Below are 117,590 nucleotides of genomic sequence, written 5' to 3'. Positions count from 1 at the left end.
TCACCATGTATAATATATAAGGGGGGATATGATCTCCATGTATAATACATAAGGGAGGGATATGATATCCATGTATAATACATAAGGGGGATATGATCTCCATGTATAATACATAAGGGAGGATATGATCTCCATGTATAATACATAAGGGGGGATATGATATCCATGTATAATACATAAGGGGGGATATGATCTCCATATATAATCCATAAGGGGGGATATGATCACCATGTACAATATATAAGGGGGATATGATCACCATGTATAATACATAACGGGGGATATGATCACCATGTATAATACATAAGGGGGGATATGATCACCATGTATAATCCATAATGGGGGATATGATCTCCATGTATAATACATAAGGGGGATATGATCTCCATTTATAATACATAAGGGGGGATATGATCTCCATGTATAATACATAAGGGGGATATGATCACCATGTATAATACATAAGGGGGATATGATCTCCATTTATAACACATAAGGGGGGATACAATCTCCATGTATAACACATAAGGGGGGGATATGATCTCCATGTATAATACATAAAGGGGGGATATGATCACCATGTATAATCCATAATGGGGGATATGATCTCCATGTATAAAACATAAGGGGGGATATGATCTCCATGTATAATACATAAGGGGGGATATGATCTCCATGTATAATACATAAGGGGGGATATGATCTCCATGTATTATCCATAATGGGAGATATGATCTCCATGTATAATACATAAGGGGGGATGTGATCTCCATGTATAATACATAAGGGGGGATATGATCTCCATGTATAATACATAAGGGGGATATGATCACCATGTATAATACATAAGGGGGATATGATCTCCATGTATTATCCATAATGGGAGATATGATTTCCCTGTATAATACATAAGGGGGATGTGATCTCCATGTATAATACATAAGGGGGGATATGATCTCCATGTATAATACATAAGGGGGATATGATCTCCATGTATAATACAAAAGGGGGATATGATCTCAACGTATAATATATAAGGGGGGGTATGATCTCCATGTATAATACATAAGGGGGGATATGACCTCCATGTATAATAAATAAGGGGGATATGATCTCCATATATAATACATAAGGGGGGATATGATCTCCATGTATAATACATAAGGGGGGATATGATCTTGGTATGAAAATACATAAGCGGGATATGATCTCCATGTTTAATCCATAAGGGGGATATGATCTCCATGTATAATACTTAAGGGGGGATACTATCTCCATGTATAATACATAAGGGGGGATATGATCTCCATTAATAATGCATAAGGGAGGATATGATATCCATGTATAATACATAAGGGGGGATATGATCTCCATGTCCAAAACTTAAGGGGAGATATGATCTCCATGTATAATACATAAGGGGTGATATGATCTCCATGTATAATACATAAGGGGGGATATCATCTCCATGTATATTACATAAGGGGGGATATCATCTCCATGTTTAATCCATAAGGGATATATGATCTTCATGTATAAAACTTAAGGGGGGATATGATCTCCAAGTATAAATATATAAAAGGGATATGATCTCCATGTAGAATACATAAGGAGGGGGGTGTATTATATACATGTATAATACATAAGGGGGGATATGATCACCATGTATAATACATAAAGGGGGATATTATCTCCATGTATAATACATAAGGGCGAATATGATCTCCATGTATAATACATAAGGGGGAATATGATCTCCATGTATAATACATAAGGGGGTATATGATCTCCATGTATAATACATAAGGGGGGATATGATCTCCATGTATAATACATAAGGGGGTATATGATCTCCATGTATAATACATAAGGGGGATATGATCTCCATGTATAATACATAAGGGGGGATATGATCTCCATGTATAATACATAAGGGGGTTATGATCTCCATGTATAATACATAAGGGGGGATATGGTCTCCATGTATAATACATAAGGGGGGATATGATCACCATGTATAATACATAAGGGGGGATATGATCTCCATGTATAATACACAAAGAGGGATATGATTTCCATGTATAATACACAAAGGGGGATATGATCTCCATGTATAATACATAAGGGGGGATATGATCTCCATGTATAATACATAAGGGGGGGTATGATCTCCATGTATAATACATAAGGGGGGGTATGATCTCCATATATAATACATAAGGGGGGATATGATCTCCATGTGTAATACATAAGGGGGGGATATGATATCCATGTATAATACATAAGGGGGGATATGATCTTCATGTATAATACATAAGGGGGGGTATGATCTCCATGTATAATACATAAGGGGGATATGATCTCCATGTATAATACATAAGGGGGGGATATGATCTCCATGTATAATACATAAGGGGGGGATATGATCTCCATGTATAATAAATAAGGGGGGATATGATCTCCATGTATAATAAATAAGGGGGGATATGATCTCCATGTATAATACATAAGGGGGATATGATCTCCATGTATAATACATAAGGGGGGATATGATCTCCATGTATAATACATAAGGGGGGGATATGATCTCCATGTATAATACATAAGGGGGATATGATCTCCATGTATAATACATAAGGGGGGATATGATCTCCACGTATAATACATAAGGGGGGATATGATCTCCATGTATAATACATAAGGGGGAATATGATCTCCATGTATAATACATAAGGGGGGATATGATCTCCATGTATAATACATAAGGGGGGATATGATCTCCATGTATAATACATAAGGGGGGATATGATCTTCATGTATAATACATAAGGGGGGATATGATCTCCATGTATAATACATAAGGGGAGGGATATGATCTCCATGTATAATACATAAGGGGGGATATGATCTCCATGTTTAATCCATAAGGGGGATATGATCTCCATGTATAATACATAAGGGGGGATATTATCTCCATGTATAATACATAAGGGGGATATGATCTCCATGTATAATACATAAGGGGGGATATGATCTCCATGTATAATACATAAGGGGGGGGGTATGATCTCTATGTATAATACATAAGGGGGGATATGATCTCCATGTATAATACATAAGGGGGGATATGATCTCCATGTATAATACATAAGGGGGGGTATGATCTCCATGTATAATACATAAGGGGGATATGATCTCCATGTATAATACATAAGGGGGGATATGATCTCCATGTATAATACATAAGGGGGGATATGATCTCCATGTATAATACATAAGGGGGGGGGTATGATCTCTATGTATAATACATAAGGGGGGATATGATATCCATGTATAATACATAAGGGGGGGTATGATCTCCATGTATAATACATAAGGGGGGATATGATCTCCATGTATAATACATAAGGGGGGATATGATCTCCATGTATAATACATAAGGGGGGATATGATCTCCATGTATAATACATAAGGGGGGATATGATCTCCATGTATAATACATAAGGGGGGATATGATCTCCATGTATAATACATAAGGGGGGATATGATCTCCATGTATAATACATAAGGGGGGATATGATCTCCATGTATAATACATAAGGGGGGATATGATCTCCATGTATAATACATAAGGGGGGGATATGATCTCCATGTGTAATACATAAGGGGGATATGATCTCCATGTATAATACATAAGAGGGGATATGATCTCCATGTATAATACATAAGGGGGGGATATGATCTCCATGTATAATACATCAGTGGTTCATATAGTGAACTCGGTGTAGTTATTCCCCCTGAGGTCATCACAGAGGACAAGGGGGCGCTCTTTACATCTGGAGGAAAAGAGATTTAATCTCCAAACACAGAAAGGTTTCTTCACAGCAAGAGCTGTGAGAATGTGGAATAGACTCCCTCCAGAGTTGGTTGTGGCCAGCTCAGTGGATTGCTGTAGGAAAGTCCTGGATCCTTTCTTGGATACACAGAATATTACTAGATATAACATTTATAGGGAAAGTTGATCCAGGGAATATCCGATTGCCTCTCGGGGATCAGGAAGGAATGTTTTCCCTGCAGGAGCAAATTGGATCGTGCTTTGCTGGGTTTTTGCCTTCCTCTGGATCAGCTGTGGGTATATGATTATAACTTTTTTTTTTTTGAATAGTTGAGCTGGATGGACTTTTGTCTTTTTTCAGCCAGACTAACTATGTAACTATCATATGAAGTGGTAGTAAACGCGTTAAAAAACAATCAAGTTTCCTGCTGCAAGGTAATATTATAATGTGGTCGGGTGCATTACATACTAGTACATTCTGAAGGACGTAGCATAGAGAGATGCCCTCCAGCGGCACGCCGTCTCCGGTGCAGAAAGGTTCCATTTTCACCCGGATTTCCATCCGTGTTTGCTGATTGCGGCTGCTTGAATGGCTGAGCAGCTGATGACATCACTTCCGTGGGAGTTTCAGCCACGGCACACAGCTTTGGAGGAATGACACGGGTATGCCGTACCTTCAGAGCGCATGCTCCAGGGATGTCACCGGTTTCTGCTCCGCAGAATGTCTCCTATACAGCGAACCTTTAGGAGATATTGGTTTTACCTACATGTGTGAGGATTGTGAATGATCATTGTTCATGAGGGGTCACAGGGGCTCACCAGTCCTGTCCCATAAAGAAAATGGTATTTAGAATGGAGAAAACCTTCCCTGACAGGTTCTTTTACAGCGGACTGACACCATTATATATTTATTTCATGTGATTATATAGCGCTGTCAATTTACGCAGAGCTTTACATATATATTGTACATTCCCATCAGTCCCCGCCCCCGAGGAGCGTACAATCTAAGGTCCCTAACTCACATTCATACATACTAGGGCCAATTTAGACGGGAGCCAATTAACCTCCCAGCATGTCTCTGGGATGTGGGAAGAAACCGGAGTACCCGGAGGAAACTCACGCAGGCACAGGGAGAACATGCATAAACAAATGGTAAAATGTTACAATTAATTTCCATTTCTGAGCTCAGGGCATAACATTACTGCATTGATATATAGCATTCTTACACTGATACATTGTATATTGGGAAGTTACTGGCCAGTGCAGAGTTCCCCTCATCAGTTGTTCGCTCTTTTGTGCAATGTTTAACTCCATCCAGAATTTCGTCATATTTGTTGGGTCGGGTCATTGTGACCTCGCAGTGGATCTGATTAGCAAACCTTTTCATGAGCAATATAAGTGTCAGACTCTCGGAGATTTGTGCCGTTCAGAGGACAGGTGAGCGCACTTATAACGGTAGGTTGTACTTCATTCTACATAGATTAACAGATAGATAGATAGATAGATAATAGATAGATAGATAGATAGATAGATAGATAGATAGATAGATAATAGATAGATAGATAATAGATAGATAGATAGATAGATAATAGATAGATAGATAGATAGATAGATAATAGATAGATAGATAATAGATAGATAGATAGATAGATAGATAGATAGATAGATAGATAGATAGATAGATAATAGATAGGTAGATAATAGATAGATAGATAGATAGATAGATAGATAGATAGATGATAGATAGATAGATAGATAGATAGATAGATAATAGATAGATAGATAGATAGATAGATAGATAATAGATAGATAGATAATAGATAGATAATAGATAGATAGATAGATAATAGATAGATAGATAGATAGATAGATAGATAGATAGATAGATAGATAGATAGATAGATAGATAGATAATAGATAATAGATAGATAGATAGATAGATAGATAGATAGATAGATAATAGATAGATAGATAATAGATAGATAATAGATAGATAGATAGATAGATAGATAGATAGATAATAGATAGATAGATAGATAATAGATAGATAGATAGATAATAGATAGATAATAGATAGATAATAGATATATAGTGTCACCTATCAGTGCCCATCAGTAACACAAATCAGCGCAGCCTTATCAGTGCCTCCTCACTTGTCCCATCAGTGCCTATAAATGGTACCTCAGCTTTGCAGCCTCATCAGTGCCCATCAGTGTCACCTCATCAGTGCCCATCAGTGTCACCTCATCAGTTCCCATCAGTGCCACATATCAGTGCTCATCAGTGCAGCCTCATCAATGAACATCAGTGAAGAAGAAAAATTACTTATTTGCAACATTTTTGCAACAGAAACTAAGAAAAACTTTTTTTTTCTTTTGTTTCTTTTTTTAGCAAAAAAATAAAAAAAAGCCCCGAGGTGATTAAATACCACCAAAAGAAAGCTTTATCCGTCTCAAAAAATGCTAAAAATGTAGTTTGGGTACGTTGTTGCACGACCGTGCAATTGTCATTCAAAGTGCGACAGCTGAAAGCTGAAAATTGGGCTGGAAGTGCCCCCTTGAAGTGGTTAAAGGTTTACTGACCTGTGGACTGATTTATTTGACCAGAAATCTCTGAGGATGGGAAATAGACTTTTCCAAAGCATAGGATAGGAAAGAAAAATGTTTCCGAGGTCCCCGGGAGCCCCTATCAGTCTACATTGCCCAGGCTATCAGCAGCAAGAATGCATCTTTCAGCCTGGGCCTTGCACCCCTTGAGATGGTCGGTGGTGGACCTTTTCATGACAAGAGATATGCAGGATAACTGGCATAAGATCCAAAATGTTCTGGTACTGACTCTAAAAAAACCTTTATTTTTACACAGGTGTGAAAGACGTGAAAGAAAGATGAAGATTCTTCTTCTCCTCCAGTTGTTCGTCTCGTTGGTCCTTGCGAAACCACATGGAGATTACGGCCAAAACTCTAAAGGGGATCATTCAGAGATATCTGAAGCAGAAATTGACTTTGCTTTGAATCTTTATAGAAAGATAGGGCCACTTTCAGAAAGGCCCCCACTAAACATATTCATTTCACCGGTCAGCATCTACACCACCCTCTCCATTCTGGCCCTCGGCGCCCGATCAGAAACTCGCAAGTATATTCTTCAAGGCATGGGCCTGGATGACACCAAGACAGACAAGGAGCTGCATGACAGCTATAGCAAGTTCCTTGAAGCCATAAGCCAGGACAGCAAAGACGTAGAATTCCAGCTTTATAATCAGATCTTCATAGAAGAGTCAGTCCATATGTTACCATCATACACACGTAGTGTGACTAAGTACTACAACGCCTCCATTCACACCTTCAGAAACAATGACCCTCAGAATGCTGAGAAGACAATCAACAGGATTGTGAGCGATAAAACAGACCATAAGATCCAGAACATAACCGTCAACTTGGAAAAGAAACCATCGATGTTTGTCGTAGATTATTCAGTCTTTATAGGTAAGTCCATTTTACTGTTGACTACGGAAAGTAGATTTTGGAACCACAGAGGTTATGAAACTACAGATACAACCCACATGGAAGAAAAATATATTTTATATATATATTTTAACTATATTTAAAAAATATTCTTCCCAAAATTTTGGCCATATTCAATATATTTAAAAATATATTTCAATATATATATATATATATATATATATATATATATATATATTGTAACGGAACCGGACCGACTGCACTAGGGTATTTCCGGTAGACTCCCGCTTCCCTGTCTGAACACCGCCCACTGACACCACCGATGACTATACAGGAAATAGACTGCTTTATTTTAACACAGACACAAGACATATACATTCAAGGGAACAACCCCCCCTCCCTGTATATGGCACAGATCTACGGACACCACCGCTGACTATACAGGAAATAGTATGTGACCACACTTAGTATATTATTCAAACAAATCAAAGTAAAATCTCCATATAAACCGGTAGAATCCATGCAATGTGTAAAAAAAAATGTGCAAACAAATGTGATCTTGTTCCACAACCGTGCCACTCTTCACCTCCTAAGGCTAAATTGCCTCCTCACCTCCTTATACTGACCCCTAAGGGCCACACCGCTTTCAGGATCACTCAGGATCCTTATCCCTGGTATCAGGTACTTCTCCCGACGTTGTAGATCACTTTAGGGTACATCCGTTACCACAGATCAGAAGCCTCTAGGGAATAATTGCTCACCAGCCCAGTGAGCACAAAAGACTCCTCTAAGTGTAGTATTAAAGCCAACAACACTTTAATGGTGTTATTCAAATAAACATAGCCACTCACATATGTCCATCCTCATCCCTGGCCAGTATGCGGGTGTGCTGCATGTAATCCGAAGGACTTCCTGGGTATACCAAGATGGCGGCTGGCACCGGACGTGCGTCACCGCGTACTGGAAGTGTACGTGCTAGTGTGCCTACGCGTTACGTCACTATCACTCGTAACTTCCTCTGGGCATTACCCTAGACATATCGTTCCTCCCTTAAGTAACGGACATCCTCTTGCTGCTAATTCACGGCCCGCCCCCTATTCACTGTCACGGAGCGGCCATTTTCCTGAAGCCCATCTCCATATAGAAAATGAAGACACCTCTTACAATCCAAGGGATAATACAGACGCCCTGCATTCTTTCCATCCCTAACATTAACACCCAGATCTTTTCATTCATAGTTTATTTTATTAAATGAAATTAAAAACATAGATTTTAAGCTCCACGATACATATACCCCAGGAATCTATATTCCAATACCTCCTAATGGACAGACACTTTTTTAATTTTTTAACTATTTTGTTTTACTAGTTTTTTATTAAAGTTTTTTTAGTAAAAATTAATTTTTTATATCAGTATTAGAGATGAGCGAATCGAAGTAGGCGAAGTGGAATTCGAGTCGAATATTGGAAAAATTTTGATTCGCGCCGAATCCGAAAAATAGCCTACTTCGGACGCACAAATCAAAATTTTTCCTAAAATGGCGGCGGACATGTGCGGCGACGGAGCGGGGATGTCTGGGAAGGCGCGCAGACAAGGCGCGCTGACCCATAATGCATTCCTTAATGACATGTGATCGCATCAGCCAATCAGCAGCCAGCCAGCCAGCACTGTGTAATGGTCGAGCTATAAATAGCGGCCATTTTTGAATTCTTCATTTGCCTCCAGTCATTCAAGAGAGGCAGACCGCTCTGTATTAGGGACAGAGTTAGGGCCACAGAAACGTTACTTGGGGACAGAGAAACGTTACTTAGGGACAGAGAAGCATTACTCAGGGACACAGAATTGTTAATGAGGGCCACAGAATCGTTACTTAGGGCCAAAGAAACGCTAGTTAGGGCCACAGAATTGTTACTCAGGGACAGACAGAATTGTTACTGAGTGCCAGAGAATTGTTACTTAGGGCCACAGAAACGTTAGTTAGGGCCACAGAATTGTTACTCAAGGACAGACACAGAATTGTTACTGAGGGCCACAGAACTGTTACTTAGGTCCACAGAAACGTTATTAGGGCCACAGAATTGTTACTCAGGGACAGACAGAATTGTTACTGAGTGCCAGAGAATTGTTACTTAGGGCCACAGAATTGTTACTCAGGGACAGACACAGAATTGTTACTGAGGGCCACAGAACTGTTACTTAGGGCCACAGAAACGTTATTAGGGCCACAGAATTGTTACTCAGGGACAGACAGAATTGTTACTGAGTGCCAGAGAATTGTTACTTAGCGCAACAGAAACGTTAGGGCCACAGAATTGTTACACAGGGACAGACACAGAATTGTTACTGAGGGCCAGAGAATTGTTACTTAGGGCCACAGAAACATTAGGGCCACAGAATTGTTACTCAGGGACAGACACAGAATTGTTACTGAGGGCCACAGAACTGTTACTTAAGACCACAGAAACGTTATTAGGGCCAAGGAATTGTTACTCAGGGACAGACAGAATTGTTACTGAGTGCCAGAGAATTGTTATTTAGGGCCACAGAAACATTATTAGGGCCACAGAATTGTTACTCAGGGACAGACAGAATTGTTACTGAGTGCCAGAGAATTGTTACTTAGGGCCACAGAATTGTTACTCAGGGACAGACACAGAATTGTTACTGAGGGCCACAGAACTGTTACTTAGGGCCACAGAAACGTTATTAGGGCCACAGAATTGTTACTCAGGGACAGACAGAATTGTTACTGAGTGCCAGAGAATTGTTACTTAGGGCCACAGAAACGTTAGGGCCACAGAATTGTTACTCAGGGACAGACACAGAATTGTTACTGAGGGCCACAGAACTGTTACTTAGGGCCACAGAAACGTTATTAGGGCCACAGAATTGTTACTCAGGGACAGACAGAATTGTTACTGAGTGCCAGAGAATTGTTACTTAGGGCCACAGAAACGTTAGGGCCACAGAATTGTTACTCAGGGACAGACACAGAATTGTTACTGAGGGCCAGAGAATTGTTACTTAGGGCCACAGAAACATTAGGGCCACAGAATTATTACTCAGGGACAGACACAGAATTGTTACTGAGGGCCACAGAACTGTTACTTAGGGCCACAGAAACGTTATTAGGGCCACAGAATTGTTACTCAGGGACAGACAGAATTGTTACTGAGTGCCAGAGAATTGTTACTTAGGGCCACAGAATTGTTACTCAGGGACAGACACAGAATTGTTACTGAGGGCCACAGAACTGTTACTTAGGGCCACAGAAACGTTATTAGGGCCACAGAATTGTTACTCAGGGACAGACAGAATTGTTACTGAGTGCCAGAGAATTGTTACTTAGGGCTACAGAAACGTTAGGGCCACAGAATTGTTACTCAGGGACAGACACAGAATTGTTACTGAGGGCCACAGAGCTGTTACTTAGGGCCACAGAAACGTTATTAGGGCCACAGAATTGTTACTCAGGGACAGACAGAATTGTTACTGAGTGCCAGAGAATTGTTACTTAGGGCCACAGAAACGTTAGGGCCACAGAATTGTTACTCAGGGACAGACACAGAATTGTTACTGAGGGCCACAGAACTGTTACTTAGGGCCACAGAAACGTTAGTTAGGGCCACAGAATTGTTACTCAGGGACAGACACAGAATTGTTACTGAGGGCCACAGAACTGTTACTTAGGGCCACAGAAACGTTATTAGGGCCACAGAATTGTTACTCAGGGACAGACAGAATTGTTACTGAGTGCCAGAGAATTGTTACTTAGGGACACAGAAATGTTAGTTAGGGGCACAGAATTGTTACTCAGTGACAGACACAGAATTGTTACTGGGGGCCACAGAACTGTTACTTAGGGCCACAGAAACGTTAGTTAGGGCCACAGAACTGTTACTCAGGGACAGACAGAATTGTTACTGAGTGCCAGAGAATTGTTACTTAGGGCCACAGAATTGTTACTCAGGGACAGACACAGAATTGTTACTGAGGGCCACAGAACTGTTACTTAGGGCCACAGAAACGTTACTCAGGGACACAGAATTGTTACTGAGGGCCACAGAACCGTTACTTAGGGCCACAGAATTGTTACTCAGGGACAGACACATAATTGTTACTCAGGGACACAGAATTGTTACTGAGGGCCACAGAACCGTTACTTAGGGCCACATAAACGTTAATCAGGGACACAGAATTGTTACTGAGGGCCACAGAACCGTTACTTAGGGCCACAGAATTGTTACTCAGGGACAGACACAGAATTGTTACTGAGGGACACAGAATTGTTACTGAGGGCCACAGAACCGTTACTTAGGGCCACATAAACATTAATCAGGGACACAGAATTGTTACTGAGGGCCACAGAACCGTTACTTAGGGCCACATAAACGTTAATCAGGGACACAGAATTGTTACTGAGGGCCACAGAACCGTTACTTAGGGCCACAGAATTGTTACTCAGGGACAGACACAGAATTGTTTCTTGAGGGACACAGAATTGTTACTGAGGGCCACAGAACCGTTACTTAGGGCCACATAATTGTTACTCAGGGACACAGGATTGTTACTGAGGGCCACAGAACAGTTACTTAGGGCCACAGAATTGTTACTCGGACAGACACAGAACCGTTACTCAGGGACACAGAATTGTTACTGAGGGCCACAGAACCGTTACTTAGGGCCACATAAACGTTAATCAGGGACACAGAAATTGTTACTGAGGGCCACAGAACCGTTACTTAGGGCCACAGAATTGTTACTCAGGGACAGACACAGAATTGTTACTGAGGGACACAGAATTGTTACTGAGGGCCACAGAACCGTTACTTAGGGCCACATAAACGTTAATCAGGGACACAGAATTGTTACTGAGGGCCACAGAACCGTTACTTAGGGCCACAGAATTGTTACTCAGGGACACAGAATTGTTACTGAGGGCCACAGAACCGTTACTTAGGGCCACAGAATTGTTACTCAGGGACACAGAATTGTTACTGAGGGCAACAGAACCGTTATTTAGGGCCACATAAACGTTAATCAGGGACACAGAATTGTTACTGAGGGCCACAGAACCATTACTTAGGGCCACAGAATTGTTACTCAGGGACAGACACAGAATTGTTTCTTGAGGGACACAGAATTGTTACTGAGGGCCACAGAACCGTTACTTAGTGCCACAGAAACGTTAATCAGGGACACAGAAATGTTACTGAGGGCCACAGAACCGTTACTTAGGGCCACATAAATGTTAATCAGGGACAGACACAGAATTGTTACTGAGGGACACAGAATTGTTACTGAGGGCCACAGAACCGTTACTTAGGGCCACAAAATTGTTACTCAGGGACAGACACAGAATTGTTACTCAGGGACACAGAATTGTTACTCAGGGACACAGAATCGTTGAATTAAAGAGTATGTCAGACAACATGCAGAGGAGTGGCAGAGGAGGCAATGTTTTAGGAGCGAGCAGACGTGGCAGCAGAGGAAGGGGTCGAGGCAGCACTATTCGCAGCCAGAGGCCAGTGCTCCCGGTGTCATCCAGCGGTCGTGTCTCCACCGACAACCCTGCCGTCATCGATTGGTTGGCTCGGTCGTCTTCCTCTTCCCAGGTCACCTCTGACACCTACAGCCAACGGTCGGTGGGTACGTCAGACACAACCGTTAGTTGGCATGGCCCGTGAGCAAGCCCACTGAAATCACGTGTCCTCTACCTGCCCCTGTCCTTTGCTGTTCCCTCACCAAGCGAAGTATCGCATGCTGTGGGCTCAGCCCCACTCTACAGTGAGGAAGAGCTAACAGAGGGCGGTCAGGAACGGGGGGAGACATCCGCCTTTTCAGCAGCCAGGCGAACAAGTACTGGCGAGGGGAGTGGCTCGGTAGCCGGTCTAGAGACAGGTCTGTCTCCTGACCCAGACGCAGGCGAGGGGGCTAGTAGTGAGGCGGAGACCCTACTTGATGATGAGGAGGTTGATCGCACTTGGCAGCCTCGTCGTCATCAGGTAATTTCTTCCGCATCATCAGGAGAAGAGGGTGCCAGCTTGGCAGCGAGCGAAACAGTCGGTGGGTTGCCCAGGAGGCAGCAGGGTCGCAGCAGTGTCAGTGGAGCCAAACGGCCACGGAGTACAGCAGCAGCTCCACTGCAGCCTACCACCACGGCCAGTAGTGGTGCCGGTGCACACGGAGGAAGTAGCAGTCAGCCAGTGAGGAGTAGCGGGGGCAAAGTTTCCTACTCGGTGGTGTGGCAATTTTTCCTCAAGCCGCCCGAGGAAGTAAACGTAGCCGTATGTCGACTATGTGGCCAGAAATGTAAGCGTGGCCAGGGGGCCCATGTTGGGACTACAGCGTTGCGTCAGCATATGCAGCGTCACCATTCGGTGGCCTGGGAAAACCGTGATAAAGATACGGCGGTTCTGCCTGCCCCAGCCCCCGCTCCATCACCCGCTCCGTTACTTGCTCCGTCACCCGACGTCGTCAATCGCCCTCTATCAGCCAGTCAAGGCTCCAACACCTCTGCTAAGGAGAGTTGTCGCTCGTTGGCATCTTCCGCTCGTTCAGATGCTCCTTCTCCTGCTACTCCTCTTCTCGGATTCCGTCAGCAGTCTTTCTTGGAATCCGTTTCCAAGAGACAACAGTTTGCGAGCACGCACCCGACGGTGCAAAAGCTGAACGTCCTCCTGTCCAAGTTGCTGGTGCTGCAGTCCCTCCCTTTCCAACTGGTGGACTCAGCACCTTTCCGAGAAATGATGGCTTGTGCCGCGCCGCGGTGGAGAGTGCCAAGCCGTCATTTCTTCACCAAAAAGGCAGTGCCAGCCCTGCATTCACATGTAGAAGAGATGGTGGGCCAGTCTTTGAGCATGTCGGTCTCTGGCAAAGTGCACGGCAGCGCCGACGTGTGGAGCTGTAACTACGGTCAGGGACAGTACATGTCATTTACGGCCCACTGGGTGAACGTGGTGCCGGCACAGCCGCACCAGCAACTTGGACAGGTCACGACGCTTTTGCCTCCACGTTTGCACGTCCTTGGTCCAGCAAACATGTCCGCCTCTACCACCTCTTCTTCCGCCGTGTCCTCAGCCGCCACCCCCGTGCCAAGTCCCATTACCCGACCGGCATATCACATGTGCAGGGCGCAACGGTGTCACGCTGTGCTGCACCTGGTATGCCTTGGCGAACGTAGTCACACAGGGGAGGAACTTCTGAGTGTAATGAACAGAGAAATCGACAGATGGCTGTCTCCGCGCAAACTGAAAATCGGAACCATGTTGACCGACAACGGAAAGAACATGGTGTCTGCTCTGCGTCAAGGAAGGTTGTGCCATGCGCCATGCATGGATCACGTGTTCAATCTGGTTGTCAAGCGGTTCCTAAAATCCACCATCCCACTGCAAGACATCCTTAAAATGTCACGTAAACTTTGCATGCATTTCAGCCATTCCTACACCGCAAAGCACACCCTCATTGAGCTGCAGCGGCAGAACGGAATTCCACATCATCGCCTGATCTGCGACGTTGCAACAAGGTGGAATTCAACCCTACACATGTTAGACCGCCTTTACGAGCAGCGAAAGGCCATCACCGATTTCCTGATGTTACAAGCGGATAAAGGTACTCCCCTGTGTAACTTCGATGTCAGCCATTGGCAGCTCATGCGTGACACCTGCCGCTTGCTCAGGCCCTTTGAGGAGGCCACGCTATTCGTGAGTCGGCAGGACTATGGGATGAACGACGTCATTCCTCTGTTGCACGTCCTGGAACAAATGCTGTTAACAATGGCTGGTCAGGGTGCGGTAGACGTGGCGCACAGATCTCAACGCCACATGACCCCTGTGGGGGCAGGACAGGAAGAAGAGGAGGAGGTAGAGGAGGACATTTGTGCTCAGGAATTATTGAGTGAAATGGGTGGTTTTTCCACTCAGCGGACAGGAGTGGAGGAGCAGGAGCATCTGGGAGAGGAGGAGGAGGAGGAGACAGAGGACCCAGACGCACCGTGGCAGTATGCTGTGGAGATGGAGGCAGGGAGTCCCTCGCATTCCTTGGCACAAATGGCCCATAGCATGCTCGGTTGCTTGCGTAGCGACAGCCGAATAATAACCATCAGACAGAGGGATGACTTTTGGCTGTCCACCTTGTTGGACCCTCGCTATCGTTCCAAAATGGTGGCCTTTTTCACACCTGCTGAGAGGGAGGCCAAAATTACGTACTATAAAAACCACCTATGTAGTCAGTTGGTCTCTGCCTTTGTGCGCCAACGTCCATCCTCAGACACTGTGGGCCCTGTGCGCTCGCGTTCCGCTGCCATGGCAGCAGGGGAGGGGTGGGGTGGTAGGAGCAGTGGCAGCTCCACCAGCAGCGGCTGCCTCAGTCTGCAGTCGATGATGAGTAGCTTTCTTCACCAGCGCAGTGAGGAAACTACTAACCAGCCGCAGCAGCAGCAGCAGCATCAGGTGGACCTGGAGCAGGAGCTCAAACAACAGGCTTGGGCCTACTTGGACAGCACCCTGCCAACCGAGGTAGACAATCCCCTTGACTACTGGGCAACGAAACTTGACCTTTGGCCCCAACTAGCTGAATTTGCCCTTGAAAGGCTGTCATGCCCGGCCAGTAGCGTGGCATCGGAGCGCGTGTTTAGTGCGGCAGGAGGTATTGTAACTCCGCGGAGGACACGACTGTCCACCCAAAGTGTGGAGAGACTCACGTTTGTGAAAATGAATCAGGCGTGGATTAGTCTGGATTTCAAACCACCAGTTCCTGATACAACTGACTAAATCCGCCATGAATCATGCCCCAAACATGTGCCACTTTCAGGTCTCCTCACACACTGCTGGTGTGTTCCATTTTTTGTCATAGGGTGCTGGCAGATTACGGGCCTCCCATTGCTGCTGTCTCCATCGCCACACTCTGCCATGTGCCACATTCAGGTCTCTTCACACTGCTGGTGTGTTGAATTTTTTGACATAGGGTGCTGGCAGATTACGGGCCTCCCGTAGCTGCTGCCAGGCCCCTAATCTGCCATGGGCCCCTGTACCGCCTCCTCATGCTGCTGCCAGGTCCACAGTCTCTCATGCCATGTGCCACTTTCAGGTCTCCTCACACTGCTGGTGTGTTGAATTTTTTGACATAGGGTGCTGGCAGATTACGGGCCTCCCATAGCTGCTGCCAGGCCCCTAATCTGCCATGGGCCCCTATACCGCCTCCTCATGCTACTGCCAAGTCCAGAGTCTGTCATGGGTCCCTGTACGGCCTCCCATTGCTGCTGTCTCCATCGCCACACTCTGCCATGTGCCACTTTCAGGTCTCTTCACACTGCTGGTGTGTTGAATTTTTTGACATAGGGTGCTGGCAGATTACGGGCCTCCCATAGCTGCTGCCAGGCCCCTAATCTGCCATGGGCCCCTATATACCGCCTCCTCATGCTGCTGCCAAGTCCAGAGTCTCTCATGGGTCCCTGTACGGCCTCCCATTGCTGCTGTCTCCATCGCCACACTCTGCCATGTGCCACTTTCAGGTCTCTTCACACTGCTGGTGTGTTGAATTTTTTGACATAGGGTGCTGGCAGATTACGGGCCTCACATAGCTGCTGCCAGGCCCCTAATCTGCCATGGGCCCCTATATACCGCCTCCTCATGCTGCTGCCAAGTCCAGAGTCTCTCATGGGTCCCTGTACGGCCTCCCATTGCTGCTGTCTCCATCGCCACACTCTGCCATGTGCCACTTTCAGGTCTCTTCACACTGCTGGTGTGTTGAATTTTTTGACATAGGGTGCTGGCAGATTACGGGCCTCCCATAGCTGCTGCCAGGCCCCTAATCTGCCATGGGCCCCTATATACCGCCTCCTCATGCTGCTGCCAAGTCCAGAGTCTGTCATGGGTCCCTGTACGGCCTCCCATTGCTGCTGTCTCCATCGCCACACTCTGCCATGTGCCACTTTCAGGTCTCTTCACACTGCTGGTGTGTTGAATTTTTTGACATAGGGTGCTGGCAGATTACGGGCCTCCCATAGCTGCTGCCAGGCCCCTAATCTGCCATGGGCCCCTATATACCGCCTCCTCATGCTGCTGCCAAGTCCATTGTCTCTCATGGGTCCCTGTACGGCCTCCCATTGCTGCTGCTAGGAGGCAGCAGGGTCGCAGCAGTGTCAGTGGAGGCAAACGGCCACGGAGTAGAGCAGCAGCTCCACTGCAGCCTACCACCACGGCCAGTAGTGGTGCCGGTGTGCACGGAGGAAGTAGCAGTCAGCCAGTGAGGAGTAGCGGGTGCAAAGTTTCCTACTCGGCGGTGTGGCAAGTTTTCGTCAAGCCGCCCGAGGAAGTAAACGTAGCCGTATGTCGACTATGTGGCCAGAAAGTCAAGCGTGGCCAGGGGGCCCATGTTGGGACTACAGCGTTGCGTCAGCATATGCAGCGTCGCCATTCGGTGGCCTGGGAAAACCGTGATAAAGATGCGGCGGTTCTGCCTGCCCCAGCCCAGGGTTCCATTTTGTCATAGGTTGCTGGCAGATTAAAGGCCTCCCATAGGTGCCGCCAGGCCCCAAATCGGCCATGGGCCCCCGTACCGCCTGGTCACGCTGCTGCTGAGCCCACAGTGTGACCTGGGTCCCTGTACGGCCTCCCATTGCTGCTGCCAGGAGGCAGCAGGGTCGCAGCAGTGTCAGTGGAGGCAAACGGCCAAGGAGTAGAGCAGCAGCTCCACTGCAGCCTACCACCACGGCCAGTAGTGGTGCCGGTGTGCACGGAGGAAGTAGCAGTCAGCCAGTGAGGAGTAGCGGGTGCAAAGTTTCCTACTCGGCGGTGTGGCAAGTTTTTCGTCAAGCCGCCCGAGGAAGTAAACGTAGCCGTATGTCGACTATGTGGCCAGAAAGTCAAGCGTGGCCAGGGGGCCCATGTTGGGACTACAGCGTTGCGTCAGCATATGCAGCGTCGCCATTCGGTGGCCTGGGAAAACCGTGATAAAGATACGGCGGTTCTGCCTGCCCCAGCCCAGGGTTCCATTTTGTCATAGGGTGCTGGCAGATTACGGGCCTCCCATAGGTGCCGCCAGGCCCCAAATTGGCCATGGGCCCCCGTACCGCCTGGTCACGCTGCTGCTGGGCCCACAGTGTGACCTGGGTCCCTGTACGGCCTCCCTTGCTCCCACTCTACCATGTGCCACTTTGAGGTCTCCTCACACTCCTGCGGTTTTCCATTTTGTCATAGGTTGCTGGCAGATTAAAGGCCTCCCATAGGTGCCGCCAGGCCCCAAATCGGCCATGGGCCCCCGTACCGCCTGGTCACGCTGCTGCTGAGCCCATAGTGCGACCTGGGTCCCTGTACGGCCTCCCATTGCTCCCACTCTGCCATGTGCCACTTTGAGGTCTCCTCACACTCCTGCGGTTTTCCATTTTGTCATAGGTTGCTGGCAGATTACAGGCCTTCCATAGGTGCCGCCAGGCCCCAAATCGGCCATGGGCCCCCGTTCCGCCTGGTCACGCTGCTGCTGATCCCACAGTGTGACCTGGGTCCCTGTACGGCCTCCCATTGCTTCCACTCTGCCATGTGCCACTTTGAGGTCTCCTCACACTCCTGCGGTTTTCCATTTTGTCATAGGTTGCTGGCAGATTACAGGCCTTCCATAGGTGCCGCCAGGCCCCAAATCGGCCATGGCCCCCGTACCGCCTGGTCACGCTGCTGCTGGTCCCACAGTGTGACCTGGGTCCCTGTACGGCCTCCCATTGCTTCCACTCTGCCATGTGCCACTTTGAGGTCTCCTCAGACTGCTGGTGTGTTCAATTTTTTGACATAGGGTGCTGGCAGATTACGGGCCTCCCATTGCTGCTGCCAGGCACGTAATCTGCCATGGGCCCCCGTACCGACTCCTCATGCTGTGACGTTGCAACAAGGTGGAATTCAACACTACATATGTTAGACCGCCTTTACGAACAGCGAAAGGCCATCACAGATTTCCTGATGTTAAAAGCGGATAAAGGTACTCCCTGTGTAACTTAGATGTCAGCCATTGTCAGCTCATGCGTGACACCTGCGCTTGCTCAGACCCTTTGAGGAGGCCACGCTATTCGTGAGTCGGCAGGACTATGGGATGAACGAGGTCAAATCTGCCATGGGCCCCCGTACCGCCTGGTCACGCTGATGCTGGTCCCACAGTGTGACCTGGGTCCCTGTACCGCCTCCCATTGCTCCCACTCTGCCATGTGCCACTTTGAGGTCTCCTCACACTCCTGCGGTTTTCCATTTTGTCATAGGTTGCTGGCAGGTTACAGGCCTCCAATAGGTGCTGCCAGGCCCCAAATCTGCCATGGGCCCCCGTACCGCCTGGTCACGCTGCTGCTGGGCCCACAGTGTGACCTGGGTCCCTGTACCGCCTCCCATTGCTCCCACTCTGCCATGTGCCACTTTGAGGTCTCCTCACACTCCTGCGGTTTTCCATTTTGTCATAGGTTGCTGGCAGATTACAGGCCTTCCATAGGTGCCGCCAGGCCCCAAATCGGCCATGGGCCCCCGTACCGCCTGGTCATGCTGCTGCTGGGCCCACAGTGTGTCATGGGTCCCTGTACCGCCTCCCATTGCTCCCACTCTGCCATGTGCCACTTTCAGGTCTCCTCACACTCCTGCTGGTTTCCATTTTGTCATAGGTTGCTGTATGGCCTCCCATTGCTGCTGCCTCCACCGCCACACTGTGGCTCCAAACACTGGTTTTGGCCCCGTGACTGGCCAAATGAGTGAAATGTGCGGTGATTCTAAGATCGACGGCACTCATCTGCATGTCATACTGAGTGACAGTATTATTTCTCTTCCCCAGCAGACTCCAAGGGCATTTAAATTAAAGGTACAGTGTTCTGCACTAATATTAAGTCTCTCTGAAGCCTAGAAACACCCTTTTTTAAGTTAAATTCACAGCGAATATATTCGACTCGAATCGAATATTGTCCACGAATTCGCCGAATCAGTCGAATCAAATTTTTCAATACTTCGCTCATCTCTAATCAGTATGAATAAATAAATATTTTTAATACCTTTTAATGATGTATAAAACTTCTAAATAAATATCTTTAAATTAATATGAGTATCAGTGAGGATTATAATAGTATTTTTGGGGGCTTTAGTGTCTGTCCATTAGGAGGTATTGGAATAAAGATTCCTGGGGTATATGTATCATGGAGCTTAAAATTTATGTTTTTAATTTCATTTAATAAAATAAACTATGAATGAAAAGATCTGGGTGTTAACCTCCCTGGCGGTATGATTATTTCAGATTTTTGGTGCTGAAAGCGGTACCATTTTTTTGCATGGAAATATGTATTTTTTTTATTGTAGGATGTAATTTTTAGGAAAAACTCACTGAAATCTGTCCGAACAAGAGTCTAGTAAACATCCCGGGTATGATAAAATTTGAAATACAAAATCATAAATTATAATTTAATAAATAATCATAAAAATAATATAAAAATAATAAAAAATTTAATTCAATAATATAATCAAACCAAAAACACTGAAATTTGAAATATAGCGCACATTGCTGAGCTAAGTCGCAAAATCGTTTTCAGTGTCTGATGAGGAATTTCCCCCACGAATCATTATCACTCAATTCTGCAAGTGGTTCTGATTTACTATCGCTGTTCTCTAGCCGGTCTAAAACCGCTTTTGACCTAAAGGGACACTTTTTGGATGCCATGGACGTTTCTCAGTTTCCAGGCAGAAAGAACAGACAAAATGCAGGCAGGGCGCAGGACAAAGCACTCGGGGCAAAATGTATGTGAAATTGGTTGAGACAGCAATGTTTTACTATGTAAAATGTAAAAAAACGTACGTCCCGACGTCACAGGGACAGGACACAGAAGCCGGATGCCGGCATCGGCCGGAGGAGATGGCCGGGGACGCTGCAGGGGACACATCGTGGGAGCGCAGGGTAAGGTAAGTGAAGAACTCATGCCGGAGCAGTGCCGCATGGTATTCCCGAGTGTAGCTCGGGGTTACCGCTTTTGGTACTGAAATGTTACCCCGAGCTACACTCGGGAATACCGCCAGGGGGGTTAATGTTAGGGATGGAAAGAATGCAGGGCGTCTGTATTATCCCTTGGATTGTAAGAGGTGTCTTCATTTTCTATATGGAGATGGGCTTCAGGAAAATGGCTGCTCCGTGACAGTGAATAGGGGGCGGGCCGTGAATTAGCAGCAAGAGGAGGTCCGTTACTTAAGGGAGGAACGATGTGTCTAGGGTAATGCCCAGAGGAAGTCACGAGTGATAGTGACGTAACGCGTGGAGCTTAAAATTTATGTTTCTAAGTGTGGTCACATACTATATTTGGAGCACTGTGAAAAGTCTGTTTCATTTATGATAGTTTATTTATATTGTTTCTATCTATAATTATTACAATATGTGGGCACGAAGGAACGAATAACACTGAGTGGCACTTTTGAACGAAGATATCTCACTTAATGATTTATGTTAGACATACTTTGTAACACCAATGCATGTAAGCATTATTACTTGTAGTATTTGTTTTAGGTTTGAGCGCTGCACTACTTATTATTTATTATTACACTGTTTGGGGAGCAGGCTAAGTGCGGGCAGCTTTCAGTAGGGTTTCCTTTCCCTTTTTGCGCAGGAGGATTTCTGTTTGTATACAGGAAATAGACTGCTTTATTTTAACACAGATACAAGATGTATACACAGGGCGGGGCAATACATTTAGTAACAAGAGACACACAGCAGACACCCCCCACCAAGCCAATACACAAACACATACATCCCATAATAGTTTGCTCCCAAGCAAGACACACAATAGAACAATGGGACAACCACATGGCATTAAACAATGAACAACCCCCACACCCCACCTATACATGTCTACTCAATAGCAGAACATTTCACCCTGCACCCCTAACAGGCACAGGGGGACTTACACATTATTATTATTATTATTATACAGTATTTATAAAGCGCCAATAGTTGGCTCAGCGCTGTACATTACAAAGGGGGACAGAACATGTGACAGAACAATAACAATACAATGTGATACATGAGGGGATCAAGGGCCCTGCTCTTTCAAGCTTACAATCTAGGAGGGAGGGGATGGTGGCACAGGAGGAGATAGCTTTGGGGGATGGGGTGGTAGGAAGAGTGGAGGAGGTCGGCAAGTTAGCAGGGGGTGGGGTAGGCTTCCCTGAAGAGATGGGTTTTCAGGGTGCGCCTAAAGGAGAGGAGAGTAGGTGATAATCTGATGGGTTGGGGCAGGGAGTTCCAGAGGATGGGTGACACCCTGGAGAAGTCCTGGAGGCGGGCATGGGAGGAGGAGACCAGGGAACTAGAGAGAAGGAGGTCTTGTGAGGAGCGGAGTGTGCGTGTTGGGTGGTACTTGGATATTAGGTCAGTGATGTAGTTCGGGGCAGTATGGTGGACGGCTTTGTACGTCAGTGTTAGGATTTTGAATTTGATCCGTTGTGCAATCGGAAGCCAGTGGAGGGATTGGCAGAGAGGGGTGGAGGACACTGAATGGAGGCCAGTGGAGGGATTGGCATAGGGGGGTGGAGGACACTGAGTGGAGGCCAGTGGAGGGATTGGCAGAGGGGGGTGGAGGACACTGAGTGGAGGCCAGTGGAGGGATTGGCAGAGGGGGGTGGAGGACACTGAGTGGAGGCCAGTGGAGGGATTGGCAGAGGGGGATGGCGGAAACGGAGCGGTTGGAAAGGTGAATGAGTCTGGCAGCCGTATTCAGGATGGACTGAAGCGGGGATAGCCTGTGGCGAGGCAGGCCAGTGAGGAGGGAGTTGCAGTAGTCGAGTCGTGATATGATGAGGGAGTGGATGAGCTTTTTAGTGGTTTCTGGAGTTAGGAACGTGCGGATTTTGGCGATGTTGCGGAGGTGGAGTCTGCATGTTGCGGAGGTGGAGTCTGCATGTTGCGGAGGTGGAGTCTGCATGTTGCGGAGGTGGAGGCGGCACGAGTTTGTTAAAGAGTGGACTTGGGGCTGGAAGGATAGGTTGGAGTCCAAAATGACACCAAGTACACATAAGAGGGATATGGGGAGCTGAGGCAGGGGGTCTCCCCACCCATCCAAAGTGAGCTGTGTTCCATGGGCGCCCCTCCCAAAGTGACTCCCATCACATATATATATATATATATATACATACATATACACACACAGTTGTGCTCAAAAGTTTACATACCCCGGCAGAAATAGTGAAATTTTGGCATTGATATTGAAAATCTGATGGATCTGCCAATAAATGATCTTTTATTGAAGGATGACGATCATATGAAGCCATTTATTATCAGATGGTTGTTTGGCTCCTTTTTAAATCATATTGATAACAGAAATCACCCAAATGGCCCAAATCAGAAGTCTCCGCCCCCTGGATCAGAAGTCTCTGCCCCCTGGAATGTTTGGCCTTGGTACAGACACACAAGGGGACACAAAGCCAAACATTCCAGGGGGCGGAGACTTCTGATGCAGGGGTGGAGACTTCAGATCCAGGCCATTTGGGTGATTTCTGTTATCATTAGGATTTAACCACTTTCCGTCCGGCCGTTGTATATAAACGGGCGGACGGTGGCAGTGCAGGGTCGGGTGGCCGTCTATAAACGGCCTCCCCGCACCCTGCTTGTGTGCGCTCCCTGGGAGCGCGCAGCACCGCGATCCGGTGCCCGCTGTGTCCTCCGGACACAGTGAAACACCGATCGTCGGACGGGACCTCTGTACGAGGTCCCGATCATGTGATCACTGATTGGCCAATCAGTGATCACATGCAAAGTAGTAAGCAAGATGTCACTTGTGACATCATTGCTTACTACGTGTGAAATCTGTGAATGATCACAGAGGTCACATGGTACAAGGCTATTCACAACAGCCTTGTACCATGTGACAAGCTGTGACCAATCACAGCTCACTATGAGTGCAAGAATGCACACAGAGAGAAAGAGAAATGAATGCTTTTACATCCTATATGGGTGTAAAAGCAATCAGTGTAAAAAAAAAAAAAAAAATCTTCATCACCTCCGACAAGTAGTACAGTGTCACCATGGTGACACTGTACTGCTAGGGTGACAGTATGTAAAAAAAATAAAAATAAATAAAAAATAATATAAAAAAATAAAATAAAAATGTAAAAAAAAATGTTTAAAAATTATAATTTTTGCTTATAAACTAATTTGGATTTTTTTTTTTTTACTAAAAAGATAACGGAATAAATTTTGGCAAAGATTTATGATGAAATATTATTTATTTGCAAAATTTTATAAAAAAACCCACTTTTTTTCAAAATTTTTAGACATTTCATTTACATAGCAAAAAAAATACAAATCTCAGTGGTGAATAAATACCACCAAAATAAAGCTTTATCTGTCTCAAAAAGATGGTAAAAAATTCATTTGGGTACAGTGTTGCATGACCGCGCAATTGTCATTCAAAGTGTGATAGCGCTAAAAGCTGAAAATTGCCCTGGTCAGGAAGGGGGGGAAGTGTCCGGACTGGAAGTGGTTAAAAAGGAGCCAAACAACCATCTGATAATAAATGGCTTCATATGATCATCATCCTTCAATAAAAGAGCATTTATTGGCAGATCCGTCAGATTTTCAATATCAAAGCCAAAATTTCACAATTTCTGCCGGGGGAGGAAAACTTTTGAGCACAACTGTATATATATATATGATGTGTTTTTTCATAATTGTATTCTCCTTATTTTTCTTTCTATTCTTTATTTCTGTTTTTTTTTTTTTTTCCTGGTGGTCCGGCCACACATTACTGCAATGTAGAAGTGTAAATGGGCCCTAGCACACTTTTGGTTTTTATTCTATTCTATTGTATTCTAATGTATTTTATTCTTTTCTACGCTATTACATTATGTTTTGTTCAATTCTTTTCGAAATTCGAATTTTAGAAAATGGCTATATTATTATTTCTATTTTATTTGATTCTATTCTAATCTGTTCTATTCTTTTATTTTCTGTTCTGTTCCTTTATATTCTATTCTATTTTATTATATTCTGCTTTATTTTGTTCTTTTCTATTCTATTTTATTATATTCTGTTTTATTTTGTTCCTTTCTATTCTATTGTATTAAATCCTATTCTTTTGGAAGTTCGAATCTTGGAAGACGGCTATATTCTTTCATTTTTTTTTATTCTATTCTATTTAAAATTCAAATTTCAAATGACGGTTATATTCTTTCTATTTTCTTGTTCAAATATTTTATTAATTATAAAGGGGATGGAAACATAGACATGGGACAAGCCATAGACATTTGAACGGGACAATTAGTAGAAACAGGTATGATGTCCATGTAAAGGTGGGGAGAAAAGCACAAAAATATAAAATGCAGCAGCTTGGATGGTAGAAGGAGGACAAAACTGTATGTAGACTTATATACTCATATATAGGCATAGTACAATCTGGTTCCGGGGGTGCTCTCTCCAAAATTGGGGGGGGGGGGCCAGGAAAAGAGAAGAGAAAAACAAGTGTGAAGGGGTAAGGGGAGAAGGGGGGGGGTTGAGTAGAAGTGGGGAGTAGGTAAGGGAAGACTTGGAGAGTAACTCCTAGGATGCTCCAGAAGGGTTCGAGACATATTATAACAAAGTATATTCTTTCTATTTTATTCCATTCTATTCTATTTTCTTCTGTGCTATTATTTTCTATTCTATCTATTCCTTTATTTTCTATTCTTTTATTTTATTTTCAATTCTATTCTGTTTTTATTCTGTTCTTTTCGAAATTCGAATTTCGGAAGATAGCTATATTCTTTTATTTTTTTATTCTATTCTATTTAAAAATCTAATTTTAAATGCCGGTTACATTATTTCTATTTTATTCTATTCTATTCGGAATTTCGGAAGATGGATATATTCTAACACTAACACAGTCTTGAGGGAAATCAGCAATAGTCTGCAATATGTTTATAGTTCAAATTTGTTTTTCCGAATTTGATTTCAAATTCTTTTTTAAATCAAATCTGAATTCTTTTGGAATTCAATTAAAATGTTTGACAAAACTTCCTTTTTGTTATTTCTGATTTTTTATAATTTGCCACTTTTGTAGTTTGGAAATTCAGATACTTTTCAATCCCGGAATAATGACAATTTTGTCCATATTTCTATTCGGATCAAACCGAACTGCGCATGTCTATAGAATACAACGATCCCAAACCACTATAGTTTACCATTAAAGGAAACATTTTTTTTCTGTTCCTCCAGGGAAATGGAAAGAACAGTTTGACAAACAAAATACAGAGGAAAGAGAATTTGGGAGTCGATTTCCACCAATCCTAATGCCAACGATGCGCCGGAGGGGACTCTATAAGACGTACAAGGACAGAAAGCTGGATGTCAATGTGCTGGAGATGCCGTACGCCGATGACACCGCCCTTCTCCTCATCGTACCGAGACTGGGTAACCTGCTCCGCGTGGAACAATTACTGACCCCCCAGCTGATTCAAAAATACTTGAGCTCCTTGAGTACCAGGTATGTATGACAGTTGTTTACAACAGAACTCAGCAGTTTGAATGTTGTTAGAGGGATCAGCCAAATGATCGTACAAAGTGCAACGTGCAGCGTGATGTCTGCTGGGTGAACGCAGGATCAACTGACAACGCCAGCAGGATGGTGACGGGGTATACCCATTATGGGCTGTAGGGGGCAGGACAGCAACTGATTTGTATGGAACAAACCCTGGACCCCGCATTCACTATATCCGCTCTCCCCGGACCCCGCATTCACTACATCCGCTCTCCCCGGATCCCGCATTCACTATATCCGCTCTCCCCAGACCCCACAATCACTATATCCGCTCTCCCCGGACCCCGCATTCACTATATCCGCTCTCCCCGGACCCCACAATCACTATATCCGCTCTCCCCGGACCCCGCATTCACTATATCCGCTCTCCCCGGACCCTGCATTCACTGTATCCGCTCTCCCCGGACCCTGCATTCCCTATATCCGCTCTCCCCGGACCCCGCATTCACTATATCCGCTCTCCCCAGACCCCGCATTCACTATATCCGCTCTCCCCGGACCCCGCATTAACTATATCCGTTCTCCTTGGACCCCGCATTCACTATATCCCCTCTCCCCGGACCCCGCATTCACTATATCCGCTCTCCCCAGACCTCGCATTCACTATATCCGTTCTCCCCGGACCCCGCATTCACTATATCCGCTCTCCCCGGACCCCGCATTCACTATATCCGCTCTCCCCGGACCCCGCATTCACTATATCCGCGCTCCCCGGACTCTGCATTCACTATATACGCTCTCCCCGGACCCCGCATTCACTATATCCGCTCTCCCCAGACCCCGCATTCACTATATCCGCTCTCCCGGGACCCCGCATTCACTATACCCACTCTCCCCGGACCCCGCATTCACTATATCCGCTCTCCCTGGACCCCGCTTTCACTATATCCGCTCTCCCCGGACCCCGCATTCACTATATCCGCTCTCCCCGGACCCCGCATTCACTATATCCGCTCTCCCCGGACCCCACAATCACTATATCCGCTCTCCCCGGACCCTGCATTCACTGTATCCGCTCTCCCCGGACCCTGCATTCCCTATATCCGCTCTCCCCGGACCCCGCATTCACTATATCCGCTCTCCCCGGACCCCACATTCACTATATCCGCTCTCCCCGGACCCCGCATTAACTATATCCGTTCTCCTTGGACCCCGCATTCACTATATCCCCTCTCCCCGGACCCCGCATTCACTATATCCGCTCTCCCCAGACCTCGCATTCACTATATCCGTTCTCCCCGGACCCCGCATTCACTATATCCGCGCTCCCCGGACTCTGCATTCACTATATACGCTCTCCCCGGACCCCGCATTCACTATATCCGCTCTCCCCAGACCCCGCATTCACTATATCCGCTCTCCCGGGACCCCGCATTCACTATACCCGCTCTCCCCGGACCCAGCATTCACTATATCCGCTCTCCCTGGACCCCGCTTTCACTATATCCGCTCTCCCCGGACCCCGCATTCACTATATCCGCTCTCCCCGGACCCCGCATTCACTATATCCACTCTCCCCGGACCCCGCATTCACTATATCCGCTCTCCCCGGACCCCGCATTCACTGTATCCGCTCTCCCCGGACCCCCCGGATGTTGTCATGTTACAATGTATCTATCGGGATGGGATGGGATGGGCCGACACAAAGTGGCACATAATTGTGAAGTGGAAGGAAAATGAGAAATTGTTTCCAACATTTGTGACCAATAAATCTGTGAAAAGTGTGGCGGCATTTGTATTCAGCTCCATTTACTCTGATACCCCTAACTAAAATCTAGTGGAACCAATTGCCTTCAGAATTCACCTAATAAACAGAGTCCCCCTGTGTGTCATGTGATCTCAGTATAAATCCAGCTGTTCTGTGAAGCCCTCAGAGGTTTGTTAGAGAACATCAGTGAACAAACAGCATCACGAAGGCCAAGGAACACACCAGACAGGTCAGGGATAAAGTTGTGGAGAAGTCGAAAGCAGGGTTTGGTTATTAAAAAAATTCCCAAACTTTGAGCATCTCACGGAGCACTGTGTTCAATCCATCATCTGAAAATGGAAGGAGTACGGCACAACTGCCAACCTACCAAGACATGGCCGTCCACCTAAACTGACCGGCCGGGCAAGGAGAGCGTTCATCAGAGAAGCAGCCAAGAGGCCCATGGGAACTCCGGAGGAGCTGCAGAGATCACAGCTCAGGGGGGAGAATCTGTCCTCAGGACAACTATTAGTCGTGCGCTCCACAAATCTGGCCTTTATGGAAGAAAGCCATCGTTGAAAGAAAGCCCCTATACTCTGATACCCCTAACTAGAATCTAGTGGAACCGATTGCCTTCAGAATTTCCCTATTAGTACATAGAGTCCCCCTGTGTGTCATGTGATCTCAGTATAAATACAGCTGTTCTGTGAAGCCCTCAGAGGTTTGTTAGAGAACATTAGTGAAGGAACAGCATTATGAAGGCCAAAGAACACACCAGACAGGTCAGGGATAAAGTTGTGGAGAAGTTTAAAGCAGGGTTAGGTTTTCCTTCCACTTCACAATGATGTGCCACTCTGTGTCGGTCTATCACATAAAATCCCAATAAAATGCATTGACGTTTTTGCTTGTAACATGACAAAATGTGGAAAATGTCAAGGAAGAGGAAGACTTCTTCAGGGCGCCGTATCTCTGGTTTCCTTCAATTCAACTTTAAACCTTAGAATCAGATCAGATCGGCTCATTCTGATTGGCTGATGGGGTCAGATCGGCTCATTCTGATTGGCTGATGGGGTCAGATCGGCTCATTCTGATTGGCTGATGGGGTCAGATCGGCTCATTCTGATTGGCTGATGGGGTCAGATCGGCTCATTCTGATTGGCTGATGGGGTCGCTGTAGCTTTGAAACACTTTTTTTGCCTCATTGGGAGAGCGGGGGATGGTTGGTGTCGCTGATACAGACACCGATGTGTGTTTTCCTTCACAGTTTGGTGGAGCTCTTCTTACCCAAAATGACCTTCAACACCCAGGTGAGGGTGGATCGCGCATTGCGACACATGGGCTTCGGGATTATGTTCGATGAGAACAGCGCCGACTTCTCCGGGATCTCAAAGAAAGAGAAGTTCAGAGTTTCCTCAGTGAGTATCTTCCTTTTATATTTAATATGTGGATGAAGTATGGTAATCCTATAACAGGCGCCATCCCTATAGAGCGGGGGGGGGGGGGGGGGGGGGCTCCAGACTTGTCATTCAAAGGGCCAGTTTACTGGACTTCAGGCTTCAGGGGGGCCGGATTGTGGTCAGTGGGAGGAATAGTGCCCCATCATTGGTGTCAGAGGGAGGAATAGTGCCCCATCATTGGTGTCAGTGGGAGGAATGGTGCCCCATCATTGGTGTCAGTGGGAGGAATGGTGTCCCATCATTGGTGTCAGTGGGAGGAATAGTGCCCCATCATTGGTGTCAGTGGGAGGAATAGTGTCTCATCATTGGTATCAGTGGGAGGAATAGTGTCTCATCATTGGTATCAGTGGGAGGAATAGTGCCCCATCATTGGTATCAGTGGGAGGAATAACGCCCCATCATTGATGTCAGAGGGAGGAATAGTGCCCCATCATTGGTGTCAGTGGGAGGAATAGTGCCCCATCATTGGTGTCAGTGGGAGGAATAGTGCCCCTTCATTGGTGTCAGAGGGAGGAATAGTGCCCCATCATTGGTGTTAGTGGCAGGAATAGTGCCCCATCATTGGTGTCAGTGGGAGGAATAGTGCCCCATCATTGGTATCAGTGGGAGGAATAGTGCCCCATCATTGGTGTCAGTGGCAGGAATAGTGCCCCATCATTGGTGTCAGTGGGAGGAATAGTGTCTCATCATTGGTATCAGTGGGAGGAATAGTGCCCCATCATTGGTATCAGTGGGAGGAATAACGCCCCATCATTGGTGTCAGAGGGAGGAATAGTGCACCATCATTGGTGTCAGAGGGATGAATAGTGCCCCATCATTGGTGTCAGAGGGAGGAATAGTGTCCCATCATTGGCATCAGTGGGAGGAATAGTGCCCCATCATTGGTGTCAGAGGGAGGAATAGTGCCCCATCATTGGTGCCAGTGGCAGGAATAGTGCCCCATCATTGGTGTCAGTGAGAGGAATAGTGATACCATCATTGGTATCAGTGGGAGGAATAACGCCCCATTGTTGGTGTCAGAGGGAGGAATAGTGCCCCATCATTGGTGTCAGTGGGAGGAATAGTGCCCCGTCATTGGTGTCAGTGAGAGAAATAGTGCCCCGTCTTTGGTGTCAGAGGGAGGAATAGTGCCCCATCATTGTTATCAGTGGCAGGAATAGTGCCCCGTCATTGGTGTCAGTGAGAGGAATAGTGCCCCATCATTGGTATCAGTGGAGGAATAGTGCCCCATCATTGGTGTCAGTGGGAGGAATAGTGCCCCATCATTGGTATCAGTGGGAGGAATAGTGCCCCATCATTGGTGTCAGTGGGAGGAATAGTGCCCCATCATTGGTGTCAGTTGGAAGAATAGTGTCCCATCATTGGTGTCAGTGGGAGGAATAGTGCCCCATCATTGGTGTCAGTGGCAGGAATAGTGCCCCATCATTGGTGTCAGTGGGAGGAATAACGCCCCATCATTGGTATCAGTGGGAGGAATAGTGCCCCATCATTGGTGTCAGAGGGAGGAATAGTGCCCCATCATTGGTGTCAGAGGGATGAATAGTGCCTCATCATTGGTGTCAGAGGGAGGAATAGTGCCCCATCATTGGTGTCAGAGGGAGGAATAGTGCCCCATCATTGGTGTCAGAGGGAGGAATAGTGCCCCATCATTGGTGCCAGTGGCAGGAATAGTGCCCCATCATTGGTGTCAGTGAGAGGAATAGTGATACCATCATTGGTATCAGTGGGAGGAATAACGCCCCATTTTTGGTGTCAGAGGGAGGAATAGTGCCCCATCATTGGTGTCAGAGGGAGGAATAGTGCCCCATCATTGGTGTCAGAGGGATGAATAGTGCCTCATCATTGGTGTCAGAGGGAGGAATAGTGCCCCATCATTGGTGTCAGAGGGAGGAATAGTGCCCCATCATTGGTGTTAGTGGGAGGAATAGTGCCCCATCATTGGTGTCAGTGGGAGGAATAGTGCCCCGTCATTGGTGTCAGTGAGAGAAATAGTGCCCCGTCATTGGTGTCAGAGGGAGGAATAGTGCCCCATCATTGGTATCGGTGGCAGGAATAGTGCCCCGTCATTGGTGTCAGTGAGAGGAATAGTGTCCCATCTTTGGTATCAGTGGGGGGAATAGTGCCCCATCATTGGTGTCAGTGGGAGGAATAGTGCCCCATCATTGGTATCAGTGGAGGAATAGTGCCCCATCATTGGTGTCAGTGGGAAGAATAGTGCCCCATCATTGGTGTCAGTGGGAGGAATAGTGCCCCATCATTGGTATCAGTGGGAGGAATAGTGCCCCATTATTGGTGTCAATGGGAGGAATAGTGCCTCTTCATTGGTGTTAATGGGAGGAATAGTGCCCCATCATTGGTGTCAGTGGGGGGAATAGTGCCCCATCATTGGTATCAGTGGGAGGAATAATGCCCCATCATTGGTGTCAATGGGAGGAATAGTGCCCCTTCATTGGTGTCAGTGGGAAGAATAGTGTCCCATCATTGGTGTCAGTGGGAGGAATAGTGCCCCATCATTGGTGTCAGTGGCAGGAATAGTGCCCCATCATTGGTGTCAGTGGGAGGAATAACGCCCCATCATTGGTATCAGTGGGAGGAATAACGCCCCATCATTGGTATCAGTGGGAGGAATAGTGCCCCATCATTGGTGTCAGTGGGAGGAATAGTGCCCCATCATTGGTATCAGTGGGAGGAATAGTGCCCCATCATTGGTGTCAGTGGGAGGAATAGTGCCCCATCATTGGTATCAGTGGGAGGAATAGTGCCCCATCATTGGTGTCAATGGGAGGAATAGTGCCCCATCATTGGTGTCAATGGGAGGAATAGTGCCTCTTCATTGGTGTTAGTGGGAGGAATAGTGCACCATTATTGGTAGAGATGAGCGAATTATTCAAAAATTCGGTTCGGCTGATTCGCCGAATTCGCAGAATAAATTCGCTTCGAGTCGAATATATTCGCTGTGAATTTAACTTATAAAAGGGTGTTTCTAGGCTTCAGAGAGCCTTTATATTAGTGCAGAACACTGTACCTTTAATTTAAATGCCCTTGGAGTCTGCTGGGGAAGAGAAATAATACTGTCAGTCAATCTTAGAATCACCGCACACTTCACTCATTTGGGCAGTCAGGGGGCCAAAACCAGAGTGTGGAGCCACAGTGTGGCGGTGGAGGCAGCAGCAATGGGAGGCCATACAGCACCCTATGACAAAATGGAAACCAGCAGGAGCGTGAGGAGACCTGAAAGTGGCACATGGCAGAGTGGGACGATGGAGACAGCAGTAATGGGAGGCGGTACATGGACCCATGAGACACTGTGGACCTGGCAGCAGCATGAGGAGGCGGTACAGGGGCCCATGGCAGATTAGGGGCCTGGCAGCAGCAATGTGAGGCCCGTAATCTGCCAGCACTCTATGTCAAAATGGAACCCAGCAGCAGTGTGAGGAGACCTGAAAGTGGCACATGGCAGAGTGTGGCGATGGAGACAGCAGCAATGGGAGGCGGTACAGGGACCCATGAGACACTGTGGACCTGGCAGCAGCATGAGGAGGCGGTACAGGGGCCCATGGCAGATTAGGGGCCTGGCAGCAGCAATGTGAGGCCCGTAATCTGCCAGCACTCTATGTCAAAATGGAACCCAGCAGCAGTGTGAGGAGACCTGAAAGTGGCACATGGCAGAGTGTGGCGATGGAGACAGCAGCAATGGGAGGCGGTACAGGGACCCATGAGACACTGTGGACCTGGCAGCAGCATGAGGAGGCGGTACAGGGGCCCATGACAGATTACGGGCCTGGCAGCAGCATGAGGAGTCGGTACGGGGGCCCATGGCAGATTACGGGCCTGGCAGCAGCAATGGGAGGCCGTACAGGGACCCATGACACACTCTGGACCTGGCAGCAGCATGAGGAGGCGGTACAGGGGCCCATGACAGATTACGGGCCTGGCAGCAGCATGAGGAGTCGGTACGGGGGCCCATGGCAGATTACGGGCCTGGCAGCAGCAATGGGAGGCCGTACAGGGACCCATGACACACTCTGGACCTGGCAGCAGCATGAGGAGGCGGTACAGGGGCCCATGACAGATTACGGGCCTGGCAGCAGCATGAGGAGTCGGTACGGGGGCCCATGGCAGATTACGGGCCTGGCAGCAGCAATGGGAGGCCGTACAGGGACCCATGATACACTCTGGACCTGGCAGCAGCATGAGGAGGCGGTACAGGGGCCCATGACAGATTACGGGCCTGGCAGCAGCATGAGGAGTCGGTACGGGGGCCCATGACACACTCTGGACCTGGCAGCAGCATGAGGAGGCGGTACAGGGGCGCATGACAGATTACGGGCCTGGCAGCAGCAACTTGGACAGGAGGACTTTCAGCTTCTGCACCGTCGGGTGCGTGATCGCAAACTGTTGTCTCTTGGAAACGGATTCCAAGAAAGACTGCTGACGGAATCCGTGAAGAGGAGTAGCAGGAGAAGGAGCATCTGAACGAGCGGAATATGCCAACAAGCGACAACAGGGGCCCATGACAGATTACCGGCCTGGCAGCAGCATGAGGAGTCGGTACGGGGGCCCATGGCAGATTACAGGCCTGGCAGCAGCAATGGGAGGCCATACAGCACCCTATGACAAAATGGAAACCCACCAGCAGTATGAGGAGACCTGAAAGTGGCACATGGCAGAGTGTGGCGATGGAGACAGCAGCAATGGGAGGCGGTACAGGGACCCATGAGACACTGTGGACCTGGCAGCAGCATGAGGAGGCGGTACGGGTGCCCATGGCAGATTAGGGGCCTGGCAGCAGCTATGGGAGGCCCGTAATCTGCCAGCACTCTATGACAAAATGGAACACACCAGCAGTGTGAGGAGACCTGAAAGTGGCACATGGCATGACACACTGTGGACCTGGAAGCAGCATGAGGAGGCGGTACAGGGGCCCATGGCAGATTAGGGGCCTGGCAGCAGCAATGGGAGGCCCGTAATCTGCCAGCACCCTATGACAAAATGGAACCCATCAGCAGTGTGAGGAGACCTGAAAGTGGCACATGGCAGAGTGTGGCGATGGAGACAGCAGCAATGGGAGGCCGTACAGGGACCCATGAGACACTGTGGACCTGGCAGCAGCATGAGGAGGCGGTACAGGGGCCCATGGCAGATTAAGGCCTGGCAGCAGCAATGGGAGGCCCGTAATCTGCCAGCACCCTATGACAAAATGGAACCCTGGGCTGGGGCAGGCAGAACCACCGTATCTTTATCACGGTTTTCCCAGGCCACCGAATGGCGACGCTGCATATGCTGACGCAACGCTGTAGTCCCAACATGGGCCCCCTGGCCACGCTTGACTTTCTGGCCACATAGTCGACATACGGCTATGTTTACTTCCGCGGGCGGCTTGAGGAAAACTTGCCACACCGCCGAGTAGGAAACTTTGCCCCCGCTACTCCTCACTGGCTGACTGCTACTTCCTCCGTGCACACCGGCACCACTACTGGCCGTGGTGGTAGGCTGCAGTGGAGCTGCTGCTCTACTCCGTGGCCGTTTGCCTCCACTGACACTGCTGCGACCCTGCTGCCTCCTGGCAGCAGCAATGGGAGGCCGTACAGGGACCCATGACACACTCTGGACCTGGCAGCAGCATGAGGAGGCGGTACAGGGGCCCATGGTAGATTAGGGGCCTGGCAGCAGCAATGGGAGGCCCGTAATCTGCCAGCACCCTATGACAAAATGGAACCCAGCAGCAGTGTGAGGAGACCTGAAAGTGGCACATGGCAGAGTGTGGCGATGGAGACAGCAGCAATGGGAGGCGGTACAGGGACCCATGAGACACTGTGGACCTGGCAGCAGCATGAGGATGCGGTACGGGGGCCCATGGCAGATTAGGGGCCTGGCAGCAGCTATGGGAGGCCCGTAATCTGCCAGCACCCTATGACAAAATGGAACCCAGCAGCAGTGTGAGGAGTCCTGAAAGTGGCACATGGCAGAGTGTGGCGATGGAGACAGCAGCAATGGGAGGCGGTACAGGGACCCATGAGACACTGTGGACCTGGCAGCAGCATGAGGAGGTGGTACAGGGGCCCATGGCAGATTACAGGCCTGGCAGCAGCAATGGGAGACGCCCGTAATCTGCCAGCACTCTATGACAAAATGGAACCCAGCAGCAGTGTGAGGAGACCTGAAAGTGGCACATGGCAGAGTGTGACGATGGAGACAGCAGCAATGGGAGGCGGTACAGGGACCCATGAGACACTGTGGACCTGGCAGCAGCATGAGGAGGCGGTACAGGGGCCCATGGCAGATTAGGGCCCTGGCAGCAGCAATGGGAGACGCCCGTAATCTGCCAGCAATCTATGACAAAATGGAACCCAGAAGCAGTGTGAGGAGACCTGAAAGTGGCACATGGCAGAGTGTGGCGATGGAGACAGCAGCAATGGGAGGCGGTACAGGGACCCATGAGACACTGTGGACCTGGCAGCAGCATGAGGAGGCGGTTGTCTTGGAAATTCGCTTTAACGAATTTCTCCTTACCGTGAGTACTCGCAGTTGGATGCGCAGAAATCCCCCATAAAGCTGTGTGAATCTCGCTTACCACGACTGCAGCCAAACTACACGATTCCTGCCCATCCAAATACTTTGGTTCTGTTGAATTTGTGGGTGATTGGAGCTCCGTTACCCTAGAATGATCACACGACACTCTAAGGCTGGTTGCAATCCACATAAGGGCCGGCTTTAGGCTCAGCTCTCTGTTTTATTAAAAATACACACACGCCCCCCACATGAATAAAGTCAAACCCCTCCCACCGAACAATGCAATGGGGAGTACCTATACAGAGGATGTACATTCCAATTGGAGCATAGCCTTTGCTATTATCTATCACTGGTCCTCCCCCATGAGTCTTCTGAGGTCAGCAGACTTCCTCCCCTTCCCCCCTATGAGCCATCTGAGGTCATATTTCCTGTCCTACTAGCTTCTATTGGTATGCAAAATTCTCTGCACAAGCATCTCCCTAAAAATATCAGTCTGTACCTGGATGGGCCCGATACGATCTTTATTAAAACACATCCATCCCAGATACAGTTCAGATTAGTAATGGGTTGTAAGATATGCATAAGCCTACACGTGGAGTTCACACCGCTTGCGCATTGCGTCACGAAGCCCACGTGGTACCATGCTGCTGATATGTGGATACAGGCCCACGGTCTACTGACAGCAGCATTCGCATGGAATGCCGTGGTGGTATACACGCCGGTCTATAAGCGCAGATCTGCCATCTCATCCATTACCAAGCTGAGTACTGTAATACATACATTGTACATGCGCATGGCCCAATTGCAGCCTTCAGAGCTTTAATTAAGCCACACCAGAGACATATGAATAACACGAATATATGACACATTTAAAGTTCGACCAACAATACAAAATTTCCATGACATTCCCTCCTGTTTTATCATATTCTCCTCGTGTCCCTTCTTGATCTTCTTCAGCTTGATGGGTGTAGTCTCAAACTTCAAAGAGTTTCTGTAGTTGTCCCTGAGAATAAAGCTCCACGGGGTACCTGAAACAACAAGACCCGACGCAGACTCGACGCAAACAGGCTTGATTGAAGCGATGATCCTCAAGAGCGTTGGAACCTTCACTACAGGAAGGCTCTTGCAAAAAACCACAAACAGACTTGTGGTATTGTCATGGAAATTTTGTATTGTTGGTCGAACTAAAAATGTGTCATTAAGTTCTACCGACAAATGTCTACGTGGGGGCTGACCAGGGGTCCCTTGCTTTTTCATGCCGACGCGGATGTCATATAGGGCATGAACAGCGGCCATTGCGGACATGTGATGACTGGGTGGGGGCTTAGAGCATACCCAACAGTTGGTTTTGTTGGCGGTTCTGGCTAAACGCAGGTGCATTTTAAATAAAAGGTTGGGGTATCTGCCGTCTTTTCCTCCGTTCACACACATGTATGACATACAAACAAAAAGAAAAAGGAAAATGACACCCCTCATTCTCTGGTGTAGCTGAAAAGCTTCTTGCAGTGGCTTGCGTGCACCCAGTTGTCTCGTCCCTCGAGTTTGAGTGAGGTAGGTGTCGTCAGCTGGACTTGGTATGGTCCGGTGAACCGTGGCTCGAGTCCGGTTCTTTGATGTTTCTTTAGGACGACCCAATCACCTGGCTCAATAGAAAGAACACCTGTTATTGTATTTGGATCGGGGAGCGATTCGCGAACCCGATGGTGTATCTTCTGCAGCTCCCGTTGCAGAGATTGCACATAACCTGTAAGCTGTGAATGCAAAGACGACAACTGTTGAGGAAAGTACAACCCTGTTTTGGGAGGTCCCCCAAACAACACCTCGTAGGGTGACAGCCCATGTGGTTGCCGAGGGGCATTCCGGATGGAATAGAGGGCAATGGGGAGACACTCAGGCCAAGGTTTTTTTGGTATCGGCCATGATTTTGGAGATCCTGTTTTTAAGGATTCCGTTGAGACGTTCAACCTTACCGCTACTCTCGGGGTGATATGGGGTGTGTCGCCGCTGACTCCAGTTCCACCAAAGAAATGCAGTCGTGTCCTTTGGAAGAGAGATTAGTAGTGGACAAAGAAGACATGTTAGCAGAAGAGGTGTTAGTATTGTTAGTCGTGTTGCAAAATTCAGCACTGTCATTGTTGTCCTCCCCCCCCTTCTCATCTTCCGACACAGGAAGAAGAGAAGCTGGGTTAAGAATAGTGCATCGTTTGATAGTGAGGTTAGTAGGGGTTAGGAGGGCTTTCCCCTGAGAGGGGTACCTTGCCTTGGATGTCCTGTTTTCGCAGGACCGTTCTTGCTGCACCGGTGTCAGTGAGGCAAGGGAGGGGATATTTTAATTCCTCTAGAAAAAGATGGATCTGGGCCGACACCGATTTGTCAACTTCCTATGAGAATTCATAGGAGTTACTTACCATGGTGGTCATAGGGGCGGAGGACTCATCAGGAATGAACTGCCACCGACCTTTAGGTAATTGGGGACAGCTCCTCCTTATGTGCCCCGTTTGGTGGCACTGGAAGCACCTGGGTGGGGGCCTATCCTTCCTGTGACCCGGATCCCTTGGTTTTTCGTGTGGGGTCTGGGACATAAGAACTTTGGCCTTGTCTTGTTTTCTTCTATCCATTTCCCTCTCTATTGCCGCAAGAGTGGAAAGGATAGCAGGGATAGACATCTCATTATATTCGGGTCGGGCCAGAACCAGCCTTTCCCGAATTTTAGTATCGATGCCTTCCAAAAATTTGGCCCGCAACAGAATGTGCGTCGCGGTCACCTTTACCCCTTCAGTTGGAGCATCAGGTCCAACTTCCAGATCCGCATCCAGTGCCGTCTGCTTGAGACGGCGCCAGGAGCAGGCGCTTTCCTCATTAGGACCCTGGGTGAGCTTCATCATGTCCGTAGTAGAGGTAGCACCATACATTTCTGGAAGCTTTGCCTTTAGCTGTGTACAGAATTCTTTGCCCCCTGAAGTCATCTCCTCATGAGTGGTTATAGAGCACCCTGCAATCACTGTACTGGCCACTTCCATGCCCACCTTTGCCCGTAGGATCTGTGCACAATCTGACCCGCTCATACCATAGCTGAACTGGTTTTGTCCAAACATTCGAGCAAATCCTCTCGGATTGACTCGATAGTCCGGGAGCTCAGCCAGAATAGTGCGGATCTCTGCCGGGGTGAAGGGGACATGCCAAACTACCCGTTCCCCTAAAGTCCGTTCCCCCCGTGCATTGGGAGGACCTTCAAATTGCTGCACCCTGACTGGATAGGCCTCGGTCCGGGAAGAGTGCAAGGGCTGACCCAGCATCATCGGTGGGCTTAGATTAACCACCTCGCTTACTGCACCTTCAGGTTTGAGGTCCCTCAGATCAGGGTATAGCTGGGGGGCAGGGGTCTGATCAGTGGCTCGTAGCGCTTTGATGCAATCCGCCCTGTTTTTTAACCGGGTGTCTATTCCCCTTGATTCACAGATAGTCTGCAAATCGGTTGTTGAGTAGGCTTCATAGTTGGAAACAGAAGGAGCTGGGGTGAAGCAGGGAGAAGGGAGAGGTAGAGGCAGAGGCTGAGGCATAGAGACAGAAGACACAGAAGGTATGTCAAGAGTGACGTCACTAACAGAAGAGACAGGTGCAGTTATACTTATCTCAGCCACTGTTGGTTGTTGGGGGACCCCAGCAGACCCTGATCCTGCCTGCCTTAGTAGAGTCAGCCCTGAAAGAGCTTCCTCCACCTCTGACACCGGATCCTCCTGTTTTATTCCCTCTGGAGGCCAGGTATACATCACCTGGTTCTTCCGGACAGACACCAGTTTATGTATGCCCTGCTTCCCTAATCGGATTGACCTGTGAAGCCATAGCTGTGCGATCTCTAGTTCTGACGCCTGCATCCGTGGTTCAAATTCAGAGATGAATTTTTCCCACCTCCATGCGTCAAATGTACCTTCCCGGGGAATTTCCCATCTGGTACCCTTCGACCATTTATTCCACCTTTTGAGGGGTTCTGTAGACTTCCCCCCCAAACTCACCTTCATCAGTTGTGCAGCTGTCCTTACCCTGAAGAGGGCTGGTTCCCCCTCTCTCTTCATGGACTGACTACTGCCCATCGTGACTAGTCACTGGTATATATCCCGCGTCCGGGTACCTGTTTACCCCCTGGAGCACTCGGTGGGATCCTACCGAGAGGCCTGATTCCACCACTTTCCCAGCACAGCGTAATTTATGTGATACTTATCGATCACCCGAAGCGCATCAAGTGGCGGTCAGACTGAGAGCACACCTCCCACTCCCACAGCGCAATTTGTGTGATCCTGACCACCCGAAGTGTTTGTGGTAACCAGGCTAAGTGTTATACTTCCCTGGACCGCCCACTCGCACAGCGTAATTTATGTGGCTCTCATCACCCACTGTGTTTGGCAGGCCACACCGCACAATGATGAAAGTGGCTTTTCTCTCCCTGCACACAGTAGCTAACACAAGTCAAAACAAAAAGAGGGGTTCTTGGATGTTACTTAGGGGTCACTGGTTGGGCAGAAACCTGCTAACTGACCTTTAGGAAATTTGTGTAAAGAAAAAACTTTCCTAATACACACAGAAAAAAAAAACTCTTTTCAACCTGAAAAACTGTTAAAAAGGACAAAGTGGATCCTTATGAAAAACACGGGACGTTTCACAGTAAAACAATTACACAGAGGTAAACCGAAAAACTGCGCCAAAAGTAACCTTGTTGCTGACGCAAAAATCACTCCTATCAGCACCGCTAAACGATCCACGTTATACACGCAATCTTTACTGCAACCACCTAGAACCGTTTACACAAAAAGTCTGCTGGACGTGAAACACGCGACACAGCAGGTTAAAACAAACCCGCTTTACAATAAGGAACTACTTTTAACAGGAAAAACACAAGAAAAACATAATCACTATACAAGAAATCTATGTGCAAAAACCCAGACTACACCGCGCTCATTAAATGTGGAACACGTGAAGGGAAAACTCGCTTAACACACTTTAAATTGGCTGGCAATACGCAAATTTAAAGCTAAAAGCAAACAAATGAAACTGTAAAAAATTTGGATTAAAAACACAATATGGGTCAAATGCATATAGGAAACTTCATGCACATTGCATAGAGATTACTGCACATATGGTAGCCAACAAAATGGCCACCAACAGGGAAAGCACATGGTCATTAACAAAATGGCCACCAAACAAAAGGAGTCCATGTGGTTTAGTCAAGAAGATGACCCCCCACAGAGGAGCACATGGCAGATACTAGAATGACCCCCCACAGAGGAGCACATGGTAACACTAGAATGGCCCCCCACAGGGAAGCACACGGCAGCCTCTAGCCTCAAAATTGCCTCTTACATAAAACAGACTTTTGAACAGAACATACACTGGACAATTACACAACAATATGAAGTACACATACAACACAATTTGGGCACAATCACAGAACGGACATAAAACACCAACATATCACACTAACATGCACATGTAACAGAAAGGACCCCCTGCTGCATGCTTGCTGGGAGCAGTAGTTCCACAAAACATTGTACACAGATCTTACAACAGTTAACAATTAACCTAAGCCTTTCAGCACTGTAATAATTACCTCACGTGGAGGGGGGTAAAGCAATCACCACAGTACCTACAGCCCACAAATACTTACCTAACACTATGCAACAACTTTTACCCACTAAAACATATACCCGTTTAATTTTTGGTTGGAAGATTTTTAAACTTGACCAAATCCAGCCAACCAAAACCCACCCCTCTGCTGCTCTCCGCAGAGACAAACCCTCGTCTTTCACCCACAAATCAAGAGTTTAGGACAAAAAACAAGGTCCTTGTTAAGCGGTATTTCTTGTTAGCTAACAGAGAGCGAAATCAGCCACACGAACACGCAAAAAGCGATCCTCTTAATGGCAGAGAGACCTGAAATGTGCCGGCATACTTTTTGCTAGTTCATGATGGCTCATTCCCCCCTCGTTCTTGGTTAGCTACGCAAGAATACGCGTTAGTATCCACCAGGCTCGCCAAACTGTCTTGGAAATTCGCTTTAACGAATTTCTCCTTACCGTGAGTACTCGCAGTTGGATGCGCAGAAATCCCCCATAAAGCTGTGCGAATCTCGCTTACCACGACTGCAGCCAAACTACACGATTCCTGCCCATCCAAATACTTTGGTCCTGTTGAATTTGTGGGTGATTGGAGCTCCGCTACCCTAGAATGATCACACGACACTCTAAGGCTGGTGTTGCAATCCACATAAGGGCTGATTTTAGGCTCAGCTCTCTGTTTTATTAAGAATACACACATGCCCCCCACATGAATAAAGTCAATCCCTCCCACCGAACAATACAATGGGGATTGCTTATACAGAGGATGTACATTCCAATTGGAGCATAGCCTTTGCTATTATCTATCACTGGTCCTCCCCCATGAACCTTCTGAGGTCAGCAGACTTCCTCCCCTTCCCCCCTATGAGCCATCTGAGGTCATATTTCCTGTCCTACTATCTTCTATTGGTATGTACATTCTCTGTACAAGCACTCTCTAAAAATATCAGTCTGTACCTGGATGGGCCCGATACGATCTTTATTAAAACACATCCATCCCAGATACAGTTTCAAGTTGGTAATGGGTTGTAAGATATGCATAAGCCTACACGTGGAGTTCACACCGCTTGCGCATTGCGTTATGAAGCCCACGTGCTACCATGCTGCTGATATGTGGATACAGGCCCACGGTCTACTGACAGCGGCATTCGCATGGAATGCCGTGGTGGTATACACGCCGGTCTATAAGCGCAGATCTGCCATCTCATCCATTACCAAGCCGAGTACTGTAATACATACATTGTACATGCGCATGGCCCAATTGCAGCCTTCAGAGCTTTAATTAAGCCACACGAGAGACATATGAATAACACGAATACATGACACATTTAAAGTTCGACCAACAATACAAAATTTCCATGACAGTATGAATAAAGCTTGTGATCCCACGGTGGTCTGGGGAGATCCAGCAATAGATTCTCAAATTGCCCCTGCAGACGGGGCCACACAAGGCTGGTCTCGACCCAGACAGTTTTCCAAATCGCAGACACAAACAATGATGAGGCTTGAAGCTTGCTTGAAGGTCTTGGAGAATGTGGTCTTCAGAGAGATAAATTAGAGGGAAGCCAGGACGTAATCTGTAGAGAAGGTGGTTGGTTGGTGAGGTCTTCCCCCGATCAGTGGTTGGAGTGGGATCCCCGGAGCGGGCATGGAGATGTGGTCGTCTGCCCGAGCTTGGCTTACACGGTCGATGAGGCAACAGGAACATCTCACCGCGGCATATAAAAGGCAGATGAAAAAGAGAAGCATCAGGATATACACTCCCACTTCCTTCAACCAAGATCCGATGGAGAACAGGAAATCTCCCAATCCTCCCAAACCCTTGAACGGATTCCAACCCTCACTAGCTATAGCTCTAGCTTTTCCCTGTAGTTCACTAACTTTGTCCATATGGGCCTGGACCTTGTCATCGGTGTCTTCTATCCAAGTACAACAATCCTCTCCGATGAACTCACAGAACCCCCCTTTGGCGGCTAAAAGATAATCAAGGGCCATCTTCTCCTGAAGCACTAAAATTCCCATCTGCCGTTGTTCTTGGGCAATTTCTCTGACAGCCTCTACGGTCTCGTTAAACATACTATCCACGATGACAGAAAAATTGTTCAGGCGCTTCATAAGTTCTATTCCCCATCCTGTCCATGAGGGGAACCAAGCCCATGCCTGGTCGCCCTCAGAGAACAGTTCCCTGCGAACTCTCCCTGCCATCCTTACCTTCTTGTGGACCATCAACTCTTCATGGTCCATCACTACATAGGATGCGGGGACTAGCTTTATGAGGGCACACGAACCTTTCGCGTTCTGGGGAAATGTTCTATAGGCTGCCGAACCACACAGAAAATAGTATGGACCTGTCAGAGCAGAACAGGAGGAGTTCCTCGTTCGGCCTCTGGTACTGAGCAACAGTTGCACAGACTGGGGGATTGCTCCCTCAGTCTGCACATCACATCCGTCCTTCCAACAAACGTGGTCTGGTCGGTCAGTGTGGTTACTCAGAAAGGAAGTCTGGTTAGTCAGATTGACAGTTATACCTCCCTCGCAGGTGGTAGTCCCAACAAACTTGTTACCTGTGTCAAAGCTGATGTTAAAGCACACCTGAGGGCTGCCTAGCTGCCCAGTTACCCATAATGGACTGGTGAGGGCCCTACAGGAGCTAGAGCTAATATTGGTGCTGAAACTGATGTTACCTGCTAAAAATGTGTCATTAAGTTCTACCGACAAATGTCTACGTGGGGGCTGACCAGGGGTCCCTTGCTTTTTCATGCCGACGCGGATGTCATATAGGGCATGAACAGCGGCCATTGCGGACATGTGATGACTGGGTGGGGGCTTAGAGCATACCCAACAGTTGGTTTTGTTGGCGGTTCTGGCTAAACGCAGGTGCATTTTAAATAAAAGGTTGGGGTATCTGCCGTCTTTTCCTCCGTTCACACACATGTATGACATACAAATAAAAAGAAAAAGGAAAATGACACCCCTCATTCTCTGGTGTAGCTGAAAAGCTTCTTGCAGTGGCTTGCGTGCACCCAGTTGTCTCGTCCCTCGAGTTTGAGTGAGGTAGGTGTCGTCAGCTGGACTTGGTATGGTCCGGTGAACCGTGGCTCAAGTCCGGTTCTTTGATGTTTCTTTAGGACGACCCAATCACCGCTACTCTCGGGGTGATATGGGGTGTGTCGCCGCTGACTCCAGTTCCACCAAAGAAATGCAGTCGTGTCCTTTGGAAGAGAGATTAGTAGTGGACAAAGAAGACATGTTAGCAGAAGAGGTGTTAGTATTGTTAGTCGTGTTGCAAAATTCAGCACTGTCATTGCTGTCCTCCCCCCCCTTCTCATCTTCCGACACAGGAAGAAGAGAAGCTGGGTTAAGAATAGTGCATCGTTTGATAGTGAGGTTAGTAGGGGTTAGGAGGGCTTTCCCCTGAGAGGGGTACCTTGCCTTGGATGTCCTGTTTTCGCAGGACCGTTCTTGCTGCACCGGTGTCAGTGAGGCAAGGGAGGGGATATTTTAATTCCTCTAGAAAAAGATGGATCTGGGCTGACACCGATTTGTCAACTTCCTATAAGAATTCATAGGAGTTACTTACCATGGTGGTCATAGGGGCGGAGGACTCATCAGGAATGAACTGCCACCGACCTTTAGGTAATTGGGGACAGCTCCTCCTCATGTGCCCCGTTTGGTGGCACTGGAAGCACCTGGGTGGGGGCCTATCCTTCCTGTGACCCAGATCCCTTGGTTTTTCGTGTGGGGTCTGGGACATAAGAACTTTGGCCTTGTCTTGTTTTCTTCTATCCATTTCCCTCTCTATTGCCGCAAGAGTGGAAAGGATAGCAGGGATAGACATCTCATTATATTCGGGTCGGGCCAGAACCAGCCTTTCCCGAATTTTAGTATCGATGCCTTCCAAAAATTTGGCCCGCAACAGAATGTGCGTCGCGGTCACCTTTACCCCTTCAGTTGGAGCATCAGGTCCAACTTCCAGATCCGCATCCAGTGCCGTCTGCTTGAGACGGCGCCAGAAGCAGGCGCTTTCCTCATTAGGACCCTGGGTGAGCTTCATCATGTCCGTAGTAGAGGTAGCACCATACATTTCTGGAAGCTTTGCCTTTAGCTGTGTACAGAACTCTTTGCCCCCTGAAGTCATCTCCTCATGCGTGGTTATAGAGCACCCTGCAATCACTGTACTGGCCACTTCCATGCCCACCTTTGCCCGTAGGATCTGTGCACAATCTGACCCGCTCATACCATAGCTGAACTGGTTTTGTCCAAACATTCGAGCAAATCCTCTCGGATTGACTCGATAGTCCGGGAGCTCAGCCAGAATAGTGCGGATCTCTGCCGGGGTGAAGGGGACATGCCAAACTACCCGTTCCCCTAAAGTCCGTTCCCCCCGTGCATTGGGAGGACCTTCAAATTGCTGCACCCTGACTGGATAGGCCTCGGTCCAGGAAGAGTGCAAGGGCTGACCCAGCATCATCGGTGGGCTTAGATTAACCACCTCGCTTACTGCACCTTCAGGTTTGAGGTCCCTCAGATCAGGGTATAGCTGGGGGGCAGGGGTCTGATCAGTGGTTCGTAGCGCTTTGATGCAATCCGCCCTGTTTTTTAACCGGGTGTCTATTCCCCTTGATTCACAGATAGTCTGCAAATCGGTTGTTGAGTAGGCTTCATAGTTGGAAACAGAAGGAGCTGGGGTGAAGCAGGAAGAAGGGAGAGGTAGAGGCAGAGGCTGAGGCATAGAGACAGAAGACACAGAAGGTATGTCAAGAGTGACGCCACTAACAGAAGAGACAGGTGCAGTTATACTTATCTCAGCCACTGTTGGTTGTTGGGGAACCCCAGCAGACCCTGATCCTGCCTGCCTTAGTAGAGTCAGCCCTGAAAGAGCTTCTTCCACCTCTGACACTGGATCCTCCTGTTTTATTCCCTCTGGAGGCCAGGTATACATCACCTGGTTCTTCCGGACAGACACCAGTTTATGTATGCCCTGCTTCCCTAATCGGATTGACCTGTGAAGCCATAGCTGTGCGATCTCTAGTTCTGATGCCTGCATCCGTGGTTCAAATTCAGAGATGAATTTTTCCCACCTCCATGCGTCAAATGTACCTTCCCGGGGAATTTCCCATCTGGTACCCTTCGACCATTTATTCCACCTTTTGAGGGGTTCTGTAGACTTCCCCCCCAAACTCACCTTCATCAGTTGTGCAGCTGTCCTTACCCTGAAGAGGGCTGCTTCCCCCTCTCTCTTCATGGACTGACTACTGCCCATCGTGACTAGTCACTGGTATATATCCCGCGTCCGGGTACCTGTTTACCCCCTGGAGCACTCGGTGGGATCCTACCGAGAGGCCTGATTCCACCACTTTCCCAGCACAGCGTAATTTATGTGATACTTATCGATCACCCGAAGCGCATCAAGTGGCGGTCAGACTGAGAGCACACCTCCCACTCTGTGACGGGAGTGACTTTTGGGGGTGGGGGGACCTCTGTATCATCTCCCCAAATCATTATGTTTAAGGCACCCTGTGCCTGTTAAGGGTTACAGGGTGTGTATGTGAATGTCTGAGTCCTGTGTGTTCCTTTGTCTAGACCACATGGCTGTCCATTGTCTGTTGACCATGTGCTACCCCCCATTGTGCTGTGTCTTCCTATCCAGTGAACTATTATGGGATGTACTGTTTGTATTGGTGTGGGGGTTGGTCAATGTCCTTGGCCACATGGTTGCATCCCATTGTTCTGTGTCTGGTTGGATGGGGAGGGGTGATGAGGTGTTTCCTGCCTATACTGTAGCCCTTCCCACTGAGGGTGGGCTGATGAGGTGTTTCCTGTCCCTGGTTGTCTTTCCCCGCCCTCTGTATAAAACATGTTTTGTGTACAATAAAGTTAGTTGACTTCCTGTTTTAGTAGGAGCTGGGTGTTGTCTGTCTTTTTCCTGAGGGATTCCGAGGGCGTGGTCCGTGGATGGTGTTCGGACAGGGGAAGTTGTGCTATAACGGAAAAACTCAGTGCGGTCTGGGTTCCGGTTCTGTTACACACTCCCACAGCGCAATTTGTGTGATCCTGACCACCCGAAGTGTTTGTGGTGACCAGGACTTCCCTGGACCGCCCACTCGCACAGCGTAATTTATGTGGCTCTCATCACCCACTGTGTTTGGCAGGCCACACCGCACAATGATGAAAGTGGCTTTTCTCTCCCTGCACACAGAAGCTAACACAAGTCAAAACAAAAAGAGGGGTTCTTGGATGTTACTTAGGGGTCACTGGTTGGGCAGAAACCTGCTAACTGACCTTTAGGAAATTTGTGTAAAGAAAAAACTTTCCTAATACACACAGAAAAAAACCCTTTTCAACCTGAAAAACTGTTAAAAAGGACAAAGTGGATCCTTATGAAAAACACGGGACGTTTCACAGTAAAACAATTACACCGAGGTAAACCGAAAAACTGCGCCAAAAGTAACCTTGTTGCTGACGCAAAAATCACTCCTATCAGCACCGCTAAACGATCCACGTTATACACGCAATCTTCACTGCAACCACCTAAAACCGTTTACACAAAAAGTCTGCTGGACGTCAAACACGCGACACAGCAGCTTAAAACAAACCCGCTTTACAATAAGGAACTACTTTTAACAGGAAAAACACAAGAAAAACATAATCACTATACAAGAAATCTATGTGCAAAAACCCAGACTACACCGCGCTCACTAAATGTGGAACACGTGAGGGAAAAACTCGCTTAACACACTTTAAATTGGCTGGCAATACGCAAATTTAAAGCTAAAAGCAAACAACTTAAACTGTAAAAAATTTGGATTAAAAACACAATATGGGTCAAATGCATATAGGAAACTTCATGCACATTGCATAGAGATTACTGCACATATGGTAGCCAACAAAATGGCCACCAAACAAAAGGAGTCCATGTGGTTTAGTCAAGAAAATGACCCCCCACAGAGGAGCACATGGCAGATACTAGAATGACCCCCCACAGGGGAGCACATGGTAACACTAGAATGACCCCCTACAGGGAAACACACTGCAGACTCTAGCCTCAAAATTGCCTCTTACATAAAACAGACTTTTAGACAGAACATACACTGGACAATTACACAACAATATGAAGTACACATACAACACAATTTGGGCACAATCACAGAACGGACATAAAACACCAACATATCACACTAACATGCACATGTAACAGAAAGGACCCCCTGCTGCATGCTTGCTGGGAGCAGTAGTACCACAAAACATTGTACAGATCACATACACACAGAGATCTTACAACAGTTAACAATTAACCTAAGCCTTTCAGCACTGTAATAATTACCTCACGTGGAGGGGGGGTAGAGCAATTACCACAGTACCTACAGCCCACAAATACTTACCTAACACTATGCAACAACGTTTACCCACTAAAACATATACCCGTTTAATTTTTGGTTGGAAGATTTTTAAACTTGACCAAATCCAGCCAACCAAAACCCACCCCTCTGCTGCTCTCCGCAGAGACAAACCCTTGTCTTTCACCCACAAATCAAGAGTTTAGGACAAAAAACGAGGTCCTTGTTAAGCGGTATTTCTTGTTAGCTAACAGAGAGCGAAATCAGCCACACGAACGCGCAAAAAGCGATCCTCTTAATGGCAGAGAGACCTGAAATGTGCCGGCATACTTTTTGCTAGTTCATGATAGCCATTTCCCCCCTCGTTCTAGGTTAGCTACGCAAGAATACGCGTTAGTATCCACCAGGCTCGCCAAACTGTCTTGGAAATTCGCTTTAACGAATTTCTCCTTACCGTGAGTACTCGCAGTTGGATGCGCAGAAATCCCCCATAAAGCTGTGTGAATCTCGCTTACCACGACTGCAGCCAAACTACACGATTCCTGCCCATCCAAATACTTTGGTTCTGTTGAATTTGTGGGTGATTGGAGCTCCGTTACCCTAGAATGATCACACGACACTCTAAGGCTGGTTGCAATCCACATAAGGGCCGGCTTTAGGCTCAGCTCTCTGTTTTATTAAAAATACACACACGCCCCCCACATGAATAAAGTCAAACCCCTCCCACCGAACAATGCAATGGGGAGTACCTATACAGAGGATGTACATTCCAATTGGAGCATAGCCTTTGCTATTATCTATCACTGGTCCTCCCCCATGAGTCTTCTGAGGTCAGCAGACTTCCTCCCCTTCCCCCCTATGAGCCATCTGAGGTCATATTTCCTGTCCTACTAGCTTCTATTGGTATGCAAAATTCTCTGCACAAGCATCTCCCTAAAAATATCAGTCTGTACCTGGATGGGCCCGATACGATCTTTATTAAAACACATCCATCCCAGATACAGTTCAGATTAGTAATGGGTTGTAAGATATGCATAAGCCTACACGTGGAGTTCACACCGCTTGCGCATTGCGTCACGAAGCCCACGTGGTACCATGCTGCTGATATGTGGATACAGGCCCACGGTCTACTGACAGCAGCATTCGCATGGAATGCCGTGGTGGTATACACGCCGGTCTATAAGCGCAGATCTGCCATCTCATCCATTACCAAGCTGAGTACTGTAATACATACATTGTACATGCGCATGGCCCAATTGCAGCCTTCAGAGCTTTAATTAAGCCACACGAGAGACATATGAATAACACGAATATATGACACATTTAAAGTTCGACCAACAATACAAAATTTCCATGACACGGTACAGGGGCTGTCTTGGAAATTCGCTTTAACGAATTTCCCCTTACCGTGAGTACTCGCAGTTGGATGCGCAGAAATCCCCCATAAAGCTGTGCGAATCTCGCTTACCACGACTGCAGCCAAACTACACAATTCCTGCCCATCCAAATACTTTGGTTCTGTTGAAATGTGGGGGTGGAGCTCCGTTACCCTAGAATGATCACACGACACTCTAAGGCTGGTGTTGCAACTCACATAAGGGCCGATTTTAGACCCAGCTCTCTGTTTTATTAAAAATACACACATGCCCCCCACATGAATAAAGTCAATCCCCTCCCACCGAACAATGCAATGGGGAGTACCTATACAGAGGATGTACATTCCAATTGGAGCATAGCCTTTGCTATTATCTATCACTGGTCCTCCCCCATGAGTCTTCTGAGGTCAGCAGACTTCCTCCCCTTCCCCCCCATGAGCCATCTGAGGTCATATTTCCTGTCCTACTAGCTTCTATTGGTATGTAAATTCTCTGCACAAGCATCTCCTAAAAATACCAGTCTGTACCTGGATGGGCCCGATACGATCTTTATTAAAACACATCCATCCAAGATACAGTTCAGATTAGTAATGGGTTGTAAGATATGCATAAGCCTACACGGGGAGTTCACACCGCTTGCGCATTGCGTTATGAAGCCCACGTGGTACTATGCTGCTGATATGTGGATACAGACCCACGGTCTACTGACAGCAGCATTTGCATCGAATGCCGTGGTGGTATACACGCCGGTCTATAAGCGCAGATCTGCCATCTCATCCATTACCAAGCTGAGTACTGTAATACATACATTGTACATGCGCATGGCCCAATTGCAGCCTTCAGAGCTTTAATTAAGCCACACGAGAGACATATGAATAACACGAATATATGACACATTTAAAGTTCGACCAACAATACAAAATTTCCATGACAGGGCCCATGGCAGATTAGGGGCCTGGCAGCAGCAATGGGAGACGCCCGTAATCTGCCAGCAACCTATGACAAAATGGAACCCAGCAGCAGTGTGAGGAGACCTGAAAGTGGCACATGGCAGAGTGTGGTGATGGAGACAGCAGCAATGGGAGGCGGTACAGGGACCCATGAGACACTGTGGACCTGGCAGCAGCATGAGGAGGCGGTACAGGGGCCTATGGCAGATTAGGGGCCTGGCAGCAACAATGGGAGACGCCCGTAATCTGCCAGCACTCTATGACAAAATGGAACCCAGCAGCAGTGTGAGGAGACCTGAAAGTGGCACATGGCAGAGTGTGACGATGGAGACAGCAGCAATGGGAGGCCGTACAGGGACCCATGAGACACTGTGGACCTGGCAGCAGCATGAGGAGGCGGTACAGGGGCCCATGGCAGATTACAGGCCTGGCAGCAGCAATGGGAGATGCCCGTAATCTGCCAGCAACCTATGACAAAATGGAACCCAGAAGCAGTGTGAGGAGACCTGAAAGTGGCACATGGCAGAGTGTGGCGATGGAGACAGCAGCAATGGGAGGCGGTACAGGGACCCATGAGACACTGTGGACCTGGCAGCAGCATGAGGAGGCGGTACAGGGGCCCATGGCAGATTAGGGGCCTGGCAGCAGCAATGGGAGGCCCGTAATCTGCCAGCACTCTATGACAAAATGGAACCCAGCAGCAGTGTGAGGAGACCTGAAAGTGGCACATGGCAGAGTGTGACGATGGAGACAGCAGCAATGGGAGGCGGTACAGGGACCCATGAGACACTGTGGACCTGGCAGCAGCATGAGGAGGCGGTACAGGGGCCCATGGCAGGTTACAGGCCTGGCAGCAGCAATGGGAGACGCCCGTAATCTGCCAGCACTCTATGACAAAATGGAACCCAGCAGCAGTGTGAGGAGACCTAAAAGTGGCACATGGCAGAGTGTGGCGATGGAGACAGCAGCAATGGGAGGCGGTACAGGGACCCATGAGACACTGTGGACCTGGCAGCAGCATGAGGAGGTGGTACAGGGGCCCATGGCAGATTACAGGCCTGGCAGCAGCTATGGGAGACGCCCGTAATCTGCCAGCACTCTATGACAAAATGGAACCCAGCAGCAGTGTGAGGAGACCTGAAAGTGGCACATGGCAGAGTGTGACGATGGAGACAGCAGCAATGGGAGGCGGTACAGGGACCCATGAGACACTGTGGACCTGGCAGCAGCATGAGGAGGCGGTACAGGGGCCCATGGCAGATTAGGGCCCTGGCAGCAGCAATGGGAGACGCCCGTAATCTGCCAGCAACCTATGACAAAATGGAACCCAGAAGCAGTGTGAGGAGACCTGAAAGTGGCACATGGCAGAGTGTGGCGATGGAGACAGCAGCAATGGGAGGCGGTACAGGGACCCATGAGACACTGTGGACCTGGCAGCAGCATGAGGAGGCGGTACAGGGGCCCATGGCAGATTAGGGGCCTGGCAGAAGCAATGGGAGACGCCCGTAATCTGCCAGCAACCTATGACAAAATGGAACCCAGCAGCAGTGTGAGGAGACCTGAAAGTGGCACATGGCAGAGTGTGGCGATGGAGACAGCAGCAATGGGAGGCGGTACAGGGACCCATGAGACACTGTGGACCTGGCAGCAGCATGAGGAGGCGGTACAGGGGCCCATGGCAGATTAGGGGCCTGGCAGCAGCAATGGGAGACGCCCGTAATCTGCCAGCACTCTATGACAAAATGGAACCCAGCAGCAGTGTGAGGAGACCTGAAAGTGGCACATGGCAGAGTGTGACGATGGAGACAGCAGCAATGGGAGGCCGTACAGGGACCCATGAGACACTCTGGACCTGGCAGCAGCATGAGGAGGCGGTACAGGGGCCCATAGCAGATTACAGGCCTGGCAGCAGCAATGGGAGACGCCCGTAATCTGCCAGCAACCTATGACAAAATGGAACCCAGAAGCAGTGTGAGGAGACCTGAAAGTGGCACATGGCAGAGTGTGGCGATGGAGACAGCAGCAATGGGAGGCGGTACAGGGACCCATGAGACACTGTGGACCTGGCAGCAGCATGAGGAGGCGGTACAGGGGCCCATGGCAGATTAGGGGCCTGGCAGCAGCAATGGGAGGCCCGTAATCTGCCAGCACTCTATGACAAAATGGAACCCAGCAGCAGTGTGAGGAGACCTGAAAGTGGCACATGGCAGAGTGTGACGATGGAGACAGCAGCAATGGGAGGCCGTACAGGGACCCATGAGACACTGTGGACCTGGCAGCAGCATGAGGAGGCGGTACAGGGGCCCATGGCAGGTTACAGGCCTGGCAGCAGCAATGGGAGACGCCCGTAATCTGCCAGCACTCTATGACAAAATGGAACCCTGCAGCAGTGTGAGGAGACCTGAAAGTGGCACATGGCAGAGTGTGACGATGGAGACAACAGCAATGGGAGGCCATACAGGGACCCATGAGACACTCTGGACCTGGCAGCAGCATGAGGAGGCGGTACGGGGGCCCATGGCAGATTACAGGCCTGGCAGCAGCAATGGGAGGCCTGTAATCTGCCAGCACCCTATGACAAAATGAAACCCAGCAGCAGTGTGAGGAGACCTGAAAGTGGCACATGGCAGGGGCATGATTCATGGCGGATTTAGTCAGTTGTGTCAGGAACTGGTGGTTTGAAATCCAGACTAATCCACGCCTGATTCATTTTCACAAACGTAAGTCTCTCCACACTTTGGGTGGACAGTCGTGTCCTCCGCGGAGTTACAATACCTCCTGCCGCACTAAACACGCGCTCCGATGCCACGCTACTGGCCGGGCATGACAGCCTTTCAAGGGCAAATTCAGCTAGTTGGGGCCAAAGGTCAAGTTTCGTTGCCCAGTAGTCAAGGGGATTGTCTACCTCGGTTGGCAGGGTGCTGTCCAAGTAGGCCCAAGCCTGTTGTTTGAGCTCCTGCTCCAGGTCCACCTGATGCTGCTGCTGCTGCTGCTGCGGCTGGTTAGTAGTTTCCTCACTGCGCTGGTGAAGAAAGCTACTCATCATCGACTGCAGACTGAGGCAGCCGCTGCTGGTGGAGCTGCCACTGCTCCTACCACCCCACCCCTCCCCTGCTGCCATGGCAGCGGAACGCGAGCGCACAGGGCCCACAGTGTCTGAGGATGGACGTTGGCGCAGAAAGGCAGAGACCAACTGACTACATAGGTGGTTTTTATAGTACGTTATTTTGGCCTCCCTCTCAGCAGGTGTGAAAAAGGCCACCATTTTGGAATGGTAGCGAGGGTCCAACAAGGTGGACAGCCAAAAGTCATCCCTCTGTCTGATGGTTATTATTCGGCTGTCGCTACGCAAGCAACCGAGCATGCTATGGGCCATTTGTGCCAAGGAATGCGAGGGACTCCCTGCCTCCATCTCCACAGCATACTGCCACGGTGCGTCTGGGTCCTCTGTCTCCTCCTCCTCCTCCTCTACCAGATGCTCCTGCTCCTCCACTCCTGTCCGCTGAGTGGAAAAACCACCCATTTCACTCAATAATTCCTGAGCACCAATGTCCTCCTCTACCTCCTCCTCTTCTTCCTGTCCTGCCCCCACAGGGGTCATGTGGCGTTGAGATCTGTGCGCCACGTCTACCGCTCCCTGACCAGCCATTGTTAACAGCATTTGTTCCAGGACGTGCAACAGAGGAATGACGTCGTTCATCCCATAGTCCTGCCGACTCACGAATAGCGTGGCCTCCTCAAAGGGCCTGAGCAAGCGGCAGGTGTCACGCATGAGCTGCCAATGGCTGACATCGAAGTTACACAGGGGAGTACCTTTATCCGCTTGTAACATCAGGAAATTGGTGATGGCCTTTCGCTGTTCGTAAAGGTGGTCTAACATGTGTAGTATTGAATTCCACCTTGTTGCAACGTCGCAGATCAGGCGATGCTGTGGAATTCCGTTCTGCCGCTGCAGCTCAAGGAGGGTGTGCTTTGCGGTGTAGGAATGGCTGAAATGCATGCAAAGTTTACGTGACATTTTAAGGATGTCTTGCAGTGGGATGGTGGATTTTAGGAACCGCTTGACAACCAGATTGAACACGTGAGCCATGCATGGCGCATGGCACAACCTTACTTGACGCAGAGCAGACACCATGTTCTTTCCGTTGTCTTTCAACATGGTTCCGATTTTCAGTTTGCGCGGAGACAGCCATCTGTCGATTTCTCTGTTCATTACACTCAGAAGTTCCTCCCCTGTGTGACTACGTTCGCCAAAGCATACCAAGTGCAGCACAGCGTGACACCGTTGCGCCCTGCACATGTGATATGCCGGTCGGGTAATGGGACTTGGCACGGGGGTGGCGGCTGAGGACACGGCGGAAGAAGAGGTGGTAGAGGCGGACATGTTTGCTGGACCAAGGACGTGCAAACGTGGAGGCAAAAGCGTCGTGACCTGTCCAAGTTGCTGGTGCGGCTGTGCCGGCACCACGTTCACCCAGTGGGCCGTAAATGACATGTACTGTCCCTGACCGTAGTTACAGCTCCACACGTCGGCGCTGCCGTGCACTTTGGCAGAGACCGACATGCTCAAAGACTGGCCCACCATCTCTTCTACATGTGAATGCAGGGCTGGCACTGCCTTTTTGGCGAAGAAATGCCGGCTTGGCACTCTCCACCGCGGCGCGGCACAAGCCATCATTTCTCGGAAAGGTGCTGAGTCCACCACTTGGAAAGGGAGGGACTGCAGCACCAGCAACTTGGACAGGAGGACATTCAGCTTTTGCACCGTCGGGTGCGTGCTCGCAAACTGTTGTCTCTTGGAAACGGATTCCAAGAAAGACTGCTGACGGAATCCGTGAAGAGGAGTAGCAGGAGAAGGAGCATCTGAACGAGCGGAAGATGCCAACGAGCGACAACTCCCCTCAGCAGAGGTGTTGGAGCCTTGACTGGCTGATAGAGGGCGATTGACGTCGGGTGACGGAGCAAGTAACGGAGCGGGTGATGGAGCGGGGGCTGGGGCAAGCAGAACCGCCGTATCTTGATCACGGTTTTCCCAGGCCACCGAATGGCGACGCTGCATATGCTGACGCAACGCTGTAGTCCCAACATGGGCCCCCTGGCCACGCTTGACTTTCTGGCCACATAGTCGACATACGGCTACGTTTACTTCCTCGGGCGGCTTGACGAAAAATTGCCACACCGCCGAGTAGGAAACTTTGCCCCCGCTACTCCTCACTGGCTGACTGCTACTTCCTCCGTGCACACCGGCACCACTACTGGCCGTGGTGGTAGGCTGCAGTGGAGCTGGTGCTCTACTCCGTGGCCATTTGCCTCCACTGACACTGCTGCGACCCTGCTGCCTCCTGGGCAACCCACCGACTCTTTTGCTCGCTGCCAAGCTGGCACCCTCTTCTCCTGATGATGCGGAAGAAATTGCCTGATGACGACGAGGCTGCCAAGTGCGATCAGCCTCCTCATCATCAATTAGGGTCTCCGCCTCACTACTAGCCCCCTCGGCTGCGTGTGGGTCAGGAGACAGACCTGTCTCTAGACCGGCTACCGAGCCACTCTCCTCGCCAGTACTTCTTCGCCTGGCTGCTGAAGAGGCGGATGTCTCCCCCCGTTCCTGACCGACCTCTGTTAGCTCTTCCTCACTGTAGAGTGGGGCTGAGCCCACAGCATGCGATACTTCGCTTGGTGAGGGAACAGCAAAGGACAGGGGCAGGTAGAGGACACGTGATTTCAGTGGGCTTGCTCCCGGGCCATGCCAACTAACGGTTGTGTCTGACGTACACACCGACCGTTGGCTGTAGGTGTCAGAGGTGACCTGGGAAGAGGAAGACGACCGAGCCAACCAATCGATGACGGCAGGGTTGTCGGTGGAGACACGACCGCTGGATGACACCGGGAGCACTGGCCTCTGGCTGCGACAAGTGCTGCCTCAACCTCTTCCTCTGCTGCCACGTCTACTCGCTCCTAAAACATTGCCTCCTCTGCCACTCCTCTGCATGTTGTCTGACATACTCTTTAATTCAACGATTCTGTGTCCCTGAGTAACAATTCTGTGTCCCTCAGTAACAATTCTGTGTCCCTCAGTAACAATTCTGTGTCTGTCCCTGAGTAACAATTCTGTGTCCCTGAGTAACAATTCTGTGTCCCTGAGTAACAATTCTGTGTCCCTGAGTAACAATTCTGTGTCTGTCCCTGAGTAACAATTCTGTGTCCCTCAGTAACAATTCTGTGTCCCTCAGTAACAATTCTGTGTCCCTCAGTAACAATTCTGTGTCTGTCCCTGAGTAACAATTCTGTGTCCCTGAGTAACAATTCTGTGTCCCTCAGTAACAATTCTGTGTCCCTCAGTAACAATTCTGTGTCTTTCCCTGAGAAAAAATTCTGTGTCCCTGAGTAACAATTCTGTGTCCCTGAGTAACAATTCTGTGTCTCTCAGTAACAATTCTGTGTCTGTCCCTGAGTAACAATTCTGTGTCCCTGAGTAACAATTCTGTGTCCCTCAGTAACAATTCTGTGTCCCTCAGTAAGAATTCTGTGTCTGTCCCTGAGTAACAATTCTGTGTCCCTGAGTAACAATTCTGTGTCCCTGAGTAACAATTGTGTCCCTGAGTAACAATTCTGTGTCCCTCAGTAATAATTCTGTGTCTGTCCTTGAGTAACAATTCTGTGTCCCTGAGTAACAATTCTGTGTCCCTCAGTAACAATTCTGTGTCTGTCCCTGAGTAACAATTCTGTGTCCCTGAGTAACAATTCTGTGTCCCTCAGTAACAATTCTGTGTCCCTCAGTAACAATTCTGTGTCCCTCAGTAACAATTCTGTGTCTGTCCCTGAGTAACAATTCTGTGTCCCTGAGTAACAATTGTGTCCCTTAGTAACAATTCTGTGTCCCTCAATAACAATTCTGTGTCTGTCCCTGAGTAACAATTCTGTGTCCCTGAGTAACAATTCTGTGTCCCTCAGTAACAATTCTGTGTCCCTCAGTAACAATTCTGTGTCCCTCAGTAACAATTATGTGTCTGTCCCTGAGTAACAATTCTGTGTCCCTGAGCAACAATTCTGTGTCCCTGAGTAACACTTCTGTGTCCCTCAGTAACAATTCTGTGTCTGTCCCTGAGTAACAATTATGTGTCCCTGAGTAACAATTCTGTGTCCCTCAGTAACAATTCTGTGTCCCTCAGTAACAATTCTGTGTCTCTCAGTAACAATTCTGTGTCTGTCCCTGAGTAACAATTCTGTGTCCCTGAGTAACAATTCTGTGTCCCTCAGTAACAATTCTGTGTCCCTCAGTAACAATTCTGTGTCTCTCAGTAACAATTCTGTGTCTGTCCCTGAGTAACAATTCTGTGTCCCTGAGTAACAATTCTGTGTCCCTGAGTAACACTTCTGTGTCCCTCAGTAACAATTCTGTGTCTGTCCCTGAGTAACAATTATGTGTCCCTGAGTAACAATTCTGTGTCCCTCAGTAACAATTCTGTGTCCCTCAGTAACAATTCTGTGTCTCTCAGTAACAATTCTGTGTCTGTCCCTGAGTAACAATTCTGTGTCTGTCCCTGAGTAACAATTCTGTGTCCCTGAGTAACAATTCTGTGTCCCTCAGTAACAATTCTGTGTCCCTCAGTAACAATTCTGTGTCCCTCAGTAACAATTATGTGTCTGTCCCTGAGTAACAATTCTGTGTCCCTGAGTAACAATTCTGTGTCCCTCAGTAACAATTCTGTGTCCCTCAGTAACAATTCTGTGTCTGTCCCTGAGTAACAATTCTGTGTCCCTGAGTAACAATTCTGTGTCCCTCAGTAACAATTCTGTGTCCCTCAGTAACAATTCTGTGTCTCTCAGTAACAATTCTGTGTCTGTCCCTGAGTAACAATTCTGTGTCCCTGAGTAACAATTCTGTGTCCCTCAGTAACAATTCTGTGTCCCTCAGTAACAATTCTTTGTCTGTCCCTGAGTAACAATGCTGTGTCCCTGAGTAACAATTCTGTGTCCCTGAGTAACAATTCTGTGTCCCTCAGTAGCAATTCTGTGTCCCTCAGTAACAATTCTGTGTCCCTCAGTAACAATTCTGTGTCTGTCCCTGAGTAACAATGCTGTGTCCCTGAGTAACAATTCTGTGTCCCTCAGTAACAATTCTGTGTCCCTCAGTAGCAATTCTGTGTCCCTCAGTAACAATTCTGTGTCCCTCAGTAACAATTCTGTGTCTGTCCCTGAGTAACAATTCTGTGTCCCTGAGTAACAATTGTGTCCCTGAGTAACAATTCTGTGTCCCTCAGTAACAATTATGTGTCTGTCCCTGAGTAACAATTCTGTGTCCCTGAGTAACAATTCTGTGTCCCTGAGTAACAATTGTGTCCCTGAGTAACAATTCTGTGTCCCTCAGTAACAATTCTGTGTCTGTCCCTGAGTAACAATTCTGTGTCCCTCAGTAACAATTCTGTGTCCCTCAGTAACAATTCTGTGTCTGTCCCTGAGTAACAATTCTGTGTCCCTGAGTAACAATTCTGTGTCCCTCAGTAACAATTCTGTGTCCCTCAGTAACAATTCTGTGTCCCTCAGTAACAATTCTGGGTCTGTCCCTCAGTAACAATTCTGTGTCCCTCAGTAACAATTCTGTGTCTGTCCCTGAGTAACAATTCTGTGTCCCTCAGTAACAATTCTGTGTCTGTCCCTGAGTAACAATTCTGTGTCCCTCAGTAACAATTCTGTGTCCCTCAGTAACAATTTTGTGTCTGTCCCTGAGTAACAATTCTGTGTCCCTGAGTAACAATTCTGTGTCCCTCAGTAACAATTCTGTGTCCCTCAGTAACAATTCTGTGTCCCTCAGTAACAATTATGTGTCTGTCCCTGAGTAACAATTCTGTGTCCCTGAGTATCATTTCTGTGTCCCTCAGTAACAATTCTGTGTCCCTCAGTAACAATTCTGTGTCTGTCCCTGAGTAACAATTCTGTGTCCCTTAGAAACAATTCTGTGTCCCTCAGTAACAATTCTGTGTCCCTCAGTAACAATTATGTGTCTGTCCCTGAGTAACAATTCTGTGTCTGTTCCTGAGTAACAATTCTGTGTCTGTCCCTGAGTAACAATTCTGTGTCTGTCCCTGAGTAACAATTCTGTGTCCCTCACTAACAATTCTGTGTCTGTCCCTGAGTAACAATTCTGTGTCTGTCCCTGAGTAACAATTCTGTGTCTTTCCCTGAGTAACAATTCTGTGTCTGTCCCTGAGTAACAATTCTGTGTCTGTCCCTGAGTAACAAATCTGTGTCCCTAAGTAACAATTCTGTGTCCCTCAGTAACAATTCTGTGTCCCTAAGTAACGGTTCTGTGTCCCTAAGTAACGGTTCTGTTGCCCTAAGTAACGGTTCTATGGCCCTAAGTAACGGTTCTGTGTCCCTAAATAACGGTTCTGTGTCTCTATGTAACGATTCTGTGGCCCTAATTAACGGTTCTGTGTCCCTAAGTAACGATTCTGTGGCCCTAAGTAACGGTTCTGTGTCCCTAAGTAACGATTCTGTGGCCCTAAGTAACGGTTCTGTGTCCCTTAGTAACGGATCTGTGTCCCTAAGTAACGGTTCTGTGTCCCTAAGTAACGATTCTGTTACACAGACAGGTGTGCCTCTCTTGAATGACTGGAGGCTAATGGAGAATTCTAAAATGGCCGCAATTTATAGCTCGACCATTACACAGTGCTGGCTGGCTGGCTGCTGATTGGCTAATGCGATCACATGTCATGAATGAATGCATTATCGGTCAGCGTGCCTTGTCTGCGCGCCTTCCCAGAGATCCTCTCTCCGTCGCCGCACATGTCGCCGCCATTTTAGGAAAAATTTCGATTCGCGCATCTGAAGTCTGCTAATTTTCGGATTCGGCGCAAATCGAAATTTTCCTAATATTCGAAACGAATTCCACTTCGCCGAGTTCGATTCGCTCATCTCTACTAATCACCCAAAAAATATTACCGCCACCCGGCGTGTATATGGATTTAACTCTTTGAATGTACAATAGTGGTTGTGAAGCAGAAAGTCAGTTTATTGTACACAATCGGTCAATTGCAGCTTGCCGTTGGCTGGAAACTGTACGTTTAGGTCACTGGAATGCACTAATCACCCAAAAAATATTACCGCCACCCGGCGTGTAAATGGATCTAACTCTTTGAATGTACAATAGTGGTTGTGAAGCAGAAAGTCAGTTTATTTTGCACAATCGGCAAACTGCAGCACCAACTGTGCACGACAGCCACCAAAAAAAAAAAGGGTGTATGTCACTTTAAATTTTCGATTATTTGATAGCTGTGGCCCTAAGTAACGATTCTGTGTCCCTGAGTAACGATTCTGTGTCCCTGAGTAACGATTCTGTGTCCCTGAGTAACAATTCTGTGTCCCTGAGTAACAGTTCTGTGTCCCTGAGTAACGATTCTGTGTCCCTAAGTAACGATTCTGTGTCCCTGAGTAACGATTCTGTGGCCCTAAAGTCTCTGTGGCCCTAACTCTGTCCCTTAATACACACAGGTCTGTCTCTCTTGAATGACCGGAGGCTAATGGAGAATTCTAAGATGGCCGCGATTTATAGCTCCACCATTACACAGTGCTGGCTGGCTGGCTGCTGATTGGCTAATGCGATCACATGTCATGAATGCATTATGGGTCAGCGCGCCTTGTCTGCGCGCCTTCCCAGAGATCCCCGCCCCATCTTCTCTGTCCATTTTCTCCTTCGCCACACATGTCGCCGCCTTTTTTGGGAAAATTCGATTCGTGCATCCGAAGTTTGCTAATCTTCGGATTCGTCGCGAATAGAATTTTTCCAAATCTTCGGAACGAATTCCACTTCGTCATGTTCGATTCGCTCATCTCTAATTATTGGTGTCAGAGGGAGGAATAATACCCCATCATTAGTGTCAGTGGGAGTAATAGTGCCCCATCATTGGTGTCAGTGGGAGGAATAGTGCCCCATCATTGGTGTCAGTTGGAAGAATAGTGTCCCATCATTGGTGTCAGTGGGAGGAATAGTGCCCATCATTGGTGTCAGTGAGGGGAATAGTGTCCCATTGTTGGTGTCAGTTGGAGGAATAATACCCCATCATTAGTGTCAGTGGGGGGAATAGTGCCCCATCATTGGTGTCAGTGGGAGGAATAGTGTCCCATCATCGGTGTCAGTAAGGGGAATAGTGCCCCATTGTTGGTGTCAGTGGGAGGAATAATGCCCCATCATTGGTGTCAGTGGAGGGAATAGTGCCCCATTGTTGGTGTCAGTGGGAGGAATAGTGCCCCATCATTGGTGTCAGTTGGATGAATAGTGTCCCATCATTGGTGTCAGTGGGAGGAATAGTGCCCATCATTGGTGTCAGTGAGGGGAATAGTGTCCCATTGTTGGTGTCAGTTGGAGGAATAATACCCCATCATTAGTGTCAGTGGGGGGAATAGTGCCTCATCATTGGTGTCAGTGGGAGGAATAGTGCCCCATCATTGGTATCAGTGGGGGGAATAGTGCCCCATTGTTGGTGTCAGTGGGAGGAATAGTGCACCATCATTGGTGTCAGTGGGAGGAATAGTGCCCCATCATTGGTGTCAGTGGGGGGAATAGTGCCCCATTGTTGGTGTCAGTGGGAAGAATAGTGCCCCATCATTGGTGTCAGTGAGATGAATAGTGCCCCATTGTTGGTGTCAGTGGGAGGAATAGTGCCCCATCATTGGTGTCAGTAGGATGAATAGTGCTCCATCATTGGTGTCAGTAGGATGAATAGTGCTCCATCATTGGTGTCAGTGGGAGGAATAGTGCCCCATCATTGGTGTCAGTTAGATGAATAGTGCCCCTATAGGAGAGATGGGAATACAGGTAAGGGGACTCTAAGTGTTCCATAATAGGAAACATAACCAATGTATAAAAAAGTACAAATGTTTATTTCAGACAATAATAACAATTGCAATACAAAAGTTGCGTCCAAACAGTAACACCGCGTGCGCCCATATCGGTGATGTCACTGGTATATAAAAGCTGCAAGTCCTTGTGTACGGCCCATAGATGATAGAGCACTCGGGCAGCTGGTCCTCTCTGCTCACCTCCACACCCCAAACACCCCTCTCTGCTCACCTCCACACCCCAAACACCCCTCTCTGCTCACCTCCACACCCCTCTCTGCTCACCTCCACACCCCAAACACCCCTCTCTGCTCACCTCCGCACCCCAAACACCCCTCTCTGCTCACCTCCACACCCCTCTCTGCTCACCTCCACACCCCAAACACCCCTCTCTGCTCACCTCCATACCCCAAACAGGCCTCTCTGCTCACCTCCACACCTCAAACCGCTCTCTGCTCACCTCCACACCTCAAACACCCCTCTCTGCTCATCTCCACACCTCAAACATCCCTCTCTGCTCACCTCCACACCCCAAACACCCCTCTCTGCTCACCTCCACACCTCAAACACCCCTCTCTGCTCACTTCCACACCCCAAACACCCCTCTCTGCTCACCTCCACACCCCGAACACCCCTCTCTGCTCACCTCCACACCCCAAACACCCCTCTCTGCTCACCTCCACACCCCAAACACCCCTCTCTGCTCACCTCCACACCCCAAACACCCCTCTCTGCTCACCTCCACGCCTCAAACACCCCTCTCTGCTCACCTCCACACCCCTAACACCCCTCTCTGCTCACCTCCACGCCTCAAACACCCCTCTCTGCTCACCTCCACACCCCAAACACCCCTCTCTGCTCACCTCCACACCCCAAACACCCCTCTCTGCTCACCTCCACACCCCAAACACCCCTCTCTGCTCACCTCCACACCCCAAACACCCCTCTCTGCTCACCTCCACACCTCAAACACCCCTCTCTGTTCACCTCCACACCCCAAACACCCCTCTCTGCTCACCTCCACACCTCAAACACCCCTCTCTGCTCACCTCCACACCCCCAACACCCTTCTCTGCTCACCTCCACACCTCAAACACCCCTCTCTGCTCACCTCCACACCCCAAACACCCCTGTCTGCTCACCTCCACACCCCAAACACCCCTCTCTGCTCACCTCCACACCCCAAACACCCCTCTCTGCTCACCTCCACACCTCAAACACCGCTCTGCTCACCTCCACACCCCAAACACCCCTCTCTGCTCACCTCCACACCCCAAACACCCCTCTCTGCTCACCTCCACACCTCAAACACCCCTCTCTGCTCACCTCCACACCCCAAACACCCCTCTCTGCTCACCTCCACACCCCAAACACCCCTCTCTGCTCACCTCCACACCCCTCTCTGCTCACTTTCACACCCCAAACACCTCTCTCTGCTCACCTCCACACCCCAAACACCCCTCTCTGCTCACCTCCACACCCCAAACACCCCTCTCTGCTCACCTCCACACCCCTCTCGCTCACCTCCACACCCCAAACACAACTCTCTGCTCACCTCCACACCCCAAACACCCCTCTCTGCTCACCTCCACACCCCAAACACCCCTCTCTGCTCACCTCCACACCCCAAACACCCCTCTCTGCTCACCTCCACGCCTCAAACACCCCTCTCTGCTCACCTCCACACCCCAAACACCCCTCTCTGCTCACCTCCACGCCTCAAACACCCCTCTCTGCTCACCTCCACACCCCAAACACCCCTCTCTGCTCACCTCCACACCCCAAACACCCCTCTCTGCTCACCTCCACACCCCAAACACCCCTCTCTGCTCACCTCCACACCCCAAACACCCCTCTGCTCACCTCCACACCTCAAACACCCCTCTCTGTTCACCTCCACACCCCAAACACCCCTCTCTGCTCACCTCCACACCTCAAACACCCCTCTCTGCTCACCTCCACACCCCAAACACCCTTCTCTGCTCACCTCCACACCTCAAACACCCCTCTCTGCTCACCTCCACACCCCAAACACCCCTCTCTGCTCACCTCCACACCCCAAACACCCCTCTCTGCTCACCTCCACACCTCAAACACCGCTCTGCTCACCTCCACACCCCAAACACCCCTCTCTGCTCACCTCCACACCCCAAACACCCCTCTCTGCTCACCTCCACACCTCAAACACCCCTCTCTGCTCACCTCCACACCCCAAACACCCCTCTCTGCTCACCTCCACACCCCAAACACCCCTCTCTGCTCACCTCCACACCCCAAACACCCCTCTCTGCTCACCTCCACACCCCTCTCTGCTCACCTCCACACCCCAAACACCCCTCTCTGCTCACCTCCATACCCCAAACAGGCCTCTCTGCTCACCTCCACACCTCAAACCGCTCTCTGCTCACCTCCACACCTCAAACACCCCTCTCTGCTCATCTCCACACCTCAAACATCCCTCTCTGCTCACCTCCACACCCCAAACACCCCTCTCTGCTCACCTCCACACCTCAAACACCCCTCTCTGCTCACCTCCACACCTCAAACAGCTCTCTGCTCACCTCCACACCTCAAACACCCCTCTCTACTCACCTCCACACCTCAAACACCCCTCTCTGCTCACTTCCACACCCCAAACACCCCTCTCTGCTCACCTCCACACCCCGAACACCCCTCTCTGCTCACCTCCACACCCCAAACACCCCTCTCTGCTCACCTCCACACCCCAAACACCCCTCTCTGCTCACCTCCACACCCCAAACACCCCTCTCTGCTCACCTCCACGCCTCAAACACCCCTCTCTGCTCACCTCCACACCCCTAACACCCCTCTCTGCTCACCTCCACGCCTCAAACACCCCTCTCTGCTCACCTCCACACCCCAAACACCCCTCTCTGCTCACCTCCACACCCCAAACACCCCTCTCTGCTCACCTCCACACCCCAAACACCCCTCTCTGCTCACCTCCACACCTCAAACACCCCTCTCTGTTCACCTCCACACCCCAAACACCCCTCTCTGCTCACCTCCACACCTCAAACACCCCTCTCTGCTCACCTCCACACCCCCAACACCCTTCTCTGCTCACCTCCACACCTCAAACACCCCTCTCTGCTCACCTCCACACCCCAAACACCCCTGTCTGCTCACCTCCACACCCCAAACACCCCTCTCTGCTCACCTCCACACCCCAAACACCCCTCTCTGCTCACCTCCACACCTCAAACACCGCTCTGCTCACCTCCACACCCCAAACACCCCTCTCTGCTCACCTCCACACCCCAAACACCCCTCTCTGCTCACCTCCACACCTCAAACACCCCTCTCTGCTCACCTCCACACCCCAAACACCCCTCTCTGCTCACCTCCACACCCCAAACACCCCTCTCTGCTCACCTCCACACCCCTCTCTGCTCACTTTCACACCCCAAACACCTCTCTCTGCTCACCTCCACACCCCAAACACCCCTCTCTGCTCACCTCCACACCCCAAACACCCCTCTCTGCTCACCTCCACACCCCTCTCGCTCACCTCCACACCCCAAACACAACTCTCTGCTCACCTCCACACCCCAAACACCCCTCTCTGCTCACCTCCACACCCCAAACACCCCTCTCTGCTCACCTCCACACCCCAAACACCCCTCTCTGCTCACCTCCACGCCTCAAACACCCCTCTCTGCTCACCTCCACACCCCAAACACCCCTCTCTGCTCACCTCCACGCCTCAAACACCCCTCTCTGCTCACCTCCACACCCCAAACACCCCTCTCTGCTCACCTCCACACCCCAAACACCCCTCTCTGCTCACCTCCACACCCCAAACACCCCTCTCTGCTCACCTCCACACCCCAAACACCCCTCTGCTCACCTCCACACCTCAAACACCCCTCTCTGTTCACCTCCACACCCCAAACACCCCTCTCTGCTCACCTCCACACCTCAAACACCCCTCTCTGCTCACCTCCACACCCCAAACACCCTTCTCTGCTCACCTCCACACCTCAAACACCCCTCTCTGCTCACCTCCACACCCCAAACACCCCTCTCTGCTCACCTCCACACCCCAAACACCCCTCTCTGCTCACCTCCACACCTCAAACACCGCTCTGCTCACCTCCACACCCCAAACACCCCTCTCTGCTCACCTCCACACCCCAAACACCCCTCTCTGCTCACCTCCACACCTCAAACACCCCTCTCTGCTCACCTCCACACCCCAAACACCCCTCTCTGCTCACCTCCACACCCCAAACACCCCTCTCTGCTCACCTCCACACCCCAAACACCCCTCTCTGCTCACCTCCACACCCCAAACACCCCTCTCTGCTCACCTCCACACCCCAAACACCCCTCTCTGCTCACCTCCACACCCCTCTCTGCTCACTTTCACACCCCAAACACCTCTCTCTGCTCACCTCCACACCCCAAACACCCCTCTCTGCTCACCTCCACACCCCAAACACCCCTCTCTGCTCACCTCCACACCCCTCTCGCTCACCTCCACACCCCAAACACAACTCTCTGCTCACCTCCACACCCCAAACACCCCTCTCTGCTCACCTCCACACCCCAAACACCCCTCTCTGCTCACCTCCACACCCCAAACACCCCTCTCTGCTCACCTCCACGCCTCAAACACCCCTCTCTGCTCACCTCCACACCCCAAACACCCCTCTCTGCTCACCTCCACGCCTCAAACACCCCTCTCTGCTCACTTCCACACCCCAAACACCCCTCTCTGCTCACCTCCACACCCCAAACACCCCTCTCTGCTCACCTCCACACCCCAAACACCCCTCTCTGCTCACCTCCACACCCCAAACACCCCTCTGCTCACCTCCACACCTCAAACACCCCTCTCTGTTCACCTCCACACCCCAAAAACCCCTCTCTGCTCACCTCCACACCTTAAACACCCCTCTCTGCTCACCTCCACACCCCAAACACCCCTCTCTGCTCAACTCCACACCCCAAACACCCCTCTCTGCTCACCTCCACACCCCTCTCTGCTCACTTCCACACCCCAAACACCTCTCTCTGCTCACCTCCACACCCCAAACACCCCTCTCTGCTCACCTCCACACCCCAAACACCCCTCTCTGCTCACCTCCACACCCCTCTCGCTCACCTCCACACCCCAAACACAACTCTCTGCTCACCTCCACACCTCAAACACCCCTCTCTGCTCACCTCCACACCTCAAACACCCCTCTGCTCACCTCCACACCCCAAACACCCCTCTCTGCTCACCTCCACACCCCAAACACCCCTCTCTGCTCACCTCCACACCTCAAACACCCCTCTGCTCACCTCCACACCCCAAACACCCCTCTCTGCTCACCTCCACACCCCAAACACCCCTCTCTGCTCACCTCCACACCTCAAACACCCCTCTCTGCTCACCTCCACACCCCAAACACCCCTCTCTGCTCACCTCTACACCCCAAACACCCCTCTCTGCTCACCTCCACACCCCAAACACCCCTCTCTGCTCACCTCCACACCCCAAACACCCCTCTCTGCTCACCTCCACACCCCAAACACCCCTCTCTGCTCACCTCCACACCCCAAACACCCCTCTCTGCTCACCTCCACACCCCTCTCTGCTCACTTTCACACCCCAAACACCTCTCTCTGCTCACCTCCACACCCCAAACACCCCTCTCTGCTCACCTCCACACCCCAAACACCCCTCTCTGCTCACCTCCACACCCCTCTCGCTCACCTCCACACCCCAAACACAACTCTCTGCTCACCTCCACACCTCAAACATCCCTCTCTGCTCACTTCCACACCTCAAACACACCTCTCTGCTCACCTCCACACCCCAAACACCCCTCTCTGCTCACCTCCACACCCCAAACACCCCTCTCTGCTCACCTCCACACCTCAAACACCCCTCTCTGCTCACCTCCACACCCCAAACACCCCTCTCTGCTCAACTCCACACCCCAAACACCCCTCTCTGCTCACCTCCACACCCCTCTCTGCTCACTTCCACACCCCAAACACCTCTCTCTGCTCACCTCCACACCCCAAACACCCCTCTCTGCTCACCTCCACACCCCAAACACCCCTCTCTGCTCACCTCCACACCCCTCTCGCTCACCTCCACACCCCAAACACAACTCTCTGCTCACCTCCACACCTCAAACACCCCTCTGCTCACCTCCACACCCCAAACACCCCTCTCTGCTCACCTCCACACCCCAAACACCCCTCTCTGCTCACCTCCACACCTCAAACACCCCGCTCTGCTCACCTCCACACCCCAAACACCCCTCTCTGCTCACCTCCACACCCCAAACACCCCTCTCTGCTCACCTCCACACCTCAAACACCCCTCTGCTCACCTCCACACCCCAAACACCCCTCTCTGCTCACCTCCACACCCCAAACACCCCTCTCTGCTCACCTCCACACCTCAAACACCCCTCTCTGCTCACCTCCACACCCCAAACACCCCTCTCTGCTCACCTCCACACCACTCTCGCTCACCTCCACACCCCAAACACAACTCTCTGCTCACCTCCACACCTCAAACACCCCTCTCTGCTCACTTCCACACCTCAAACACCCCTCTCTGCTCACCTCCACACCCCAAACACCCATCTCTGCTCACCTCCACACCCCAAACACCCCTCTCTGCTCACCTCCACACCTCAAACACCCCTCTCTGCTCACCTCCACACCCCAAACACCCCTCTCTGCTCAACTCCACACCACAAACACCCCTCTCTGCTCACCTCCACACCCCTCTCTGCTCACTTCCACACCCCAAACACCTCTCTCTGCTCACCTCCAAACCCAAAACACCCCTCTCTGCTCACCTCCACACCCCAAACACCCCTCTCTGCTAACCTCCACACCCCTCTCGCTCACCTCCACACCACAAACAACACTCTCTGCTCACCTCCACACCTCAAACACCCATCTCTGCTCACTTCCACACCTCAAACACCCCTCTCTACTCACCTCCCCCCCCCAAACACCTTTCTTTGCTCACCTCCACACCTCAAACACCCCTCTCTGCTCACCTCCACACCCCAAACACCCCTCTCTGCTCACCTCCACACCCCAAACACCCCTCTCTGCTCACCTCCACACCCCAAACACCCCTCTCTTCTCACCTCCACACCCCAAACACCCCTCTCTGCTCACCTCCACACCTCAAACACCGCTCTGCTCACCTCCACACCCCAAACACCCCTCTCTGCTCACCTCTACACCCCAAACACCCCTCTCTGCTCACCTCCACACCTCAAACACCCCTCTCTGCTCACTTCCACACCTCAAACACCCCTCTCTGCTCACCTCCACACCCCAAACACCCCTCTCTGCTCACCTCCACACCCCTCTCTGCTCACTTTCACACCCCAAACACCTCTCTCTGCTCACCTCCACACCCCAAACACCCCTCTCTGATCACCTCCACACCCCAAACACCCCTCTCTGCTCTCCTCTACACCCCTCTCGCTCACCTCCACACCCCAAACACAACTCTCTGCTCACCTCCACACCTCAAACACCCCTCTCTGCTCACTTCCACACCTCAAACACCCCTCTGCTCTCCTCCACACCCCAAACACCCCTCTCTGCTCACCTCCACACCCCAAACACCCCTCTCTGCTCACCTCCACACCTCAAACACCCATCTCTGCTCACCTCCACACCCCAAACACCCCTCTCTGCTCAACTCCACACCCCAAACACCCCTCTATGCTCACCTCCACACCCCTCTCTGCTCACTTCCACACCCCAAACACCTCTCTCTGCTCACCTCCACACCCCAAACTCCCCTCTCTGCTCACCTCCACACCCCAAACACCCCTCTCTGCTCACCTCCACACCCCTCTCGCTCACCTCCACACCCCAAACACAACTCTCTGCTCACCTCCACACATCAAACACCCCTCTCTGCTCACCTCCACACCTCAAACACCCCTCTGCTCACCTCCACACTCCAAACACCGCTCTCTGCTCACCTCCACACCCCTAAACACCCCTCTCTGCTCACCTCAACACCTCAAACACCCCTCTCTGCTCACCTCCACACCCCAAACACCCCTCTCTGCTCACCTCCACACCCCAAACACCCCTCTCTGCTCACCTCCACACCTCAAACACCCCTCTGCTCACCTCCACACCCCAAACACCGCTCTCTGCTCACCTCCACACCCCAAACACCCCTCTCTGCTCACCTCCACACCTCAAAACCCCTCTCTGCTCACCTCCACACCCCAAACACCCCTCTCTGCTCACCTCCACACCCCAAACACCCCTCTCTGCTCACCTCCACACCCCTCTCTGCTCACTTTCACACCCCAAACACCTCTCTCTGCTCACCTCCACACCCCAAACACCCCTCTCTGCTCACCTCCACACCCCAAACACCCCTCTCTGCTCACCTCCACACCCCTCTCGCTCACCTCCACACCCCAAACACAACTCTCTGCTCACCTCCACACCTCAAACACCCCTCTCTGCTCACTTCCACACCTCAAACAACCTTCTCTGCTAACCTCCACACCCCAAACACCCCTCTCTGCTCACCTCCACACCCCAAACACCCCTCTCTGCTCACCTCCACACCCCTCTCTGCTCACTTCCACACCCCAAACACCTCTCTCTGCTCACCGCCACACCCCAAACACCCCTCTCTGCTCACCTCCACACCCCAAACACCCCTCTCTGCTCACCTCCACACCCCTCTCGCTCACCTCCACACCTCAAACACCCCTCTCTGCTCACCTCCACACCTCAAACACCCCTCTGCTCACCTCCACACCCCAAACACCCCTCTCTGCTCACCTCCACACCCCAAACACCCCTCTCTGCTCACCTCCACACCTCAAACACCCCTCTCTGCTCACCTCCACACCTCTCTCTGCTCATTTCCACACCCCAAACACCTCTCTCTGCTCACCTCCACACCCCAAACACCCCTCTTTGCTCACCTCCACACCCCAAACACCCCTCTCTGCTCACCTCCACACCCCTCTCGCTCACCTCCACACCCCAAACACCACTCTCTGCTCACCTCCACACCTCAAACACCCCTCTCTGCTCACTTCCACACCTCAAACACCCCTCTCTGCTCACTTCCACACCTCAAACACCCTTCTCTGCTCACCTCCACACCCCGAACACCCCTCTCTGCTCACCTCCACACCCCAAACACCCCTCTCTGCTCACCTCCACACCCCTCTCTGCTCACTTCCACACCCCAAACACCTCTCTCTGCTCACCTCCACACCCCAAACACCCCTCTCTGCTCACCTCCACACCCCAAACACCCCTCTCTGCTCACCTCCACACCCCAAACACCCCTCTCTGATCACCTCCACACCCCAAACACCCCTCTCTGCTCTCCTCTACACCCCTCTCGCTCACCTCCACACCCCAAACACAACTCTCTGCTCACCTCCACACCTCAAACACCCCTCTCTGCTCACTTCCACACCTCAAACACCCCTCTGCTCTCCTCCACACCCCAAACACCCCTCTCTGCTCACCTCCACACCCCAAACACCCCTCTCTGCTCACCTCCACACCTCAAACACCCATCTCTGCTAACCTCCACACCCCAAACACCCCTCTCTGCTCAACTCCACACCCCAAACACCCCTCTCTGCTCACCTCCACACCCCTCTCTGCTCACTTCCACACCCCAAACACCTCTCTCTGCTCACCTCCACACCCCAAACTCCCCTCTCTGCTCACCTCCACACCCCAAACACCCCTCTCTGCTCACCTCCACACCCCTCTCGCTCACCTCCACACCCCAAACACAACTCTCTGCTCACCTCCACACATCAAACACCCCTCTCTGCTCACCTCCACACCTCAAACACCCCTCTGCTCACCTCCACACTCCAAACACCGCTCTCTGCTCACCTCCACACCCCTAAACACCCCTCTCTGCTCACCTCAACACCTCAAACACCCCTCTCTGCTCACCTCCACACCCCAAACACCCCTCTCTGCTCACCTCCACACCCCAAACACCCCTCTCTGCTCACCTCCACACCTCAAACACCCCTCTGCTCACCTCCACACCCCAAACACCGCTCTCTGCTCACCTCCACACCCCAAACACCCCTCTCTGCTCACCTCCACACCTCAAAACCCCTCTCTGCTCACCTCCACACCCCAAACACCCCTCTCTGCTCACCTCCACACCCCAAACACCCCTCTCTGCTCACCTCCACACCCCTCTCTGCTCACTTTCACACCCCAAACACCTCTCTCTGCTCACCTCCACACCCCAAACACCCCTCTCTGCTCACCTCCACACCCCAAACACCCCTCTCTGCTCACCTCCACACCCCTCTCGCTCACCTCCACACCCCAAACACAACTCTCTGCTCACCTCCACACCTCAAACACCCCTCTCTGCTCACTTCCACACCTCAAACAACCTTCTCTGCTAACCTCCACACCCCAAACACCCCTCTCTGCTCACCTCCACACCCCAAACACCCCTCTCTGCTCACCTCCACACCCCTCTCTGCTCACTTCCACACCCCAAACACCTCTCTCTGCTCACCGCCACACCCCAAACACCCCTCTCTGCTCACCTCCACACCCCAAACACCCCTCTCTGCTCACCTCCACACCCCTCTCGCTCACCTCCACACCTCAAACACCCCTCTCTGCTCACCTCCACACCTCAAACACCCCTCTGCTCACCTCCACACCCCAAACACCCCTCTCTGCTCACCTCCACACCCCAAACACCCCTCTCTGCTCACCTCCACACCTCAAACACCCCTCTCTGCTCACCTCCACACCTCTCTCTGCTCATTTCCACACCCCAAACACCTCTCTCTGCTCACCTCCACACCCCAAACACCCCTCTTTGCTCACCTCCACACCCCAAACACCCCTCTCTGCTCACCTCCACACCCCTCTCGCTCACCTCCACACCCCAAACACCACTCTCTGCTCACCTCCACACCTCAAACACCCCTCTCTGCTCACTTCCACACCTCAAACACCCCTCTCTGCTCACTTCCACACCTCAAACACCCTTCTCTGCTCACCTCCACACCCCGAACACCCCTCTCTGCTCACCTCCACACCCCAAACACCCCTCTCTGCTCACCTCCACACCCCTCTCTGCTCACTTCCACACCCCAAACACCTCTCTCTGCTCACCTCCACACCCCAAACACCCCTCTCCGCTCACCTCCACACCCCAAACACCCCTCTCTGCTCTCCTCCACACCCCTCTCGCTCACCTCCACACCTCAAACACCCCTCTCTGCTCACCTCCACACCTCAAACACCCCTCTGCTCACCTCCACACCCCAAACACCCCTCTCTGCTCACCTCCACACCACAAACACCCCTCTCTGCTCACCTCCACACCTCAAACACCCCTCTCTGCTCACCTCCACACCTCTCTCTGCTCATTTCCACACCCCAAACACCTCTCTCTGCTCACCTCCACACCCCAAACACCCCTCTTTGCTCACCTCCACACCCCAAACACCCCTCTCTGCTCACCTCCACACCCCTCTCGCTCACCTCCACACCCCAAACACCACTCTCTGCTCACCTCCACACCTCAAACACCCCTCTCTGCTCACTTCCACACCTCAAACACCCCTCTCTGCTCACCTCCACACCCCAAACACCTTTCTCTGCTCACCTCCACACCTCAAACACCCCTCTCTGCTCACCTCCACACCTCAAACACCCCTCTCTGCTCACCTCCACACCCCAAACACCTTTCTCTGCTCACCTCCACACCTCAAGCACCCCTCTCTGCTCACCTCCACACCTCAAACGCCCCTCTCTGCCTACCTCCACACCCCAAACACCTTTCTCTGCTCACCTCCACACCTCAAACATCCCTCTCTGCTCACCTCCACACCCCTCTCATCTCACCTCCACACCTCAAACACCCCTCTCTGCTCACCTCCACATCCCAAACACCCCTCTCTGCTCACCTCCACACCCCAAACCCCCCTCTCTGCTCACCTCCACACCTCAAACACCCCTCTCTGCTCAACTCCACATCCCAAACACCCCTCTCTGCTCAGCTCAGCACCCCAAACGAACCTCTCTGCTCACCTCCACACCTCAAACACCCCTCTCTGTTCACCTCCACACCCAAACACCCCTCTCTGCTCACCTCCACACCCCAAACACCCCTCTCTGCTCACCTCCACACCCCTCTCTGCTCACTTTCACACCCCAAACACCTCTCTCTGCTCACCTCCACACCCCAAACACCCCTCTCTGTTCACCTCCACACCCCAAACACCCCTCTCTGCTCACCTCCACACCCCTCTCGCTCACCTCCACACCCCAAACACAACTCTCTGCTCACCTCCACACCTCAAACACCCCTCTCTGCTCACTTCCACACCTCAAACACCCCTCTCTACTCACCTCCACACCCCAAACACCCCTCTCTGCTCACCTCCACACCCCAAACACCCCTCTCTGCTCACCTCCACACCCCAAACACTCCTCTCTGCTCACCTCCACACCCCTCTCTGCTCACTTCCACACCCCAAACACCTCTCTCTGCTCACCTCCACACCCCAAACACCCCTCTCTGCTCACCTCCACACCCCAAACACCCCTCTCTGCTCACCTCCACACCCCTCTCGCTCACCTCCACACCCCAAACACAACTCTCTGCTCACCTCCACACCTCAAACACCCCTCTCTGCTCACCTCCACACCTCAAACACCCCTCTGCTCACCTCCACACCCCAAACACCCCTCTCTGCTCACCTCCACACCCCAAACACCCCTCTCTGCTCACCTCCACACCTCAAACACCCCTCTCTGCTCACCTCCACACCTCTCTCTGCTCATTTCCACACCCCAAACACCTCTCTCTGCTCACCTCCACACCCCAAACACCCCTCTCTGCTCACCTCCACACCTCAAACGCCCCTCTCTGCCTACCTCCACACCCCAAACTCCCCTCTTTGCTCACCTCAACACCTCAAACACCCCTCTCTGCTCACCTCCACACCCCTCTCATCTCACCTCCACACCTCAAACACCCCTCTCTGCTCACCTCCACATCCCAAACACCCCTCTCTGCTCACCTCGACACCCCAAACCCCCCTCTCTGCTCACCTCCACACCTCAAACACCCCTCTCTGCTCACCTCCACATCCCAAACACACCTCTCTGCTCAGCTCAACACCCCAAACGCCCCTCTCTGCTCACCTCCACACCTCAAACACCCCTCTCTGCTCACCTCCACACCTCAAACACCCCTCTCTGTTCACCTCCACACCCCAAACACCCCTCTCTGCTCACCTCCACACCTCAAAAACCCCTCTCTGCTCACCTCCACACCCCAAACACCCTTCTCTGCTCACCTCCACACCTCAAACACCCCTCTCTGCTCACCTCCACACCCCAAATACCCCTCTCTGCTCACCTCCACACCCCAAACACCCCTCTCTGCTCACCTCCACACCCCAAACACCCCTCTCTGCTCACCTCCACACCCCAAACACCCCTCTCTGCTCACCTCCACACCCCAAACACCCCTCTCTGCTCACCTCCACACCTCAAACACCCCTCTCTGCTCACCTCCACACCCCAAACACCCCTCTCTGCTCAACTCCACACCCCAAACACCCCTCTCTGCTCACCTCCACACCCCTCTCTACTCACTTCCACACCCCCAAACACTTCTCTCTGCTCACCTCCACACCCCAAACACCCCTCTCTGCTCACCTCCACACCTTAAACACCCCTCTCTGCTCACCTCCACACCCCTCTCGCTCACCTCCACACCCCAAACACAACTCTCTGCTCACCTCCACACCTCAAACACCCCTCTCTGCTCACCTCCACACCTCAAACACCCCTCTGCTCACCTCCACACCCCAAACACCCCTCTTTGCTCACCTCCACACCCCAAACACCCCTCTCTGCTCACCTCCACACCTCAAACACCCCTCTCTGCTCACCTCCACACCCCAAACACCCCTCTCTGCTCACCTCCACACCCCAAACACCCCTCTCTGCTCACCTCCACACCCCAAACACCCCTCTCTGCTCACCTCCACACCCCTCTCTGCTCACTTCCACACCCCAAACACCTCTCTCTGCTCACCTCCACACCCCAAACACCCCTCTCTGCTCACCTCCACACCCCAAACACCCCTCTCTGCTCACCTCCACACCCCAAACACCCCTCTCTGCTCACCTCCACACCCCTCTCTGCTCACCTCCACACCCCAAACACCCCTCTCTGCTCACCTCCACACCCCAAACACCCCTCTCTGCTCACCTCCACACCTCAAACACCCCTCTCTGCTCACCTCCACACCTCTCTCTGCTCATTTCCACACCCCAAACACCTCTCTCTGCTCACCTCCACACCCCAAACTCCCCTCTCTGCTCACCTCCACACCCCAAACACCCCTCTCTGCTCACCTCCACACCCCTCTCGCTCACCTCCACACCCCAAACACCACTCTCTGCTCACCTCCACACCTCAAACACCCCTCTCTGCTCACTTCCACACCTCAAACACCCCTCTCTGCTCACCTCCACACCTCAAACACCCCTCACTGCTCACCTCCACACCCCAAACACCTTTCTCTGCTCACCTCCACACCTCAAGCACCCCTCTCTGCTCACCTCCACACCTCAAACGCCCCTCTCTGCCTACCTCCACACCCCAAACGCCCCTCTCTGCTCACCTCCACACCTCAAACACCCCTCTCTGCTCACCTCCACACCCCTCTCATCTCACCTCCACACCTCAAACACCCCTCTCTGCTCACCTCCACATCCCAAACACCCCTCTCTGCTCACCTCCACACCCCAAACCCCCCTCTCTGCTCACCTCCACACCTCAAACACCCCTCTCTGCTCACCTCCACATCCCAAACACACCTCTCTGCTCAGCTCAACACCCCAAACGCCCCTCTCTGCTCACCTCAACACCTCAAACACCCCTCTCTGCTCACCTCCACACCTCAAACACCCCTCTCTGTTCACCTCCACACCCCAAACACCCCTCTCTGCCTCACCTCCACACCCCAAACACCCTTCTCTGCTCACCTCCACACCTCAAACACCCTTCTCTGCTCACCTCCACACCTCAAACACCCCTCTCTGCTCACCTCCACACCCCAAACACCCCTCTCTGCTCACCTCCACACCCCAAACACCCCTCTCTGCTCACCTCCACACCTCAAACACCGCTCTGCTCACCTCCACACCCCAAACACCCCTCTCTGCTCACCTCCACACCCCAAACACCCCTCTCTGCTCACCTCCACACCTCAAACACCCCTCTCTGCTCACCTCCACACCCCAAACACCCCTCTCTGCTCACCTCCACACCCCAAACACCCCTCTCTGCTCACCTCCACACCCCTCTCTGCTCACTTTCACACCACAATCACCTCTCTCTGCTCACCTCCACACCCCAAACACCTCTCTGCTCACCTCCACACCCCAAACACCCCTCTCTGCTCACCTCCACACCCCTCTCGCTCACCTCCACACCCCAAACACAACTCTCTGCTCACCTCCACACCTCAAACACCCCTCTCTGCTCACTTCCACACCTCAAACACACCTCTCTGCTCACCTCCACACCCCAAACACCCCTCTCTGCTCACCTCCACACCCCAAACACCCCTCTCTGCTCACCTCCACACCTCAAACACCCCTCTCTGCTCACCTCCACACCCCAAACACCCCTCTCTGCTCAACTCCACACCCCAAACACCCCTCTCTGCTCACCTCCACACCCCTCTCTACTCACTTCCACACCCCCAAACACCTCTCTCTGCTCACCTCCACACCCCAAACACCCCTCTCTGCTCACCTCCACACCCCAAACACCCCTCTCGCTCACCTCCACACCCCAAAAACAACTCTCTGCTCACCTCCACACCTCAAACACCCCTCTCTGCTCACCTCCACACCTCAAACACCCCTCTGCTCACCTCCACACCCCAAACACCGCTCTCTGCTCACCTCCACACCCCAAACACCCCTCTCTGCTCACCTCCACACCTCAAACACCCCTCTCTGCTCACCTCCACACCCCAAACACCCCTCTCTGCTCACCTCCACACCCCAAACACCCCTCTCTGCTCACCTCCACACCTCAAACACCCCTCTCTGCTCACCTCCACACCCCAAACACCCCTCTCTGCTCACCTCCACACCCCAAACACCTCTCTCTGCTCACCTCCACACCCCAAACACCCCTCTCTGCTCTCCTCCACACCCCAAACACCCCTCTCTGCTCACCTCCACACCCCTCTCGATCACCTCCACACCCCAAACACAACTCTCTGCTCACCTCCACACCTCAAACACCCCTCTCTGCTCACTTCCACACCCCAAACACCCCTCTCTGCTCACCTCCACACCCCAAACACCCCTCTCTGCTCACCTCCACACCCCAAACACCCCTCTCTGCTCACCTCCACACCTCAAACACCCCTCTCTGCTCACCTCCACACCCCAAACACCCCTCTCTGCTCAACTCCACCACCCCAAACACCCCTCTCTGCTCACCTCCACACCCCTCTCTGCTCACTTCCACACCCCAAACACCTCTCTCTGCTCACCTCCACACCCCAAACACCCCTCTCTGCTCACCTCCACACCCCAAACACCCCTCTCTGCTCACCTCCACACCCCAAACACAACTCTCTGCTCACCTCCACACCTCATACACCCCTCTCTGCTCACCTCCACACCTCAAACACCCCTCTGCTCACCTCCACACCCCAAACACCCCTCTCTGCTCACCTCCACACCCCAAACACCCCTCTCTGCTCACCTCCACACCCCAAACACTCCTCTCTGCTCACCTCCACTCCTTAAACACCCCTCTCTGCTCACCTCCACACCCCAAACACCCCTCTCTGCTCACCTCCACGCCTCAAACACCCCTCTCTGCTCACCTCCACACCCCAAACACCCCTCTCTGCTCACCTCCACACCCCAAACACCCCTCTCTGCTCACCTCCACACCTCAAACACCCCTCTCTGCTCACCTCCACACCCCAAACACCCTTCTCTGCTCACCTCCACACCTCAAACACCCCTCTCTGCTCACCTCCACACCCCAAACACCCCTCTCTGCTCACCTCCACACCCCAAACACCCCTCTCTGCTCACCTCCACACCCCAAACACCCCTCTCTACTCACCTCCACACCCCAAACACCCCTCTCTGCTCACCTCCACACCCCTCTCTGCTCACTTTCACACCCCAAACACCTCTCTCTGCTCACCTCCACACCCCAAACACCCCTCTCTGCTCACCTCCACACCCCAAACACCCCTCTCTGCTCACCTCCACACCTCAAACACCCTCTCTGCTCACCTCCACACCCCAAACACCCCTCTCTGCTCACCTCCACACCCCAAACTCCCCTCTCTGCTCACCTCCACACCCCTCTCTGCTCACTTTCACACTCCAAACACCTCTCTTTGCTCACATCCACACCCCAAACACCCCTCTCTGCTCACCTCCACACACCAAACACCCTCTCTGCTCACCTCCACACCCCTCTTGCTCACCTCCACACCCCAAACACAACTCTCTGCTCACCTCCACACCTCAAACACACCCTCTCTTCTCACCTCCACACCCCAAACACCCTTCTCTGCTCACCTCCACACCTCAAACACCCCTCTCTGCTCACCTCCACACCCCAAACACCCCTCTCTGCTCACCTCCACACCCCAAACACCCCTCTCTGCTCACCTCCACACCCCAAACACCCCTCTCTACTCACCTCCACACCCCAAACACCCCTCTCTGCTCACCTCCACACCCCTCTCTGCTCACTTTCACACCCCAAACACCTCTCTCTGCTCACCTCCACACCCCAAACACCCCTCTCTGCTCACCTCCACACCCCAAACACCCCTCTCTGCTCACCTCCACACCTCAAACACCCCTCTCTGCTCACCTCCACACCCCAAACACCCCTCTCTGCTCACCTCCACACCCCAAACTCCCCTCTCTGCTCACCTCCACACCCCTCTCTGCTCACTTTCACACTCCAAACACCTCTCTTTGCTCACCTCCACACCCCAAACACCCCTCTCTGCTCACCTCCACACCCCAAACACCCCTCTCTGCTCAACTCCACACCCCAAACACCCCTCTCTGCTCACCTCCACACCCCTCTCGCTCACCTCCACACCCCAAACACCACTCTCTGCTCACCTCCACACCTCAAACACCCCTCTCTGCTCACTTCCACACCTCAAACACCCCTCTCTGCTCACCTCCACACCCCAAACACCTTTCTCTGCTCACCTCCACACCTCAAACACCCCTCTCTGCTCACCTCCACACCTCAAACACCCCTCTCTGCTCACCTCCACACCCCAAACACCCCTCTCTGCTCACCTCCACACCCCAAACACCCCTCTCTTCTCACCTCCACACCCCAAACACCCCTCTCTGCTCACCTCCACACCCCTCTCTGCTCACTTTCACACCCCAAACACCTCTCTCTGCTCACCTCCACACCCCAAACACCCCTCTCTGCTCACCTCCACACCCCAAACACCCCTCTCTGCTCACCTCTACACCCCTCTCGCTCACCTCCACACCCCAAACACAACTCTCTGCTCACCTCCACACCTCAAACACCCCTCTCTGCTCACTTCCACACCTCAAACACCCCTCTGCTCACCTCCACACCCCAAACACCCCTCTCTGCTCACCTCCACACCCCAAACACCCCTCTCTGCTAACCTCCACACCTCAAACACCCATCTCTGCTCACCTCCACACCCCAAACACCCCTCTCTGCTCAACTCCACACCCCAAATACCCCTCTCTGCTCACCTCCACACCCCTCTCTGCTCACTTCCACACCCCAAACACCTCTCTCTGCTCACCTCCACACCCCAAACACCCCTCTCTGCTCACCTCCACACCCCAAACACCCCTCTCTGCTCACCTCCACACCCCTCTCGCTCACCTCCACACCCCAAACACAACTCTCTGCTCACCTCCACACCTCAAACACCCCTCTCTGCTCACCTCCACACCTCAAACACCCCTCTGCTCACCTCCACACCCCAAACACCCCTCTCTGCTCACCTCCACACCCCAAACACCCCTCTCTGCTCACCTCCACACCTCAAACACCCCTCTCTGCTCACCTCCACACCCCAAACACCCCTCTCTGCTCACCTCCACACCCCAAACACCCCTCTCTGCTCACCTCCACACCTCAAACACCCCTCTGCTCACCTCCACACCCCAAACACCGCTCTCTGCTCACCTCCACACCCCAAACACCCCTCTCTGCTCACCTCCACACCTCCAAACCCCTCTCTGCTCACCTCCACACCTCCAAACCCCTCTCTGCTCACCTCCACACCCCAAACACCCCTCTCTGCTCACCTCCACACTCCAAACACCCCTCTCTGCTCACCTCCACACCCCTCTCTGCTCACTTTCACACCCCAAACACCTCTCTCTGCTCACCTCCACACCCCAAACACCCCTCTCTGCCTCACCTCCACACCCCAAACACCCCTCTCTGCTCACCTCCACACCCCTCTCGCTCACCTCCACACCCCAAACACAACTCTCTGCTCACCTCCACACCTCAAACACCCCTCTCTGCTCACTTCCACACCTCAAACAACCTTCTCTGCTAACCTCCACACCCCAAACACCCCTCTCTGCTCACCTCCACACCCCAAACACCCCTCTCTGCTCACCTCCACACCTCAAACACCCCTCTCTGCTCACCTCCACACCCCAAACACCCCTCTCTGCTCACCTCCACACCCACAACACCCCTCTCTGCTCACCTCCACACCTCAAACACCCCTCTCTGCTCACCTCCACACCCCAAACACCCCTCTCTGCTCACCTCCACACCTCAAACACCCCTCTCTGCTCACCTCCACACTCCAAACACCCCTCTCTGCTCACCTCCACACCCCAAACACCCCTCTCTGCTCACCTCCATTCCTCTCTGCTCACTTTCACACCCCAAACACCTCTCTCTGCTCACCTCCACACCCCAAACACCCCTCTCTGCTCTCCTCCACACCCCAAACACCCCTCTCTGCTCACCTCCACACCCCTCTCGCTCACCTCCACACCCCAAACACAACTCTCTGCTCACCTCCACACCTCAAACACCCCTCTCTGCTCACTTCCACACCTCAAACACCCCTCTCTGCTCACCTCCACACCCCAAACACCCCTCTCTGCTCACCTCCACACCCCAAACACCCCTCTCTGCTCACCTCCACACCTCAAACACCCCTCTCTGCTCACCTCCACACCCCAAACACCCCTCTCTGCTCAACTCCACACCCCAAACACCCCTCTCTGCTCACCTCCACACCCCTCTCTGCTCACTTCCACACCCCAAACACCTCTCTCTGCTCACCTCCACACCCCAAACACCCCTCTCTGCTCACCTCCACACCCCAAACACCCCTCTCTGCTCACCTCCACACCCCTCTCGCTCACCTCCACACCCCAAACACAACTCTCTGCTCACCTCCACACCTCATACACCCCTCTCTGCTCACCTCCACTCCTCAAACACCCCTCTGCTCACCTCCACACCCCAAACACCCCTCTCTGCTCACCTCCACACCCCAAACACCCCTCTCTGCTCACCTCCACACCCCAAACACTCCTCTCTGCTCACCTCCACGCCTTAAACACCCCTCTCTGCTCACCTCCACACCCCAAACACCCTCTCTGCTCACCTCCACGCCTCAAACACCCCTCTCTGCTCACCTCCACACCCCAAACACCCCTCTCTGCTCACCTCCACACCCCAAACACCCCTCTCTGCTCACCTCCACACCCCAAACACCCCTCTGCTCACCTCCACACCTCAAACACCCCTCTCTGCTCACCTCCACACCCCAAACACCCTTCTCTGCTCACCTCCACACCTCAAACACCCCTCTCTGCTCACCTCCACACCCCAAACACCTCTCTCTGCTCACCTCCACACCCCAAACACCCCTCTCTGCTCACCTCCACACCCCAAACACCCCTCTCTACTCACCTCCACACCCCAAACACCCCTCTCTGCTCACCTCCACACCCCTCTCTGCTCACTTTCACACCCCAAACACCTCTCTCTGCTCACCTCCACACCCCAAACACCCCTCTCTGCTCACCTCCACACCCCAAACACCCCTCTCTGCTCACCTCCACACCCCTCTCGCTCACCTCCACACCCCAAACACAACTCTCTGCTCACCTCCACACCTCAAACACCCCTCTCTGCTCACCTCCACACCTCAAACACCCCTCTGCTCACCTCCACACCCCAAACACCCCTCTCTGCTCACCTCCACACCCCAAACACCCCTCTCTGCTCACCTCCACACCCCAAACACCCCTCTCTGCTCACCTCCACGCCTCAAACACCCCTCTCTGCTCACCTCCACACCCCAAACACCCCTCTCTGCTCACTCCACGCCTCAAACACCCCTCTCTGCTCACCTCCACACCCCAAACACCCCTCTCTGCTCACCTCCACACCTCAAACACCCCTCTCTGCTCACCTCCACACCCCAAACACCCCTCTCTGCTCACCTCCACACCCCAAACTCCCCTCTCTGCTCACCTCCACACCCCTCTCTGCTCACTTTCACACCCCAAACACCTCTCTTTGCTCACCTCCACACCCCAAACACCCCTCTCTGCTCACCTCCACACCCCAAACACCCCTCTCTGCTCACCTCCACACCCCAAACTCCCCTCTCTGCTCACCTCCACACCCCTCTCTGCTCACTTTCACACCCCAAACACCCTCTCTGCTCACCTCCACACCCCTCTTGCTCACCTCCACACCCCAAACACAACTCTCTGCTCACCTCCACACCTCAAACACCCCTCTCTGCTCACTTCCACACCTCAACACTCCTCTCTGCTCACCTCCACACCCCAAATACCCCTCTCTGCTCACCTCCACACCCCAAACACCCCTCTCTGCTCACCTCCACACCTCAAACCCCCTCTCTGCTCACCTCCACACCCCAAACACCCCTCTCTGCTCAACTCCACACCCCAAACACCCCTCTCTGCTCACCTCCACACCCCTCTCTGCTCACTTCCACACCCCAAACACCTCTCTCTGCTCACCACCACACACCAAACACCCCTCTCTGCTCACCTCCACACCCCAAACACCCCTCTCTGCTCACCTCCACACCCCTCTCGCTCACCTCCACACCCCAAACACAACTCTCTGCTCACCTCCACACCTCAAACACCCCTCTCTGCTCACCTCCACACCTCAAACACCCCTCTGCTCACCTCCACACCCCAAACACCCCTCTCTGCTCACCTCCACACCCCAAACACCCCTCTCTGCTCACCTCCACACCTCAAACACCCCTCTCTGCTCACCTCCACACCTCTCTCTGCTCATTTCCACACCCCAAACACCTCTCTCTGCTCACCTCCACACCCCAAACACCCCTCTTTGCTCACCTCCACACCCCAAACACCCCTCTCTGCTCACCTCCACACCCCTCTCGCTCACCTCCACACCCCAAACACCACTCTCTGCTCACCTCCACACCTCAAACACCCCTCTCTGCTCACTTCCACACCTCAAACACCCCTCTCTGCTCACCTCCACACCCCAAACACCTTTCTCTGCTCACCTCCACACCTCAAACACCCCTCTCTGCTCACCTCCACACCTCAAACACCCCTCTCTGCTCACCTCCACACCCCAAACACCCCTCTCTGCTCACCTCCACACCCCAAACACCCCTCTCTTCTCACCTCCACACCCCAAACACCCCTCTCTGCTCACCTCCACACCTCAAACACCGCTCTGCTCACCTCCACACCCCAAACACCCCTCTCTGCTCACCTCCACACCCCAAACACACCTCTCTGCTCACCTCCACACCTCAAACACCCCTCTCTGCTCACCTCCACACCCCAAACACCCCACTCTGCTCACCTCCACACCCCAAACACCCCTCTCTGCTCACCTCCACACCCCTCTCTGCTCACTTTCACAGCCCAAACACCTCTCTCTGCTCACCTCCACACCCCAAACACCCCTCTCTGCTCACCTCCACACCCCAAACACCCCTCTCTGCTCACCTCTACACCCCTCTCGCTCACCTCCACACCCCAAACACAACTCTCTGCTCACCTCCACACCTCAAACACCCCTCTCTGCTCACTTCCACACCTCAAACACCCCTCTGCTCACCTCCACACCCCAAACACCCCTCTCTGCTCACCTCCACACCCCAAACACCCCTCTCTGCTCACCTCCACACCTCAAACACCCCTCTGCTCACCTCCACACCCCAAACACCCCTCTCTGCTCAACTCCAAACCCCAAATACCCCTCTCTGCTCACCTCCACACCCCTCTCTGCTCACTTCCACACCCCAAACACCTCTCTCTGCTCACCTCCACACCCCAAACACCCCTCTCTGCTCACCTCCACACCCCAAACACCCCTCTCTGCTCACCTCCACACCCCTCTCGCTCACCTCCACACCCCAAACACAACTCTCTGCTCACCTCCACACCTCAAACACCCCTCTTTGCTCACCTCCACACCTCAAACACCCCTCTGCTCACCTCCACACCCCAAACACCCCTCTCTGCTCACCTCCACACCCCAAACACCCCTCTCTGCTCACCTCCACACCTCAAACACCCCTCTCTGCTCACCTCCACACCCCAAACACCCCTCTCTGCTCACCTCCACACCCCAAACACCCCTCTCTGCTCACCTCCACACCTCAAACACCCCTCTGCTCACCTCCACACCCCAAACACCGCTCTCTGCTCACCTCCACACCCCAAACACCCCTCTCTGCTCACCTCCACACCTCAAAACCCCTCTCTGCTCACCTCCACACCCCAAACACCCCTCTCTGCTCACCTCCACACCCCAAACACCCCTCTCTGCTCACCTCCACACCCCTCTCTGCTCACTTTCACACCCCAAACACCTCTCTCTGCTCACCTCCACACCCCAAACACCCCTCTCTGCTCACCTTCACACCCCAAACACCCCTCTCTGCTCACCTCCACACCCCAAACACCCCTCTCTGCTCACCTCCACACCTCAAACACCCCTCTGCTCACCTCCACACCCCAAACACCCCTCTCTGCTCACCTCCACACCCCAAACACCCCTCTCTGCTCACCTCCACACCTCAAACACCCCTCTCTGCTCACCTCCACACTCCAAACACCCCTCTCTGCTCACCTCCACACCCCAAACACCCCTCTCTGCTCACCTCCATTCCTCTCTTCTCACTTTCACACCCCAAACACCTCTCTCTGCTCAGCTCCACACCCCAAACACCCCTCTCTGCTCTCCTCCACACCCCAAACACCCCTCTCTGCTCACCTCCACACCCCTCTCGCTCACCTCCACACCCCAAACACAACTCTCTGCTCACCTCCACACCTCAAACACCCCTCTCTGCTCACTTCCACACCTCAAACACCCCTCTCTGCTCACCTCCACACCCCAAACACCCCTCTATGCTCACCTCCACACCCCAAACACCCCTCTCTGCTCACCTCCACACCCCAAACACCCCTCTCTGCTCAACTCCACACCCCAAACACCCCTCTCTGCTCACCTCCACACCCCTCTCTGCTCACTTCCACACCCCAAACACCTCTGTCTGCTCACCTCCACACCCCAAACACCCCTCTCTGCTCACCTCCACACCCCAAACACCCCTCTCTGCTCACCTCCACACCCCTCTCGCTCACCTCCACACCCCAAACACAACTCTCTGCTCACCTCCACACCTCATACACCCCTCTCCGCTCACCTCCACACCTCAAACACCCCTCTGCTCACCTCCACACCCCAAACACCCCTCTCTGCTCACCTCCACACCCCAAACACCCCTCTCTGCTCACCTCCACACCCCAAACACTCCTCTCTGCTCACCTCCACGCCTTAAACACCCCTCTCTGCTCACCTCCACACCCCAAACACCCCTCTGCTCACCTCCACACCTCAAACACCCCTCTCTGCTCACCTCCACACCCCAAACACCCTTCTCTGCTCACCTCCACACCTCAAACACCCCTCTCTGCTCACCTCCACACCCCAAACACCCCTCTCTGCTCACCTCCACACCCCAAACACCCCTCTCTGCTCACCTCCACACCCCAAACACCCCTCTCTACTCACCTCCACACCCCAAACACCCCTCTCTGCTCACCTCCACACCCCTCTCTGCTCACTTTCACACCCCAAACACCTCTCTCTGCTCACCTCCACACCCCAAACACCCCTCTCTGCTCACCTCCACACCCCAAACACCCCTCTCTGCTCACCTCCACACCCCTCTCGCTCACCTCCACACCCCAAACACAACTCTCTGCTCACCTCCACACCTCAAACACCCCTCTCTGCTCACCTCCACACCTCAAACACCCCTCTGCTCACCTCCACACCCCAAACACCCCTCTCTGCTCACCTCCACACCCCAAACTCCCCTCTCTGCTCACCTCCACACCCCAAACACCCCTCTCTGCTCACCTCCACGCCTCAAACACCCCTCTCTGCTCACCTCCACACCCCAAACACCCCTCTCTGCTCACCTCCACGCCTCAAACACCCCTCTCTGCTCACCTCCACACCTCAAACACCCCTCTCTGCTCACCTCCACACCCCAAACACCCCTCTCTGCTCACCTCCACACCCCAAACTCCCCTCTCTGCTCACCTCCACACCCCTCTCTGCTCACTTTCACACCCCAAACACCTCTCTTTGCTCACCTCCACACCCCAAACACCCCTCTCTGCTCACCTCCACACCCCAAACACCCTCTCTGCTCACCTCCACACCCCTCTTGCTCACCTCCACACCCCAAACACAACTCTCTGCTCACCTCCACACCTCAAACACCCCTCTCTGCTCACTTCCACACCTCAAACACTCCTCTCTGCTCACCTCCACACCCCAAACACCCCTCTCTGCTCACCTCCACACCCCAAACACCCCTCTCTGCTCACCTCCACACCTCAAACACCCCTCTCTGCTCACCTCCACACCCCAAACACCCCTCTCTGCTCAACTCCACACCCCAAACACCCCTCTCTGCTCACCTCCACACCCCTCTCTGCTCACTTCCACACCCCAAACACCTCTCTCTGCTCACCACCACACCCCAAACACCCCTCTCTGCTCACCTCCACACCCCAAACACCCCTCTCTGCTCACCTCCACACCCCTCTCGCTCACCTCCACACCCCAAACACAGCTCTCTGCTCACCTCCACACCTCAAACACCCCTCTCTGCTCACCTCCACACCTCAAACACCCCTCTGCTCACCTCCACACCCCAAACACCCCTCTCTGCTCACCTCCACACCCCAAACACCCCTCTCTGCTCACCTCCACACCTCAAACACCCCTCTCTGCTCACCTCCACACCTCTCTCTGCTCATTTCCACACCCCAAACACCCCTCTCTGCTCACCTCCACACCTCAAACACCCCTCTGCTCACCTCCACACCCCAAACACCGCTCTCTGCTCACCTCCACACCCCAAACACCCCTCTCTGCTCACCTCCACACCTCAAAACCCCTCTCTGCTCACCTCCACACCCCAAACACCCCTCTCTGCTCACCTCCACACCCCAAACACCCCTCTCTGCTCACCTCCACACCCCTCTCTGCTCACTTTCACACCCCAAACACCTCTCTCTGCTCACCTCCACACCCCAAACACCCCTCTCTGCTCACCTTCACACCCCAAACACCCCTCTCTGCTCACCTCCACACCCCAAACACCCCTCTCTGCTCACCTCCACACCTCAAACACCCCTCTGCTCACCTCCACACCCCAAACACCCCTCTCTGCTCACCTCCACACCCCAAACACCCCTCTCTGCTCACCTCCACACCTCAAACACCCCTCTCTGCTCACCTCCACACTCCAAACACCCCTCTCTGCTCACCTCCACACCCCAAACACCCCTCTCTGCTCACCTCCATTCCTCTCTTCTCACTTTCACACCCCAAACACCTCTCTCTGCTCAGCTCCACACCCCAAACACCCCTCTCTGCTCTCCTCCACACCCCAAACACCCCTCTCTGCTCACCTCCACACCCCTCTCGCTCACCTCCACACCCCAAACACAACTCTCTGCTCACCTCCACACCTCAAACACCCCTCTCTGCTCACTTCCACACCTCAAACACCCCTCTCTGCTCACCTCCACACCCCAAACACCCCTCTATGCTCACCTCCACACCCCAAACACCCCTCTCTGCTCACCTCCACACCCCAAACACCCCTCTCTGCTCAACTCCACACCCCAAACACCCCTCTCTGCTCACCTCCACACCCCTCTCTGCTCACTTCCACACCCCAAACACCTCTGTCTGCTCACCTCCACACCCCAAACACCCCTCTCTGCTCACCTCCACACCCCAAACACCCCTCTCTGCTCACCTCCACACCCCTCTCGCTCACCTCCACACCCCAAACACAACTCTCTGCTCACCTCCACACCTCATACACCCCTCTCCGCTCACCTCCACACCTCAAACACCCCTCTGCTCACCTCCACACCCCAAACACCCCTCTCTGCTCACCTCCACACCCCAAACACCCCTCTCTGCTCACCTCCACACCCCAAACACTCCTCTCTGCTCACCTCCACGCCTTAAACACCCCTCTCTGCTCACCTCCACACCCCAAACACCCCTCTGCTCACCTCCACACCTCAAACACCCCTCTCTGCTCACCTCCACACCCCAAACACCCTTCTCTGCTCACCTCCACACCTCAAACACCCCTCTCTGCTCACCTCCACACCCCAAACACCCCTCTCTGCTCACCTCCACACCCCAAACACCCCTCTCTGCTCACCTCCACACCCCAAACACCCCTCTCTACTCACCTCCACACCCCAAACACCCCTCTCTGCTCACCTCCACACCCCTCTCTGCTCACTTTCACACCCCAAACACCTCTCTCTGCTCACCTCCACACCCCAAACACCCCTCTCTGCTCACCTCCACACCCCAAACACCCCTCTCTGCTCACCTCCACACCCCTCTCGCTCACCTCCACACCCCAAACACAACTCTCTGCTCACCTCCACACCTCAAACACCCCTCTCTGCTCACCTCCACACCTCAAACACCCCTCTGCTCACCTCCACACCCCAAACACCCCTCTCTGCTCACCTCCACACCCCAAACTCCCCTCTCTGCTCACCTCCACACCCCAAACACCCCTCTCTGCTCACCTCCACGCCTCAAACACCCCTCTCTGCTCACCTCCACACCCCAAACACCCCTCTCTGCTCACCTCCACGCCTCAAACACCCCTCTCTGCTCACCTCCACACCTCAAACACCCCTCTCTGCTCACCTCCACACCCCAAACACCCCTCTCTGCTCACCTCCACACCCCAAACTCCCCTCTCTGCTCACCTCCACACCCCTCTCTGCTCACTTTCACACCCCAAACACCTCTCTTTGCTCACCTCCACACCCCAAACACCCCTCTCTGCTCACCTCCACACCCCAAACACCCTCTCTGCTCACCTCCACACCCCTCTTGCTCACCTCCACACCCCAAACACAACTCTCTGCTCACCTCCACACCTCAAACACCCCTCTCTGCTCACTTCCACACCTCAAACACTCCTCTCTGCTCACCTCCACACCCCAAACACCCCTCTCTGCTCACCTCCACACCCCAAACACCCCTCTCTGCTCACCTCCACACCTCAAACACCCCTCTCTGCTCACCTCCACACCCCAAACACCCCTCTCTGCTCAACTCCACACCCCAAACACCCCTCTCTGCTCACCTCCACACCCCTCTCTGCTCACTTCCACACCCCAAACACCTCTCTCTGCTCACCACCACACCCCAAACACCCCTCTCTGCTCACCTCCACACCCCAAACACCCCTCTCTGCTCACCTCCACACCCCTCTCGCTCACCTCCACACCCCAAACACAGCTCTCTGCTCACCTCCACACCTCAAACACCCCTCTCTGCTCACCTCCACACCTCAAACACCCCTCTGCTCACCTCCACACCCCAAACACCCCTCTCTGCTCACCTCCACACCCCAAACACCCCTCTCTGCTCACCTCCACACCTCAAACACCCCTCTCTGCTCACCTCCACACCTCTCTCTGCTCATTTCCACACCCCAAACACCTCTCTCTGCTCACCTCCACACCCCAAACACCCCTCTTTGCTCACCTCCACACCCCAAACACCCCTCTCTGCTCACCTCCACACCCCTCTCGCTCACCTCCACACCCCAAACACCACTCTCTGCTCACCTCCACACCTCAAACACCCCTCTCTGCTCACTTCCACACCTCAAACACCCCTCTCTGCTCACCTCCACACCCCAAACACCTTTCTCTGCTCACCTCCACACCTCAAACACCCCTCTCTGCTCACCTCCACACCTCAAACACCCCTCTCTGCTCACCTCCACACCCCAAACACCCCTCTCTGCTCATCTCCACACCCCAAACACCCCTCTCTTCTCACCTCCACACCCCAAACACCCCTCTCTGCTCACCTCCACACCTCAAACACCGCTCTGCTCACCTCCACACCCCAAACACCCCTCTCTGCTCACCTCCACACCCCAAACACACCTCTCTGCTCACCTCCACACCCCAAACACCCCTCTCTGCTCACCTCCACACCCCTCTCTGCTCACCTCCACACCCCAAACACCCCTCTCTGCTCACCTCCACACCCCTCTCTGCTCACTTTCACACCCCAAACACCTCTCTCTGCTCACCTCCACACCCCAAACACCCCTCTCTGCTCACCTCCACACCCCAAACACCCCTCTCTGCTCACCTCTACACCCCTCTCGCTCACCTCCACACCCCAAACACAACTCTCTGCTCACCTCCACACCTCAAACACCCCTCTCTGCTCACTTCCACACCTCAAACACCCCTCTGCTCACCTCCACACCCCAAACACCCCTCTCTGCTCACCTCCACACCCCAAACACCCCTCTCTGCTCACCTCCACACCTCAAACACCCATCTCTGCTCACCTCCACACCCCAAACACCCCTCTCTGCTCAACTCCACACCCCAAATACCCCTCTCTGCTCACCTCCACACCCCTCTCTGCTCACTTCCACACCCCAAACACCTCTCTCTGCTCACCTCCACACCCCAAACACCCCTCTCTGCTCACCTCCACACCCCAAACACCCCTCTCTGCTCACCTCCACACCCCTCTCGCTCACCTCCACACCCCAAACACAACTCTCTGCTCACCTCCACACCTCAAACACCCCTCTCTGCTCACCTCCACACCTCAAACACCCCTCTGCTCACCTCCACACCCCAAACACCCCTCTCTGCTCACCTCCACACCCCAAACACCCCTCTCTGCTCACCTCCACACCTCAAACACCCCTCTCTGCTCACCTCCACACCCCAAACACCCCTCTCTGCTCACCTCCACACCCCAAACACCCCTCTCTGCTCACCTCCACACCCCAAACACCCCTCTCTGCTCACCTCCACACCCCAAACACCGCTCTCTGCTCACCTCCACACCCCAAACACCCCTCTCTGCTCACCTCCACACCTCAAAACCCCTCTCTGCTCACCTCCACACCCCAAACACCCCTCTCTGCTCACCTCCACACCCCAAACACCCCTCTCTGCTCACCTCCACACCCCTCTCTGCTCACTTTCACACCCCAAACACCTCTCTCTGCTCACCTCCACACCCCAAACACCCCTCTCTGCTCACCTCCACACCCCAAACACCCCTCTCTGCTCACCTCCACACCCCTCTCGCTCACCTCCACACCCCAAACACAACTCTCTGCTCACTTCCACACCTCAAACACCCCTCTCTGCTCACTTCCACACCTCAAACAACCTTCTCTGCTAACCTCCACACCCCAAACACCCCTCTCTGCTCACCTCCACACCCCAAACACCCCTCTCTGCTCACCTCCACACCTCAAACACCCCTCTCTGCTCACCTCCACACCCCAAACACCCCTCTCTGCTCACCTCCACACCCCAAACACCCCTCTCTGCTCAACTCCACACCCCAAACACCCCTCTCTGCTCACCTCCACACCCCTCTCTGCTCACTTCCACACCCCAAACACCTCTCTCTGCTCACCACCACACCCCAAACACCCCTCTCTGCTCACCTCCACACCCCAAACACCCCTCTCTGCTCACCTCCACACCCCTCTCGCTCACCTCCACACCCCAAACACAGCTCTCTGCTCACATCCACACCTCAAACACCCCTCTCTGCTCACCTCCACACCTCAAACACCCCTCTGCTCACCTCCACACCCCAAACACCCCTCTCTGCTCACCTCCACACCCCAAACACCCCTCTCTGCTCACCTCCACACCTCAAACACCCCTCTCTGCTCACCTCCACACCTCTCTCTGCTCATTTCCACACCCCAAACACCTCTCTCTGCTCACCTCCACACCCCAAACACCCCTCTTTGCTCACCTCCACACCCCAAACACCCCTCTCTGCTCACCTCCACACCCCTCTCGCTCACCTCCACACCCCAAACACCACTCTCTGCTCACCTCCACACCTCAAACACCCCTCTCTGCTCACTTCCACACCTCAAACACCCCTCTCTGCTCACCTCCACACCCCAAACACCTTTCTCTGCTCACCTCCACACCTCAAACACCCCTCTCTACTCACCTCCACACCTCAAACACCCCTCTCTGCTCACCTCCACACCCCAAACACCCCTCTCTGCTCACCTCCACACCCCAAACACCCCTCTCTTCTCACCTCCACACCCCAAACACCCCTCTCTGCTCACCTCCACACCTCAAACACCGCTCTGCTCACCTCCACACCCCAAACACCCCTCTCTGCTCACCTCCACACCCCAAACACACCTCTCTGCTCACCTCCACACCCCAAACACCCCTCTCTGCTCACCTCCACACCCCTCTCTGCTCACCTCCACACCCCAAACACCCCTCTCTGCTCACCTCCACACCCCTCTCTGCTCACTTTCACACCCCAAACACCTCTCTCTGCTCACCTCCACACCCCAAACACCCCTCTCTGCTCACCTCCACACCCCAAACACCCCTCTCTGCTCACCTCTACACCCCTCTCGCTCACCTCCACACCCCAAACACAACTCTCTGCTCACCTCCACACCTCAAACACCCCTCTCTGCTCACTTCCACACCTCAAACACCCCTCTGCTCACCTCCACACCCCAAACACCCCTCTCTGCTCACCTCCACACCCCAAACACCCCTCTCTGCTCACCTCCACACCTCAAACACCCATCTCTGCTCACCTCCACACCCCAAACACCCCTCTCTGCTCAACTCCACACCCCAAATACCCCTCTCTGCTCACCTCCACACCCCTCTCTGCTCACTTCCACACCCCAAACACCTCTCTCTGCTCACCTCCACACCCCAAACACCCCTCTCTGCTCACCTCCACACCCCAAACACCCCTCTCTGCTCACCTCCACACCCCTCTCGCTCACCTCCACACCCCAAACACAACTCTCTGCTCACCTCCACACCTCAAACACCCCTCTCTGCTCACCTCCACACCTCAAACACCCCTCTGCTCACCTCCACACCCCAAACACCCCTCTCTGCTCACCTCCACACCCCAAACACCCCTCTCTGCTCACCTCCACACCTCAAACACCCCTCTCTGCTCACCTCCACACCCCAAACACCCCTCTCTGCTCACCTCCACACCCCAAACACCCCTCTCTGCTCACCTCCACACCTCAAACACCCCTCTGCTCACCTCCACACCCCAAACACCGCTCTCTGCTCACCTCCACACCCCAAACACCCCTCTCTGCTCACCTCCACACCTCAAAACCCCTCTCTGCTCACCTCCACACCCCAAACACCCCTCTCTGCTCACCTCCACACCCCAAACACCCCTCTCTGCTCACCTCCACACCCCTCTCTGCTCACTTTCACACCCCAAACACCTCTCTCTGCTCACCTCCACACCCCAAACACCCCTCTCTGCTCACCTCCACACCCCAAACACCCCTCTCTGCTCACCTCCACACCCCTCTCGCTCACCTCCACACCCCAAACACAACTCTCTGCTCACTTCCACACCTCAAACACCCCTCTCTGCTCACTTCCACACCTCAAACAACCTTCTCTGCTAACCTCCACACCCCAAACACCCCTCTCTGCTCACCTCCACACCCCAAACACCCCTCTCTGCTCACCTCCACACCTCAAACACCCCTCTCTGCTCACCTCCACACCCCAAACACCCCTCTCTGCTCACCTCCACACCCCAAACACCCCTCTCTGCTCACCTCCACACCTCAAACACCCCTCTGCTCACCTCCACACCCCAAACACCCCTCTCTGCTCACCTCCACACCCCAAACACCCCTCTCTGCTCACCTCCACACCTCAAACACCCCTCTCTGCTCACCTCCACACTCCAAACACCCCTCTCTGCTCACCTCCACACCCCAAACACCCCTCTCTGCTCACCTCCATTCCTCTCTGCTCACTTTCACACCCCAAACACCTCTCTCTGCTCACCTCCACACCCCAAACACCCCTCTCTGCTCTCCTCCACACCCCAAACACCCCTCTCTGCTCACCTCCACACCCCTCTCGCTCACCTCCACACCCCAAACACAACTCTCTGCTCACCTCCACACCTCAAACACCCCTCTCTGCTCACTTCCATACCTCAAACACCCCTCTCTGCTCACCTCCACACCCCAAACAACCCTCTCTGCTCACCTCCACACCCCAAACACCCCTCTCTGCTCACCTCCACACCTCAAACACCCCTCTCTGCTCACCTCCACACCCCAAACACCCCTCTCTGCTCAACTCCACACCCCAAACACCCCTCTCTGCTCACCTCCACACCCCTCTCTGCTCACTTCCACACCCCAAACACCTCTCTCTGCTCACCTCCACACCCCAAACACCCCTCTCTGCTCACCTCCACACCCCAAACACCCCTCTCTGCTCACCTCCACACCCCTCTCGCTCACCTCCACACCCCAAACACAACTCTCTGCTCACCTCCACACCTCATACACCCCTCTCTGCTCACCTCCACACCTCAAACACCCCTCTGCTCACCTCCACACCCCAAACACCCCTCTCATCTCACCTCCACACCCCAAACACCCCTCTCTGCTCACCTCCACACCCCAAACACTCCTCTCTGCTCACCTCCACGCCTCAAACACCCCTCTCTGCTCACCTCCACACCCCAAACACCCCTCTCTGCTCACCTCCACGCCTCAAACACCCCTCTCTGCTCACCTCCACACCCCAAACACCCCTCTCTGCTCACCTCCACACCCCAAACACCCCTCTCTGCTCACCTCCACACCCCAAACACCCCTCTGCTCACCTCCACACCTCAAACACCCCTCTCTGCTCACCTCCACACCCCAAACACCCTTCTCTGCTCACCTCCACACCTCAAACACCCCTCTCTGCTCACCTCCACACCCCAAACACCCCTCTCTGCTCACCTCCACACCCCTCTCTGCTCACTTTCACACCCCAAACACCTCTCACTGCTCACCTCCACACCCCAAACACCCCTCTCTGCTCACCTCCACACCCCAAACAACCCTCTCTGCTCACCTCCACACCCCTCTCGCTCACCTCCACACCCCAAACACAACTCTCTGCTCACCTCCACACCTCAAACACCCCTCTCTGCTCACCTCCACACCTCAAACACCCCTCTGCTCACCTCCACACCCCAAACACCCCTCTCTGCTCACCTCCACACCCCAAACACCCCTCTCTGCTCACCTCCACACCCCAAACACCCCTCTCTGCTCACCTCCACGCCTCAAACACCCCTCTCTGCTCACCTCCACACCCCAAACACCCCTCTCTGCTCACCTCCACGCCTCAAACACCCCTCTCTGCTCACCTCCACACCCCAAACACCCTCTCTGCTCACCTCCACACCCCTCTTGCTCACCTCCACACCCCAAACACAACTCTCTGCTCACCTCCACACCTCAAACACCCCTCTCTGCTCACTTCCACACCTCAAACACTCCTCTCTGCTCACCTCCACACCCCAAACACCCCTCTCTGCTCACCTCCACACCCCAAACACCCCTCTCTGCTCACCTCCACACCTCAAACACCCCTCTCTGCTCACCTCCACACCCCAAACACCCCTCTCTGCTCAACTCCACACCCCAAACACCCCTCTCTGCTCACCTCCACACCCCTCTCTGCTCACTTCCACACCCCAAACACCTCTCTCTGCTCACCACCACACCCCAAACACCCCTCTCTGCTCACCTCCACACCCCAAACACCCCTCTCTGCTCACCTCCACACCCCTCTCGCTCACCTCCACACCCCAAACACAACTCTCTGCTCACCTCCACACCTCAAACACCCCTCTCTGCTCACCTCCACACCTCAAACACCCCTCTGCTCACCTCCACACCCCAAACACCCCTCTCTGCTCACCTCCACACCCCAAACACCCCTCTCTGCTCACCTCCACACCTCAAACACCCCTCTCTGCTCACCTCCACACCTCTCTCTGCTCATTTCCACACCCCAAACACCTCTCTCTGCTCACCTCCACACCCCAAACACCCCTCTTTGCTCACCTCCACACCCCAAACACCCCTCTCTGCTCACCTCCACACCCCTCTCGCTCACCTCCACACCCCAAACACCACTCTCTGCTCACCTCCACACCTCAAACACCCCTCTCTGCTCACTTCCACACCTCAAACACCCCTCTCTGCTCACCTCCACACCCCAAACACCTTTCTCTGCTCACCTCCACACCTCAAACACCCCTCTCTGCTCACCTCCACACCTCAAACACCCCTCTCTGCTCACCTCCACACCCCAAACACCCCTCTCTGCTCACCTCCACACCCCAAACACCCCTCTCTTCTCACCTCCACACCCCAAACACCCCTCTCTGCTCACCTCCACACCTCAAACACCGCTCTGCTCACCTCCACACCCCAAACACCCCTCTCTGCTCACCTCCACACCCCAAACACACCTCTCTGCTCACCTCCACACCTCAAACACCCCTCTCTGCTCACCTCCACACCCCAAACACCCCTCTCTGCTCACCTCCACACCCCAAACACCCCTCTCTGCTCACCTCCACACCCCTCTCTGCTCACTTCCACACCCCAAACACCTCTCTCTGCTCACCTCCACACCCCAAACACCCCTCTCTGCTCACCTCCACACCCCAAACACCCCTCTCTGCTCACCTCCACACCCCTCTCGCTCACCTCCACACCCCAAACACAACTCTCTGCTCACCTCCACACCTCAAACACCCCTCTCTGCTCACCTCCACACCTCAAACACCCCTCTGCTCACCTCCACACCCCAAACACCCCTCTCTGCTCACCTCCTGTGACGGGAGTGACTTTTGGGGGTGGGGGGACCGCTTGGTCAGCTCATGTCCCCCTCATTATGTTTAAGGCACCCTGTGCCTGTTAAGGGTTACAGGGTGTGTATGTGAATGTCTGAGTCTTGTGTGTTGTCCTTTGTCTAGGGCACATGGCTGTCCATTGTCTGTTTACCATGTGCTACCCCCCATTGTGCTGTGTCTCTCTGTCTAGTGAACTATTATGGGATGTACTGTTTGTGTATTGGTGTGGGGGTTGGGCAATGTCCTTTGCCACATGGTTGCATCCCATTGTTCTGTGTCTGGTTGGATGGGGAGGGGTGATGAGGTATTTCCTGTTCCTGGTTGTGTTTCCCCGCCCTCTGTATATATTCTGTTGTTTGAGAAAAATAAAGAGTAGTTGACTTCCTGTTTTAGTAGGAGCTGGGTGTTGTCTGTCTTTTTCCTGAGGGATTCCGAGGGCGTGGTCCGTGGATGGTGTTCGGACAGGGGAAGTTGTGCTATAACGGAAAAACTCAGTGCGGTCTGGGTTCCGGTTCCGTTACATTGGTGGCAAGCGGTGGGATTGTGCTTCCAGCTGTAAACACATCCAAACCACCACCGGGATTCAAGAGCAGGAAAAGACGTCAGTCACCCCAGTGGAGCTATGGACCTGGCATCAGAGTTCCCAGGGCTGCTGCAGATCATCCTTGCAACATACCCCAGGACTGTGTCTACGGATCAGTACCTGGAGCTCAGGCAGCGGATTTGGGAGGTGCTTTGGAGAGGAGCGGTCCAGGCTGCTGGTATGGACAAAGGCAAGTGCTATCCAACCCCAGGGGAACGGGTCAGGGACCATTGGAAGTTACGGATGCCATTTCTGGGAGAGCAACCTCAGGAGCATTTGTTGGCTGAGTTGGACAGATTGGTTCAGCAGGAGATAGAACTGGACAATCGATATCGGGCTCTGCGGTGGTACGCAGAGCAGGAATATTTAGGGGTGTCAACAGAGTGCTCTCCTGAGGGACTTGACTTTGGTGGGCCTGGATTGTTGTGGGAGAGCCTTACAGACCTTTTTCTGTTTGGCGATAGAGGAGAACCTACTCTGAAGGAGTTACGAGAAGGCAGAGAGGCTATGTTCGGTCTCACAGGGGTCTCAGAACTTAAACCAGATCTGGAATACCTGCTGAAGAAAGAACTGGATCTGGAAAGAGCATACAGGCAGCTGCTAGGACATGTTCGGCAGCATGCCCAAGAATCAGCAGTGGAAATTCCAGAGACTGGGGATCTGATAGACCTCTCAGCCGAGGAGGAACCAGCAGTAGACCGGGCAACAGGGCCAAACAATACTGAACTCTGCCCAGCACTGGTAATGTCTCCTGAGTTCCACGGACAGGAGATGGTGAGCCCCGATTCCCAAACCCCAGTTCCAGAGGCTGGGGATTTGATTGACTTTTTTTCTGAGGAGGAACCAGCCGGGGAGCCGCCAGCTGAAGTGCTGACAACCGGACAGAGGGTCCAGGACCTCTGCCCCATGCCTGTGGTAGTTTCAGAGGCCCAGGGTGAGAAGGGAGAGGAGGTTGTTGTCCTCTCTCCCCCACAGTCAGCCAGAGTGGAGGAAACTGTTTTCCCTCCCAGGCCAGGATCTGTGCACCAGGGGGACAGTGACAGCGGAATTCCATCCCAGCAGCAGATCCACAGTCTGGGAGGGGAGGAAGCCGGCCTCCCTCCCCTACGGTTAGCCGGAGCAGATGTGGGGTCCCCAGCAGAAGTGCTGGCAACAGGGCAGAGCGCCGCTGGCCTCTGCCTAGCAACTACAGCCACCACCTGGACACCCCAGGGATGCTGGGCAGTCGGCCCAGATCCCCCACAGAGGGATGAAGGAGGCCCAGCCACCCTGTCTTCTCTCCAGCGGCTGAGAGGATTTCCGGGAGAAGGACCAGTCCGTACTTCTCCCCAGCGGCGGGTATGTTCTACGGGAGAGGCAGAGGTTGGCTGGGTGAGTAACGCTTGGTGTGGGACAATTTGCATGCGGTACTATGTGGGTGCCGGCACTGAGGGACTGGAGGTGCAGAGTAACTTCAGAGTACATCCGTCTGGGATCTACTCCTGTGTTACTCTCCTACCGAAAGGGGAGATATGTGACGGGAGTGACTTTTGGGGGTGGGGGGACCGCTTGGTCAGCTCATGTCCCCCTCATTATGTTTAAGGCACCCTGTGCCTGTTAAGGGTTACAGGGTGTGTATGTGAATGTCTGAGTCTTGTGTGTTGTCCTTTGTCTAGGGCACATGGCTGTCCATTGTCTGTTTACCATGTGCTACCCCCCATTGTGCTGTGTCTCTCTGTCTAGTGAACTATTATGGGATGTACTGTTTGTGTATTGGTGTGGGGGTTGGGCAATGTCCTTTGCCACATGGTTGCATCCCATTGTTCTGTGTCTGGTTGGATGGGGAGGGGTGATGAGGTATTTCCTGTTCCTGGTTGTGTTTCCCCGCCCTCTGTATATATTCTGTTGTTTGAGAAAAATAAAGAGTAGTTGACTTCCTGTTTTAGTAGGAGCTGGGTGTTGTCTGTCTTTTTCCTGAGGGATTCCGAGGGCGTGGACCGTGGATGGTGTTCGGACAGGGGAAGTTGTGCTATAACGGAAAAACTCAGTGCGGTCTGGGTTCCGGTTCCGTTACACCTCCACACCCCAAACACCCCTCTCTGCTCACCTCCACACCTCAAACACCCCTCTCTGCTCACCTCCACACCCCAAACACCCCTCTCTGCTCACCTCCACACCCCAAACACCCCTCTCTGCTCACCTCCACACCTCAAACACCCCTCTGCTCACCTCCACACCCCAAACACCGCTCTCTGCTCACCTCCACACCCCAAACACCCCTCTCTGCTCACCTCCACACCTCAAAACCCCTCTCTGCTCACCTCCACACCCCAAACACCCCTCTCTGCTCACCTCCACACCCCAAACACCCCTCTCTGCTCACCTCCACACCCCTCTCTGCTCACTTTCACACCCCAAACACCTCTCTCTGCTCACCTCCACACCCCAAACACCCCTCTCTGCTCACCTCCACACCCCAAACACCCCTCTCTGCTCACCTCCACACCCCTCTCGCTCACCTCCACACCCCAAACACAACTCTCTGCTCACCTCCACACCTCAAACACCCCTCTCTGCTCACCTCCACACCCCTCTCGCTCACCTCCACACCCCAAACACAACTCTCTGCTCACTTCCACACCTCAAACACCCTTCTCTGCTCACCTCCACACCCCAAACACCCCTCTCTGCTCACCTCCACACCCCAAACACCCCTCTCTGCTCACCTCCACACCCCAAACACCCCTCTCTGCTCACCTCCACACCCCAAACACCCCTCTCTGCTCACCTCCACACCCCTCTCTGCTCACTTCCACACCCCAAACACCTCTCTCTGCTCACCTACACACCCCAAACACCCCTCTCTGCTCACCTCCACACCCCAAACACCCCTCTCTGCTCACCTCCACACCCCAAACACCCCTCTCGCTCACCTCCACACCCCAAACACAACTCTCTGCTCACCTCCACACCTCAAACACCCCTCTCTGCTCACCTCCACACCTCAAACACCCCTCTGCTCACCTCCACACCCCAAACACCCCTCTCTGCTCACCTCCACACCCCAAACACCCCTCTCTGCTCACCTCCACACCTCAAACACCCCTCTCTGCTCACCTCCACACCTCTCTCTGCTCATTTCCACACCCCAAACACCTCTCTCTGCTCACCTCCACACCCCAAACACCCCTCTTTGCTCACCTCCACACCCCAAACACCCCTCTCTGCTCACCTCCACACCCCTCTCGCTCACCTCCACACCCCAAACTCCACTCTCTGCTCACCTCCACACCTCAAACACCCCTCTCTGCTCACTTCCACACCTCAAACACCCCTCTCTGCTCACCTCCACACCCAAAACACCTTTCTCTGCTCAACTCCACACCTCAAACACCCCTCTCTGCTCACCTCCACACCTCAAACATCCCTCTCTGCTCACCTTCACACCCCAAACACCTTTCTCTGCTCACCTCCACACCTCAAGCACCCCTCTCTGCTCACCTCCACACCTCAAACGCCCCTCTCTGCCTACCTCCACACCCCAAACGCCCCTCTCTGCTCACCTCCACACCTCAAACACCCCTCTCTGCTCACCTCCACACCTCAAACATCCCTCTCATCTCACCTCCACACCTCAAATACCCCTCTCTGCTCACCTCCACATCCCAAACACCCCTCTCTGCTCACCTCGACACCCCAATCCCCCCTCTCTGCTCACCTCCACACCTCAAACACCCCTCTCTGCTCACCTCCACATCCCAAACACCCCTCTCTGCTCAGCTCAACACCCCAAACGCCCCTCTCTGCTCACCTCCACACCCCAAACACCTCTCTCTGCTCACCTCCACACCCCAAACACCCCTCTCTGCTCACCTCCACACCCCAAACACCCCTCTCTGCTCACCTCCACACCCCTCTCGCTCACCTCCACACCCCAAACACAACTCTCTGCTCACCTCCACACCTCAAACACCCCTCTCTGCTCACCTCCACACCTCAAACACCCCTCTGCTCACCTCCACACCCCAAACACCCCTCTCTGCTCACCTCCACACCCCAAACACCCCTCTCTGCTCACCTCCACACCCCAAACACCCCTCTCTGCTCACCTCCACACCCCTCTCTGCTCACTTCCACACCCCAAACACCTCTCTCTGCTCACCTCCACACCCCAAACACCCCTCTCTGCTCACCTCCACACCCCAAACACCCCTCTCTACTCACCTCCACACCCCTCTCGCTCACCTCCACACCCCAAACACAACTCTCTGCTCACCTCCACACCTCAAACACCCCTCTCTGCTCACCTCCACACCTCAAACACCCCTCTGCTCACCTCCACACCCCAAACACCCCTCTCTGCTCACCTCCACACCCCAAACACCCCTCTCTGCTCACCTCCACACCTCAAACACCCCTCTCTGCTCACCTCCACACCTCTCTCTGCTCATTTCCACACCCCAAACACCTCTCTCTGCTCACCTCCACACCCCAAACACCCCTCTTTGCTCACCTCCACACCCCAAACACCCCTCTCTGCTCACCTCCACACCCCTCTCGCACACCTCCACACCCCAAACACCACTCTCTGCTCACCTCCACACCTCAAACACCCCTCTCTGCTCACTTCCACACCTCAAACACCCCTCTCTGCTCACCTCCACACCTCAAACACCCCTCTCTGCTCACCTCCACACCCCAAACACCTTTCTCTGCTCACCTCCACACCTCAAGCACCCCTCTCTGCTCACCTCCACACCTCAAACGCCCCTCTCTGCCTACCTCCACACCCCAAACGCCCCTCTCTGCTCACCTCCACACCTCAAACACCCCTCTCTGCTCACCTCCACACCCCTCTCATCTCACCTCCACACCTCAAACACCCCTCTCTGCTCAGCTCCACATCCCAAACACCCCTCTCTGCTCACCTCGACACCCCAAACCCCCCTCTCTGCTCACCTCCACACCTCAAACACCCCTCTCTGCTCACCTCCACATCCCAAACACCCCTCTCTGCTCAGCTCAACACCCCAAACGCCCCTCTCTGCTCACCTCCACACCTCAAACACCCCTCTCTGCTCACCTTCACACCTCAAACACCCCTCTCTGCTCACCTCCACACCTCAAACATCCCTCTCTGCTCACCTCCACACCCCTCTCATCTCACCTCCACACCTCAAACACCCCTCTCTGCTCACCTCCACATCCCAAACACCCCTCTCTGCTCACCTCCACATCCCAAACACCCCTCTCTGCTCACCTCGACACCCCAATCCCCCCTCTCTGCTCACCTCCACACCTCAAACACCCCTCTCTGCTCACCTCCACATCCCAAACACCCCTCTCTGCTCAGCTCAACACCCCAAACGCCCCTCTCTGCTCACCTCCACACCTCAAACACCCCTCTCTGCTCACCTCCACACCCCAAACACCCCTCTCTGCTCACCTCCACACCCCAAACACCCCTCTCTGCTCACCTCCACACCCCTCTCGCTCACCTCCACACCCCAAACACAACTCTCTGCTCACCTCCACACCTCAAACACCCCTCTCTGCTCACCTCCACACCTCAAACACCCCTCTGCTCACCTCCACACCCCAAACACCCCTCTCTGCTCACCTCCACACCCCAAACACCCCTCTCTGCTCACCTCCACACCCCAAACACCCCTCTCTGCTCACCTCCACACCCCTCTCTGCTCACTTCCACACCCCAAACACCTCTCTCTGCTCACCTCCACACCCCAAACACCCCTCTCTGCTCACCTCCACACCCCAAACACCCCTCTCTGCTCACCTCCACACCCCTCTCGCTCACCTCCACACCCCAAACACAACTCTCTGCTCACCTCCACACCTCAAACACCCCTCTCTGCTCATCTCCACACCTCAAACACCCCTCTGCTCACCTCCACACCCCAAACACCCCTCTCTGCTCACCTCCACACCCCAAACACCCCTCTCTGCTCACCTCCACACCTCAAACACCCCTCTCTGCTCACCTCCACACCTCTCTCTGCTCATTTCCACACCCCAAACACCTCTCTCTGCTCACCTCCACACCCCAAACACCCCTCTTTGCTCACCTCCACACCCCAAACACCCCTCTCTGCTCACCTCCACACCCCTCTTTGCTCACCTCCACACCTCAAACACCCCTCTCTGCTCACTTCCACACCTCAAACACCCCTCTCTGCTCACCTCCACACCTCAAACACCCCTCTCTGCTCACCTCCACACCCCAAACACCTTTCTCTGCTCACCTCCACACCTCAAGCACCCCTCTCTGCTCACCTCCACACCACAAACGCCCCTCTCTGCCTACCTCCACACCTCAAACACCCCTCTCTGCTCACCTCCACACCCCTCTCATCTCACCTCCACACCTCAAACACCCCTCTCTGCTCACCTCCACATCCCAAACACCCCTCTCTGCTCACCTCGACACCCCAAACACCCCTCTCTGCTCACCTCCACATCCCAAACACCCCTCTCTGCTCACCTCCACATCCCAAACACCCCTCTCTGCTCAGCTCAACACCCCAAACGCCCCTCTCTGCTCACCTCCACACCCCAAACCCCCCTCTCTGCTCACCTCCACACCTCAAACGCCCCTCTCTGCTCACCTCCACACGTCAAACGCCCCTCTCTGCTCACCTCTACACCCCAAACGCCCCTCTCTGCTCACCTCCACACGTCAAACGCCCCTCTCTGCTCACCTCTACACCCCAAACGCCCCTCTCTGCTCACCTCCACACCCCAAACGCCCCTCTCTGCTCACCTCCACACCCCAAACGCCCCTCTCTGCTCACCTCCACACCCCAAACACCCCTCTCTGCTCACCTCCACACCCCAAACACCCCTCTCTGCTCACCACCACACCTCAAACACCCCTCTCTGCTCACCTCCACACCCCAAACACCCCTCTCTGCTCAACTCCACACCCCAAACACCCCTCTCTGCTCACCTCCACACCCCTCTCTGCTCACTTCCACACCCCAAACACCTCTCTCTGCTCACCTCCACACCCCAAACACCCCTCTCTGCTGACCTCCACACCCCAAACACCCCTCTCTGCTCACCTCCACACCCCTCACGCTCACCTCCACACCCCAAACACCCCTCTCTGCTCACCTCCACACCCCAAACACCCTCTCTGCTCACCTCCACACCCCAAACACCCCTCTCTGCTCACCTCCACACCCCAAACACCCCTCTCTGCTCACCTCCACACCTCAAACACCCCTCTCTGCTCACCTCCACACCTCTATCTGCTCATTTCCACACCCCAAACACCTCTCTCTGCTCACCTCCACACCCCAAACACCCCTCTTTGCTCACCTCCACACCCCAAACACCCCTCTCGGCTCACCTCCACACCCCTCTCGCTCACCTCCACACCCCAAACACCACTCTGCTCACCTCCACACCTCAAACACCCCTCTCTGCTCACTTCCACACCTCAAACACCCCTCTCTGCTCACCTCCACACCCCAAACACCTTTCTCTGCTCACCTCCACACCTCAAACACCCCTCTCTGCTCACCTCCACACCTCAAACACCCCTCTCTGCTCACCTCCACACCCCAAACACCCCTCTCTGCTCACCTCCACACCCCAAACACCCCTCTCTGCTCACCTCCACACCCCAAACACCCCTCTCTGCTCACCTCCACACCTCAAACACCGCTCTGCTCACCTCCACACCCCAAACACCCCTCTCTGCTCACCTCCACACCCCAAACACCCCTCTCTGCTCACCTCCACACCTCAAACACCCCTCTCTGCTCACCTTCACACCCCAAACACCCCTCTCTGCTCACCTCCACACCCCAAACACCCCTCTCTGCTCACCTCCACACCCCTCTCTGCTCACTTTCACACCCCAAACACCTCTCTCTGCTCACCTCCACACCCCAAACACCCTCTCTGCTCACCTCCACACCCCAAACACCCCTCTCTGCTCACCTCCACACCCCTCACGCTCACCTCCACACCCCAAACACAACTCTCTGCTCACCTCCACACCTCAAACACCCCTCTCTGCTCACCTCCACACCTCAAACACCCCTCTGCTCACCTCCACACCCCAAACACCCCTCTCTGCTCACCTCCACACCCCAAACACCCCTCTCTGCTCACCTCAACACCTCAAACACCCCTCTCTGCTCACCTCCACACCTCTATCTGCTCATTTCCACACCCCAAACACCTCTCTCTGCTCACCTCCACACCCCAAACACCCCTCTTTGCTCACCTCCACACCCCAAACACCCCTCTCTGCTCACCTCCACACCCCTCTCGCTCACCTCCACACCCCAAACACCACTCTCTGCTCACCTCCACACCTCAAACACCCCTCTCTGCTCACTTCCACACCTCAAACACCCCTCTCTGCTCACCTCCACACCCCAAACACCTTTCTCTGCTCACCTCCACACCTCAAACACCCCTCTCTGCTCACCTCCACACCTCAAACACCCCTCTCTGCTCACCTCCACACCCCAAACACCCCTCTCTGCTCACCTCCACACCCCAAACACCCCTCTCTGCTCACCTCCACACCCCAAACACCCCTCTCTGCTCACCTCCACACCTCAAACACCGCTCTGCTCACCTCCACACCCCAAACACCCCTCTCTGCTCACCTCCACACCCCAAACACCCCTCTCTGCTCACCTCCACACCTCAAACACCCCTCTCTGCTCACCTTCACACCCCAAACACCCCTCTCTGCTCACCTCCACACCCCAAACACCCCTCTCTGCTCACCTCCACACCCCTCTCTGCTCACTTTCACACCCCAAACACCTCTCTCTGCTCACCTCCACACCCCAAACACCCCTCTCTGCTCACCTCCACACCCCAAACACCCCTCTCTGCTCACCTCCACACCCCTCTCGCTCACCTCCACACCCCAAACACAACTCTCTGCTCATCTCCACACCTCAAACACCCCTCTCTGCTCACTTCCACACCTCAAACACCCCACTCTGCTCACCTCCACACCCCAAACACCCCTCTCTGCTCACCTCCACACCCCAAACACCCCTCTCTGCTCACCTCCACACCTCAAACACCCCTCTCTGCTCACCTCCACACCCCAAACACCCCTCTCTGCTCAACTCCACACCCCAAACACCCCTCTCTGCTCACCTCCACACCCCTCTCTGCTCACTTCCACACCCCAAACACCCCTCTCTGCTCAGCTCAACACCCCAAACGCCCCTCTCTGCTCACCTCCACACCCCAAACCCCCCTCTCTGCTCACCTCCACACCTCAAACGCCCCTCTCTGCTCACCTCCACACGTCAAACGCCCCTCTCTGCTCACCTCTACACCCCAAACGCCCCTCTCTGCTCACCTCCACACGTCAAACGCCCCTCTCTGCTCACCTCTACACCCCAAACGCCCCTCTCTGCTCACCTCCACACCCCAAACGCCCCTCTCTGCTCACCTCCACACCCCAAACGCCCCTCTCTGCTCACCTCCACACCCCAAACACCCCTCTCTGCTCACCTCCACACCCCAAACACCCCTCTCTGCTCACCACCACACCTCAAACACCCCTCTCTGCTCACCTCCACACCCCAAACACCCCTCTCTGCTCAACTCCACACCCCAAACACCCCTCTCTGCTCACCTCCACACCCCTCTCTGCTCACTTCCACACCCCAAACACCTCTCTCTGCTCACCTCCACACCCCAAACACCCCTCTCTGCTGACCTCCACACCCCAAACACCCCTCTCTGCTCACCTCCACACCCCTCACGCTCACCTCCACACCCCAAACACAACTCTCTGCTCACCTCCACACCTCAAACACCCCTCTCTGCTCACCTCCACACCTCAAACACCCCTCTGCTCACCTCCACACCCCAAACACCCCTCTCTGCTCACCTCCACACCCCAAACACCCCTCTCTGCTCACCTCCACACCTCAAACACCCCTCTCTGCTCACCTCCACACCTCTATCTGCTCATTTCCACACCCCAAACACCTCTCTCTGCTCACCTCCACACCCCAAACACCCCTCTTTGCTCACCTCCACACCCCAAACACCCCTCTCGGCTCACCTCCACACCCCTCTCGCTCACCTCCACACCCCAAACACCACTCTCTGCTCACCTCCACACCTCAAACACCCCTCTCTGCTCACTTCCACACCTCAAACACCCCTCTCTGCTCACCTCCACACCCCAAACACCTTTCTCTGCTCACCTCCACACCTCAAACACCCCTCTCTGCTCACCTCCACACCTCAAACACCCCTCTCTGCTCACCTCCACACCCCAAACACCCCTCTCTGCTCACCTCCACACCCCAAACACCCCTCTCTGCTCACCTCCACACCCCAAACACCCCTCTCTGCTCACCTCCACACCTCAAACACCGCTCTGCTCACCTCCACACCCCAAACACCCCTCTCTGCTCACCTCCACACCCCAAACACCCCTCTCTGCTCACCTCCACACCTCAAACACCCCTCTCTGCTCACCTTCACACCCCAAACACCCCTCTCTGCTCACCTCCACACCCCAAACACCCCTCTCTGCTCACCTCCACACCCCTCTCTGCTCACCTCCACACCCCAAACACCCCTCTCTGCTCACCTCCACACCCCAAACACCCCTCTCTGCTCACCTCCACACCCCTCACGCTCACCTCCACACCCCAAACACAACTCTCTGCTCACCTCCACACCTCAAACACCCCTCTCTGCTCACCTCCACACCTCAAACACCCCTCTGCTCACCTCCACACCCCAAACACCCCTCTCTGCTCACCTCCACACCCCAAACACCCCTCTCTGCTCACCTCAACACCTCAAACACCCCTCTCTGCTCACCTCCACACCTCTATCTGCTCATTTCCACACCCCAAACACCTCTCTCTGCTCACCTCCACACCCCAAACACCCCTCTTTGCTCACCTCCACACCCCAAACACCCCTCTCTGCTCACCTCCACACCCCTCTCGCTCACCTCCACACCCCAAACACCACTCTCTGCTCACCTCCACACCTCAAACACCCCTCTCTGCTCACTTCCACACCTCAAACACCCCTCTCTGCTCACCTCCACACCCCAAACACCTTTCTCTGCTCACCTCCACACCTCAAACACCCCTCTCTGCTCACCTCCACACCTCAAACACCCCTCTCTGCTCACCTCCACACCCCAAACACCCCTCTCTGCTCACCTCCACACCCCAAACACCCCTCTCTGCTCACCTCCACACCCCAAACACCCCTCTCTGCTCACCTCCACACCTCAAACACCGCTCTGCTCACCTCCACACCCCAAACACCCCTCTCTGCTCACCTCCACACCCCAAACACCCCTCTCTGCTCACCTCCACACCTCAAACACCCCTCTCTGCTCACCTTCACACCCCAAACACCCCTCTCTGCTCACCTCCACACCCCAAACACCCCTCTCTGCTCACCTCCACACCCCTCTCTGCTCACTTTCACACCCCAAACACCTCTCTCTGCTCACCTCCACACCCCAAACACCCCTCTCTGCTCACCTCCACACCCCAAACACCCCTCTCTGCTCACCTCCACACCCCTCTCGCTCACCTCCACACCCCAAACACAACTCTCTGCTCATCTCCACACCTCAAACACCCCTCTCTGCTCACTTCCACACCTCAAACACCCCACTCTGCTCACCTCCACACCCCAAACACCCCTCTCTGCTCACCTCCACACCCCAAACACCCCTCTCTGCTCACCTCCACACCCCAAACACCCCTCTCTGCTCACCTCCACACCCCAAACACCCCTCTCTGCTCAACTCCACACCCCAAACACCCCTCTCTGCTCACCTCCACACCCCTCTCTGCTCACTTCCACACCCCAAACACCTCTCTCTGCTCACCTCCACACCCCAAACACCCCTCTCTGCTCACCTCCACACCCCAAACACCCCTCTCTGCTCACCTCCACACCTCAAACCCCTCTCTGCTCACCTCCACACCCCAAACACCCCTCTCTGCTCACCTCCACACCCCAAACACCCCTCTCTGCTCACCTCCACACCCCTCTCTGCTCACTTTCACACCCCAAACACCTCTCTCTGCTCACCTCCACACCCCAAACACCCCTCTCTGCTCACCTCCACACCCCAAACACCCCTCTCTGCTCACCTCCACACCCCTCTCGCTCACCTCCACACCCCAAACACAACTCTCTGCTCACCTCCACACCTCAAACACCCCTCTCTGCTCACTTCCACACCTCAAACACCCTTCTCTGCTCACCTCCACACCTCTCTCTGCTCATTTCCACACCCCAAACACCTCTCTCTGCTCACCTCCACACCCCAAACACCCCTCTTTGCTCACCTCCACACGCCAAACACCCCTCTCTGCTCACCTCCACACCCCTCTCGCTCACCTCCACACCCCAAACACCACTCTCTGCTCACCTCCACACCTCAAACACCCCTCTCTGCTCACTTCCACACCTCAAACACCCCTCTCTGCTCACCTCCACACCCCAAACACCTTTCTCTGCTCACCTCCACACCTCAAACACCCCTCTCTGCTCACCTCCACACCTCAAACACCCCTCTCTGCTCACCCCCACACCCCAAACACCTTTCTCTGCTCACCTCCACACCTCAAGCACCCCTCTCTGCTCACCTCCACACCTCAAACGCCCCTCTCTGCCTACCTCCACACCCAAACGCCCCTCTCTGCTCACCTCCACACCTCAAACACCCCTCTCTGCTCACCTCCACACCTCAAACATCCCTCTCTGCTCACCTCCACACCCCTCTCATCTCACCTCCACACCTCAAACACCCCTCTCTGCTCACCTCCACATCCCAAACACCCCTCTCTGCTCACCTCGACACCCCAAACCCCCCTCTCTGCTCACCTCCACACCTCAAACCCCCCTCTCTGCTCACCTCCACACCTCAAACACCCCTCTCTGCTCACCTCCACATCCCAAACGCCCCTCTCTGCTCACCTCCACACCTCAAACACCCCTCTCTGCTCACCTCCACACCTCAAACACCCCTCTCTGCTCACCTCCACACCTCAAACATCCCTCTCTGCTCACCTCCACACCCCTCTCATCTCACCTCCACACCTCAAACACCCCTCTCTGCTCACCTCCACATCCCAAACACCCCTCTCTGCTCACCTCCACACCTCAAACGCCCCTCTCTGCTCACCTCCACACGTCAAACGCCCCTCTCTGCTCACCTCTACACCCCAAACGCCCCTCTCTGCTCACCTCCACACCCCAAACGCCCCTCTCTGCTCACCTCTACACTCCAAACTCCCCTCTCTGCTCACCTCCACACCCCAAACACCCCTCTCTGCTCACCTCCACACCCCATACGCCCCTCTCTGCTCACCTCCACACCCAAACGCCCCTCTCTGCTCACCTCCACACCCCAAACGCCCCTCTCTGCTCACCTCCACACCCCAAACTCCCCTCTCTGCTCACCTCCACACCCCAAGCACCCCTCTCTGCTCACCTCCACACCTCAAACCCCTCTCTGCTCACCTCCACACCCCAAACACCCCTCTCTGCTCACCTCCACACCCCAAACACCCCTCTCTGCTCATCTCCACACCCCAAACACCCCTCTCTGCTCACCTCCACACCCCAAACACCCCTCTCTGCTCACCCACCCACACACCCACACACACACACACACAAAACCTTCCACCCCCCAAATCCTTCTTCCTAACAGTAATTTACTCTCCTAGTACAAATCCCTCCAAATCGCCTCTGCTAGCACTAATTCCCCCCTCCCCAAAATAAAAAAATGTTCCCCTTCTGGCACAAATTTCTTCAATCACCCCTAGTAGCACAAATCCCCTCCCAGATCCCACTTCATAACAGAAATCCACTCTCCTAGTAAAAATCCCCCCTACAAATTTCCGTTTCTAGTACAAATCCCCTCCAAATCCCCCTCCCTCAGCACAAATCACCCCCCCCCCATTCCCCCTGGTAGCACTGATCCTCCCCAAATTTCCTCTCCTCGCACGAATCCCTTCAATCACCCCTACTAGCACAAATTTCCTCCCCTCCCAAATCCCTCTTCCTAACAGAAATCCACTCTCCTAGTATAAATCCCTCTTCATAATCACCCCATCTAGTGCAAATCCTCCCAAATCCCCTTCTCTCAGCACAAATTCCCCTCCCCCAATCCCCTCTGCTAGCAGTAATACTCCCCCCCTCCCCAAATTTCCACTCCTAGCACAAATCCCTTCAATCACCCCTTCTAGTACAAATCCTCCCAAACCCCCTCCCTCAGCACCAATTCCAAATTCCCCTGTGCTAGCACTAAACCCCCCCCCCCCCAAAACAAAATCCCCTCCTAGCACAAATCCCTTCAATCATCCCTATTAGCACAAATCCTCCCCCCAATCACTCTTCGTAACAGAAATCTATTGTCCTAGTACAAATCCCCCCCCCCCCCCAATCCCTTTTTCTCAGCAGAAATCCTTCCCAAATACCATCTGCAGCCCACTACACAAACACACCCCAAACAAAATCCCCCCTCTAGCACAAATCCCTTCAACCATCCCTGCTGGCACACATCCCCCCCCCCAAATCCCTCTTCCTAACAGACATCCATTCTCCTAGTACAAATTCCTCCTCCAATTCCCCCTTCTACTACAAATCCCCCCCAAATCCCCTCTGCTAGCACTAAACCCACCCCAAAAATGTTTCCCCCCTAGCACAAATCCCCCAATCCCTCTACCTAACAGAAATTCACTCTCTCAGCAGAAATCTCCTCCCCCCAAATCCCCTCTACTAGCAATAACCCCCCCAAAAAAATAAATTCTCCTCGCGCAAATTCCTTCAATCACCCCTACTAGCACCCCCCCCCCTCCCAATCTCTCTTCCTAACAGAAGTCCACTCTCCTAGTATGTTTCATTTATCTTAGTCCCCAAATCTTTTTTTCTAGGTTTGTTTTTTTAATTTTTCATTCTTTTAACTTTTATAAGTTCATTCCTTGATTTTTCTGTGTTGACAGGTTCTCCACCAATCTTATATCACCTTCAAGGAGAGAGGAACAGCGGACGACGCTTCGACTTTTTCCACATTAAACTTAGCCGCCCTTCAGGTCCCCCAGTTCAATGTTAATCGCCCGTTCATCATGATGTTGTACCACAAAGACACCAAAACCATCCTCGGGATTGGCCGATTCATGGACCCCGAGTGGTCAGGGATATAATCGGATGAAGCAGATATAAAGTGCTGAACAAAATGAAACCATCCTGCTGAGAATAAAGGGGATGTGCTGAACAATTTCTGTGTTGTTGTTTTCCCCCGGATTGCCTTTGTGTTAATGAGTGAGAGATACCAGCCGGTAATGGGGGACCAATAGGGTGGTGTGGGGGAGTCACAAACTGAGCTCTGATAGACATGTGCATTGGGAACCTCGTCATTGGTGTCAGTGGGAGGAATAGTGCCCCATCATTGGTGTCAGTGGGAGGAATAGCGCCCCATCATTGGTATCAGTGGGAGGAATAGTGTCCCATCATTGGTGTCAGTGGGAGGAATAGTGCCCCATCATTGGTGTCAGTGGGAGGAATAGTGCCCCATCATTGGTGTCAGTGGGAGGAATAGTGCCCCATTGTTTATATCAGTGGGAGGAATAGAGCCCCATCATTGGTGTCAGTGGGAGGAATAGAGCCCCATCATTGGTGTCAGTGGGAGGAATAGTGCCCCATCATTGGTATCAGTGGGAGGATTAGTGCCCCATTGTTGATGTCAGTGGGAGGAATAGTGCCCCATCATTGGTGTCAGTGGGAGGAATAGTGCCCCATCATTGGTGTCAGTGGGAGGAATAGTGCCCCATCATTGGTGCCAATGGGAGGAATAGTGCCCCATTGTTGGTGTCAGTGGGAGGAATAGTGCCCCATCGTTGGTATCAGTGGGAGGAATAGTGCCCCATCATTGGTGTCAGTGGGAGGAATAGTGCCCCGTCATTGGTGTCAGTGGGAGGAATAGTGCCCCATCATTGGTGCCAATGGGAGGAATAGTGCCCCATCGTTGGTATCAGTGGGAGGAATAGTGCCCCATCATTGGTGTCAGTGGGAGGAATAGTGCCCCATCGTTGATGTCAGTGGGAGGAATAGTGCCCCATCATTGGTGTCACTGGGAGGAATAGTGCCCCATCATTGGTGTCAGTGGGATGAATAGTGCCCCATCATTGGTGTCAGTGGGATGAATAGTGCCCCATCATTGGTGTCAGTGGGAGGAATAGTGCCCCATCATTGGTGTCAGTGGGAGGAATAGTGCCCCATCATTGGTGTCAGTGGGAGGAATATTGCCCCATCATTGGTGTCAGTGGGAGGAATAGTGCCCCATCATTGGTGTCAGTGGGATGAATAGTGCCCCATCATTGGTGTCAGTGGGAGGAATAGTGCCCCATCATTGGTGTCAGTGGGAGGAATAGTGCCCCATCGTTGGTATCAGTGGGAGGAATAGTGCCACATCATTGGTGTCAGTGGGAGGAATAGTGCCCCATCGTTGATGTCAGTGGGAGGAATAGTGCCCCATCGTTGATGTCAGTGGGAGGAATAGTGCCCCATCATTGGTGTCAGTGGGAGGAATAGTGCCCCATCATTGGTGTCAGTGGGAGGAATAGTGCCCCATCATTGGTGTCAGTGGGAGGAATAGTGCCCCATCGTTGGTGTCAGTGGGAGGAATAGTGCCCCATCGTTGGTGTCAGTGGGAGGAATAGTGCCCCATCGTTGATGTCAGTGGGAGGAATAGAGCCCCATCGTTGGTGTCAGTGGGAGGAATAGTGCCCCATCGTTGGTGTCAGTGGGAGGAATAGTGCCCCATCGTTGGTGTCAGTGGGAGGAATAGTGCCCCATCGTTGGTGTCAGTGGGAGGAATAGTGCCCCATCATTGGTGTCAGTGGGAGGAATAGTGCCTCTTCATTAGTGTCAGTGGAAGGAATAGTGCCCCATTGTTGGTATCAGTGAAAGGAATATTGCCCCATTGTAATGGAAGCAGAC

At 52.8% G+C, this 117,590-nt stretch overlaps 2 protein-coding genes across 2 annotated transcripts; one reads left to right on the top strand and one right to left on the bottom strand.

Annotated features, from left to right (window-relative positions):
* The first annotated feature begins 5,135 nt into the window (after window positions 1-5,135).
* LOC149433273 (serine protease inhibitor A6-like) lies at window positions 5,136-115,869 on the top strand. Its single transcript, XM_089664477.1, has 5 exons — window positions 5,136-5,272; window positions 6,698-7,317; window positions 26,482-26,749; window positions 29,755-29,905; window positions 115,595-115,869. The coding sequence occupies exons 1-5, from the start codon at window positions 5,136-5,138 to the stop codon at window positions 115,793-115,795; spliced, it is 1,377 nt and encodes a 458-aa protein (XP_089520603.1). The 3' UTR covers window positions 115,796-115,869.
* LOC149433274 (uncharacterized) lies at window positions 37,665-43,427 on the bottom strand. Its single transcript, XM_089664476.1, has 2 exons — window positions 38,431-43,427; window positions 37,665-38,099 (listed from the first exon to the last, which is right to left on the bottom strand). Exon 1 carries the CDS (start codon window positions 40,549-40,551, stop codon window positions 38,842-38,844), a length of 1,710 nt encoding a protein of 569 aa, XP_089520602.1. The 5' UTR covers window positions 40,552-43,427; the 3' UTR covers window positions 37,665-38,099; window positions 38,431-38,841.
* Window positions 115,870-117,590: the final 1,721 nt, after the last annotated feature.

This window comes from Staurois parvus, unplaced genomic scaffold (assembly GCF_062004578.1).
Source record: "Staurois parvus isolate SC_StPar_1 unplaced genomic scaffold, SC_StPar_1.0 ptg001919l, whole genome shotgun sequence".
NCBI classification, from domain to species: domain Eukaryota; kingdom Metazoa; phylum Chordata; class Amphibia; order Anura; family Ranidae; genus Staurois; species Staurois parvus.
Note: the sequence above shows the minus strand (reverse complement) of the source record. Positions and strands in the feature narration are given on the sequence as shown.

Bases quoted from the DNA above. Each gene is read 5' to 3' on its own strand.
- LOC149433273 (XM_089664477.1), top strand. From the start codon at position 5,136: ATGTTTAACTCCATCCAGAATTTCGTCATATTTGTTGGGTCGGGTCAT. The intron at 5,273-6,697 runs GTGAGCGCACTT...ATTTTTACACAG, and splicing joins TTGTGCCGTTCAGAGGACAG to GTGTGAAAGACGTGAAAGAA. The intron at 29,906-115,594 runs GTGAGTATCTTC...CTGTGTTGACAG, and splicing joins AGAAGTTCAGAGTTTCCTCA to GTTCTCCACCAATCTTATAT.
- LOC149433274 (XM_089664476.1), bottom strand. From the start codon at position 40,551: ATGGGCAGTAGTCAGTCCATGAAGAGAGAGGGGGAACCAGCCCTCTTC.